Source organism: Sardina pilchardus, chromosome 6, assembly GCF_963854185.1.
Source record: "Sardina pilchardus chromosome 6, fSarPil1.1, whole genome shotgun sequence".
NCBI lineage: Eukaryota > Metazoa > Chordata > Actinopteri > Clupeiformes > Clupeidae > Sardina > Sardina pilchardus.
This window is the reverse complement of record NC_084999.1, coordinates 16,724,472-16,846,971: the sequence shown is the minus strand read 5'-3', so window position 1 is coordinate 16,846,971 and position 122,500 is coordinate 16,724,472. Positions and strand designations below refer to the sequence as shown.

Below are 122,500 nucleotides of genomic sequence, written 5' to 3'. Positions count from 1 at the left end.
TCTCACATCAAAATCTTCAAAGTCTTCCCTTATCGCCAAAATTCCCACACCTTGGCTTGTTTTTTCAAGCTTGAAAGGGTAACATAATCTGAACTAAATTGAGGTTTATCAAATAAATGTCTAACTTTAAATCATTTCTGTTCAGAACCTCCTTAGAAGCACAGCCTTTTTAATGAACACTCATGAATGAATGTAAATGTAAGCGTGATACCCCCTGCTGTGTTCTTGCTGTGCTATCACATGCCATATATCACATATACAACATATACTGAAAAATGACTGTGTGCTTTCATGCAATCACCCAATGTAGCTGCAGTTCTAACCCAGATCGTCTAAAGAGAATCTATGCATGTGTCTCTCCTTCCCTCTATGCTGTGCGCTTGGCACGGATCTTTGCAATTTCGACATGTGCTAATAGGGGTGTGAGAACCCATAGCGCTAAAAGATTACAATTTCTCGCTGTGCAAATGTGATAATGCCTTTTGGAAAATCGTCGTCACTTCAAACTCTAGCACATACATAAATTACCAGCGGTTGTCCAACACCGATTTGAGCCTCCCTCCCCCCCCCCCTCTCGAACAGACCACTGGAGATTTAGTATCCCATTAATCTAATTCTCTAAAATGTGCCTGTTTGAGTGGCCCAAAATTACAGGGGCAGGGTTATGGGAGACGTGATGGAGATTATAGTGACCTGAGCAGCACTTCGCCGGGCGCGACTCGTTTGATGAATGCGTTATCGTATTCCGCCGCAGCCATATGGCTGGAAAACACCGGCGCAACAGTGCCATTGTATCCAGCATCCACTCGGCCCCCTGGCCTTCTGGGTTTATTAAAAACACATTTTTCAGTGAAGTCGCCGTCGTCCTCCTGATGGATTGGGTTTCTGTTGGCCGAGGCGCGCCTCCTCTCCCCCACCCCCGCACCCCACCACCCCCCCACCCGCCAGCCCGCCCGCCCTCTTCCCACCCACGCCCGTGGATCACGCTATCTCCGGCTATCTCAGAACTCATGGAGCAGCGCCGTCAGGCTGGCCGTGGCCTGCCTATAAAACGGATTCCGAGATCTGAACTCGACGCGCGCCCTTTATTTCCCTCCCTCCATCCCTCCCTCCATCCCTCCCTGATGTTCGCCCTCTCCCTTCGTCTCACTCTCCTCCCTTCCCAGTTCTCTCCATCCCTTCTTCCATGTGTCTTTTCTCACTTTCTCCTCCTCACATCTTTGCTCTTTCCTCTGCTTCCTCTTCCCTCAATCTCTCCCTCTCACGCTCCCTTCATTCCTCCTGCCTCTCTCTTCCTCTTCCTCTCTCTCTCTTCTCTCCTCCCATCATTCCACCCTTCCCCCCTCTCTCTGTGTTTTATCTGCCTTTACAGCTTGTTTCAGAGAAGTAGTTGAGAGAAAACGAGGACACTATTGATCTGGGGATAAGACTTGAGTCCAAACACCAACAACGGATGAGGATATCTCATCTGCACACTAAAAACAACATCGGCTCAGACAAACACCCACTATTGCTGATAAAAAAGGGCTGCTAATATAATTGGGTTCTGTGAAATGGTAGAGAAAGAGCAAATGTGCATTGTATCAAACAGAAACAGAAAACCAACCCCACATTACAAACACTGCAGTAAGCAATATGCCTTGACAGGCCACACAACCAGTGCTGCAAGTATCAGCAGTTGTGAATGGGTTTCAGTAAGTGGGAGAATGACACTGCTTACACAAATACTGCCACAAATAAAATGACTGTGCAAGAAAGTGAGAAAAAAAAATCACATTGGTCACGGTCTGCAAAACTGTTTGGCACCCCTGACTACAGTGAAAATATCTATTTAATTACTTCATGAAATGAGCGACCATTTTCTCTTAGTAATTTACCCTCTGGTTTACTTCTGTGTTATTCTTATATTCTCGGAAATTCTCAACCCCACCTTAGTGGCACATTTGCCACTCAATGGAACTTTCTTTCTTTCTTTCTCTCTCTCTCTCTCTCTCTCTCTCTCCAGTGACATTTGAGCAAGTGAAAAAATCGACAGCCAGAGCCAAACTCCACCGAGTGGCTTCCTGGCTTTAACAGCTGTTAATTAAACGCTGATGTGGACTGGTCACCAGCTTGCTGCAGTCGGTTTGTGTGTTCCCTCAAACAAAAACAAAAAAAAATATATATATTTCGTCTGATATTAAGCAGAAAATCAGAGCTGGACGAGACCCTCGAGGGGTAAAGGATACGCGCCTCAGTCGCAGCAGAACGCCGGCCCACTGTCTGGACGAGACTGTCTATCGACTCGCTCGAGTTTAGCCGCTTCCTCAGACTCCACTTGTTCTGCTCGCCTTGCGATGTCTGAGTTGTGCACTTCAGACAGCCGTGACGGCAAGCGTTCAAAGCGGCGCATCATCACACAAGGATACCGTTGGCGCTTTTTTTTTCTTCATAAGGACATGCTAAAACTGATACAAATCTCCTACACTTAGCCAGCCACTGTGGCTTTGGGGCTCCATTGATTAAAGCCAGGCAGACCAAGCAGCCCTTCCATGCTCCAGGATACTCCTCTCCTGTTCTTTGCCAAATCTAATTGAGGGTCCAGCAAATGAAGTGAAGTCGTTTCTATTTTTTTTGTTTTTTTTATTTCATTTTACATTTTTTTTTAGTACTCCGTACATGAATCAGCAGTCCGAGCCAAAGACAGGCTGAAGCGCTTCAGTGAAGCGGATCTCAGCTGTGGGGTCTATTGATTTCTCAGGCACTCTTTAAGCCTTCGGTACAGTCGGTCAATATGGACTTGATTTACACAACTTCCAAAAATGAGTCGAGACTCCACACATAGCCCTCACTGTAGGCCTGAGGACCTCAGCTGCTGACTCAGTGCAATGCTAATTAAAATGACGGGGAGGGAGGGGGGGGGGTTGAGATGGGTATTGATGGAGTTCAGGAGTGGAACCTAGTTAGCCCCCCACACACACACACACACACCTCCACTACCATCGCCACTCTTTCCCACCTTTGCATAGAGAAGCAATCACTGCGTAATTCCCAGCGGCTAACCTTGGAGTGATATTTCGCCCCTTAAATGAATATTAGTCATTTTCTCACCTTGACTACGCTTGGAGGACCAAATTGTCCCACAGTTCATGTCGTCCAAATGCATTATCTGAGATAGCTTGAATTGGAGCTGGGCTGGAGCGAGCTCATTTCTCTTCTAAATGTCTTCCCTGGTCCAGGATGACACACTGCAAGCAGAGTCATTAGTGACAATTACACTTTCAGACACTGCAGGGGCTTTTATATCTTACAGACAGACAGCTCTAAAGATTTGTAGAATACTGTGAAATCAGTTGCATAATGTTCTCTGCCAGACACTGCTGCTTTTAGTTACAAGGTGCGCCAAAAGCCGTTGTTTTCTGTCCAGTCATGTTGCCATGTCTGAAGCACGGCGAGAACAACAGGAGCAGAAGTGCTTGATGCAGTGTTAGAAGTGTTTGAAGTCCTCGAGGCACTGGAAACTTTCAACGTTCAAACTGTGCTGATTTCTGAGCGTTGAATTGGACAGAATCAAACGCGGACGACAATCTACCACGACCGACCGAGTCAATTGATGGGGAGGGAGACTAGGTAAAGAATAGGTGCCCAGCAGCGAGATCAAATCATGATGAAAAAGAAATCGTACCGATTGAGGGGGAAAAACCAGAGCGCATATGGTGAGTGTGTTCATGCAGTCCTCGGGTATTCCAAATCAGCCTCCTACAGCTTGAGCCACCGTAATGGGGCATTTTGAATAGCCTTCTGAGAACGCAATCAAAGGCTTATTACTGAGACGGCCTAAAGTAGCAAGTATCGTGACTAGTAATAATGCTCGACACAATAGGCCCTAATTTCACTGGCGGGCAACAAGAAACGAGCAGCAAAGTTCACCATGCATGAACTGAATCTACATTTTGTGGCATGCGGCACCATTGCCTGGCCCAGCCATTCATATCAATCATACCAATCATATCAGCAATGGCCTGCTGGCCCGGGCAAGTTGGTTGGCTAGTCACTGGCCTGAATCACCTTTTCTGCCAGTCACCTGCACCTGTGACGCTAAATGGCTGAAGCTATGCATGTGAGACTACTAAAATAGAGAGAGAGTTCATTGGAATGTAATAAAATGATCACTTTTGTATAAATGTGACTTTTCAGGGCCAGTAAATATACACACATATGTATGTGTGAGCAGCAAGTCTCATGTGCTAGTGGGAAAATCTTTCCCTTTTTCATGGTTTGCAATTGAACATAGTTATAAGACTGCATTTTAAGCTATCCAATGTGCTTTAGTTTGTGCATGGCAGTCTTGTTGCTGCTTGTTGCTCATTGCTGTGTTCACTGGCAGTTCCTCATCATTGCCATTACGGCCCATAATCATAGCGCAGGTGGATGAGATCATTTTTGCTTAGTGCTTATTGATGAAAACAGTCCACTGCCATTTTAGCCTGTCTGTCTTTTGTAGAATAGATATGATGACTGTTCCTCTTCACTGGGAAGTGCACAGACAGACAGTTTTTTCAGATTGCGCCCAATCCATCCCACCAAACTCCTCCCCACGTTCAGCACACTTAGGCCGGCGCTGAAGAGGTGCACTTTTTCATGAGCGCTCCCCGAGGACCGTAAATTTCCCCAAAATGTATAACTCAATAAAGTACACAACCTCAAGGTTATTTACCGTTTTCTAACGACTATCATCCAGCCCATAACGCGGGGGAAAGAATGTGCACCTTGTCAGCCCATGACACCTACAGGCCTATAAATCTGGAGGATGCCGACGGACCAAAGATGAACGGCCACATCCTCCCCGGCTACTGTCAAGGTTAGCAAGGGAAGCTTTCCCGGAGATCACATTTTTTTCAGCTCTGTGTCTTAAAACCTGCAACACAGTAACATCTCATGATGACCTGGTGTCAGCATCAGCAGCAAAATGCACCCCCGCCCCCTCAACACACACACATACACATACACACACACACACATACATAATAGTCACCTATCTTCTTTCATGCCCTGTCAAGGAATTCATAGGGACATGAAATATGGGCACAACTCTCATGTACACACACATGGTGACACACACACACACACACACACACACACACACACACACACACACAAACACACGCGCAAGCACATCGTGCCCCCTGAGGTTGACCATGACAGAAGTCTCTCTCTCTCTCTCTCTCTCTCTCTCTCACACACACACACACACACACACACACACACACACACACACACACACAGACACACAGACACACACACACACACACACACACACACACACACACACACACACACACTCACACACACACACACACACACACACACACACACACACACACACACACACACACACACACACACACACACACACACACACACACACACACACACACACACACACACACAGCATAGAGAGTGACAGAGCAATAGGGCCCTGGCATTGCTGGACGGCCCGCCCTTGAGGAATTTCAACAAGCTGTTTATTAGGCAGACACAGATCACCCACTGTAATTACCAGTCAGGGTGCTGCATGCAACGCTTTGAGTGATTACCCTAGAGGAGAGAGAGAGAGAGAGAGAGAGAGAGAGAGAGAGATGGAGGGAGAGAGAGAGAGAGAGAGAGAGAGAGAGAGCTGGCTGTCCATGTTGGCTGCCCTGTTTGAGTAATGTCTGCTGCTTGCTGCTCTGCTGACACCTCGACTCTAGTAAGGTTATCAGGCCTGTGCACATCCCAAACAAAATAAATTCCAGCATCCCGGGTAACAATGTTAGAAAACAAATAAGTGGAAATAATAATAAATAAAACAAGGTCACAAAGCAAGAGAAAGCGCATTAAATCTGTTTAAAAGGTAAAATAATAGGATTGCCAAGGTACCCTGGGTGTCTGGCATATAGATATTAGGGCCAGTAGGCTTCCGACTGAACTACATCAATTTGAACGGAAAGAAACATTCAAAATAGACGGCACGTGTTTTTCCCCCCTAGAACTCTGTATAGAACTCGGTGTGCAACTGCAAGTAGACCAACACAAGAACACTAATGGAGAACGATGAACAAACCCAGAAGAGACACAGGGGAGAACCTGAAAATGAGCCATCCCACATTATTCCTCTAACATTACCGGACCACATACAGGGCTAAACAACAATAACAACAACAACAACAGCAACAACAACAACAATAACACACACAAACATGGACACACTGTTTATAACCTCTGCCATTATGTGAGCGAGGCCTTGGCTGAGTGCAGTGATCTCTCGCTGCAGTCTCTTAACGGCTTCACTACCCATAAGCCCAGCTGTCATTCGGTGCCTGTGATGTTGCTCACAGTGCTACGCGAGCTTAAAGAGGGACATGAGTGAGATGTGCCCTCTTCCTGGGTGAGTGGTCTGTTCTATTTCAGTGAGGACTTCCTGGTGGTCTCAAGACAGTGACAGGACAGAAAAAGGGATGACGGGAGAAAAGGGGGAACGTGTGTATTTTCTCACATCAGGAAAAAAAAAATAGCTGAGCTCGATATGTGGAGAACCAAGTCAACACACTTGGCTTGCTGCAAGCCTGACAAACTCAGTTACTGACAAATTCAATTATTTCATTTGCCGCAGTGTCAGCTTGTGGCAAAAGCAGCTTCCCCCTTTTGACAGTTTTGTTGAGAAATTATTGGTGATGTGAAGTGAAAAAATACAATGGTAATTGAAATTTTACTCGCGAGAGATTTAAATAATGAGATCCTGGCAATCTAGAACAATACCCAATGGTGCAATTTAAGTCTCCATTGTTTTAAATTATTTATATTCATGTTGATTTCATGTTTCATTGTTTGAGTTACGAGCCCTCTCCATGTGGGAGAGATCTGGCGAGTGTTTGTTGAGACATTAAGAAAGCAACATCAAACCATTTGGAGTGCCGGGGATACCACAATTGGGTATAGCACAACACCCTTTCCACAAACCCCACTACCCCAGCAACATCTCTGTGACTGGATCAGAGTCGACGCTGGTTTGATACGGCATTAGAAATAGCTACAACAGCATTCCATGTGCTCGTAAACACTTTATTGTTTTGTTGTTTTGTCGGCTTGACTGAGGCAACACTGCTGCGGTCTGGCTCTCCGGTTGTGTTTCTTTCCTTTTCTGTTCTGTTCTTTCTCTTTTTTTTCTGGGAAAAAAAGGGGGGGGATGAAATCAGTGCACGATTTAACAGGGGGGGAGACTGGAGCTTTTTTGGCTCCGAGTTAAAGAGACTCCAGTGCCAGCTGAGGCCAGATAGAGAAGGGAAAAGAGAGAGAGAGAGAGAGGGAGAGAGAGAGAGAGAGAGAGAGAGAGAAAGACACGGCAACAACATGAGACGTGCAGCTGTAGGGCCCTGCCTGGGAGATGACGTTTCCTCCCTCCGCAGACTCGCTCGACTCGCCGCGCTCCACCAGCGCGCTCCACCAGCGCGCTCCACCAGCGCGCTTCACCGACTCCGAGGCAGCTCCGCTAGAGATGGCCGGCCACTCTCTCTCCTAATCCTCCTCGTGAGACCGCTCATTTGCTGTGGTAATTATGTCATTTAAGGAGCTCACAATGTTAAGCCCAACCAAAGCCAATGGTAGTAAAGAGACTCTGGAGAGAGATCAGAGTTCCACACCAAAACTACCTTTACTGGGCCCAAACCGGGTTTTTACGAGTGCATTACCAACGGGGTGACTAAGAATAAGGTGCAATCTACGTATTGGTTTGTTTTGACAAAATGTTTTATGGCATTCTTGCTTTATTCCTGTGCTTTCTTACGAGGAAACAAAGTCATGGCTTATGAACAGCGTGTCCACTATCAAGCTTCTAACCCTTAACGGTTCAGCTCAAGGAATTTGCTTTAAAGCCATCAGGTTGGCCCCTTGCCAGTGCACAATCTCTCCATTAGGGTACATCATATATGGCCGGACTAAGTATCAGCCTTATTCAAAACTTTACACGTCTGCTTTGTGGGGCCTTAATCCTAAAGATCCCTCTTCTCATTTCCTGGTACCAGATGTTCAGCTGTTCCTCCGTCAGATAAACTTTGACTCTCAACCTAAACAATGTCAGCAACATGCATACAAACATCCCGAGGGTCCCCCGTTACAACACAGTCTGAGAATTCAGCTTTAAGAAGACAAACTGTCTCTTGTCGTGTCTTCTCGCAGTCCATCCTTCTACTCTCCTATCCTGCAAATAAAGCGTAACACACATTTAACATTCTGGGAAATCCCATGAAACAGCTGAGGCTTGGTCTCATTGACTTTATTCTGTTGGGGCTATTCTACATCAGTCGGATATCCTGTTGTCCCGTACACTTAAGCAATACATCACAATGTAGACAAGGACATGGTCTGAAAAAGAACCGTAGCATTCAATTCAATATTTGAATTCCATCCAGAATTGCTGTTTGTGTGTGTCAGGCTAAATCCAAGAAGGATTTCCCCCTCTGCATTACAGCCAAATCCCTTCATTTTTGTTCCTTTTACTCCATTTCATTATTAATTTCTATTGTTTGGCCGTTTCTGAGCAGTCAGAAAAGAACAAAAACAAAACGCATAGAAAAACCTGCACAGTCTTTCCAAAAGAGGAAGCGTGGAAACCATTGAAAACCCCACTGTGCAGGAGCTGGGAATTCTTCCCAAAAGCCAGAGGACAACTGCATGTTTAGAATTAGGAAAAGCCTGGTAACTATATTCCCTTTTGTCGTCCCTTCGTCAAACGGGGCTAATTTACAAAGAGCTTGTGGTCAATCCAGAGCACCACTTAGGCATTTAGCAGGCAATCCGGCGTCTGCCGGCCCCTTCTTCAGGGATAATGTGGCGTGTTAGCGAGGGGGGAAACCTGTGCGCTCTGCGGAAGATGCTTGTGATGATCTGATTACTCCACATGTGCCCCATTTCACAAAGACAGAAGGGGGGGTTGGGTGGAGGAAAGAGGCATTGTAAAGCAGGACTGGATTCATTCAAGAGTTATGGTTCCATCGTAAAAAAAAACCTACTATGTTGGTAACACCCACCTGTTTCATATTTTGCCGCATTCAAACTTGGCCCGAAATATCAGCGAGAACCGCAACACTGAGAAAGAGAGAGGGACAGAGAGAACAAGAGAGAGAGAGAGAGAGAGAGAGAGAGAGTCTGAGACAGGGTGTATGGATGTATGAGAGAGAGGGTAGGAGAAGAGAGAGAAAGTGAAAGATGAGAGAGAGAGATGGAGGGAGATGAACACCAACCATCAGCCCTCTTCCCCTCCTCTTGTCCCTGGGGAGAAACTGTCTACCGGTTGAATTCCAGCAGACTCTGGTCCCTCTGGATATTTGTCATCCCTCATCTCCCCTTTGATCCCCGTGCAAATCTGGGCCTTCCAGAGCTCTCCGTCTCTCCACCGGCTCCCATCCTCCTCCTCTAATTAAGACCAGGCTCCAGCTCAAGCTCCAGCTCTGGGGCCACACGGCTTTCTCTCTCTTTTTTCCTTTTTTTTTTTTTTTACGTTGCGCCTTCTCTGCGAGTCCAAAAATAATCAGCCTGGGCTCACTTCAGCATGAGCAAATAAGAGAGAGTGTGTGGATGTGCACTCGTGTGTGTGTGTGTGTGTGTGTGTGTGTGTGTGTGTGTGTGTGTGTGTGTGTGTGTGTGTGAGAGATAGAGAGAGAGAGAGATAGAGAGAGGAAGAGAGAGACTGGGATTGACAGAGAGAGAGAGAGCGAGGGAGAGAGCGAGAGAGTGGAAGAGAGAGAAAACTTAATTTGCTTTTCCACTTTTGCGCCGGATTGGAAGCTAACCCGTTGATTACGAGCACGCACAGCGATTGGGTCCCGTCTGCGTGCATCACGTCCCTCAGCAACATCCCACTGACGACATTTTAAAGTCTTAATCAACATGCTTGAGAGACGCAATAATGAGTCTGATTTGGGCCATAATGATAAGTAAACAAACAAGCCTGGGATGTTGAGAGGTTGCAAATGTTCGAGACACGAGTACATATTTATCCATCGCGCTTACATCACAACTAAATCGGCATCCTTTGAGTTCACAGCGTCTTGTTCCCAGTTTGACAGAGAACACAACGGTTTTAAAAAAAAAAAAAAAAAGTGTGCACGCCTTGTGTTGCATGATCGTAACCATGGCTACGGCACAGTATCCCTGAGAAATGAGTGTCTGAGCCATTTTCCCCATTCTCTCTGAAAGCTGATAAAAAAAAGGGCAAGCAGATGCAGACTTATCAGCAAGCCAGCTTGAAGCACAAAAGACGTCTTGAGGAATAAGCCCCCATTCAAAGTGCTGCATGCGCCGTGCTCTATATATTACGCCGATAAAGAGTCAATTGAGGGGATCTGGAGACATCCATAGGCCTCTCTGGTATCTCTTTTGCCTTTTGTTATTTGCTCAGCGGAGCGCTCCTCGAGGTGAACCCCTTTGAAGTGTCTTGTGAAGCGGCGAGCACTCCATCAGGAGAGCGGGGCGGCGCGGTGTTTAAGTGCGGAAGAGACGCCGTAAAACACGGAGGCGCGGACTCCTCTGCGCCTCCTCTGCGCCTCCTCCCCCCTCCCTCGTCCATTACCCCCTATCTCCGTGTCGGACGGGGTCACCTCATTTCACGTCTCCCCACTCCGCTGCCTCTGACCTTCCGCTGAACAATGGAGGCCACGACTCAAAGGCCTCTCGTCCTTTCTGCATGGCTGATGGAATCTCCGCCACTAACGGTTCAGTCACCCCCCCTCCACCCTCTCTCTCTCTCTCTCTCTCTGTATATCTATTGGTTCCCTGTAGTCATCTATCTCTTCCTTACTCTTGCAGCCACTCTCTGTCTATGTCTGTGTCTCTTTCTTTAATGTCCAGATATCCCAGACAAGGATGAAGCCTTGACTTCTATACTAAAAGAGAACTTCAATGAAGAGTTCCATTTAGCCAGAGTTCCTAGGCAATGATAATACTGTGTCTGTATCTAGGAAACCAGCCCTTAATGTTTTGTTCTTTATTCTGCTCTCGGTCTCTCTTCTTTTTCTCTCTGTCTGTCCATCTCTCTCCCAGATTCTTTCAACTACTCTGTCTGTGTCCCTGTCTCTTTCTCTGTTTTGTTTCCGTCTGTTCTTGGTTTCTTTCTTTCTTCCTCTCTTCTGTATCTCTGTCTCTCTCCATTTTCTCCCTCTCTCTCTCTCTCTCTCTCTCTCTTTCTCTGCATCCAGGCTCTCCCATTACCCCTCATAGTCCTGATGAAACCCTATCTACATGTAAAGCGTTATATGTTTTTGCATATTCTTGTGGCTTGTGGCTGTTGTCCCTGCGCTCTCAATTCTGACGCTGCCCTGCATCGTTAGAAATACAAAACAGCTATGTTTAGCTTGTTTATAAATGTTTTGTTTGCAGATGAGATTTCTTTCACAGCCCTGGGATTTAACCGGGGCTGTTGACATATTTGAAAGGGAAAAAAGGAAGATTAATAGCAAATTAGGTGGATCAGATAAATAATGACTATTCAGTTTTTGGAAATCTGAATGTTTGATTTCACAAGACTTTGATGCTCTGGGATACGTAGCAGCTGAGCAAGATGTTCTTTGAAATATTACTGGCAGGAATGTTCTGGAAATAACAGAGCTGGAGGCCAGCTCATTAATTAAACTACACAAATTGGATAGAAATGTTCCATTACTGTATGCCTATGATCGTGCCAAGATTCACAAAGTGCTGATAAATAAAAATGAAAGTTACTGTTCAATCTGAGAGACAGGACTGGACATGTTTTATGTCGGGCCCTGAAGGGTGAAGCATATTGACAAGGGAGGGTTCTGTTGTTGTCTGAACATTCCAACGCTGTCACTGTGTGGAGGGATATTGGGCGTATACTTACACGTAGGCTACAAGTATGTATGTGTCCAAAATGACAAGCTGCCACCACCCACTCTCACACACACACACACACACACACACACACACACACACACACACACACACACACATACACACGCACATGCACGCACACACACACACACACACACACACACACACACACACACACATGAACTCCTCTCTCTTTCTGAGTCTTTCTCTCTCTCTCTCTCTCTCTTCCTGGGTCTCTCTCTCTCTCTCTTTCTGTCATTATACTGACATGATCCACACATAGGGACACATACGTTAATATGCAAGTGTGTATACAAACACTTCAGGATACATTCTCAAGACAGAAAATGAAACATGCTGCATAAGCTGCATAACTCCATGCTGGTTCCATATATCTATTACAACACAGCAAGTAAACAACCCTTGCATGAATAGTCTGCGATGACAGCAATTCCCTTATTGAAACCACGTCATCCCCCTCTTCAGTTATACGATACACGCCGGGGAAAAAAGAATTGCAAGAATGACAAGCAAAACATTTCCAAGAAAGAGGAGGATATCACTGTTCTCAATTACTATCACTGTAAGAAGATAGCATTGCATTGTGATGACACCACAGCCTATGGGAGAGAAGGGAAAAAAACACATTTGTCCCAGCCAACCAAATCAGTGCTCTCTGACGACGATCTGGTGTCCATAAAGCTTACATAACCAGACGCCATTATTCATCCAGCATAAGCCACGTGTTGGACTAATTGACAATAATGGCGACATTAAGGATAAAGTGTAGTTACTATGGAAACTAGCGGACTTTCCAGATGTTTACCTTATCCTACACTCGTGGCTCATTCCCTCAAGAAAAACATACTGTGTTTGGATTCGAACCTGGCACATTCCTGGATAGTCCGCCTCACCTGAGATTTTTTCGTAATGAGCCGAAAACTGCAGCACGAAGTCTGACGAATCCATGTGTGTGAAGCTCTGAATCATGTACGGCTTACGTAACATGCTCACATTTGCACCACAGTTGCTCTTCCAGACTCGTAACATATCACACGCGGAGTCTGCTCCATCACCTACCAAAATGTGCTCAACTCGTGCATTTTTCATTTGATTTATTTTTTTTGCTTTGATGCTTTTGCTTTGTTGTTTCCTAATCCTCAATAATCCTGCATCATATTTACAAGCAATACTTCACTTTGATCCAAAAGCTCGGCGTCGGTCGACTCTCCCCCCCCGCTCAGCACCCCTCCCCATATGCAGTGGTTTGGGGTTGCAGGCAGCAGGCAGCAGGGGCTGATGAATGGTGGGACCTTCTGGCCCGAGACGGTGCTGTATTCAAAGCAGGCGGCGGAGGGGAGCGGGGGGAACGCACACACCACGCAGTAGGGTAATAACAACCTCCTCACAATTCATCACGCTAAACTTGTCAGAGCGGCAGCTCGCCCTGTCGCCGCGAAAAACCTTTGCGCCACGAACGCATTCTTAAGCGATGTTTTGTAAAGTTTTTTTTTTTTCGCATGTCTGTCCTGATTTTCTTTTTTTCTTCGCCTTTTTCGAACACATTTCTCTTATGTAAGCTATTGACACAGGGCTGTGTGGGTTGTGTGGCGGGCCGTGCATTAGCGGCGGGGAACATATCAATCATGAAATGCCACGGCCGAAGCCCGTCCATTTGGAGGCCATCTGCGGCGGCTTAAACCAAACCATCGCTGGGCTTGACACTAGCCAGCGCTCGCAATGTCAGGGTGAGGGCACCACCACGTTACTGGTCACAGGGTCACATCTGAAGAGGAAGAGAGGGAGAGTTGAAGAATAAACAGAACAACAGAGAGAAAGAAAGAAAGAAAGAGAGGGAGATGGGAGATAGAGAGAAAGAAAGAAAGAATGGAAGGAAGGAAGGAAGAGAGAAAGAAAGACAAATTCTGTGAGATTTCCTCAAGGTGAACCGGATCTCGCTGGTGTTTCAATCAGAGTGTGTGCGAGAAAAAATATCTCAGGTGGGACGACCCTCGGCAGATGATCTGCGCTGAGTGCGAGAAATGGAACAGTTTCCTCCAAACAGTAAGCGCTGGCCATTATGAGGACATACTGCTGTTCCGGTGAGCGGCAGTACCTGGGCTGAGGGAACGCAGCAGCGGTGAGAGGAGGGAGACGAAGGGAGGAGAGGGGAGGAGGCGGAGGAGGAGGAGGAGGAGGAGGTGGGGGGCGTTCATTACACGCACCAGTGCTCCCAACACAGGCCTGTCTCCCAGCACAAACCATCACTCACACGCTGCCTGTTTCTACTGGAGGCCAAGAGACACGAGCCATCACTCTCACTGTCCCCTATGGGGACAAAAGCATGCCTCAGCTCCATATGCAACAACACGGACACATGCACACATGCACACAAACACACACACACACACACACACACACACACACACACACACAAACATGTCTGCAGACACCGAGACCTAGACATGATAAAACACACATACATGTGTACTGTACATGAACAGATATACTCAGGAACACAATATATATGCACACACACAAGCATACAAGCACACAGACACGAATGGCTCATGCATGTCTCCCATAACTGTCACGACCGCACTAAACTCTCTCCCTTGAGTGTCATTGCAAAGCAGAAAAAAAGCAGGTTAACAACAATTCCTGTTATCAAGGGTGCTATTTACCCGTGTCTGTTTGTTACAGCAAAGCCCTGATGACATGTCAGTTAGAAATAAATTGATTAATCAATGAAATGTCCATTTCCTTAAATCAGCTCGCCGACTCTGAGGTTATCATCAGCTCATTGGTATTGACGATACCGCAGAGGATTTGGCTCAATTGAATCAATGTTTGACTGGATCAAATCAGCCCCGATTCAGGTGAGGGGGCTTGATGAATTGCTCCTCGGCCATGTGGCCACAAACACCTCCCCCCCCTCCCCTCCCCCTCAACCCTAATTACCAGCGGTCGCCGGATGGAATCCTGGAGCAGATAGCATTACAAGCGAGCACATCATCATTCATTATTACAGCCTGGCCATCAATACCTGATTATCTCTACTGTCTAGCGAGGAACAGGAATAGGAATTCACTCCTCAGTTTGGGGTAGTGGTGCTCGGCTGCCGCGTGGAGGGGAGCTTATGGCGGACAGCTTCCATATATAGGTGGCGTGTGTCGGAGTGTCTGTTGTGCAGTTTGAGCTTTGGCACGGAGATCATCATTACATTAGCTGTGTCCCAGGTGAATGCTGTGCAGCTGTGTCCTTGAACAAAGCACTTAACCTGAAATTACTTCAGCCAAATAAGTGGATGAGGTGTTAGAAGAGCACGCTGCGGCTGAACGTAGAGGAGCGTGTCCACCCGACAAATATGAATCTCTGACGGAAAGTCACGCGAGGAAAGAGGGAAAAAAAGGAAAAGTCGCCGCAATGCCATGGTTTAATTTGACTCGATTTGTTGAACGAGATCTTTTAAAGCGCTGTGTGAGTTAGCGTAAGTGGAAAGAATGAGGTCAAACGCCGTCCTGTCATGATAGATAGAGAGAGAGCGAGCGCAAACGGCACAACTGTCATGAGCGCTGCCAGTTCTGTACGCTTGCCTCGCCGTGCCAGCGTTTCCATGGCGTGCTCTCTCGTCTCGTCTTGTCCGATAGAGGCCGTGTCAGGCGCCGCTCCTGCAGGGATCCAGCCTGAGCCACCACTGCTGCTGAGCTCTGGAGTCACACGGCCAAAGACGGGGCGCTCCAAACACACGCAGCCTGTACATGTGGCACTCTTCAGCTGCCTTCAAAAGGAAAAGTCCAACGGTCAAAATGTAAAAAAGCAAAACCGATCTTGCTGAAGAACTTGCATCGTGAGGCAACATGTCGAAGGAATGCACAACCAAACAGAGGTGCTGGCCAGGAAATTGGCTGCATCTGGTACCCAGAATGCCCTTGGCTACTTCTCTCAGTGCATGTCACTTATTCACTTAACCCTGATGAAGGCTGTTGCTGACATGTCGGTTATGAATAAGTAGTCTAAGAGACAAATGTGTGTTTTTAATCTCCCTTGACTAAGAAACCCCTATTAGACCCCTATAATATAACTCAAATCAAATTAAAAAGAGATCATAGCAAGAACAAGAACAAACAAATAATGATACGTTCTCCAGTTTTCATTATTTGAACCAAATGAAATGTTAAGACTTTCCTACCGATGTTAGTTGTGCCATTATGTCCCTGTAATAAAGAGAAGAGGCTTGAGCTTCCACGGGTGATCACTACTCTCTGAACACCCTTCATTCCATTAGCTTTAGCTCATTAGCCCCAGATGTTTAGCACATTACGTCTGGATGGTGTTCGCTCACCTGTGACATGTTTGAGATATTTTATCAGTGACACAGAGCCTGTGGAAAGTAGAAAGGCCTTGTTCTGTACATTTTCATAACGATGGTTTAATATGTGCAACAGTGTTACCACAGTTTTGTCACATTAATCAAAATACTAACTGAGCATGTATTAATGAATTGCAATAGGCCTACTATAGAGCGAAAACAACTGTGCTTTTCTTTGCTTGCTTGCATTTTTTTGTGTGGTTATTTATCAGGCAGCATAACAAAGCACTCCACCTCATTAAAAATGGATTGTCTTGATGGAGAAAGATAGATGGATTGACGCAGGGAGAGACAGAGAGATAACAAGCGAGAGAGGCAAAGTATCTCCTTGGCAATGCCGAGGTCATCTATCTGCCGCGGACCCCATCAGCTTTGAGCAGAGATTACTCCACAGATGGGCTCGGCGGAGAGGCAGTCGTCGGGACTTACTGTCAGCCAACTCCATCTTGATTATGAGGTCAGAAGTCCCCCCAGACAAAATTAAACCCCCGTCCTGCTGCTTGGAGACGACTAAGAGACCAGCACACGCGGGGGTGCGTGTCGACGACGCCCGCCGCCCGCCGATCCTGATGCCCCGGATGTGTGTGTCTCGTCGTCGAGCCGTGACTCAGCAGGTGGAGGTATCAGCCGTGTCTCCTCCGTGCCCGCTGGATATCCAGAGTCGTCGGGGAGCGAGACGCCGTTTCCACTTAGTCTTCTCTCGCCTCCGTATCCACAGCGCGTCGCGCACGGGGCGCCACCAGTCTCATTTTGACACGACACATTTGTTTTGGCTCCGCTAGCGGGGGGATTGCTCACCATCCTGGGCCCCGCCAAATCCACTGGGGGGAACTCAGTAACACCTCATTCCTTTCTGGTTTAATCTCCATCCCTTTCAGAGAAAAAACAACAACTGCCACCACCACCGCCCCCAGCCCCTTCAAAAAAAAAAGAAAGAAAAAAGATACAATTTCTTTTCATTCCCCTATGCACTACTCCTCATCAGGTAATCCAGAGGAATTGGGAGTGTGTGTGTGTGTGTGTGTGTGTGTGTGTGTGTGTGTGTGTGTGTGTGTGTGTGTGTGTGTGTGTGTGTGTGTGCGTGCGTGCGTGTGTGTGCGTGTGTGTGTGTGTGCGTGTGAAAGGGAGGATTACCTGACCCCACAGCTGTGAACATTGGATAAACAGCCTAAAACTCTCCAGGGATTGAGGGGGAGCCTCATTGGCATGGCTTAATTCCTCTTTTAAATCCACACTTAACCAACAATCTGGGCACAGGGAAGCAGAGGACGCAGCTGAGACCTGTGCAGCTGGAACTGCTAGAGGACACCGACGCAGATAAAGACCTGAAGCATGAGCTAAATCCATTACATATCAAAAACCCCGATTGAGAGACTGTCGGAATTACATATCGTTTTTTTATGACCTCTTGGATGGTTAGCGGGAGCTGAAGTCTGCTCAATGTCTGGACTTGTCTGAATGCCGCCTGAATGTGTCAGTGAAAATGAGATATGTAAGGGTAAACGATGATTTGTCTCGTGTGTTGTAACATCACATGTCCTCCTGTGGTCTATCAGAGGCTTTGCGGAAGAGGGAAGCGGATACCACACATTCACTTAAGAGATTAGTATGACGTATCTCCCGAAATGAGTGAGCAACTGTGTGTGGACAGAATGAGATGAAACGACGAGTCATTCATTTATTTGCTGTCATCACCAGACGTCAGTACTGGCAGAAAATGCTTTCCAGGCAGAATAAGAAAGTACAGCTGTCACAGTCAGAGCTGATAATAGACAGCAAAACATGATAAAATAAAATTCCCTTTAGGAAAAGTCTTTTTTTATAGTCTTTCATATTTCCTACCCCTGGTACAGACATAATAATTTGTGATCGCTTGTGTCGGTTGTGAAACTCTGTTTGCCAAGTTACTTGAGCACATACCAGATTTCTTGGACACACGCCAGCTGTGTTCCCTATGACAACCAATGTCAGCCAAAACAGCACTTTATAATTCATATTATCCTCTCTGCTCACCTGGTGTGTAATATAGGAGACTATAGGACTTTGTGTACAGGTCATTCTCAGGACTACCATGATATATGTCTCTAATCACAGTTATTCTGTCTGATAAGAATAATGTTCATGACTTCACCTTTAAATTAAAGCAGAACCTCTCCAATGAAAACACAGTACATTTACACTATGTGCAATATGGCTTTGATAAATCCTGACCTTTGACGTTGAAAAACAGCCCCCATATGTACACATGTAAAGCACAGCCCTCATCGATTGCAGTGCTCATAAACTGTTTGACCTGCAGGCACTAACTCTGATTAATTTCCATTCCCGCAAACTGCAAATAGTGTTTTTAATAGGCTACTCTTGTGAGCCGTCTATGAGACAGATAGAAGCCACTTCAGATGCTGGAGGACCGGCCCGGTGCACTTCTCCGACCGTAATCATATGTTAATCAGATACCAAACCGCATGTAATGGAAGGAGACCATCTGACTTCCACCAGCGAGCTGCCAATGCCTGGAGACAGTACCACCCCCCCTCCCCCCAAGGACGGCACCGTGCATTAATTATTTACACTGTAAAGGCTCTGTCTCGAGCTGATAAATGCGTGTTTTAAATTCCCGAGAGCTCCTGGTGCAATTTCGCTCGAGTAAAGAGCACTGTTGCTCAAGTTATCATCCACTTTATCTCCCCATGCAACTACCATCCACACACACACATTAAAAAAACAAACCATATCCTCGCCACTGAACGCAGACAAGTGTATGGTACCACACTGAGAGGCATTGTATTTGTTGGAACCGAAATGCTTTACAAATCAGAGACTCCTTGCTTCCTCGAGTGTTTGTGTATGTGAGTGAGCGAGGGAGCGAGTGTATGCGTTTGTGCCTTTAAGCGTGTCTAACAGAAAGAGACACCAATACATGGTGAGGGAATAAACCATTCGTCCCCTATCTCTGCGCAGCCACTGGTTACACCGCTGAGAAGCGGTGTGTTACAAATCAAATCATTCAAATAATAGTGATTCTCGACAACAATAATAACAGCAAATGAATTGCAAAAAGAAGGAACGCCCTGCATCCACATGTCTAACACATCTGCACTGACTACAGCTTTCTCTGCGGCATCTATGTCTGTGTATTGCTCACACATGCCAGTCACACCTCCACCAGCCCCCCCAATGCTTATCGCAAAATTAGCCTCGGACACCTCGAGTCACCGCCAAACAACGCGGCAGCCGCAGCAGTGGCCCTCCCTCATGGTGGTGACCAGGAGACATTTCCTGTCTCCTTCTCTTTGAAGATGTCCGATGTGTCCACCCTTCCCTTCCACTCTCCTGCAGCTGCCACGCTGCTCTTCAGGTAATGGAAGGCTCTCTTATCTCGCCCACCTCATTTCACCGGCAGCGGCCTGCCGTACCCGGAGACACGGTTGCCCTTTTCCTTGACGACGCTGTCACAGTGTGTGTCTCTGTGTGTGTGTGTGTGAGTAGGTGTGTGTGTGTGTGTGTGTGTGTGTGGGTGGATGGGTGGGTGCATGTCTGTGTGTCTTCTGCCACTCTTTACAACTTCTCCACGGCAATCAAGTGAGGTAATTAGACGCGCTAGTACCACCGGTGATTAGAAGGAAGGGGCCTCCAGAGACAACAGCTCTACTTAAAAAACATGGGGCATTATGATAATATCCCGAGCTATTTGGCTAATTAAACCTATGTGAAGTACCTCTACCGAGTACCTTCGCAGACACACTCTGACGTACAACGGCTAGTTAAGCGATGCACCGAGTCTTTAACACTGGGGTTTCACCTGCCTATACCCTCATCCAGTACTGTTCTTTTCCCTGGTAAAAATGTGTCTAAAATGGGTTGAGAGGGAAGCTCCACTTACTGAAACACTCCCAGCGTTCCCTTTTCCCTTTGCATCCCCTTGCCAGCCCAGGAGAGTGTGAATATCAAAGACCTTTTTCAACTACAGTGATGTTGCTAAAGCAATCTAGACATCTGAGGACTCCTGCAACACATTTTGCATAAGCTCTCAAGTGAATTTGCAGCACTGTAGTCGATGCACACAGCTGAAGTGTTAGAAACCTGTTCAACTCCCTGAAAACAGATTGACAAAAATACAATATTTGCTCAACTGTTGAAAATTAGAATCGCATTTGCATGCCTACACTTACAGTATATTGACATCATGATGAAAGCACAAACATTTGATCAATCCGATAAGTGCTACACATGCTCTTTTTAGTCGACCTGGGCAGTTCAAAATGCTCCAGTACTGTGGAGCTACTACTCCATGGTGACGGTGTGAAATGCTCCCCTCAGCAATTCACAGCTCTGAGACATTACTGGCACCGGGGCTGTACCCAACTCTAGAATAAATGTTGGCACTTTGAAGGAAATGGAATTTCTTCACATCCATTTTTCACTTGACTACAGATCTGCTGATAGCTTACTTCTACTGAACTGCTCCCCCTGAAAACCATATATACACACACACACACACACACACACACACACACATTCAGACGGTGACATGAGACGGTATCTAATCATAGTGTGCTGCCGTTTCATTCCTGTTCTCATGTGAAGCTCATAACAGTGGCAATGTGTGTGCAATGATACATGAAAATATATTTCCTGATATCTGAGAATGATATTAATAGTAGGAATACACATGTGCCTTATATATCCCAATCAGAACACACAGAGAGAGAGAGAGAAAAAAACACTGACTTCTATCCAAAAGCAATAGGCAGAGAAATGAAAGATCACTTCAGCAGAATTCAGCGAGTCAATCCATCAGTGCACACAGAGACCTGTGCATTGTCCTTGTGTGGGGGAAAAAAATGACTCCACCTTCCAGCTTTGTGTGGCAACGACAGATGGCACATCCAACGTTAGCAATGTGTGAGAACAAGAGAATGGGGACCGTGGATAACCGCCAACAGACGAGAGAAAAGGTGCCGAGAAAACAAACACGACCCTCACGCTGGTCCGGCAGACGCGTGCAGCTTGTTGGATGACATAAGTTCACTGAATCAAATCCAAGGTCCTGTAACTGACATGCCATTAGGACCTCTTTTTTTATGAACTGCAGAAAGGTGTTTGGTGTTAGTGCCACCAAGGGCGAGACTATCAACTCTCGGGAGAGCAAAAGAATTTGGTCATAAATAAACACATAGCTGAATTATTGTGGTTGTTCCCGTGGTACTTATTTGCTAGATGACACATAACCCATTTGTTTACACACATACACACACACACACACACACACACACACACACACACACACACACACACACACACACACATTGAAAAACGCCACCAAGGGTGAGACCAAAGAGTATAGAAGTACACACACACACACACACACACACATTGAAAAAAACACCTTTTGAATAAAAGCTATGAGGACGACTAGTGATACATGTGCTTGTCCTTCATGTGAATATAGCGTCAAAATCTACTTAAGAGTGATACCAAAATAAGTTCCAGATACTTACAAACACACCACAAAAAATGGTCAACTGTTGCACAGTGATGATTTACAGTAACTGCAATGATATGTTGTCATATGGCTTGCCAAGCTGCCAGAAAGATGAGGCCTTAGAGCTAAACCAGACAACAAGACAATCAACCAAGTCCACCATAAATGACCCTACAGAGCGAGAGCCATGTAAGAGTTGCTCTGGGCCACACTTATCCATGTCAATGAGGAGAATCACCCTAGACCCCCATTTAGACCCACCACTCCAGCTGTGCTACTGCTGCCATCTGCTAGAGATGACCGGTACTGCACCCAAACAGATCTGACCTTCAGTTTATTATTGTAAGGGTGTGCATACTTCAGTGAAAAATTTACTTTTATGAATGTTGTCCTGTTTACACAAGGTGTGACACGTTGACGTATCAGGTCAAGGTCTCAAATTGTTAGGCATTTCTGAAGTGTTTAATGGTGCTTTGTAATACTCTTCATCTTAATTTGCATCCCAGGAATATTTTTGTCTGCACTGTTCTTTACAATCCAATGTCCAATTCTGGAAAATAGTGTTTGGAAAGAAAATATGTCCAGCGTGAGATTTAACAGCAGCTATCAGTTGTCGGGTATCATCGTGGTTGCCAGTATACCAGTACCAACAGTGTTCATTTTTGGTTGACATCACGTCGAAAATATAGCCTAATTCTTGAAGTTAAGGAAGACCAATTCACACACACAGTACACACGTAGCCTATTTCTGGGAGGTCATTACGTTTCACCAGTGAGTGCCCTTACCTTTGTTTCCATCTGTAGTTTGCCAACTGAAGAGCAGAGGACCACTGGACTCATGTCTGGATGCCATGTCAAATCCTCCTTTGGTCAGCTGGACTCACTGCAGTTGGCTGGCTGCAGAACATTAGTTGAATGTATCAGTATTGTACCCCAATTATGCCAATCCATTGCTAAATCAACTTTAAGCCTTCCATGTTATAGTACTAATCTGCACATATGAGAGCTTATCAGGTCAACAGGTAGCCTACTCTTGTAGTAGGCCTATAGCCTATCATTACACCAGAAATTCCACAGCAGCCCCTCTTATTGTCACCTCTTTGCGAAACCCATTTGCTCCAGGAATGGTCTCTAGGGTCACACTGGGAGGGGTCAACGCAGGGTTACCTCAGGTGAATTAGTGTAATAAGCAAACACACTTTTATCCACATTGTGCAATCATTACACAGCTCGGATCCCCTTTATGGCCAGTGTTCTCTCTACGGTTTCCCAACTGGTGGAAATGTCAGATCAGATAAGGTCATCAAAAGCGGATATCCTTTGATTGCTGTAAACACTGGCTCGCCCATCTGGGGTGGGGTTTATGAAGCCATTAATAGGCTAACAATGACCATCTCTAGTGTAAGATACTTTTACACAGCACAGGCTGTTGTATTATAATGTGTGTGTGTTTAGGAAAGATGTCAAATGGAAAAGAGCAGAAAACTGACAATTACTTGGATGAAACAAATACTGGTTTTTGTGAATAGCCTATAATTAATTTTCCACATGGGCCCCAGTGGGGGCATGTCCTGATACCAAAAATAGGATATCGTTTAAGATGAACATCTGTTTCAAGCATGGCAATGTTAACATCTAGGAATCACTTCCCATCACTATTGTTGTTGTTAGGCACTTTATAGCCTAACTTATTTCCAAGAACACAGAGAGTTCTAGGCTATAGCGTGTTTTATTGTAGCCTGTGCTGGTAGACTTCATATCCTGATAATGATAAAATGAGTCATTACAATGATAGGGTATGCTGTAATTATGATGAAATGGCTCATTATCAGAGGACAGACTATCAATGAACTCACAGTAATTGCTTGGTACACGTATCAATAATATCGGAGTGTAAACAAACCTGCCATGGGAAAGTAGCCTACCTGACTCAATGTTCACATTTTCACAGAAAAAGTTAATCAGACGTTGGAAATATATCCTAGGCTACACGATATGGACGAACAACCATATAGGTAACAGAAGGTTTGTAATAAGGCGAATGCTTATTAGTTGCATGCCGTTCTGATTTCAAAACAATTCGATATCGCATTTCAGAATGCTCGAGGGCTTAATTATTTTCCGATATTTGTTTCAGTAGCCACAGCAATTGTGAAGTGGATTCGCCAATGTAGGATACTATAAAACGACTGTAAATTAGTTAAGGGTTTTAATATAAAAAGACAACGCACCGCAGTAGGCTAATAAAATAGACTTACCTCGGGTCAGGAGCCGATGGTAGGATCTGAGGTCTCATGAGCTCGAGCGCATTAATATTCTAATCGTCATCAGCCTGCCGTCTCCGATCTGTGTAGGTGACTTAATAAGTGCATCCAGCAACAAGATCATGGGTTTGGATAAGTAAGGACATTTCTTCACTTACGGTTAGTAAGCTGTCTGTGGTTCGTGTAGGACTAGGCACGTGCCTTATCGACCACAAATATGGGGATATTTACACTCAACTGGTGTCATCGATTCAAAACGCATCAGATGTTTTAAGTCAACCTCAGATCATTCAGGTTTCTTTCTTGTAACTATCTTATTTACTTAAAGATTTTATCACAAACACCTATCATTGGGCTGACACTGGAATTTCTTGTGTACATACAGTAGGCCTACACTGTACACTGTATGTACTACTAGGCTCCACATCATAAAGCATGAAAGCAAGCATTGGCTGGTCTTCATTTGCAGAAGTTGCAATTAAACCTGACAAGGTAGGCCTACAGTCCAACAGTGCTGTGTTGTTGTAAATATGTTCCAAAACATAAAAGCTGGAGCTATAGGCTTACAGTTATCTCACCACGCCTTCTCTGTCATTAACTCTGTCATGACAACCAGACCTTAGTCCACAGTCCATCTAAGACCGTGTGTGTGTGTGTGTGTGTGTGTGTGTGTGTGTGTGTGTGTGTGTGTGTGTGTGTGTGTGTGTGTGTGCATGATGACAAAATCTTTTTTACCCCTCCAAGTTTTTGCGATAGAAAGGGATTCCTGTAAAACCACCCAAAAGGTTGTGATTTCATCTAAAGTTGAACAGCTCAACATACAGTTTGTTAATTTGATCACAGATGTTATAACTAGCTTCAAAGCTTATCATGGTCTGTATCAGTGTGTATTGATATCCATGGGCTAAAGAGCCTACGCCTCCCATCTCCCATCTGTTCACCTTGCTCTTAATTCATTAATTCTTTTAGTTATGGATTGTATGTTTATGTTGTTAATATGAAAAGGCATTATTTTCATATAGCCTAGTTGATATATTGTTTGTTATTATTACTATTATTAGGCTTTTTCAACTTCATTTGAAACTAGCTAATGTAGTGTTCATATACTATAAGTCACTCCGGACAAAAGCATCTGCTAAAAACCATAACCATAACGATAACCAGTAGATAAGATCTTTGAGATATGATGCTCCGAAGTAGGCATATATACAGTTTACTGACACCATATAATACAACATCAGCAGAGTAAAGCTACATGTCTTATATTGCCTTATATTGGTATTTTGACTGACCAGATTACTGTTTACATGCAATGCATGAGATGTGATGATAAATGTGTGTGTCTTTGTGTGTGTGTGTGCGCACGCGCGCGCGCGTACATGCGTGTGTGTGCATGTATGTGTTATCAACACGCCCTTGACATCTCACTGGCCCTAGCCTGTCACAGCAAAGTCTACTGTTTATAATGGTCAACTGAAGTCTGAGTAAAGAGCAGGCAGATCCCCTTCCCTGCCAACCTCGTCACTTGGGTTTGACATTAAGCTGACAGCATTGTCACAAAGGACACACGTTTGAGAGTGACACACCAACAACAGCCACGTTGGGAGATGGCTGTGAATGTGACATTCTGATGAAAGTGCCTGAGATGTTCGCAGAGACGAGGTAATGTGTCATCTAGCCCCACCTTGTGTTCAAATCTGAGTTCCTATAACAGCATGCAAGAGACTAAATGTGCAGTGATTTCTCAGTGTTTTCTACGCACCATTATACGTTAGCTGAGATATTCGGCTATGCTTTTTCAACTAGCTTGAAATACTAGCAAACTTTTTTGGAAGTATATCACTAACCTCAGTCATTGATGTCCACAAGAAACCTTTCCACATCACTCTCTCATTAACCCTGGAAAGACATGTATGCATTCTATATGATAAAAGGAATCTTTTTATTGCTATTTCATGCTCTAAAAGTTGTATGTGTGTGTGTGTGTGTGTGTGTGTGTGTGTGTGTGTGTGTGTGGGAGAGGGGGGGGTCTCCCTTGAAATGCTTTGCTCCTATTTATCTGAACATCTCTTTTCAGTCACGGGTTCAAGACTCTGCTGTAGAACGACAAATATATCCTGACAACCAGCTAGTCCAGTTGGCCTTCAGACAGATAAAAGCTTGGAAAAGGTCCAGGCATCTCTCAACGCCAGTGAGCCAAAAAACACCTTCGTCTTCACAGCACTCATGCTGCATGAACTTTTCCAAGCTCAGCCTGAAAAACCTATCAGTGTATTTTGGAACATTTCATCCTGTCTCATCTAATTTCATCACATGCTGATCGATCTCCTACTGAACAAAATGCCAGCGACTGACAGTCCTGGGGGGGGGGGGGGGGGGGGGGACCAATCAAAAACTTTATGTTGGCAGAATTATCTGTCCTAAATTCAGGGGCAGAAAAAAAGATGGTGTGAATTAAATTTTGACCAGGAATGGTCTCACGCACTTCCCTAATGACCTTTTTATGAAATATGGTATAGTGTTGCAATGATGGTACCTGCTGGGTATTGCACCTCTGCACATGCCTTTGAGGCAGCTGCAGGGCTGACAGCCAGAAGCCGGCCTTTTGGCTCCCTAATTCCAGAAGATGTGTTGTTGTTGAGGTTGTGGTCAGGTTGTCTCCCTCCCACTCTCCACAGCTGCCTGTTCACCTCATTCTGTGTGCAAATAGGGGAGACGCCATCTTTGTCCTCTTTGTGTTCGAACTTCCGGTTGAGCAGTAGTAGGCCTACATCCATTGAGATAGAAGAGTTCTATCAAGATAACTGACATCATTATGTTGGGTCATCCTAAAGTTAGGAATGTTTAGGCTATTTAGGATTTTGGTGACTTAAGACATTTCTGTAACACCTTTCCTACCTAGTGTAAAGTTAGGAGAACTCTGACTCAGGAGCAGCTGTTCTGTAATGACCAAAGCCCTAGAGAGATATATGAGCGATATCTGAGGCTCTGATAATGACTTTCTAAACATAGTTACCATGGTTACCAAATAGATAAGGATTTGTGAGTTAGGAAGTTTCTTTAATACAGCCCTGCAGTAGTGTTGGTTTTAGCATTTTACATATTAGTAAATAATGAGATTATGCATTGGGTTTTGGGTAAAAATAAAGAAAGCACTAAGTATATACAGTATTATGACAATTATGTTGAAATACTGTGCTGAGAATGGCCAGTCTGTAAAATATATCTCCAATACGCCACATCTAGCATTCCCACTCTGTAGAGGTGATGAATAGCCTTGGATGGTGAACGACAACTACATCATCTGTCATCTGACCTCCTGACGGCATTTTCCATGACAGCAATCAAACATAACACCAACTACAGAAACAAAACTCACTCTGAATACTGAGAATTCTGAATACTTGGAACCTAACAATACAATACAATACGATAAGCATTAGTTTCCTTGAATTTATCCAGAATGCTGACCCTAAAAAACAACAACATGGAGAATACTGAGATTAACCATACAGAACATTCTCATAACACAGAGTCTTTGGATACCCGGCATAGGGAGCAAAGATAATGAGAGTTGCTATCTATCCCGCAGGAGATAGACAAACAATGGGTATGGGTTGAAGATGGGATATCTCCCTCGGGAGATAAACCTGGGTTGCACTAAAGTAATAGACGGAGGCATTAATCCTTGTCTCCGTGATGGCAGAGGGATATGCGTCTTTCCACACACTGTAACACAGAGCATATGCCATTATTGTGCCAACCACCCTCCCCCCCAACGAATAGGTAGATTCTGGCACTTCATCCACATTTTCTACATTCAACAGCCCAACCGGCATATTTCTTTCTCTCCCTCATGTGAATCAGCATTAAACACATCCTTGGGCAGTCCAATAAAATGACTCTGGATGATCTTGAACAAGGCTGGTAGTATATGGTTAGGGTGACACCGAGGTCATAGGCTCTGTTTCAGTACAGCTCAGGTGTCAGTAAGTGCCATTATGATAGAATGTCTTCATGGTGAATCATCTGTTTTATACAGTGATAAATTATGATTTAATCTGGCTGTAGACTCAATACATGTTTGGGGATTTGAAATGTAATACACAGCCTAACTGTAACTTCCGGAACATAATGTATTTGTTTCAACCCATCAAATAAAGAGAATTTTGTGGTGTGTGTTCGATAAGTAGCCTATTAAAACAGAGCAATGGTGTGTGCTGTACTGCTGTTTCATGAGATTTAAAATTCCCTTCTTGAAAAGACTATAAAATTCACCCCTACAGAGTGCACAATGGGAGCATTACAGAAGATGATAGTTGAAATTGCATTCCTATTCAAGTCTACTTCTAATATTAATGCAATTGAATCTATGGATCAGGTTCCAAGGGAGAGGGAAAAAAACCTAATTGTATAACCACCTCCCACTGCACAGACACACACACACACCAGACAGATACAGACACACACACACACACACACACACACACACACACACACACACACACACACACACACACACACACACACACACACACACACACTCACATCTGACTTGACCATTGTTTTCCCATGCACTGTTAAGTGCATATGACAAGCCCATGTCATGATGTTCAGTAGCTCACACAGTGGACTACTATCGAAGCTGCACAGTCATTAGAACCCCCTGTAATGTGGGCTTTGGTGTTAGTGTTTAAAAAAAATACATTTCATAGAGTCTGTGCTTATGAAACGCATCCCGAAATGTTTAGCTCTCTTGTCTCGCCAGCGCTACAACCCTCTCAAGTCTCCCCAGATTACGCAGCTTGGGTAGCAGGCTGTGTCCTAATACATCTGGCTGGCGATGGGAATCCCCACACTTCATTGCCCCAGTGGTGTAAGTGGTGAGAGTCCACATGTGTTCTCTTTGCTCCAGATGTTAAGACTCCGGCTTGGGTAATACAGTGTCTGACAAACCACTAAAAGCCCTTGTTTTGAAGGATTGGATCTTTTGGTCTCTCTCAGGGCCCTGCCGTTCGCTGTGTTCGCATGGCCCTCTGTGTTGCTGGAATGCACAGCCATGCAGGCACGGTTGAATTTGCCCCCTCTCAGCACAGGAAGCCCCAGTACTCAACAGCACTTCCCCGTGGGCCAATTCCTGGGATTTAATGCCATTCCTCACATGGTGCCAAACAGTCCTTCCACCTTAGAAGCAGGAATTTTTCAGTGGCGAGGGGGAAAAAAAACTGTCCTTCAAGCGGAGTTTTCCTATACAGCCATACAGTCAAGAAAGCGCTGCTATGTAGTTCCTTGCCAAAGCTGGGCACAGTTTTAGCCGCACACAGCCATTATGCATTATGGGTGCATTTCTCACCGTGCTAGTTATGCTGAGGCAAGCGAATGGGGAGCCCAGGGCCAAGGGGAATGCGGAGGAGGGATCTGAGTTTATTAGCCAACCTCCCAACCCCCCCCCCCCCCCCCCCCCCCCACACACACACACACACACACACTTACAAACACACACTCACACACACTTACACACCCCCACCCATGCCCTTCATTACCATGACAAAGCAGCTGGCCGGGCACCGCTCAGCCCTGACCTTGAGTCCTGTCAGGGTGCGACATAGGAAGTGCTAAAGCCCGAAGCCTGCCCCATTCACACAGCCTCACAGGTTGCCGCCCAGGCCTCCACAGTCTCTGCTTTTATTATGCTGATCTGATGACTGTGGAGAGTATAATCCTCAGCCAGCAGTGGGGGAATAGCGTCCAGGATTCACGGGCGTTCAGTCAGCAAAAAGAATGGAGATTCCATGCATTAGATGGACAGATTTGAAAGACTTGAAAAGCATATGTATATTTCTATGGATATCTTCTGGTCATGTGTCTTGTTTTGTGTGTGTGTGTGTGTGTGTGTGTGTGTGTGTGTGTGTGTGTGTGTGTGTGTGTGTGTGTGTGTGTGTGTGTGTGTGTGTGTGTGTGTGTGTGTGTGTGTGTGTGTAATGTGTATGTATGTGTATGTGTGAGTTTGTTGTTTGTTTTGTGTGTGTGTGTGCGTGTGTGTGTGTGTGTGTATGTGTGTGTGTCTCCAGAAAACGCTAAGTGTTTCAATCATTTTGACTATATTAGATTAGACCAGCAGGACAAATGTATATGTACATGTAAGTACGGGGAAAGAAGTAGGCTACTTCAAGATATGGTGATGCTACGAAAGCCTGTTAAAATCTGTATGTAAATATTTATTGGGTAAATATTTTAAATGCATCAAGAGGAAGGGTAGGAATTAAGGGTTTAGAAAATAAAGAGTGCAAATAGTACTAGATAGAATATCAGATCAGCTTAAGAGTCTTTCATGCATCCTATTTTGTTTTAATTTCTGCTCTGAATTTCAGTAACTGAGCCTGTTTGATTGCTAATATAAACCACTGCTTTAGTATTGATCATCTACAACATGGTGAAGATATTAAGCCAAGCATGGAAAAAACGAATTTCCCACCCTTAAGATGTTTATTTGAGCTACTAGTCCCTAATCTAAATACAGGGCAGAGTGCAGAGTCAGTCTATGAGCAGTTATTGTGCAATGTGCATGGACTAACAACATCATGTGGCATGAAACAGCTTTTAGTTGTCTTTCTGCTGTTATTGTTTAGGATGAATCTTGTGGTATTAAATTAGCAAATTACATTTATTAGGCAGTCTTCAGTTAGACTTTAGACTTTGCACTTTGCCTACCATTTAAATTAGGCCCTCTTGAGTCTTTTTTCAGTTTAGTCCACATGGGAAAGTGAGCTATCAGAATACTTTCATGATGTGGCCCAACATAAAGCACTATCCTTTTCCAAACTTGAGTCTGAGCTGCAGGCCTCCTTGGTTCATGTTTTGGCTTCAATGAGACTTCACCGGGGTGTATTAAAACATATGCTGTGAACACTTATGTAAGGTTTTTATTTACCTCTTAACTCTCATAAAATAACCTAATAGTCACACACTGAAAATAGTGTTTACACCCCACATCATCAGACTCTCGTGAACGCGCTGCGCGCGCAGTGCTGAGAGCGCGCGTAGAGGCGGTCCGGCTGTCTCAGTTTCTGTTATCGCTTTTTCTGTTGCTACCTTCAGTTAAATAGCGAGGAGACGAGAGCGAGCGGACGGCCGATTCAGGATATCTTTTTCACCTGGGAAAATAATAGCGTATTCAGCATCGACGGCCGCTCGACAGGTAACGTTATCGTATACCAATAACTGCCCTTCGACCGTGTAAGGAAACTGAGTAAATGTCCCGTGGAAGTGCTGTTTTCCAATAAGGAGATGTGTGGGACGTGCCTCTCTTTGTGCCGAAGCAGTCCTCATCGTGGTCATTGGACAAACGTTTCCGAATTCACTAATTTTCCAAGCGGTGCTTTGGTCTTAGCGCTTCAAATGGATTTCTGGTGAAGTCTCCGCAGCCTGTTTGGGAGATTAATGTCAACGGCATTGTTTGCTTATTATTGTTAGCAATTTTGTTCGAGTTGAGGATTCTCGGGCCTCTTGATGTAAATAGTGGCGTCTAATGAGCATGTAGCAGCGGGATGTGCTATTCCGACAGGGTTAATGATGAGTGTTTTCAATCGCGGTCTGACAGCTCTCCGGTAAAAGACAGCCACATGTATATCAGATCCATCAAAAGAATACCGTAGCATTTCATGTCACAAAATGAGCTAGTTTCGAGACGAAACAGGGAGCCCTTAAATTAAAAAATCTTTAAAAGAGTGCCTTTTCAGAATCAAACTGTGGAAATGTTACAATGAAACGCAAATCAATCCGGATTAAGAGAATTTGAAACAGTCGTTGAAAATGGAAGTAATTGCATTTGCCGCAGGCAGCCACGGCCTTAGGGATTCCAATTTTGGTTGGCAAGGGGTGTATAAACAATGCAATTAAATGTTTGACATAGTTCCCTTCCACCGCAAACAATGCAACTAAAGTAGTCGGAATATGGACTGTTCAAGCCATGTCTATCATGCACTCTTAAAAAACACTCCTATGCCCTATGGATCCTACCCTTTACCATGGGGTCCGCCACACGTTAAAAGGATTTTTGACCGGCCTTTACTAAACATTCCAGGCTTGACGAGGAGGGTAAAGGCTTTTATGAGCAGTCCCTTGAGATCAACCATCATCTGAATTCCCCGTTTACATTCAGATATTTGTTTGATGACACAGTTGTAAAAGAACTTCAGATGTCTCTCTCTGAAAAGCTTTTATGTAACTTGAGAGTCTAGAAATAAAAAGCCTTTTGGAGAACCTTCTCACTGTAGATATCATTCATGACTAAACTGTAGATTTTTCCCTTCTAGGCCTACATGAATTAGTCTTTGTTATATCCCAGACATACAATATTCTGAACACCTATGACGAAGGAATCAAGTGCAGTGTGACCACCATACATTCTGATCCATCAGAGTTTAAGGCTTATGGAGGTATATGACAAAGATCTGAGAACCAGATGATTTGAGAACCAGTCGTGATGAGCTTAATCTAGTGGACACCTTCCCTCAGCAAAATACTTGTCTCATGCCTTTCCCTGGAGAGGTGATCCACTATCTTTTAGACCCCAGATCACTCCCTTTCACACATCTCTGCAGACGCTGGGAGAGTTCTCTAAGTAGCACTTTCTTCTCTGATCGTCAGTAAAGCAAACAAAGACTGTCCTTTCAGCATGTGTGTGTGTGTGTGTGTGTGTGTGTGTGTGTGTGTGTGTGGAGGGAGATCTTTAACCTGTAGTATAACCTCTGACCTTTGATAACCCCCCTCCCCCCCGATAGGGCCAGGATGTCCAGTGAGGTGCAGAGAGTGGACGACAGCCCCAGCACCAGTGGGGGCAGCTCTGACATCGAGCAGCGCGAGTCGGCACCTGCCGAGCAGGAGCGCGAACAGGTCCAGCCCAAGAAGAAGGAGACCAAGATCTCCAGCAAAACCGCCGCCAAGCTCTCCACCAGTGCCAAGAGGTAACACACACTACTCTCATTGGGGTAACACGGGGGATTTCAACACACACACACACACACACACACACACACACACACACACTAACACGGGGGAATGCAACACATACATACACATACACACACGCACACACACACACATGGGGGGGAATGCCACACACACACACACACACACACAAGGGGCCTGAGTTCGGCAGCCGTGAAGGTAGTGGAAAGTTAGGTCAAGGCGGAGTCTCTGAAATGGAGGAGACCTCCCCGGTGGAGTGAAATTGAATAAACAAATCACATGCAACCGGTATTACATTATGATCCATCCATCTCTTATTAATTAACCTCGGCCTGACTCTGCCCACTTTGTGCATCTGACCTGGTTCTGGCCACTGTGTGCATGCACCGTCAGCAAAAATACGCTGTCAAATGCACACCCACCGTGTGAAAACGAACAGCGAACAGGTTTCTAAGGAGCACATTAAGCAGCATTCCCGACGGTTTTGAAAACTTGGGCGCCGTCCACGCGATGGCACCGAGCGGACACCCCAACGGTGGGGCTCCCTCACTCACCAACTTCTGCATGTGAACAGTGCCGCGCGCTTAATCCTCCCGTGTCGGGATCAAATGCAGGTTGCATTGTTCACATTGGTTTTGTCACCCCGCAGCATCTGTTGTGCCTCTGAGTTTAGGGGGCTCCGTGCCATGCCATGCGTGCTGGAGCCAGCCCGCTTATTTGAAGTCTGAGGGAGGAGAGCCAAGAACTACAGGCGACGCAGGCCACACTGAGCCTGCCGCACAATGCCGTGCGCGCAGCCGCGCACAGAGCGCTACGTTTAGGGGGATTTTGGACGGCCCCCGTGTCAATCGATTTTCACGGCGTAAACTCGGTCGAAAATAAAGTAGAGCCGCGCTGTCTGTGTAGAGTTCTGCTTCCCTGCGTCCGCCTCTGTGATGGTGGGGTTTCCCTGCCCTGACCTCCCTGCTGTATGTATGCTCTGTGTCCAGCCTTTTTTATGGGAGACGGGGTTTTATGCCGTCGGCTGAGTCAAACCATTGGATCGCACTCTATGTAGATCAGCGTAGAACTTGTTGTTTTCAGGAACACGGTACTGCCGAGCCTTTCAGATCTGAACATGCAGTGCAAAGGTTCACCACTGAGATCTGGATCTTTCTGTGTTGTTTCTTTTGTGTACCTCAACCACACAGTGCTGTGAAGGACTTGTCTGTATATAGTCTTGTCTTGTCTTATAGCCTTACTGACTCAGGCCGTCCGCTTCTTTAAACGGAACTCACAGTGAATATGAGCAGATGACTCTCACTTTTTCAGGTGTCACCGTTGTTCATCTTCTCTTGGGATTAGTCACAACTCTCGAGGCGTATTTATAGCGCAGAGAAAGAAAAAAAATAGAATAGAGGAACAGAATTAACAGTGTGACACGCGAACAAGTATTTTAATCAGCATATGAGAGACTGAGTGTGACATAATGTCCTGACAGAATGTGACACACCAACAGTTTCTACTGAAGACCTAGATAAGAATAACTATTATGCTATGCCATTAATGTGCTTGGAGGAGGATATGGGGAGCTGAATATCTTGATAGGTTGTAAATGTCGCAGTGAACCAAGGTTCTGTTGAAGTGCTGGAAATGGAATTTGAGACATACTCAATTCTATCACAGGAAAGTCAATTACAGCAACAGAAGGAAAATCCTTGAATGAAATTAAGTTATGACTGTCGGTATCAGTCACTGTCTTGTCCTATCATTGGACAGCAGGAGGTACTGAGCAGTAGTCAGAATGTTGTCTTTTGAAACAGATTTCTCTGTTTGAAATGGGTACTTAATAAAGTGGTGTGACCACAGCCAACTATCTTACGTAAGCATAACAAACAGGCTTGCACGAAGCTGACTTCACATGGTGCTTACAAGTCCTTGAATGTGATGTAGCCTAAAGGGTGAAAGCCCTTGTGGATGTTTCTATTTATCTCAATGATAAAACATAGATATTGGATGAGACATTGGCATATGTCAGCGCCGTTATGGGGAAATATTCACTGTTTACAGAGAATGGGAACTATAAGCTTGTCATAATGGATGTAATATGACAGCAGATATACATGTTAGTAGTTGGGCTTGTGATGCGAGTTTAATGTCTTCAAACTTTGTGTTCCAGGATCCAGAAGGAGCTGGCTGAAATCACACTAGACCCTCCACCAAATTGCAGGTAAGCACTGGACTGCTCTCGGTTCCGTAGCGAAGATCCATGGACTATTTTTAATGAGCGTTTGTTTCTCTCTCTCTCTCTCTCTCTCTCTCTCTCTCTCTCTCTGTCTCTGTCTCCTTCTCCCACTCTCTGTCTTTCACACACACACTCTTTTTGTCTCTCAATCCACTCTCCCTCTCTCTCTCTCCCTCTCCCTTTTTTTTTCTCTCTGCGTCCTGCTGGGTTTTGTTGGTCGAACAGCAGTATAATGGTTATTGTGTGTTGATGAGGCTGTCAGGCCTTTGAGGCTGGGGGCACGGTTGAGTGCGAGTGGCAGCGTGCATGTGCGCCGGTGGCAGGGCAGTGTGGGGACTCCCCAGGGGCAGTGGAAAAAAAAGAAGCCAGACCACATTAAGTCAAAGCGGACCCCAAAGTCGACACGGCCATTGATTATCCCTGTGTTTAAATCAGCAGAGTCATTACCAGGGGCCTCGGCGTTCAGCAACAAATTGAGACCGAAAATGGCCGCTAAGAGAGTCATGAAGGGGATTTTCGTTGATTTTTTTTTTTTCAAGGGTCTGCTGAGGACAGGCACTCGTTTTTTCCTTTCCCTCCTCATAAGCCCACCCATACTGTATCTCTTGTATTTGCGTTCAGTTGCTGTTACCAGCTGGTAATGGAGAGAGAAGTTGAGTAATCTCTCTGCTCTCAAGTGTTTTAGCGCAGCTTTTAGGTAAGCGGTTGGGGCAGATACAGGGCTAACAATGGCCATTTTTTTGTGGGAGAACCAAAATGTGAAATGGAAAGATCAATGGCATGGCTGGGTGCGGTGGTTAATAAAGAGACTTATTTGAAAGCATTCACAGACTCACTCATGCAACTTGCAGTGAGTGGCTGAATAAATGACAGCCCTCTAATGAAAACACAGAGAACGAAAAATGTCTGTAGTGGAATACGTGACTGTAGCTACGTCACCACGTCACATTAAATGGCTTTGTCTTCCTCAGAAGCCAGGCTGGTATGTGACAGATTACACAGAGGCATTGGTTAAAAATCAGACACTCGTGCTGTAGAAGTCCCCACCCAGCACACTCATAGAGGAGAACCTCTAAGCATTTCTGTAGACTCTGGTACCAGGAAATGCATGTACTGAAAAGTCTGTCTGACTGTCTGTCTGACTGTCTGTTTTTGGGTGATGGCTCGTCTGCACCCTCCTATTTTCCCTGCATTATTAATCGAAGGGAATGCATTTTAAGTCAGTTGACATTGCCATTGTGCAGTCTGTTGAGAGAAATCGCTAGATGTTGCAGATATCGGTGTGCAGGCGCTCATTGTGTCTGTGTGCTCAACCAGCCTTAATAGGATTTCACCAACAAAGCGTATAAGAGGCACCATTTCGACACTGAATGTCGCTGTTTAAGAATAAATACTGTAGCACTTTATCTGTCGGTTCATTGTGGCTCTTTAAGCTGTTGTGAGAAACGGCTCACAGTTTAGGACATGATGCTGTCAATCAAACCAGACAAACGAGCTTTAAGCTCGCTGGCCCTGATATCCCAGCCCCTGAACAAGTGGGGTGATGCAACGAGACTGAAAGGGCTGCGCTGGGAAAGGGAGGGGAAAGAGAAAATCTGTTTGAGTCTTGAAAAAGCCCCCGATCTCAAAGGGATGTGGAGTGCACCCTAGAAACCAGCCTTGCTGTGTGTGTCCGGTTCAGTTTTCTCCGGCTGACCCGGACAGGCGGCTTGGATCTCGGTTTCTCCAGAGCTGGGCCTCTGGTCTCGGGCCTGTGGTGCACGGAGACATCTCTGCCCCCCCCCCCGCGGCTGATGAGACCCCCACCCCCCTCTTCCCCTTCCCCTTCCCCTTCTCCTGGCCCAGGCGGCGGCAGCAGCGGCTGCCCCCTCCTCTGTGCGGCTCTCCTGGGGGAAGCTGCGAGAGCCGTGGAATCAGGGCCATTTTTCACGTTCTGACCATTAGCTGCAGCAGGGGGGATGGCATTAATATTCATAAGGAGGGGATATTGGGGAAGGGTGTGTGGGTGTGGGTGTGTGTGTGGGAGGGGAGGGGAGGGGGGTGTATATGCTGGATCAGAGAAACCCTTGGGAAATCTTCTTGATCACTATCTGAAGTTGCCATCCAAGAAGATAAAGGGGAAGCGGAGAAATCAGGGCAAATCTCATAGATTGAACTCAAAAAGGAAATTAGGGGGGGACTGGGTGGCTTTGACAAGAACATTTTCATTACCTGTCATAATAGGCCCATGTATGAAGCTTGGCTCAGTTTCAAGGAGAGAGGGCTGATGAATTCCAACTGTGTACGGTTCCAAAGTGTGTCTCATTGTTATACATGTAGTTCAATATCTATGATATTTGTTTATTTTGATATGCAGTGTACAGTAGACTTCTTTCTGATCTCATACATCATAATGAATTATTGTCTTGTTATATCATAATTAGTTTTTGTTCCGAATTAGAAAAGCTTAGCCTGATATTTGTTCTTTCTACCCACTGATCTATAAAGAATACCTTATTCTTTATAGATCAGTGTTTCTACCCTAATCCTTCTCCAACCCACAGTCTTGCTATAACACCTAGACAGCCAGAGGCACATTGAAATGTTGTCCAGAACATTTGATAACTCTTCTTTTTCCTGGGCTGTGGTTAGTACTTTTTCCTGTAAATCACCATATAATGGTGTCCGTTCAGATGTATGTTTGACAGTTAACAAAGCCTTATGTCATTTATCAAAGTTGGTGTGTCTGTGTGTGTTATGAATTCCATTGTTGAAGTGCGCTTGGCTTTAATACATAAAGTCTTGCAAGGATTTTCTCAGCAAAGTGAAGCCATTAGATGAGTGGGTCTCTGAGGAAGATGAGGCCACTGTGATTGACAGAAGTCTAATCCTCCACTGAAGTAGAATCAGGCGACAGAGACTTGGCATAAGAACAAATAGCTCAAAAGTAAACAGCCGTTCCCAAAAATCCATTACCATTTTGGAAGGGCCTCCATCTTTTGGGTTAATGGATTTCTCTGACAGACCAGATAAAGAATAGGCACAGGCAGAGCGAATGAGGAGGTTTCTTGTTATTGTCTATCGTAATTATTTTTGACTGTTGTTTTAAAACACAAGCATCAAGGCAGTGGTCTGTTTGTCACGCTAACAATGGTATTAGCCACAATAGACTAGTTTCTCAATTTTTGTGTTCTTGTGGCATGATGTCACGGTTCTAGCATAATGTGATTTGGGGTGCATCAGTTGATTACTTTAGGAATTTGGAGTGATAAACTGTAGGCAAAGATTATGTATTCTAATCATTATCTGTATTACATTATGCATTAGGGCACCAGAGGCAAGCATTTGAACTGGGATTTACTTTGGCTTCAGGCACATTTTTAAGATGTGAGACGGGGTGAGAGACTGCTTTCTCACAGCACGCCGTCTCATCCCAATATCTCCAGCTCTTCATTGCTGGGGATTGACCCCGGTGGCACGCGCGAGAGATGTGCTTGGAAATCAGATTACACGAATAATCAACACCGTTAAAAAAGGACTTTATCACAATGCTTTTAAGAAAAGAAGAATAACCTCCGTACCCCTCCTTTTATTGCTGTGTTGAGCAGGAGAGCTGACATGGAAAAATTACCGTTTTTATTAGCGGTGCTCTTTAAGATATTTAAGAGTAATGCGATATCCACTCTAGCCAGCGAGCGGGTAAATATTCCTGTCTTTTAAAAGCCGTCCCCGGCCTTTTTTAATTGCCGCCGTGTAACTCTAGCATGTGTGCTCGAGAGGAGAAGTGAAAACGTGTCCTTGACTCGAGCCGTTTCATCTCGGCACGCACAGAGGTAGAGAGGAAGCTGCTGGCGCACGGGGCCCACCGGCGGGCCGTAATTGGCATGGGGGTGTTTTTCATGGCGGAGAGAAGGCGAGATTGCTTCATTAGCTTCCTGTTCTGATAACCGGCTGTGGCTTGACTCTAATAGGAGATCTTAACAGAACGAGCGTGTGATGACAGGCTATGTGTGTGTGTCTGCGTGTGTGTGTGTGTGTGCGTGTGTGTGCGGTGAGTTCACATGGGGGGAAATGGATTGGAGAGCTGAAATAAAACAGAGAGTGGTGCTCTGTTTGGGGAAAAAGTGATTTGAGCACATTTCCAGAGAGGGGCAGCCAGCGCTTCATAGCATTAAAGGTTGTCTATTCCTTTGACCTTTTGACCTCCACTTCTTTCTAATGTGTTACAGAGCTGTCTAATTGGTAAACTCGAGTGTAAGTTGAAGACTCTGATATGGTATGAATATAGAGATATTTTCCCTTAGGTCCTTCTTAGAGCATGACCCTCGGACTCATTTGAGCTTAACTAACTGTATTTTGTTATGCTTACTGTAATTTGACCTTTGCTTGATTTCCTACACACATTGTAAATGTTCTCAGATTTGTCCATGAAACCCTCTCCTCCCCCACACCATAATTTTGCTTTACATGAATAGCCTGATTGTAGCCATTTGTGTGCATTTTAAATTGTGGTATGGTCTGAACGTTGCTCCAGTGGTATTGGAAATTATCTGCCGTTTTTGCACACTTGGAGAAGGTCAGCTATTGTATGAAGCCGGTGGTTATCAGCATGACATTGGAGGGTACATATTCGCAAGCACCATTGTGCTGCTCAAGTGCAGCTGGATGAGGGTAATATCTGCGTTTAATATGGCGCAGAGGACTGTGATCCTCAGTGCGGAGCCCCACGTCTGAGAGAGAGAGAGAAGGTCATACAATATATATGGAAATAGTGATCTGCGGGGTCATTCACTTGTTAGTGTGTGAAGCCAACTTTGAGAAGCAGACCTGCGTATGAACTGTGAACACAAGGAGAGTATAGGGATGCATAGAGCAGTCTGTCAGGAACTTGACAGCTTTAAGCACTTGATTAGATCTCCCCTCCAAAATTTGGTTCCATATAAAAAAGATATCATCTATTAGTCGTGCCTTGAAACCACAATCGCAAATTTCAGTGAGTTATTCACGGAGGGGAAATTGCTCTTTATGCGCACCACGAACAAAGCAGACATTTTTAAAGCGCTCCTCGATGTTTGATTCGTGCGTAGGTGTGCCTGTGTTGAGTTTCTCCCCTCCCTGGCACTGTTTATCTTTAAAGGATTTACTCTAATGAACCCCCCCCCATTCCCACCCCCACCCACCCTCCCCAAGTGCAAGCAGCTTGAGAAATCCATTCCCTGGTGAGGAGCAGTTTCACTGCTGGGGTTAAAGGGGGCTCCCAGGCCCTGCCTGCGCACATAGAACAGTTTTGAGGTCTTGAACAGATGGCCCAGAAGCCACATCCCATACCACAGAGCAGAAGGTTTCACTCGTGCACGGGGACTTTCACCTCAATGCGAGCCACCTGTTAGCATCATTGAAGAGTCACCCAAATTGAAACTGTTTAACTGGAGTTGGTCCAAAGAACTGAAGTAAATGTGTCACTGAAGTACAGTTTAACAACTTGTATAATATCTAACTTTGCATTATACTCATGGCATTACTATATACAGTCGGAGATTATGGACAGACATTTATTCAAGGTTAAGTGCCATGTTCAAGGGCACAACAGTGGCAGCTGGGAATCAAGCGTACGTCTTTCTGTCTAGCCCGGGTCCTTAGCTACTACGCCAACACCACCACTGCTGATGGAGAGAAGGATGTTGCTGCAGACGAAGGGCTGTTTGCAGGAGGAACATCTGGGGCCATTTTTATTTTTACTGTTTCCTCTCTGACAAATTGCCAATAAGTCTCTTGTGTGCTTTTTGGAAAATATGCTTTGATGAGTTTGTCACTCGGTGTAGGCTTTCTGAAAAGAATCCAGCCGTGCCACAGCCCACACCCACCGTGTGAACCAAATAAAAATGAGGGCAAAATCCCTGCCAAATAAATCTATACTCATTCACACTTAGAATGACTTTGTGTACACTCTGCGTACGTGCTGCATCACTGTTTGAGGTCCGTCAATTTTTGTTTGGGAACTAAACCGAGTGTAGTTATAGCGCTCCGCTCATGATGAGCAATAATCACCAGACACCAATCATGCGCTTCACTGGAGACGGGCAGCATGCACTCCTGGACTGGGCCAACACTGTCCCCCACAGCCGTGAATGTTCTGGTTTCCAGTGTGTACGTCTGGCCACTGTCATTTCTGTCTGTTATGTTGAGTTGTGAGACTGTCTACCGGGCATTTGTATCATACACCAGGGATGATGTTAGAAGGCTGTTATTAATGTTTGTCTCAAAAGTTAACCTAAGGGCCTGTCTGCTTGGCTGTCCACTGTTAACTGCTTCAGAAGTTATTCTGGCCACGGAGACACAGAAGGCCTTTGCCATGTGGGGGGTGGCCGGGGCATATGGTCAGTGTTGCCGGGCAACGTTTAGTCCTGGCATGTACTCTAAACTATTGACTTACCATTTAGCCAGAGGTCAGTGCTTGTCAGGTCCAAACACAGGCCACAGGGGCAGCATGGATCTTCTGCCTGCTGCTGTCTCTGCTCTTCTCTGAGGCTGTGAAGGGTGCCACCTCCCCCCTCACATACACACACACACACACACACACACACACACACACATATACACACATTCTCTCACTCATCATCATCACTCTCCATCTCTCTCTTTCTCTCTCTCTCTCTCTCACACACACACTCACTCACATGCGCACACACGACTGTCAATGGCCATGAAAGAACCCCTTGAGTCAGGGGTGCTGAAAGTGGCCTTCTTTTGTCTCGCCATGGGTCACTCTTTTGGGAACCTCTCAGAGTGTGTGTTAAACTACCTGCAGTACAGTATACATGTGTGGTTGATGAAACACTCCTCGTTTTGTCATTACTATTAAAACTTGAAATGTTATTATAATTAAATAGAATAAATTTGTGTCTGTCTGTCTGTCTGTCTGTGTGCATACAGAAGTAGGCCTGTCTGTCATAATGATTGTTAAAGAATGTCATGGTAGAATTCAGTACATGGTCACATCACATATTGTCCAGAAATGCCCATAACTAAGGACTACTTGACTGTCAGTGTCCATACATTTGAGATTTTGCCCAACATCTATAAAAATAATAGAATGATATGAAAATAAACTTAATTCAGCTGTGTTTATTTGATTCTGCATTTTTAATTATTCAATCGTTCACATTCTTTTAAAAAGTATACTACGTGATGATTTGAAGTCGACGATTTAAAAGCAATGTTTTCATCAGTGGTTGTTTTTGGTTTTCCATTTACCCGGAGTTCAAGTTCGTCTTTGTTGAGGGAGTGATGAGCATTGCTGGTCTGTCAAGGAGATGTGAGCTCACCATCAGTAACAAGATGCCTGTAATTGCCACAAGCTCACTTGCATCATACAGAGTGAAAATAAATATGTGCTCATTCATATGACACTGTTAATATCGGTTGCCGTTTTCAACGTTTTCTGCACAAAGACAGACCACTAATAAAGAGCATGGGCTCCCTAGGGCGAAGAGGAAAAGGAAGAGTGGTGTTTGTAACGGAGGCTCAAACAACTACAGGGGAAAACGGATGAAATCAAAGATACCTGCTATTTGTTCATGCTGTGAAAGGATTTTTGAGTGCTTTTTGGGATATTCTGTTAGTCTTTGTCCTTTGTCAAGTCCTGGCAATTACCAGACTATGTTTGGATTTCGACTTCAACTGAACCATTGGTTTCATTGATGGGGTGTTTTATCATATTTGCTATTTCTTTGTTTGTGTATACAGACAGCTAACATGGGTCCCATCACCATTTATTTTAGCCCCAGGAAATGTACTGAAGAATAGTGTCTGAGCACTCAGCTATTATCTAATTTGTGAGCAAACTGTTTCAGTATTTTGTCTCTGGGTCATACAGTGAATTGAGTCAGGGCTGTGTGTGTGTATGGTCTTTGTTTTTGGTTGAATGAATATATGAATATTGGTGTGTGTGTGTGAGGAGAAAGAGAGGTGGCAAGTTCAGTGCTTTGTTGTAGACCTCTATTTTTGTTTCCATGCAGCTGTGTGTGTGTGTGTGTGTGTGTGTATGTGCGCACGCGTGCATCTATGTGGCAGTGCTTTCACATGATGTGTTTGTTCTGTGACTGAGAACATGCACACTAATTACATGATCTCTGGGACATTGCACAGTGTCACAGGCCTCCCGAGCTGGCTGTTGTTCCAAACGGTCCTTGGCACACGTCCAGCAAGGATGTCCCTGTCAGCCGCATAGTAATGAGGGACCATGGGGGAGGGAGCAGCCTAAATATGGCTTTTATCACCAGGGAATTATGCAGATGTGGCTAGTGTCTCATTTAGAACCATCATTAGACGGCACAAAAAAATGGGCCTGGTGAAAAGCTTTGTGTGAATAGGGTTTTAAATAGGGGTTTATGTTTTTGCACGTTTATTCCATGTAAATCCTGTCTGTGAAATGACACTGGGCGATTATTCATAAGCAGCTCCCTCCAGACCAAGGCAAATGCAACAACGAGGAAGTTCCGCTGACGTGAAAACCAGAGAACTAGCAGTTGCTTGGTTATTTAGTCTATTGGCATTTCATTCAGATTATTTTTGTAGAATGACTGGGACTGTTTGTGCAGATGTACTCGATATGATGTTGTGCGGAACATTTTTCTGTGAACATGATGAGATATGTTAAGTCACGGGGTTGATGACTAATTGTATGCTTCTGTTTTTGGTCGTCAGCGCTGGCCCCAAAGGTGACAACATCTATGAGTGGAGGTCCACCATCCTGGGACCTCCAGGTTCCGTCTATGAGGGAGGCGTCTTCTTCCTGGACATTGCCTTCACTCCCGACTACCCCTTCAAGCCACCTAAGGTGAGACGATGTCCATGGAGGTGTAACTATTTCTGCTTAACAGAGATGTGTTATGTACTGTGTATATGTTTGTGTCAGACCAATTAAATCCTCACAAAATATGCTTAGTGTGCTGTGGTCTCATAGGTTCCACCATCATTTTCATTTAACTCCTGGTGACCTCCCCTGACAATGACTAATGTAATTTTTAGTTGGTTGTTCATTTTGAGTCATGGGTATCACCTTTCTTCACCTATATGGTTCTAATTACAACAAGGCCAAAATTCTTCTAGCATTCTACTAAAATAATGTCCTAAATCCATTGTAGTTTTCTGTGGGAGATTTACCGTCAGCAGTGGTGTTTTCACGTGGGCACTATGCTGCCAACCTTCTAAATCCTTGGAAGTTTCCTTCCATCCCACCTAGATCCAAATAAACTACTAAAATAATCAAATCAATAAGTTTGTTCTTCCAGGTTAAAGGTCAGGCTTTTATATGATGATACCTACCTGTGTGAGAGAATACAGATACATCTGTTATAGCTTCGGATTTGCTTTCATTGTTTTTTTTTTAGAATGATTGAGAATGTTGTCGAAAATAGCTCCTCTTTTTTTTCTTCAAGAAGAGAAAGGAACTATTCTGGTACCAATTAGAATGCTGTAGGTTTAATGTGTCCAAAGAATGCCAGTGCCCATTAAAAGTTTCCGCAGGAAGGTCAGGGTCATTCCGCCACATGGAAGCGTCTGGTTGGAGGAAGTCAGTTTCAGATGTCAAAGACACACACATTCTGTCTCACACACTCTCACACACACACACAGGCACTCTCGTACACAGATGTTGTGCTTTTGTTTCATGTGAAAGCTGCTTAGTGAATGTCCTGTCTCTGTGCGATATTGGTACCAGAACACGTTTCATGATAATTGTTTTCTTGAGAAACCAAGCTGCCACCTAGCTGTGGTTGGGCAAACATCAACTTTACAGGGGGAAAAAAGGAAAAAAATATCTGTGGCTCTAATCAGTGTTTACGTTGTTATTGTCCAAGGGCCAGTGTGTCTGCTGATTTTTATTCCAGCTAAACTGCAAATCCTCCCAATAAAACTAATCAGATATTTGAAGACTGATTAGTTATTTAAAAGAATGGGATCGGATGTGCGCCTTTCTTCCTGAAACAAAAAACCTTACGACATCGATAGAAACTGACTCAATTAAACCACCATCACCAGGTTTAGGATGACGCTTGACTCAATACATTTCGTACACACACACACTTAAGTCTATGAAAAGAAGAGGAATGCCGGTGCAACGCAGATGTCTGATGAAGGACTCTGATGAAGACGTTTGTAATGTCGAAATGTTAGTCAATGTTTTGCACCTTTTAAATAAATACAAAAGAAGACATCTGCGTTGCACCGACATTCCTCTTCTTTTCATATACTTCTGTCTTGGCCTGGTTGCACCAGATTGTCGCACAACTGCAGAAGAGCGGAGAACTTTCCTTTGTTTGCTGACACACTTAAGTCTCTTTGGATCGAAGTGTCTGCTAAATACCACAACCATAACTATCTTGATGCTTAATGACGCCATATCCTTTTTTTAAGGTAACATTCCGTACAAGGATCTACCACTGTAATATCAACAGCCAGGGGGTGATCTGCTTGGACATCCTGAAGGACAACTGGAGTCCAGCCCTCACCATCTCCAAGGTGCTGCTGTCCATCTGTTCCCTGCTCACAGACTGCAACCCAGGTGAGAGATTTTAAGGGGTGTCACGGTAGGCTGACCTCTAGAATTTTCCAGCAGTATAACCCTCGGCCAAAGCTGTTAAAAAGGCTATAAAACAAATTGTATTATTTCCATATAAATGACACAGAATCTTTAAATGGAGTATTGTATAATTCTCTAGGAATCGTGTGGTCTTGAATGCTTGGTCACACACATGTGGTAAAAAGTGGTATTACAAGACATACCAACATTTTATATTTTTTACTAAATTAAAAAAATCTATATTTACAAAATCCCAATTTGCTGCATAGCACTTTTAACACACAAGAATGACTAAAAGAAGTCAGCAGTGAATCTATTTTTGTGCATTGTTTGCACGAAGCCGTAGCCTGCCAGATGCACACTCTTTTTATTTTTTTTTTAAAGTAAAGCATCAGCAGCACAATTTTAATGTAATCGCTGTCACATAATAAAAAACTGTTCAGTACATTCCTAATGAAGTGCATTAGATAAATGTGTGTATAGATAAATAGGGTACGCCTAGGCGTTAGGCCAAGCCTTGTGTCTTTATTGGTCAGCACATAAATGTGTTGTAGCTGTTGTCTCACAGAGAAAACGGCTTATCTGGGCATTTTTTGCTGACTGTGATACCAGGACCATAAAACAAAGGGACGCATTTCATTGACTGCGAGTGCCCAGTAATCATATCAAAAAGTAGTTATCACAACTCAACGTTTGATTTTTCTGACTGTTTAAGTTTTCTGATAAAAAAATATGTTCCCCTCTCTTTCTCCTGTTTTCAGCTGACCCTCTCGTCGGAAGCATCGCCACACAGTATTTAACAAACAGAACCGAACACGACAGAATAGCGAAACAGTGGACAAAGAGATATGCCACATAGATCTCTCCTGATGGCCCTTTTGCGGCTCTCTCCTCCTCACCCCAACTCTCTGTCCCCTCACCTCACCCCCACCCCACCCCGTACCTTTCTACCTCTGTTCCCTCTTGGTCAAAGCACACTCACCAGGTGCGGCCACCAACCCTGGCCTCTTCCCTTTGTCCTTTGTTGACCTTTCTGTGAAGAGAACTGTTTTTGTTCCTTGTTGACTTGAAAGCTTCTTTTTATACAAAGAGTTGTTTGGGATTTTATTTTCCGATTATCTGAATGTTGGAGTTACCCTAGGAAGGGAAGGGGGAAACAAACAAACAAACAAAAATAATGATTTGCCCTCAATTTAATGTATGTATATCTTTTTTGCTTTTTTTAAAGTGTACTTTGTAAAATTTTCTGTTTATTTACGATAAAAAAGGTCTAATATTAATCCAGAAACAAATGTTTTTTATTTGTCATGACAATTATGAATTACATTACATTGGCATCAGTTCTACCAGTGTTTGTAATGCACCAATTGGGCCAATCTAACCCAAGTGGACACACTGGTGTTCACTGGAGGCATTTTCATAATAGCACAGATTTAATCACACAAAAAGAGTGCCCCCACTCAGTATACACAACTCACACCGGGAAATCTTACAAAGTGCACACATGTAGGTGGCTGGAACAAGTGCAGACTATATTTTACTTCTGCCATAGTCTTTTTTATGTTTTGAAATAGAGTTCTTTGCATGTACAAGGATGAACAGGTATTTCCAGCAATTTCGTGCTTTTTTTTTATTTTGTTTTGTATGTATTTTTAAACACGCTGTTAAAGCAGCCAGCAGAGGTAGGCTAGACCTACCTGTTGGCAAAAATGACCATGTACAGTACATATTAGCTACATGCCATCTCTGACTTGGCAGAGGGGTTGTGCACTTGCTTTACTAAAAACACCCAATAAAACACTGTGGTTGAACTGTATTGTGTATTTTTGTGTGCATTTCCTAGTCTATTTAGAATTAAAATTGTTGCCAATGATTTGCATCTCTTTACTCGCCACGTCCAGGTCATTTCATTATTTATGGAATAATGGAAGGAATGGAATTCTGCCAAACAGTGCCATCGTTAGATATGGGCATTCGGGGCTATAGCCCCAGATGTTTGGGTTTTTTAATTAACCCCGGATCTCTCACAAAACTTATTTTTAAGAAGCAAATAACACAGAATCTAGCCTAGTTTATATTCTGATCATGCATTTAGATGAGATGGACTAGTTTATCAAACATAAACATCTCTTCACCATCTATATGACTGATTGTCTCGTCTTTAAATGGTTGTCAGGTCCACTTTTATGCTGATGACACTATTTTGTATTGTATTGCTGACAGTTTATTTATGTCAGTATGGTGATGTTATAGAAATGCTACTGAGATTCATTACTGGTGATGGCTAGCACTCATCATTGTGTCCTCGGTCCTTATGGTAAAAAGTTCAAACATCCTTGGTTGGAATTCTGGTCCAGATCAGACTAGATCAAATGACTGTTTGATGCTCAAGGTTCCTCATATTTGACTCTCTACTTTCCTATAATCAATTCAGATCTGTAATAACAAGCCTTCCTTACTTAGTCCTTGTTGTGCCAGGTGACACAAACAGCAAGGACTTGTGTGTTTGCCCTCTGTTGTTTGCCCTCTTCTCAGTGGTGGTCAGCTGTAAATCTCTACTTCATTTCACCTTCGATGGTTCGTCTCCAGGTTGTTATAGGTCTCCCTCCATTGTGCCTTCCTTCAGGGGTCCATCGCAGTGCTACTTTTTATGATGTCATCATCAGATGGTTTCCTAAGTAGGCTGCATGCCCTAGCCATTTCCATCTCATTCGTGTTGTTTTTTCATGTCCAAGCACTCTGTTACACTGTGTAGGCCTAGTTCACAATTTGTTATGTTCTTAGGCCAAGGTGTCCTCAAGATCTTTCTGAGGCAGCTGTTGCGAAAGCTGGAAAGCGTGCCTATGTATTTCTGTCATTCTCCAGCCTCAGCACCAGAGAAGGACAGACATCACACAGCTATTGTATGATATTTGGTGTTTCATGTTGTTTGTTGACCTCCAGATGCATCGTCTTAGAAATGTTGCCTTTGCTTCTCTTAATCTGGCCTTTACAATGTTATGTGAATTATGAAGCCTATTTTATTTTTGTTTTATTTACTTTTTACCACAATTATTATAAGATAGCCTACTATCTTAGTTATGTTGTAATGGAAATGAGGACTAGGCTACCCTTAATGAATCTTTGAGAATAAATTTGAATGAATGAATGAATGCATGCATGCCAATCACGGTAGATCACCAGGCCTTGACAGCTCTGAACTTGCGGAGATTTTTTTTTTTTTTTTTTAAGAACTGGACAATTTCGAATACTGGGGGTGAATGTATTTTGAAGATGGGGGGGGGGGGGGGGGGGGATATTGAGCACCCAGATTATGCACCTTTTTAACATGACGGACATGCTATTATGCCCCAGACCCAGTTGCCATCATTTTGGCCACTGCCTGTCTGTTTGCGTTACAGAGGCCATTACAAAGACACAGCAACGTCGTTTCTGTTCGACCGAATATTCCCAATATTGCACTGAAGATTTCTTAGCATTTCTTTTTCCAATTTACCGGTATTTAACTCCTGTCGTCCGCCTACTGCATCAGCGGCACTTCCGCTATCAACAAGCCACAGATTTGAGAGGCCAAGCCAGCCGCCAGCGTTCTACACCATTCCATACCCTTGTCTGAACGTAACTGCGAGGTGAGTAAATGAAAAGTATGCTTTTTCATGAGTGCATATCTAGCAGCATACACGTTTTTGAGTTCTATTGGGTGTCGACTATTGGGTTTCTACATTGCCTTGTCTGGAAAATCAAACAAGGCAGCTAGCATATAAAAAGTAGACAGCGAGTCAGGGTGTCTGGCTAGCGTTTTAAACTCGTTAGCTGTCTGCTAGGTAACTGGCCGTGTCTCCGGGTCGTGTTGCTGACCATGTCTAGCCTAACCATGATTATGAATAGGTTAGGTAGTAATTTTAGATACTTCATTAATCGTGTTGCACCTACTGAAGAGCGGAGAATGCATTTGTTTGCACCGGTTGCAAAAGCTAATGTTTGTTTTTTCTAGAGAAGATTAAGTTACCAGTAGTTAGTAATTAACGTTAGCTATGTCGATAGGCAACATTGGTTAGCATTGGTTGGTTGGTTATTAGGCTATCCACGTCTTGTGAGTTTTGTCTGTTCACTTGCCATTCGTTTGTATCGTTTTAAAGTTCATCCCAGCTCAAACCCGAAGGAAGTCTGCAACATAACAAGTGTTTCAAGTTACTTTCAACTTGGTTCAACTAACGCATAATGCTGACTTAGTTTGCTAACCTTACTAACGTTATCGCCGCTTGAAATCACCTGCTGACTGAATCTAAGCACCAGCCAGGGAGAAGCGCATTAGCTTATTACAGTAACTGTTAACTAGAGGGACCTCTTCTCTCCGGGTGTACTTAAGATTTGCTTAATTTATGGGAAACATTTCACAGCGCATTGTTGGACATGTCAGCTTTATTTCTTTCAATTTACAGGAGCTCTTGGTAAATGAACACCAAGATTTGGAGAACGTTTTCAAATACTGATTAAATTGGCCGAAGACCCTTGTATTCACAGTTCGTCAAACTTACTTGTGACCTCAAGCATCTTCAAGCGGGGTTCGAGTGCAAAGCCATTATGAGCAAGACCTCTAAATTGGTATCCACAAGTGCGAAAAGGTAATTGATGACATTTGTTTTCTGTTTGTAGTGTACGACATCCAAATACCCCAATATATTTTCTGACCGATTTATGAAAATACTTTGAGTTTTTTTTTTTTAATTGATGGAGTCAAGACCTTTGCCGTACACATATATGGACCACTGTTGCTATCAACTAGTGTGAGGTGGATGTATCTGTCTTTTAATGCCGTTTTGCTCTGCTTATGGCAGGATTCAAAAAGAGTTGGCAGACATAACTCTGGATCCTCCTCCAAATTGCAGGTGAGTGGTTTAATGCATTTTTCATGCAGTCTGTTTTGTTTATTTTTTTCCCTCAGAGTTGGCACATGTGATGAACTTCAGTGTTTTTGAAATATATCCAATTTGAGATGTGTTGGCCTTCCCGGTCATTAATATTTTTCAGCTTCCGTATGTAGTTTCTTTTTTAAATAGAGTAGCAGGGCATGCACATCAAATATATTGTTGTTGAAAAGATATTTGGATAATACTCTATTAATGAAAAGGGGTCTATTGTGCCTGGTATGAGTAGGTTTTGTGCTAAAGCAGTGTCGTGTTTAATCCCACAAGATTACCAGGGGCAAAGTGCTGTGAGCGTTCTTCATCCCAGCCACATAAAAGGGTTCCCTGGTCTGAAAGGAGCCTACAGTGGTCTATTAGTTAGTATGTGGAGAATTCCTACCTCCAGTCAGAGACTTAAATGGCCTCCAGTTATAGTGCATTGCCAGTCTATAAATATGTCTATAAATTGTACTTTCTACCATGATTTTCATTCATCAGTTAGTTTATGTACTGTACTGACTCTGATCTGTTACTACAGTGCTGGCCCCAAAGGTGACAACATCTATGAGTGGAGGTCCACCATCCTGGGACCTCCAGGTTCCGTCTATGAGGGTGGCGTCTTCTTCCTGGACATTGCCTTCACTCCCGACTACCCCTTCAAACCACCTAAGGTAATTAGAAAAATCACGTTTTCAGGAGTAATATGCGTTAAGTCTTAGTCCGCATTAAGGTTAATTAAATGTGTATAGTGTCTTAGATCAAGCAGGCTGTCTTTAATAGTTGGATATACTGTACCAATGCAACACAAGTGATCCATTTCCTTTCCTCCCCTTCCTTGCATTAATCATTCATCTGATTTTTCAAATAATCACATTTCTTCTTTTTAAGGTAACATTCCGTACAAGGATCTACCACTGTAATATCAACAGCCAGGGGGTGATCTGCTTGGACATCCTGAAGGACAACTGGAGTCCAGCCCTCACCATCGCCAAGGTGCTGCTGTCCATCTGTTCCCTGCTCACAGACTGCAACCCGGGTGAGTTCAAAACCTGCTTGGCCAGGGCACCTAACCCAGGTGTCGCTGGTTTGTTGTCATTCAAACTTGTGACTTCTTTTAGTGCCTTTGGATCATTTATTTTACTACCATTATAATCAGATATGTGGAGAGCACTGTCCCCTGAGCTGCTTGCTGTTGAGACATTTGTTTGTTGGGTTTAGCTAGTCTAGTTTTACTGTTGATTGAATCTGGTGGAAATATAGCTCCTGAAATTCCTTTACTTAATAAAAAGGTTGAGGGTTTTCAAATACAGTCTTCAATGGATGTCTTGACCCTTTGATTGTTATCCTGTAAAGTTGGGTCATACATTCATATACTTCACAAATCGATATTACAATGATCTTTATTTGCCGAGTCAGTGTATATTGCGATTCTTCTGAATTATTTTGAATTTTAAAGTATAGATTATATTAAACTATATACTGTTATTTAGAAAAGCAGAACAAGTTGTCACTACAGAACATTTACTTCACATACCTTGATATTATTGCATTAGTTAGATTTTACTTACTGGTAGTTGACTTTTAGTCAGTGTGACTATTCAGGAATCCTGATTCAGAACTTAATGAGCTTTCACCCCTTCTCCACAGCGGACCCTTTGGTTGGGAGCATCGCGACCCAGTACACAACAAACAGAGCTGAACATGATCGAATAGCAAAACAGTGGACCAAGCGCTATGCAACATGACGTGACATGGACAACTGGCCTTTAACAATTGCTGCTTGTGAAACACATGGACTGAGCGATTTGTCTCCATTTTTAAGGACTATGGACTATGTGTGTGTGTGTGTGTGTGTGTGTGTGTGTGTGTGTGCGCGCGTGTGTGTGTGCGTTACCTCCTGCAAATTTTAATTTATCTTTGCTATAACTGTGAATAAAGAAAAAGACCGCAAAAGACTTAAATGTGTGTTTATATGAATTTGTGTTATTCAAGATTGCCTAACAGATTTCTGATCTGTGTACATGGGCATCGGAGCCACTCACCTCTTAGTATTATTAGTTTGGGACCCCATCCCCTGACTTTTACCACTTCGCCATCACTGTATCCATCTATTCATTGCGTCATTTTATCTACGCTTCCATATTGAATCCATTCTACTTACTCTATTAAGAAAATACCCAAATCAGAGACGATGCATGCCATGTTTTCACCTCAACCTCCAGGCAGAATTATTGCACCGAAGTGCAGAGCACAAACACGAAGCACATATGAGTATGACCACCAGTAGTATCTATTTAGAAATATGGCTAGTTTACCCTATTCTGTATCTTGGTTCGTAAATAAAGGTTAATTTTTATTTTGAACACTTCAGATTTGGACTACAAGAAGAACATTGGGGTCTAAATAGCAGAAAAACCATGAGCCAAACTCAAATTCATGGAGGGGTAAATTAAGTTATTTGAGCAATGTTGCAGGATGAACCACGTAATAGGTTCCATGTGATCAGTTTGGATGATTAAAGTTGACAATATTATGACATGCAACAAGTCCAGGCAAATTATTAATTGAATTCATTTTATTTGTGTTGGTTAAGCAATACATTGGTCAATGATACACACAACCAGTTCCATGTGTTCCAATTGGATGATTACTAAAATTCTCAAGAAACTTGAGGTTGGTACGTGTGAGAGGAACGTACACCTTACTTATCTTGTTCGGGATCATCTTCCTGGATCTCAATGTTCTGATCACAACAAATTACAAGTCAGCACCAGTCAGAGGATGCATTCATTGTTTGGCACTTTTATGATTGTCACTGCAGCTACAAAAATACACATTATGAAATATTTCTATAGAAAATACGAAGCCCTCTCTTTGACCGCAGCAACTCAAAACTAGGTGGTAGGCCTACCGATTCTTCTGTGTTTGTGTTCGTTCATTTTGATCCAATTTCACATCTTCGCTATGTTGCCCACCCGAAATGTAGTGGCCCAAAACTGGCCCTGAGCCTTGTTGTTGTTTATTAACAGTAGGCCTAGGCTATATCAAAATCAAACCGTGGTTTAACCAAAATGTATTTCAACTTCTGTCACTCTGGAAAGCATGCTCAGCTCAGCCAGGTGCGCTTGTGAAGTCAAGATGTAATGTGAACAAAAAAAGGTATTGTCCTCCTCCAGTATGCCACCTGTTACAATGCAGAAAAATAAAATATATCTGCACACTGTCTTGTCAGTTTAATGGCAGGTTACAGCATTTTGAGAAGAAACATAAAAAAGAAAAGAAGAAAACAGCCAGATTGAGGTAAGAAAGTATAAGATAAGCCTTTAGAGGCATGACGAGATAGATGCAGTGCAGATCCACTAACTGTTGCCTGTGGGGCGTTTCAAGTGGCATAACTTCAGCCTATAAAGAAAATAATTATCTCACCAAACTGCAACCTTCTGTGTCATCACACAACTTCACCCTTTACGAAATGAAATGGTAACTAATTCAATTGTAGAATAGCAATGACAACATGTAAATAATAAGCCAATATGATTACACCAAATGAAATTGCTAAACTATTAGAAAGCACCTGATATGAGCTGCACATTCAGGTCAGTGATTTAATGTTAGACCTATCTCTTGTGCATCAACCTAGCTGTTTACCAATAATGCTTGTTATACTTCAATTGCTGATGACAGTTAATCAGAGGCTATTTACTAAGGGATATAATATATTTTGGTGATAACACCTACATAACCCAACTTAATATTTAATGTCTCTAATAACATTAGATAGCAACTAGGTTAGACATTTCTGCACTACACCTGTTAGAATGCACCAAAAATAAAGGAAATGACATCTACTCAGTCAAAAAAAATCCCCGCTACTTTGTCCTACCCAGGTTTTAAATGCATTTGACTCCTACAGTGCAGTACACCTACAGTATATGTATCTGACAGAATAGTCTGTTGGATAATTGAAGGTAATATGCGGACCGATAACTATAGCGGTAAAGTCAGGGACATATTATGAGCTACTGGGCCCCTGGGCACAGACAAGTAAAGGGAACTTAACTCAGGAACTTAGAACATTTACATTTATTCATTAGCCAAACACTTTTCCTCCAAAGTGACTTAAAGGGACACTTCACTGATTAGCATTAAGCTTGTATCTTTAGAAAACCAGTCATGTTATTGAATGTCTCGTGCATCATTCCCTCAGTTTGCCTTGAGATGGGAGAAATACGGATTTCAATGAAACCTATGAGTAGGACTTCCTGCTTTCAATGATGTAAAATGATGATTCCAACATTGAAATCTGTATTTCTCCCATCTCAAGGCAAACTGAGGGAATGATGCACGACCATTCAAAAACATGACTGGTTTTCTAAAGATACAAAGCTTAATGCTAATCGGTGAAGTGTCCCTTTAAATACTGTATGTCAATTATATTATAAGGGACTACATTGACTCAAGAGCAACTTTGGGTTGTGCTTTGCTCAAGGGCACAACGGTGGAAACTGAACCCACAACTTTTCAGGCTATACTGAATGTTAGCACAGCTCCTTAATCTATACGCTACCACCAACTCAGCAGTGTTGGGGGGGGTCAGGGGACATGCACCTACCCACCCATCCATCCATTTTTTTTTTTTCAAAATGACCTCTTCAATGAGGACTTCTGACGAGTTTTGTGGAAAGAAATGGACAGATTGAGTCATCCTAATAAGACATACCAATTAACAGATTTAAGGGAACCACGCTGTGAAAAAAATATGCGAATTACAAAACATGATCATCACACCTTGAGTGACCTGTGGGGCCCTGTTCAGATATCAGGGGTAGAGAACAGTAGTAGTGACCTCAAAACAGAGGGTTGAGCTTCAGGGCCCCCCGAGCCCTTGGGCCCATAGGCCCATTCAGTAATCCATCCCTGGGTTAAAAAGTTTGAGTGGGGATGTTCAGGATACCTCCCACTCCTCATGACTCATGGAATGCCTCTCCTCCAATCATAAATTAATAAAAAATACTTCGACTGGATCTTTAGTTGTATTTGCATCATCACTGACCCTATGAATCTGATGATGACTCACATTTGGAACTACTAGCCTACAGAAGGCTATTAGCATGAGCTAATTCCACACCAACAACTAATTCATTTTTCTCTAATTATTATTTTTGTTTTCTTTTTAAGAATATGATTTTTTTCAGAGCACTTCTGGGACTCTTTACAACGTGATTCATACATGTCAGCTTTTGATTTCTGATACAGTTAGAAGACAAATGTATCAGATGTGATAAGAAATTATTAAAAACACATTCTGGATCACTAATATTGGTAACCTGTACTCAACCAATGGGAGGTACTGCCGACTAGACACACTTTCCCTGTTTTCGAGCCTCACGATGATTGGCTACAAGCTTACTGGAATCACGTTGACTGCCTGCAAAAACGTGAGAGCAGGGCTATTACATCCACCGAGTTACGACTCCGCCCCTGGAAAAGTGTGTCACTGGGTTAAAGTGACTTAGAGCGCTAGGCCAGGAGGAGTGGCTGGCAAATAGATCACATGTTTAAAACACAACTCTGAACATTCGGTATACAGTGGTCACACAGCTAGGGAGTGCCATAGACGAACAATTTCACTTGTCATTCAGTTTCTCTGCATCTACATGGACATAGGACACAACCGTGTGTTGACGTGTTTTTCGTTGAGGATTTCGAGAATCGAAACGCTTCGCTGTTGAGATCAGCGCTGCGGATTTTATACATGCAGTGACTTTTCCGATATAGTACTAGCAACTATGTTTCATTCTTACTGCCGCGGCAAAGTAAAAGGAAACAGTGTTACTGTAGTTTAATCAGTAGAACATTAGCTAGTTACGTTGTTGCAATTCAGGGAAAGATTGTCTACTGTACACATTGTTGTGTACCAGATATATTTGTAACATTTTTGGTCAGTACTTATTCAACTTGCTGCAATACCTTTTTGCCACTTGTTTTTTCCTACGCACAACTGAATATGGAATCAACTAAACTTGGTAAGAACCATTTATTTGTATTTATGATTAGGCTACGTCATGTCTCTTTTGCTTTGAATAGATATTCACAGTTTCCTTATCTTTAGCTGTGGTTAAACCAACGACTAACTCGTTATGAATGACTCGAGTGATATTAGCCCACACTCGGCATCCATTTCTTCAACCAAGTAGGCTACAAATGTTTGGATAGAGATTAATGTAAAGCATAAAGCTGTTGTGTTAACTGGCAGTGCTTACACGTGTATATTTGCGCATTTCTATAGTGAGGTTATCTGGCTGTTTTCGTCAAAGACAAGTCACGCCTTATGTGGGTTAGGAGTGTTACTAGTGTTTTGAACACATTGTACTCACGATGTCTGGGTTCCTCAAACTCACATGGAACAGCAAGCCTAGCCATGTGCCTCTGTGTACACGAGTCTCCTTTCTCGGATCCTATTGGTCGAAACTCGCCGTGACGTGCTCATTACATAATTCTGCACGATGTCCTGGCGCTGTGGCAGACTGCAGTACCACGTGAGACAGCAGGAGACAGTTGTTCTGACCTAGATATTTCCCCCATAGAAAACATGACAGATCCACGTGTGGGAGGGCTCAGTAAATGAAGAGTCATTGCTAGTTAGGTAATGCCCCGTGGATTTTATTAATGAGATGCACTTCTGTGCGTAAATGCGCTATAAATAAACATTTACTTTCTTATTTAGGTTACTCATTTGTAATGATCATGTAATGATCTTTGCAAGCATTAGGCCTACGAAAATCAGCATGAAGTTTTTAGAATTCGGCAACTGGTAGTTCTTTAGCTCTGGCATTCTATTCACACACACACACACACACACACACACACACACACACACTCATTTTCAGTTTGTTTAAATGTAAACTGGTAAATCTTGTAGTATTCACTGGCACAATAAATGTGACCTCACCAAGACTTGAGTGATTTGAGTTGTGAAGGAATTGTGATTTCTCTTCTTCTGTTAAAATCTCCAGACACACTGAGATTTTATTTTATAGTCTTCATTCAATTTACTTTACGTAAACAAAAGCAAACAGGAATTGCTAATAAAAGCATAGAAAGACAAGAGACAAAGAATAGTTTCAAAAGTAAAGAATGAAAGGGAAAACTTAAAAACACACAAGGTAATAGTACATAAAAACATAAAAGGACAACAGTTTAGTGTTAAAAAACATAATTACATCATGTCTCTTTTGCTTTGGACAGATATTCACAGTTTCCGTATCTAGCTATGATTAAAGTGATGACTAACTTGTTATGAATGACTCAGTGAGGTTAGCCTACAGTCAGCATCTATTTCTTCAATCAAATGTTTGGATATAAATAAATATACGTCAAGCATAAACCTGTTGCATTAACTGGCTGTGCACATACACATACACATGTATGGTGGCGCGTGAGACCTTATTGGAGAGATAGATTATGTAACAGTGTTACCCAACGAGGTGAATGGAAAGTAGTAAAGCGGGTCACAGTGACTGAAGACATGGCTTCTACTCTTGGCCCTCCTGATTGGCCATCACAGAAACCTGTTGCACTTCTTCTTACATTTAATACCAAACTTCTTACGCTGCATGAAACTCTTGAGCATTTACTTGTTTTAAATCAAGTGACTGTTCAATTGACTGTTGAAAGCGCATATCTTGAGTTCCCAGTACTTGCTCTTAACTCTAATAAGTAACCTTTGCGTTCGTATAAGGACCCCATTGCATTTCTAGTGTGATTTCAATGAAAGTCTACCACTTTTAACTTCAATTGAATTTCTCCTTGCGTTACAGGAGGCGTTATAGCCTACATTCGCTCCTCTGGCTCTACTCTCTGCCCTGAGGCCTGCTTGAGTGACAGCTCCAGCAGCAGCACTGGCAGCAATAGCAACAGAAGCAGCCCGTCGTCCTCCCCCCCTCTCTCCTCGATGCCCGGGCGGGGGGCATCCACCAAGCACGCCCAGTCCCGAGGCCACGCCTCTGAGAAGACAGGGGCACACCCCTCCACGGCCAAGAGCGGCATAACAAGTGAGTCACAGCGAGAGTTTAACGCATCATCACTCATGGTTTTCAAGGAAAGTTTGGGTGACATTTTGGGGCCTTACAATTTTTAGCATCCACAGTTTCTTTTAGTCTAGCCTAATTCTTAGAACAGGTCTCTGGTAAGTCAATGGTTTCATTTCTGACAAAGAGCCAATAATAAAGCCTGTGAATCTGTACAGTTGTTCGGGGCAAAAAAACTCATCTGCTGAGTGATATAGCTAAAGAGTAGTAATATATAGGTCAAAGGTCAAGGATTAGAGTTGTCACAAGGAATTGAATATCTTTCCTGCGCATAACTGAAGCAAAACTTGGCTAATCAGTTCTGGCTGATTGTTGTTTACAGAGCTCAATGGTATGGTTTTGCTATGCAAAGTGTGTGGAGACGTGGCCTCAGGATTTCACTATGGAGTGCATGCCTGCGAAGGGTGCAAGGTGAGGATCTAATTCTAACCCATTTTCTTATGTTCATACGGCATTCCACTTTTTTTCTCTCCTGGAGGTCCAGTCGTCTCTGCCTCCACGCAGCAGTGTGCTGCAGCTTTTGCACGTGGACTTTTCAGTCCAGTTGACGTTGACCCCTCGTCCAGTTGTTGTTGTCTGACCCGTCTATTGTGTGATCCCTCACAGGGCTTCTTCAGAAGGAGCATCCAGCAGAACATCCAGTATAAGAAGTGTCTCAAGGCCGAGAGCTGCACCATCGTGCGCATCAACCGCAACCGCTGCCAACAGTGCAGGTTCAAGAAATGCTTATCCGTTGGCATGTCAAGAGACGGTGAGTTTCGGGCTAGATTCTTGAGTTCCTCAAGTGACCAGTTGAACTATTTTTGTAGTGTGGTTAGGATGAGGGTTAGTGTGGTTGTAGTTTGATTTGCATTGTGACAAAGTGCTAAAGAGAAATATTCAACTACTAACTAGTACTTTTACTGAGAGTGAATCTTTTTGACCGTGTTCTGTTGGCTGTGTCCTGTTTAGCTGTCCGATTCGGCCGCATTCCCAAGCGGGAAAAGCAGCGCATGCTCCTGGAGATGCAGAACGCCATGAACAACATGATGACAAACAGCCAGCTGCACCACATGCTCCACGGCACCCAGGCCACGTCCTGCCCGACGGAGCCCATCCCCATCCCCAGCACCACCTCCCGGCCCTCTCCCTCGCCCTCCGCCAACGCCTCCTCCTCCTCCTCCTCCTCCTCCTCACCCTCCTCCTCAGCGTCCTCGTCCTCCTCTTCGGCCCCTTCATCGCCGCAGAGCGTGTCCGCTGAATCCGAGTCCAACGTTCCCATGGACACCTCCCTGAGCTCTGCGTCCTCCTGCGCGTCCGACAGCGGCGAGGAGGACGCCGTCACCAGCGGCAACGGCGCTGGCGGCAGCATGGCGCCCCAGGATGCCATGTTTGCGTTCGAGCAGGAGAGGCCGGCCGGCTCGCCCGTCTCCCCCGCCCGCAGCTCCCCCTCGCTGGGGCTGGCCGAGCAGATGAGCCAGAGCAGCATGGAGGAGACCCCCGAGTACGCCAGCCGCTGCAACGGCAACGTGGCGGCCAGCTCGCCCCAGAGCTATCACCCCGTCCACCACGCGCAGCCTCCTCACAGCTGGGCCTACAGGGAAGAGAGGAGCCACTCAGCCATGCAGCAGCAGCAGCTCAACAGTGCCCCTAGTGGCACTTATGCAGCCAACACCCACAGCTCTTATCACTATAGCCACAACGTGAACGAGCAAGCACCAGCGGCACCCAGGAGGCATCTGGTTAGTATCATGTCAGGCTGTCATTACACTGTTGTAATTCAAGTCACTGGCTTGAAGAAAGATGGAGTGTGTTTTCCAGGGTTAGATAGTATTGTTTTGAACTTTAGGTGTAAATAGTAGAAGTGCTAGTAAAATGAACGCGCAGGCATTATCAGGATGTTTATCTTAAGTGTCTCCTTTCTGAAAGTCATTTGTAATGTGTCCTCTCAGGTATGCCCCATGAACACCTCCCCTGTAGTGGACCCACGCCTACCCAGTCATGAAGTCTGGGAGGAATTTTCCATGAGTTTCACCCCCGCTGTGAAGGAGGTGGTGGAATTTGCCAAGCGGATTCCAGGATTCCAGGACCTATCGCAGCATGACCAAGTCAGCCTTCTTAAGGCTGGAACCTTTGAGGTAAGAGTTCCACCATTTCCCAGAGAAACAGACAATCGAACGTTTAGCTCTAGCTTGACTATATATCCATGTTAGAATTAGATAATCATTCGGCAATTTGGGCATACATAGGAAATGAGTGGATTTAGCATGTTTAAAGATTCTTTCATTTTCTTTTGGTCAACTGCTGTTGTTTTTAAAGTGCTATACAAATAAATTGACATTGACATTTTGTTTCATTGCCCTGACCTTGTACTCTTCACTCTTCTCACACCACCAGGTGCTTATGGTGCGCTTTGCCTCGCTGTTCGACATTAATGAACGCACCGTGACTTTCATGAGCGGGCGGAAGTATAGCCTGGAGGCCCTGCGCTCCATGGGCGCTGGCGAGCTCCTCAACTCCATGTTCGAGTTCAGCGAGAAGCTGCTGTCCCTGCAGCTGAGCCAGGACGAGATGAGCCTCTTCACCGCCGTGGTGCTAGTATCGGCAGGTAGGTGTCACCTCCGCTCTCTCTCACGGCTCCCGACTCTTTCCTCTCTACGCCCAGCACAAGGATCTCACTAAGTATAAAGTTCACGGGGTGAGGAATTCAAACAGTGAAGAAGGAATAGAATAGAAGTCTTTATTGTCCACTACTGTGGAAATCCATATTTGCCCCCCCCACACACACAAGCAAGACGACACAGCAGGTAGAACATAAAGAAAAGACAAACAAAGACTATACACGGGGTTCAACAGATAGCAAACACATAGAAGACTTCACAGCAGGTACAATATAGCACAACACAAGCACAAGACTAACACACAAACACTTTGTGAGAGATGTATCACTTATTTAACATCTTTTTTTCTTTTCTGTTCTTTTTTTCGACAGATCGTTCAGGCATTGAGGATATGAACTCCGTGGAAGCGCTCCAGGACAACCTCATCCGAGCACTTAGAGGTCTGATCACAAAGAACCACGCCAACGAGGTTGCGGTCTTCACCAAGCTACTCCTCAAACTGCCTGACCTCCGTTCGCTCAACAACTTGCACTCCGAGGCACTCTTGGCCTTTAAGGTCCACCCTTGAACTAAGAAGCGCGTTGTCTTCTGAAATGACCAACTTTGGGGGGTTTGAAAATGTCACTGTAGAATGTATGTAAAGTTGTTTTTTTTATTGCTTTTGGGGAGGAAAAAGGTGTCTGAAAAAAAATGTTGAAGATGTTGATAAACAAATTGACTGCCATTACATACATGCACGTATTTGTGTGAAACCTTTGTGGATTTCTGAAGATTTAGAGGTATCACACAGATGGAAAATATGTATTCGTGGATCATTTCTGTGATCCAAAGAACCACTTAATTATTTTGTTGGATACTTTGCACTTGTCATTCTCAAGTGGTGTAAATCCTATACATAAGGTATACTAATGTATATTCTTATGCCTGCTGATCTTCCTTGTAGTTTCTTAAAACACTACATCTTGAGGAGAACGATCAAGGACGTGCATAAGATCCTGTTGTGGGAAATGCATGATTATCTATTTAAGAACCTTGATGTCAATCTATCCTTCAGAAACACAAGGACAGGTTTTTTTTTTCTTTCTTTCAGAAAAAATTATTTAAGTTTAAGTTCACTTGAGAATTGTGATATTATGTAGTTTTTGTTGGTCAGAATGTATGGCTACATTAGCGCTAGCTAGCAGTCAGAATGCACATACGCTTTGCTTTACCTTATCTCCTGTTTGCTTATGTTGTAATAGTACTACTTGTTTGCACACAGTATTGCTGCGCATCAGAAGCAGCAAGCCCAGCATATTTTCACAGAGCCTATATTTTGCCTGGACCTAATTATGGGACCATCGTCATACAAGTCTACAAAAATGATTTGGTCTACAGTACAGACAACTCTCTCTCTCGAGCATAGTCGACAAGAAATAGTGAGCATTTGTTACTGCAATTGTAATACAGAACCAATTTATACATGTTAACTTCCCTGTACTTCCAGTATCCAGACCTGACCAGGAAATCAGGTACAACCTTCATGTACCTCACTCAGACGAAAGGCAAAAGGGAAAGAGCAATGCAAGTGAAAGTTTACCCAGAAGTATGTAGAAGGCCTTTCGGCCTCGTGTCTGTATGTGGACATGGGGTGTGCTCTTCTTCTGTCGTTCATTTTTGTTGTCGCTTATTTTTTTGTGTGTTTTCTTTTCTGTGAACAGAACAGCGAGACATTTTAAATCCCAATGCCAGGGGTTAGTGTGCTTTCTGTGTCCGCTGTTCTGAAATTCTATGCAGAGGAAACAGCTGGACAATGTGATTTGCAGAGGTTGATTCAGCTCTGATCTACCCAACTTATGTCCATATCTGTTATGTCTTTGTTCTGATTTTCTTCGTAAATAAGTCCAGTATGTATAGTTGTGTATATCTTTTGAAGATGTATCTATATAAATAGTATATCAATAAATATATACAAATAGTATACCATTGTATTCCTTGTGTTTCTTGTGTACCTCATGGAATTATCGAGTTCACTTAATATGATTACGAAGTCATATATGTTACTTAATGCACATATAACTAGCGTAATCCTGTTTTTCCCCTACACAGTCACAAAACCTGCAATCATAGTTCTGTTAGGTACATTTTGAGTTCCTTCACCATATTAGCTCTAACAGACTGGCAAGGAGCCAGTTCCCCAGTGGTATTGTGCGTCTTTGCCCACAAGGTGGAGCTGTTAACTCTCATACTATATCAAGGATAAGAAAGACAAACTAATAATGTTGTGGAATTTTAATAAGATGCAATAAATGCATACAAAGTGCATTTTATGATACATTCCAAACAAATCTGACAGAATGATTGTCATTTCCAGAAAAAGTGCATCAGTTACCCTGAGATTAAAAACCTTGTACAAGGGTCATATCTATGAAGACAACAAACAGCAACAGTAAATATGTAAACACTAAGTATGTCCACGACATTTTGACGGACTGTTACAAGTGGAAGAGCAGAACCTTAGCACAATGCTACAGTAGGAAGTCGACTGCAATAGATGTAAAAATACTACACTCTTTCACAGGGCAAAGGTCGTCCTCGCTGCTCTACTTCAGCCCTTAATCTGCTAAATATAGCCTCTGCATTACCAACAGCCCTAGAATGCAGAGATACAGCCATCTTACATAACAGGATTGTAATTGAGACAGCTTAATGTTGCTGGGGTATTTTTTTTTTTAAAGCAAATACAACATTAGAAAAAATAACAACTCATTCATCTGATTGTGAGACCAAATTGCATGTAATTCGACACAGCATAGCATTTTTTTCTGCAGAAGCTGAGTCAAACATCAAATGGAATACAGTATACCTAATAATTGCACGTCTGTGTAATACTACCACATCTAAGGCTCCCTGTCCAACAAAATGTTGATACTATGCTGACAATATCATGTGCATGATCATACTTCTACAATCACTATACAAGTGCAGAGATAGGCCAATCAGATGAAGTGAGTCTGGTGACCCAATCCGTGCTCCATGGGAAGCTGAGACAGACTGCACCGGGGCAGGCCTCCGGTTAAGCTCACGGACCAGATTTCTCCACTACATGGCCTTGTTGTGACTGGCCTCGGGAGGATACAAGAGCACTTGGAGAATAGGGTCTCTGGTTTCCACACACTGCCCCCTGATCGCTCCTGAGGGGGAAGTATGTCAAAGTTAGCAACAGCCTCAAAATGAATTGATTTATCATAAAAAGGATTTGAATTAAAATGTATTATTAACTATAGAGTATCATTACTAACAAACTATAGAGTATCATTACTAATCTAAAAAGGGCCTTTAACCCTTGAACAGACATTCCGTACAGCAACTTACCTGGATGCTGTTCTGCTGTGGTAGCCATTTTCCTCAAGTTCATCCTCTATCAGAGTCTTTGATTAGATGAACACAAAGGGATTCAATGCATATATTAATCTCAAGACAAACATAGAGATGCTAGGCTAACTTCAGAGGGGGACAGATCAAATTGGACACAGAGATAGAGGGAAAAAGAGAGGGAGAGACCAAAAAAGCAAGAGCTAGGAGAACGGAGAGAGACTCACTTGCAACTGTTCATATGTGATACCATCCTGCAGACTTGCATAGCCACTGTCACCTGTACAGGTAGATGGTGGTAAGACTTTCAAAAAAGACACGGGTGGATACATTTCACTGAGTGAATTAAGTTAGACACCGTACCTCGTGGTTCAGCGCTGAAAGGTTCCCCCCCAAAAGACTGGACCTGAGACCACCAATCTCTGCAGGTAGACACAGACTCAACCAAGTCTGAGCTTCCCTGAAGAACCTGAGCAATGGCAAGAGGCCTCATTATCTCCCTGGGTAACATTATGAAGTATTTCGACTGGATCAATACAGGTCTGCTAAGATGGAACACAGCGGTACTCTATGAACTTGTGCTCATGTACTAGTAAGAAATGACTATATTTTGGACCTCCATTTTTTATGTCTTGACCATATCTAAAGCAGAAAAGGGCGAAGTACTGTTGTCCAGAAAACAAGGGTTACACACATACCTTGTTTAATTCCACTTTAAGGCTCAATGGATTGCTTCCTTGATGGAATAAAGATTTTTTGAACCTCTCTATAGTCCGTCTTCTGTGGTTGTAGTGTGGGGCTGGAGGAAGCTAACAGTTCAGATGGAATAATACGGTTACTGTCTGCTGTACCATGCAGAATACCGTGTTTTTCATCAGAATTGACATATAGTACCTATCCTAGTGTTGGCAAGCATTGTTTACCTGACAAATATAAATGATTTTATGCAGCAGTCCAACCAGTCTTTGAATGGGGTCCTCTATTTGCCGAAGTTTCCTCTGAGATACAAAAATTCCTGCTGTGGCTGTGAATCATGAAAACATGAACAAACATATTTACAAATAGACCTACAGTATATATAGGTGATAGAATGAGCATATCTATCATCCTTTTAAACGATATAACACAATGTGTGCTCTTAGGTTTAAAGAATAAAATAAAAGGCATGTTGTCCTTTATTATAAATATATTTTTTTTTTACCTGGGCGGGACTTTGACTGTGGAAGTAGAAAATCGCTGCTAACAGACATATATGTGGAAGGAAGGACGGTAGGCGGTGAATGAAAAAGATTTTATATTCCACATTATCAGCAGGTGGAGAAAGTGAATAAATGCCCCTATTTAAATAATACAATGGCGCTTCACAAATGTGCATGCATGTTATTTCTATATGGCCATTAATCATTGCCTGATGGCACCTTATTCAAAGGCTTCCTTTATCCAGTGGAGGTTACAGTACAGTCAGCACAAAGAGGAGCAGAATATATGATCACATGGTATTTCATAATTCCAAACAGATAACGGTCATCGACAGAGACACACTTAACCAAGAAGCAGTCTTCGATTCTTGATTGATTCTATGCTTGTCTTTATAGTGTGTGGCAGACACTATTGTCCAAAGTGACTTACAGTATATGAAATAATAGTTTCAAATCAGGCTGAAAAGCCTGCTGTACATTAAGCATAATTGTTAACAACTCACCAGGCAGGAGAGTGCTCTGACAGAGAGAGTGGCTGACACTGCTCTCGGTGGGTCCTTCAGACAGTGAAAATGAACCATATGTTACCTCAGAGGACTATAGCAACCGCAAGCTAAAACAAGTCTGAATGTGACATGACAAGATAGTTATGATGGATCTTACTCAGGCTTTTTTTTACACAACTCTGTAGCGGAGCTGCAGGCTGTTCTGGAGTGTTCCTCAAAACCATTAGCTGTAGGGGGGTAGAAATGCAACAGAATGATGATAAGGTGGTTTCTGCAAGGAACGATTGCATAGTTTTGCAGTGGGTGGCTATTGCAGAGAACGCTACCCTGATGCTCTTGCTTCTCTTCAGCTTGTAAACTGCACTCAGATGAAGGCTGAGTGTCTCCTTCAGCTTGTGAACTGCACTGAGAAGAATGCTGAATGCTCCCAGATCCGGCCTCTGCACAGGCTTCATTCTCCTTGATGATTTTTCTCTAAAACAACAAAAGAACAAAAACACATTTGAACAACTTGAATAAAATGACCAGCTGAATGACCTAAGAAAGATCAAAACAGCTTCTTTAGAGGGAAATAAACACCAGATCAATTGAAAATCTGAGCAAAATAAGTCAATTTCTGTAACTGCAGCATGAACAAGCATGTCCGGTCACCTGAGAGCTTAGTGTCCAGTGTTGATTGCTTTCCAGGAAGTACTTCTGCGCTCGCTTCCGGTCTCGCTCAGATCTGCGCTCAAGGGCCTGATGGCTGGCACACAGGTTATCCATGAACCTCATCAGCACATCGGAGATTCTGGCGCTGACCTCAACAATGTCCGGCCGTCCGTCTGGGTCTGGGGTCAGGCACCTACAGCATAAATCATGTGGATCAGAACCACAAACAACAAATAACATAGATCTAATGGCGTGGTTATCAATCATCTTTGCCTAAAACAGTGAATATAATGTGCCAATGAATTCACCATTTGATCAGGTCTTTGACTCGCTCAGAAAAGACGCCCTCCTCTATAGGTTCATAGACTGCTTCCACAATCTACACAGAATAAACATTGTTACTCAGAGCATACTTACATTTACGTTCTTACTGTAACAGGGCTGACACAAACTCACACGTTGAGTGTAAAGGGATTACTGCTATGAAACAGTGACTCTAACAATATGTATTTAAAGTTAACATGAAAGTTGACTGATATTTAGACACTTTCATCAAGAGAGAGATTGCGTGTGAACCTTGGTGGCGAGGGAGAGCATGTTGGTGCTGTAGAAGGGCGGCTGGAGGGTGACCATGTGGTACAGGATGCAGCCCACGGCCCACACATCCGCCTTCTCCCCATAGGGCTCACTCTTCACTATCTCAGGGCTGGAGGAGTCACAGCACATATCAATGAGATCACACCGATAACATCTTCACACCAATCACATCACATATCAGTGAGATCACACCAATAACATCCTCACACCTATAACATCACATATCAATGAGATCACACCAATAACATCCTCAAACCAATCACATCACAGTGAGATCACACCAATAACACCCTCACACCTATATAATAACATCACATATCAATGAGATCACGTCAATAACATCCTCACACCTACAGTATAACATCACATCAGTGAGATCACATCAATAACATCCTCACACCTGTAACATCACTTATCAATAAGACCACACCAATAACATCCTCACACCTATAACATCACATATCAATAAGATCAGACCAATAACATCCTCACACCAATCACATCAAATCAGTGAGATTATTTGAGAGGAGGGTGGAGCGAGTGTGAGTGGGGTGAAGCTGGTGATTGCTGGTCAGTGATCCTGAGTATTGCTGCTCGGGTACAGTCCCATTGATATTAGGCAACATCTTTTGATATTAGGCAACATCTTTTTCTAAGTAGATGAGTAGGCAAATTGTTGTGATCATCCAATGAGAAGAAATGGAGCCAGTCATGTGGTTGCCCAGCAACATCAAAAAGCTTCCCCATGTATAATGACCTCAAGGGTTCATGCACACTGTGTGTATTGACAGACACTCACCAGGAGTACAGTATGGTGCCCACCACTGACATCAGCTTGCTGTTCTCTTGTTTCTGCTTTGCAAGTCCAAAGTCAGCTGGAGAGAGATTTGTTGCATCTTAATATTTATAAAGATGGGAAATATATCCCTTTGTGACTTTTACCAGGTTTTAACGGCGTAATTAATTTAGAGTGAAAAACATAAAAAGACATGGAGAACAAGGCAAAGATCAATGAGCTTCCTCACTGATAGTGACTTTGTCCTTCTCTCCCAGCATGATGTTATTAGGGGAGAGGTCTCTATGGACAATCCTCTTCTCCTTGTGCAAATATCTCAGTGCCAGGCATAACTGTGGAGAAGCAAACATTGACACATCATCTATTCAGATTTATTACATTATTACATTACGTTCTCATTCCATAACATGTACAGTGATCAATTTTGAACAGGAAATACATCTAATTTCAGTTCTTCAGCACTAATTTTACCTGTATGAAAATGTTCCACACCCTGTCTTCAGTGAACTGCTGCTGCTTCTCTTTGAGTGAGGTGAAATGGTCTGAGAGAGGACCTCCCTCTATGAGTTCCATCACAATATACATCCTGTCAACTGTGATACGAGCACAAGGTAACGCCAAACAACACCAACAGCAACATTTACATGTAACATTCTAATAATTATAATAGCGTATTGTTATCACAGCTCTGTAATTGCTTAACACTTTTCCTGATTTTGGTTGTTAAATATGAAGCAAAAAGATGACCACCAGTGAACGTGGTGCCACTTACCTTCTAAAAATGTCTTAATGTACTTCACAATATTCGGATGGTTCATCTGGAAAAGTTCACGGGTTAAAATTTTGTTACCACAAATAGTTTCCATTTTGCCGTTCAACTGCTTCCGATCTGAATCAGTTGCTGCATGACATATTTTGCAAACACATCACTGCACCCTGATACCGTATTAGCTGGTAAGTTATCTTACACATGTCACGTCATAGGGTAAAGTTGGAGGCTACGTTCACTTTCACAACACTGAAATATAAACATGGCTCAGCGGCCATGTATGATGTATGGAATAGTACCTGCTCCTTGATGATGGTCAGCTCCGAGACTATGTTCTCCACACTGCTGTCTCGGGCCTTCTTGTCTTTGCCAAAAGCTGGGTTGTGAAGGTTCACCTCCTTCAGGGCCAGAAGGTTCTGTCCATTCTGTTTCCGGACCTTTTCCGCAGGGCCAACAAATCAAAGAGCAACACATGAACCAGACTTCTTTTGAAAATGAGAAACGATGATCGTAACAAATGATGAAATGACGGCCAACACCTTGAAAACACTTCCAAAGGCCCCGCTGCCCAGATGGTCCAGAATGGCGTAGCCATTGATCACTTTAAGAGGGGGTCGGTTCTGGTTCACAATCTCAACGCTTTCCTTCAATTCATTTAGTTCTTCACTCTGTGGAGCAGCAAGATATGCGTCAGTCACTCTTCAAAGGCATACCTCAGCATGGTGCCATTTCTTTTAAGGTGCACAGATCTGCTCAGATATATCCAATGATTGCTCACATGTGTGCATCACTGAGGAGAGTTAGCATGCCCTGCTGATTTTGATATAGTGAAACAAATAGGATTTTAAGACGACATATTTAGCTACACCTGTATTGTATTATGCTATTCAATTGACAAGTGATGCCATATGTAAGTCAGTGACATGTCAAAAGCAGTATGAGACACTTCATATAATATCAACGAGCATTATAACATGAAAATGAACCAAAATATATGTGACAAAAAAATGACATTTCCTTACACTGAAAACAGAAACTTTTTCCTGCAGTGGCTCATAGGCAGTAATGTCTCTAACGTAATGTCCAACATCAATGAACATCTCAAAGAGGTCTGTTGGAAACAGTCTAAAGAAAAATAATCTTTAAAACATTCTTTTCATTCAAAACCACCTGTATTTACATTCTGATAATGTGAAACAGCATATCACATACTTCTTAAACAGGTGTCTGTTTCGCTCTATGCTGAACAAGAAGCGAAGTGTCCTAAATGCATAACACTGATAATACAGGCAAACAGACACAAACAAAATTTGTAATGAGAAATGTTTAAGTACGTACAGTATATGTCTAAGGTAAAGACATGTGCTTGTTTTGTACGGTATAGGTATATGTATATGTATAGCCTATGTATACATGGTTAGAGTATATGTCAGGATGTTTATGGCAAGTACCTGTAGTGATGACCCCTTGGGTCCAGACTGTGGCAGAATCAGCTTTGCTATTATGTAGATTCCATTTTCCTGAGTAAACACACCAGAGGTGTGAGTTCACACGTGATACAAATCTGTTCCCAAATAAGCTTTATTGAGACTGCAGTGCAACAATGCAAAGTGTTGGAATGTATACATGTACATGTATATACACTACCTGAACAATATGATGAGCTGTAGCATCATCCAAGACCAGCTCAGTTACTGCAGCACAGCAGGCTTGAAAAGAGGACAACAGTAAGCAAGGAGTCCTTTACATTTGTACATGCATTAATTTAGCAGGCCCTTCTATCCAAAGCTTACACAATGAGGAATAAGATTTAAGCCACATTGCAAAGGAGACATTTAGTAACAATAAATGCTACTACAATAAATACTGCTACAATAAATACTATTTCCAAAGGATCAACAGAGTCAACCAGAGAATAAACAACCAGCAGGAACATTCTGTCCCTAGCAGGGTCGATGCTATGTATAGTACTGCATAAATGATAGAAATCAATGATAGAAATCAATACATGCTGTTCTATAGGTCCTTGTAAAGCAACATGGGATGATTGACAGACTGACCTGCCTGCAGTGCCATGATGTTCTCTGCGGTTTCCTGTGGACTGAGCTCCTCGGAGAGGTGCTGCCTCTGGATACGACGAGCGGCGTTGGCACTGGACAGGGTCTCGATGGAGGCACGGTCCGACACATACGCCCGCTCACTACACATATCAACCCATCACGAGAAATTAAAATACAACTAAAAAGATGGTGTTAAAACATCCAACCACTGTAACCACGTCATGATGTGCTGTATAAACAAAGAAACCCCGATGCTGAATCATTTAACTCTGTTAGTGGAAGACTGTATCAGGAATGTTAGGGTTATGAATGTCATCTATAGGGAGTTAAAGAATGCATTCATTGAATTACCAGACACTCTGGCCTAATTGACTTCATGAGCACATCGCATTTTGTTGTCTTTGTACTTGTACTCTGCACAATGACAATTAAGTTGAAACTAATCTAATATGATGACTAAATAGTTTGTATGCACCATTGAAATGGATTACTCCAATTAAACAGTGTAGCATTTTTTGCTGTCTATACTTTTTTGTAAACTCTTTACGTTTTCTTAATCAATCGTTTTTCTCCTATGCAGATTTTTGGTTGATCTGTTTAATGTCATTTACAGCTCACATTTTCAAAACCCCCAAAAGTTTAGGCTACATACTTTGGGCTACTCTCTATGGAGCTAGGTCAGGAGTAAAACCTCAAAGCAATGCCACCACCAGGCTAAAAGGTTCCTGTTCCAACAGAGTTCCTGCTGCTGTGGACCTACTGTACATGTGGAGCTATGTCATGAGGTCCCCAAGCAAAACCTCAAAGCAATGCCACCACAAGTCTAAAAGGTTCCTGTTCCTACAGGGTTCCTGCTGCTGTGGACCTACACGTGGAGTATGCGCAGCAGCTGCTGCACGCCACCCCAGGCACGGATCTCGGCGTTGGCATCGGGGTCCTGGCAGAGCTGGACCAGAACCCAGGCCACGCTCCAGAGCAGCTTGAGGTGGTCGGCGTGGAGCAGGCTGAGCAGGACGGGCACGCCCTCGCAGGCCTTCAGCTGCTCCCGCACCCGCCGCACAGGGCACAGCAGCCTCAGCAGCTCCGCACACGTCCTGGGACACACGAGACTCAATCAGCGTTCACATGCTGCAACCTCAACTAGGATTAAACGCAAAGTTCAGTACACAAAACACCACACTCTCACCATTGGGGAGTATGCTGATCGAAGTAAAGGGAATTTGTTCAACACTCAGTTCATCTTTCTCCATGTTTACTGGATAAAGCATCCAGTATTATACTGTATCTACTTGGATGTATAGAATTCAACTCAACTGAACATACAGCAATGCAGTCATGCAGGTGCTGCATCTGTTATGCTTGGATAACTGAAAGGTAATTCATTGGATTGGATAACTGTAAGATGGAGTAAGAATGGATATGACAACCTAGTATGGTGACTATGAGTGGCTACAGTATGTGTATTCACCTTTTGGACAACAGGTCGTATTCTTGTAAGATGACAAGCAGATTTTCAACGATGCACAGCTCTCCTATCTTCTCCTTGCACTCCACACTAAATACACAGCCAACAGATAGATGCTAGATGACGCAGGCAATAAATAAACAGATGACTGTGATGTTTTAGGATTGCAGCATGAGTCACCTTTCAGCCAGGGAGGTCAGGGCGAGGAGAGCCCCTAGTAAGACACTACTGTCTTTAGTGGTCAGGAGCTTTACAAGAACCTATACGGACCAAATCAGCAGAGATTGTGTAAATGTAGTGCTATAGCGCTAACTGGCTTTAGGAATCACAATGAATTACTGTGTTGTTCTTCATTCCTACCTTGTGTGCACCGCATTCAATAACCCATTTTCTCTGGTCTTCCTTTGCAGCTATTTTCTGAAATACATCTGCACAGAAACAAAAGTGAACCCAGTGGTGTTTTTTTTTAAAAAATAAAAAAATCAGGAGTAAAAACCTGAATAAAACATACAAAGAAGGGATTGCTCACATGTCATAGTGACTAGATGTTCTACACCCAATGTTTGTTCTCCAGCATCCAAATAACGGTCTGATACCGAGTCCATATACTGAGAGATATGATAAAAGGGAATTTCAAACTCAAACGATGAAGTCCACACAGTACAGCACAAACTCTAGCATCCTGTTCAGATGAAAACCTACCCTTGAAAGGTGCCAGGATCCTTGAAGCTCATAGAAAACTCTCTGGAACAGACCAGGTGAGGTCATGGTAAGTTCAGTTTAATTTAGAAGTACCAACATGTGTAGTTATGCTACTGAACACTTTACACTTCACTGCACTCTCTAATGCTGTCTCTATTACTTGGAACATAACCAATTCACTCTTTTCCATATTTTACACTTTGACGGATTTAATGTGAAATGTTTCATTTAATGATATACTGGTATACAACATAGTCATTTACCTGATAATGTGGTTCTCTGATCAACAAACGCAAACAAATGAGGACTCTCAGAATGTTATCAGGGGGTGTATGGTCAAGCCATTCTCTGTCAGGTGATATGTGTAAATCAAGATTACATGATGTAAACCCATCATGTCTAAGGTAAAATTCGTCAAACATTTGGGTAAATTTAGCCTAGAGCATTTAGACTCACCTGCAATTGAGCCTGTTTCTGATCAAAGCAGTGAGGATGCATTGGAATATCTTGTTATGGGGATGACTGCTAAAATGTCTCTGGTCTCTGTAGGTCAGACTTGGAATGCAAATTAGACAGAATTACAGTCATCTAAAAGGCCATTCCTCAGCTAGCTCTAGTGTAACAAAAAGTGCTATTTCCATCACATGATTGTGTTCACAGTTGATTTTACCTGAAACTCTCAAGTTCAGTGTCCTCTGTCCTTGCAGATTTTACGCTCTTACCACTTCTATCACCTGTAGGCCTATGGTGGAGATGGGACTCAGTTTTGCCCCCTTTAGAGTGATTCTGCAGAGTGACCAGCAAGCAGACACAACACCTGGGGTTCACTATCATGACCTTAATGACAGTCAGTGTATAGAGGGCGTATTTGGAACGAAATGACTGTTGTAGTGTCATGTCTGGTCACCTGTGTTTTGCATATGGGAGTGTTGAGCAGAGAGAGGAGCCTCCTGAGAGCATGCAGTTCCCTGACAAATGCACGGCAACATGATTCAGTACAACGGCACAAACAGTACAACGGCACAAAAGTTGTGTAAACCATACAAAAGCAAAACATAGGCCTTTGTCTGAGACTCACTTGTCATTGCCCTTTGTATTGGTGGGGGCCTTATCTGTTCTTCTGGAAGTCTTTTCCAGGTAGGGCATTTTAAAAGAGTTCCTTAAAGACATTAATAGACATATCACCTCACAAGTCTGTGAAAGAATTCTTTGTCAACACACATTTGCGTAGGGTATAACTGACAGTAGGCCTAGGCTATGTTATCTTAGGGTACCGTTTGGATGCCACATAGCCTAATTAAAATAGTCCTAAACTAGGCTATCTGTAAATAATGGCACACTTTGGCCTTCTAGAACTTACCCTTGCGGATTTCAGAAGTAGGCCTAGATCATCATCTGCAAGACATTATTATTCCAGTTTTCACATCCTCTTTGCTACTATCACTAGCAGTACTACATGTAATTCCTAGGAAGATGGAACACATGAGGAGTTATCGAACCAGGGAAGGCTTTGTTTAAAACTGGTTAGCCCTTTCACCAATGAGAGATAGAGATGTTGACAGTTGGTATGTATGCATTGTTACCATGGTTATGTCAAGCGGAGAAGTTAACAACATGTAACTTGATCAGGTGATAGAGTAAGATGGTAATATAGGTAATATCTTGGTTAGTTGACAACCCAGCCGTATGCGGTTGATAATGGTAATAATTCTATGACTATATTACATAACACAGTAATGTGTTACAAGTGTATCGATAAGGCTATCAGAATAGAAAACCCAATGACACGCTAAGTTAGCAGCGACAATTATTTTTGATGGAGTGTAACTTATTGGCTGGTGTTCTCCACAAAATGCCATCGCTTTTCTTTTGGACTCTTGAATCTGGCGCTTCGGAAAGTTTAAAAAGAGTTTTCCACATATCAAATAGTTAGATTTACCAGTGACACGGGCACAACATTGCAGCTGTCAAAAACTTGCTGCCAGCCAGGCCCTCCGCGCTTAGTTACGGTTGCTATACATATGATTGGATAGTAGACGTTGTTGGGAGGGGCTTATCGAAGAGAAAATAAGGTTTTGTGCCATTTGATACTCCAAAATTATTAGTCCTACTTTTTCTCTCTTTATGTCGAGTTTTTTTGTCTGAGATGACTAGACATGATCACTAATCAACTGTCCAGTTGTAAATTAGCATAGATATTTTTGGGTCAGTTTGAGGTGTTGTTTCTTGCAGCAGCACACTCTTCATTTTCCTCCTTTCCATGTTTTCATGCATTAGAAAGTTTAACATTAAGCCTTTAACTGTAGAAACAGTTCATTCTAAGCTTAAACAACAACGTTAAGGCAATACAATATTTCATCTCAAAATGTCAATGATTCTTTTGAATTTTGCAGGCTGGTTAACAGGAATCTTCAACTAATTCTCGCGAGATATTTTGCTATGCCTGGCTATTCACCAAACTTTTGATACGCATGTCTACGACCTACTGACGCCAACCACGGGCTGCTTTACGCAAGCAGCGCAGCTCTGAACCGAGCGGGTTATCAAGGGGAATGTCGGTCTGTGTGTGATCGCTTTTCCGAGGCGGCTGGGAACGTCAACATAATGGGTAAGTTTTCTGTCTCATTATCAAACCTTCCCGAAGTGTTTAAGCAACTATTTGATTTTAAGGTCAGACTAACATTAATCTTGTTTCGAATAAGCCAACGCCCAATAGCTGCTTTTACACTCACTTTACTGAGAGAGCGCGAGGGAGGCATTTCCTGTGGATTTTTTCCTCATGTGTCATTGCTTGTACCTAGCTAGCTCTTCTAGCTAAGTGTAGTAGTGTAGCTAATTTGGCGATATACATATTCATTCTGAGTCCGATTAATTAAAAGTAAAGTGCTCGGGATCGTATGATAGTTGGGTTGCGACCAAGAGCACAGCTGAACTTCCTTAGCTTGTTGTCAGCTAGCGACATATAATGATCATATCACTTGCTCAACAGACCTCCTCCCGACGTTTCTTAGCAAGATATCGTCAGCTAATATAGCCAACTGTCGTCATGTATTTATTTTTGTAGACATAACGTAGATCCAACTTTGGTGCTCTGTTTGTTCTATGCTCATATAGAAAACCAGTACTTTAAACAATGCTAGCCAACTCTGTAACATTAAGGGCATCGTAAGTTCTCCCTCTGCTTTCTTCAACTAGCGAATAGCTAGCTACATCAGTATGTGATTCATTATGAGATTAAGTTATTTCCAAAATAGCTCCTTTGCCGTTAGAACAACAAGCATATATGCAACATTATGTATTTATTAATGACAACATAACGTTCAGATGACGATATAACTAGTAGGTCATCGTCAGAAAACGTTAACAGTAGTTGTCAGCCGCCGACGTCAGCTAGCTAGACAGCTTTCCGTTTGTATTACATTAGGTCATTGAAACTGAACTAGTAAGTTAATGCTAGCAGTGGCACAGTCTGCATCCAGCCTTGGTAAAAGCGTTCACGTCTCCCCCAGATTAACCTAGATAGTTAGCTAGATGTCCTTTACAACTGTGAACATTAGAAGTCAGTCCATCTCTTAACGAAATTAACCGGATGGCGACAGGAAATGAGCATTTGAACCTTGTTTAATATTTCGTCGCAGTTAGTTAGCAGTGTTTCATTGTTCCAAAACATGTAAGTTACAGTACAAAGTGGGTGTCGTGTTCTGGCCCTGTCATCGAGCGATAAAAACGTGTTTGTTGTCATTTTTAAGACTAGCCAAGATAGGGGCTAAGTCAAAGAATGATGAGATAAATTCCAAAAAATAAATCATGGTGGTGAGTAGCAGAAAGCCTCAATGTTAGGGCGTGTGTATTTCATCCGGGTGTCAATGTTTGCAGTTGTTGAAAATGAAGACTTTAGTCGTCCTCCTCTTAAACAGAAATAGACAAGTAAAACTTCAGTGAGTCCTAAAAGCCACAGCATTAGGCGAAGATGTCTGCTTTGATTCATAAGAGCATTGAGGCTAATATTTAATGTGCATATGAATCAAAGCAAACATTCTGCATTTGCATCTCCTAAGTTGTTTGGGTATGTGAATACTGATTCACATACCCAGCAGTAAAGCTAATTTCAGCTTTACTGCTGTTTGCTGATCGGTGCAAAGGTTGAAATGAGAAATATTTTTCAGCTCAAAATGTCTCAAATCAACCAACGGAAAGCGTAGGCTAGGTAGGCCCTGTTATATTTGGAAGATTAGTCAATTCTAGGCATGATGCATCAAGCTTTCTCCTGGACCATTTTAGTCCTTGTGCTTTCCCCTTTGAACACAGTTGGATGTGTTAAACTGATGAAGATCCAATCTAGTTCAGTGTTACAGATGCGCTCATGCGACACTGAATTAATGATGGCTCTGGCATTAAAAGGCCAATTACACTGGAATGGGGTGTCTATTGATGTGTTCAAATCAGGTTCTCATCTAGTGTAGTGTCGCACTGGTAGGCGGTCAGCCTTGTACATGACAAACATTTGAGTATCACTGTCTTGACTTTTCACAAATTAAATGTCAGTGTGTGTGTGTGTGAGATGGCGGGGGGTGGACTACAGACAGTGCTATTCATTGGTGTAGCCAAGTTAACGCCTTGAATTATAAGCGACTTCTTGCTGGTTTGCCTACTGCTGTATTATTCCTCAGATTACTGTTAATGTCTCATTAAAAATAAATCTCAAGTTTGGTAGGTGAAGACGAGTACTCATATTTGTGGTTATTTAGCAAAAAACAGGAAGTATTTTTATTGCATACTAAAATAAGAAGCGTTTGTTGGTTGCTGGGTTTTTTTTTTTTTTTCTGTGGCTCACATCACAAGGTAGTTGTTCACACACAACCCGGGGTATTTTAGGCACTCATTTTCTCTCTCTCTTCTCCACTTCTTCTGTTCTGGAACATCGCCATTGCCACATGCACCCTTGATGCCTCCAACATTCCCCTCGCTTTGTGATTTGTCTGCCGCACTCCTTAACACAGCAGTAAGTATGAATGATTTTCTATTGTCTTTTAATGTGTTTTCTTTGGATCTCCATTACAGTGCCATTGTGAAAATTATGGGAAATGCTGTCTTGCTCATGTTGTTTATTTTCTTTGTGTGTGTGTGTGTGTGTATGACAGCAACAGAAGAATCTGGAGGGATATGTAGGCTTTGCTAGCCTGCCAAACCAAGTGTACAGGAAGTCTGTCAAGCGAGGCTTCGAGTTCACTCTCATGGTTGTGGGTAAGGACACCTCTTAATTAAGGGCTCTGAGAAACAGGAGCCTGCAATCTCCGTTCAATATGAAATTTTCTGCTGCGTTTTACAATTACAGACTGTTGTTTGTTTTCATTTATTCTGTGTGATGGTGTGCAAGGAAGGGATTGAGAGAAAGAGAGAGTGTGCTGGGAATGCAGAGGAGAGTGTGTGTGCGCCTCTCTGGGTCCTCCTGTGTGGGAAATATCCTGTTGAACTCTCACCAAATCACACACACGTTCTGGACATTTTGGGTCACATGATAACCACACAGGAAATGGCAGTCATATCTGTGAAATCAGCTCCCAGACTAGGGTGGGGGTGATGACAGTTACGCAGCAGTCAGACTCTGATTCTGTTTGAAATAGTCTTTTTTTAAGTTCTAGATTCTTTAGTGGTGATGCAGGGCAGTAAGCTTTGCATACTTAAAGCAGTTTCCCTCCGAGTCACCCGAATAAGCACAGCTTTATCAGCATGGCTCAACCCATTGGTGTTACTAGAGGTACTGAAAAAAACGGGCATGATTTACAGTAACGGTTAAACAATGTCCTTTAAAGGCAAATTGTTTAGCGGTGAACCAGATGACCCATTGGGCTTTGCTTCGCTATGGAGCCCATCTGTTGGGACTATCTCTATACAACACTCACTTTGTGGTCTTCGATTTGTGAATCTGAGCTAGCACTGTGGATGTGTGTAGACTTCCTGTCTGATGCTCTCAGGAAGTGGCATTCCTGAGGAGAGTATAGGCCGTCTACTTGGAGGGTTTTTTTGCGGCTTTATCGTGTCCCCTCTACTTGGCACGCACAGATTTGTACGCTCATACATAATCAAGCAAGCTCGAGCTCCACTGATTTCCCAGTCGCTGCACACAAGTCTGTCCGAACCCCCAGGCTTCAGCCAGAATCCGAGTGATCTCAGTGCTCCTGGACACCCCTTCGCCACTCTAATGAGGCCGAGCTGCCGTCCGCACAAAGGCTCTGAATAGGACGGCCCGGACAGGCCTCATAATGGCACCATTCTCCGCGCGTCGGCCTCCCATAAAGGCCTGTTTTCTTATCCTCTGCTCCCTCCCGTCGGACGTGGCGCATTCTTCCACCAGTTCTCCCTCAGCGTGTTTTTTTGTTCCCTTCATGAATGCCAGACACGCTCCTCTGTTTGCGCTGAATGTTATTAGTTCAAGCAGAAAAAGACCCACTGCGCCGGCCAAAGTGCTCTGCAATGTCATTATTAGTTGGATCAGAACAAAAGTTATCCAAATGTTATGTTATGTTTGTTTCCATTTCGGAGCTTTGTTCTATTTCGTGTCAATGCAGAGGCTTTGTATTAACACATGTTTGTTTGCGTTTCACAGGTGAATCTGGTTTGGGCAAGTCAACATTGATCAACTCGCTGTTCCTCACAGACCTCTACTCCGCAGAGTACCCTGGTCCTTCAAACCGAGTCAAGAAGACCGTGCAGGTCAGCGTTGCCCGTGTGTTCAAAATAGCCACATCAGTGCCTTAATAGATTTACCAATTCCCTTGCGGGTTCCTGCCAGGGCCCAGCGTTGCTGTAGAAAGCATTCCTACTTTTGCTTAGCTTACCCATCGACCCCTGCTGCATTTGGACACCCATTTGGTGATTTAATCAATGTCACTTCCACTTAGAATCCATTTGGGTTGATGTCCACATTTCAGGAATAGTTGATTGGCCCACATCCCCTTGTTCTGTCATCAGTTCGGACGAAAAAAAGCTTTCAGACATCATTGACTTCACATGGCCTCGAGTTTTAGCTGCGTTAAGAGCCAGACAGATACAACCAGTAGTAGCAGCAGTAGCACCGCCACCGCCACCACCGAATTGTTGCCCCACCACGCGTCTGCCTTCCCAGCATAGTTGGTTAATAGTACAGTGCTGTCTTCTGCGTGTCACTACATGCAGCTGTTGGCTGGGCCTGAGCTGTTCGTTTTGTTGCCGGGTGGATTTCACAACGGATTTCTGCATGATTTTAATTTGTTGATGGTGTTACGCTGGTGGAATGGCCAAGAGATGTTATTAATTAACAGTGATAAATGTTGCAAATCCCCAGAATTACGTTCCCTACAGGGGATTAATGTTTTTGAACCTTCACATGAGTGTTTTGCTTTGTATGGATGTAGACAGAGAAACCACCAGTGACAACTGTGCTTGCAGAACAGCCTCAAAAATCTCCTTCCTCTATCGCTTTTGCAGGTAGAGCAGTCTAAAGTGTTACTCAAAGAGGGTGGAGTCCAGCTTCTCCTCACGATAGTGGACACCCCGGGCTTCGGCGATGCAGTGGACAACAGCAATTGGTAAGGAGGCTTGGATTTAGATGTCCTGTAGGGAATCTTTTTGTAGCTCTTTCATGCTGTTTTGTTCGCCAGTGTAATGAAAATCATATTAAAAAGTGCAAGAAAGAAGTGGGCTACAATTGGGCTATGTGGTTGCTATGGAGCAACCAGGGGTAATGGGGAGGTTGCCCTTAATGTTGAGCCCTGATATCAGATATGGAAGACATGTATATGTGTGGGTTGGTGGGTGGGTGGGTGTGTGTGTGTGGTGTGTTAGTGCGCACATGCGAGCGTGTGAGTGCACTTAAAGCATATGCAGGCACACACATTGATCTGTTTGACCTGTTCATCCACTGACCAAAACACCCCTGCGCATTTGCGCTTGTTGTCTCAGCTGGCAGCCGGTGATCGATCACATCGACAGCAAGTTCGAGGATTACCTGAACGCCGAGTCGCGCGTCAACAGGCGGCAGATGCCCGACAGCAGGGTGCACTGCTGCCTCTACTTCATCGCTCCCTCGGGCCACGGGTGAGTGACGTGACGGCCGCACTGAGCCCCGGCGCTGGATTAACCTCATAAAGAGGCTAGACACATCACCAGCCACACACACACACACACACACACACACACACACACACACACAGAGAGAGAGAGAGACACACTACTGATTTAGTGCCCTCGCAGGCTTAAGAGCTTGACGGGTCAATCCAGTGAGATGTTGTGACGGATCACAATCAAGACATTTTTATATGACTATTTGAGAGGTTTATGTTTGCGCGACTAGATAGTGTATGTGTGTAATCCATGGAAAATGGATGTTTTAAGAGACCTAGAGTTTGTCTGAATCGTAAAATACGTTGAGGTTTGTTCCAAGGTTTTGCAGTCAGATCCATTTGAAGCTATGCACTTTATTAGTGCAGTGTGATCTAAATATATACATTGTGTGTGTACATCCTGCGGTACAAATTCCTCCGGATTCATGCTGAACTTGGGGTGAGTGTCTTGCGTGTCTTATTACGTCTATCCTCCCGTTCCCACTGAGTGGCTTGCTGTGATGGACAAGCATTTTGTGTTTGTGTTGGTGAGGAGCACTGTGCGGCCGGTCACGGGGCACGGACTAAAAGGCCGAATCCCTCTGGACGACTCTATGGGACGCCCGGCCCTCATAGGCCTTCTCTCAGCACTCCCATCTGTGAGCTGTCCACTTGACAGATCAACAGCATATGCTGTTTGCTGTTCCGTTAGTAAACACTTGATCACACACAATGCACGAGATAAGCTGGTTTCCCCTTTTGTGTGTGTGTGTGTGTGTGTGTGATGGTTTTCAGTTGAAGGCTGTTTGAGTGTGATGAGCAACCGTGGTGGTGGTTAAGAGGTGATGAAAGCTGAACGCCATGACTGTTCTCTCCTAGGCTGAAGCCACTGGACATCGAGTTCATGAAACGGTTGCACGAGAAGGTGAACATCATCCCGCTGATTGCCAAAGCAGATACACTCACCCCCGAGGAGTGCCAACAGTTCAAGAAGCAGGTGGGCTTTTTTTGTTTTGTTTTGTGTTTGTCCTAGTTTTTGTTTGTTTAGACAGAAGCCCATCTGTGTCTTGTCTTGCCATGTTGCAAACACACACACACACAGACTCACCATGTTGTTCTGCTTTTTTTTTTTGGTGGCAAGTTCCATTTGAACATTTTCTCTTCAGTTTATTTCGGTCTCCGTGCTGCTCACTGACCAAATTGAAACGCGTGAGGCCCTTGTGATTCGAGCGGACTCACAGGGTTCGGCCATCTGGTGCGGAGGACTTAGCGCCATAGGAGGGGAGCGGGGGAAAGAGTGAAGGAGAAGGAAAGCCAAATCTCTTTTTCCTCCTCACTGATACCAAAGATGAGCTTAAAAGCTCTAACAAGCTGAGGTCATACATACAGCGCGTACTGTATAGCAAGCTCAACTCCGAAAGGAACACTTCCAGGCTGTCTAAAGAGCGCAGACTGTGCTTTATTGAATCGCTGCTGAAAGTACAAGTTCAAGATGAGACTACTGATATTTGGCAGTAGGAGGCAGAGGTACTTTATTGTCACAGTAGGCGTTTTTTTTTTTAACATGAAGATGGTTGCTTAAAGTGGTAAATTAACCCAAGCGATGCTTTAGAAACCTGTTTGTCCTAAAAGTATCTAAGCTAGCAGCCTGACCCTGACAGGTCCCGTCAAAGCACAGAGCTGCTACTATTTAGGTATTGGCCCTCCAGGGGTTATCGTCAAATCAAGAACTGCTGCTGATGGGATTTCTAGAACATTTGGCTTCTGCAGGTTTGGCTCGCAGGTCCTTGCATGCAACAGTTTAAAGGAATTCACACGGAAGCCAGTGTTTTGACTCTAGAGGCCAACACTCTCTGTCCAAGAATGCAAAGGCCTTTCTGGAGCCTGGTGGAGAATGATTTCAAGCAAAATAAAAAAACTGATAATACTTGTGAGCGGAAACAAAAATGACGTGATGTAGGTGCCCCTGTTTTCCCCTTCTTCAGCTGATCCAAAGCACTGAAGCTGCCAGAGCCAGAATGAAATTAAATGAGCATAACATAATTTTCACTATGTACACCACAAATGGTTATAATCAAATTAGTACTTCACAGAAGGTCTAGTAATATGCTTGAGCCGCAGATTATTTTCAAAGTAAGATGACCTCTGATAAATGGAATAGCAGATTTGACACGGATTATGCTGATGCCATAGGAGCCTATTTTCCCTACAGTGTACACAACTGTGGATAGGAATGTAGTGACCTCACACTTTTTGCCATTCTCTCAGATGACTCGATTATTCACTCTTTTTAAACAATTTGATTTCTCTGTTGTATTATGGATAATCCTGTTCCAAGCTAACGGGTGTTGGTAGACACGTTGCCAAGCTCACCGTCCCCTTCCCAACAGATCATGCGAGAAATCCAGGAGCACAAAATCAAGATCTACGAGTTCCCAGAGACGGATGATGAGGAGGAGATGAAGCTGGTGAGGAAGATCAAAGTAAGTATCCATATGCCACTACATGGAGACTCGTCACGTATTACAGACTCAACTCCATCTGACCCCACTCCTTTGTGCCACCGGAGGGGAGGTGGTGGTGGGGCTATGGTGGACCTGGCTGTTCGAGGGGGTTGTGCTTTTTAGCCAAAAGACACAAGTAGTGTGTGTGCACTGTTGAGTTTTGCAAATGTAGTCCTATTACTTTCAGAGGCACACAGACTCGATGATCAGGAAAAGTTTTATTGACCTTGACCTTTCACCCTTCTTACAGGACCGTCTGCCCCTGGCTGTCGTGGGAAGCAACACCATCATTGAGGTGAATAGCAAGAGGATCCGGGGGAGGCAGTACCCGTGGGGCGTGGCAGAGGGTAAGACGCTGGCGCACGTCTGACACGCCATATTTCATCACTCAGTTCCTTCTTCTATGACATCAGTTCACCTCCGTCCTTACACCAAAGAGCCAAGGCGCAATTGTGAAACTTTGGTGATGAATGCAATGCATGAGTCATTCCAAGATGTTGAAAGAGGTGTCATGCAGTTGTAAGAGATAACAGGTGTCAAATTGGCATTTCACGGTTTTAGAATGTTTATACTTCACACCCCACTTGTGACGTCACTCAACTAAGGAAGGGTTTTGGTCAGAGGAGTACAGTGGGCTACTTAGAACCTCTGAAGAACACCTGTGTGTGTACAACATCAGCCAGACGGGTACAAACGAACTGGCCACAGAAACAGATGTAATGCTAGTCAGCCAGTTGGTTAACTTTACCTAAAGAGTTGATGAGCTGTTGACTTGCTACAGTGACTGGTTTGACAAATATGCCATTATGGAAACGATGGTGCTGTTGCAAGAAGATTGCTGATATCGGAGTGCTATGCTACAAGATAACAAGATACAGGTTTCAAGTAGTTGCAGTGTGTCTCATTGGCCTTTAATTCCCATTACAAGGTGCAGCGCGGCCCCTTGAACAGGAATGCAGTTGTTGTATGATAATGATTGAATTTGAGTCAGATGCTCTTGTGGACAAAAGTATCTGCTGAATACCTTAGCAACGAATAAAGCTAGAGCAATAGCTCCACTGCCAAGTGAATCTTTCTGTTTTACTTTTCCTTTTGTGCTGTCACATAATCTTTTGTGTCGTCATGTGCGCCTATGCTGGGTGTCCGTACACGCTTGTGTCATGTACTGTATTTTTTTTTTCCTGTCCTACAGTTGAAAATGGGGAGCACTGTGATTTCACAATCCTCAGGAACATGCTGATCAGGTAAGGGCTTGAGTTAAGAGGTTCACAATGTGTGTGAGTGTGTGTGTGAGTGTGTGTGTGTGTGTGTGTGTGTGTGTGTGTAAGGGTGGGCAAGTCATTAATACGGGCAGCCAAACTAAGCTGCTTACATGTCCTTAACTTTTTGTGTCTGAATATGAATGTCGTTATGCATCACGTTTTGGCATATTGTGGTGGCTCTACACACAGCTAACTGATTAGTTTGTTCTTAGTCTGTTCTTAGAACAGATTGACCATGTAAAACCTCGGTCAAAAAGGTGCCCACAGAAATGATCAATATAAAGCACTGGATTTACATGATCCCTTTGCTGGGCCTTGTGGACCGACCAAACCACTGGCATACAAAGGGGAGACCCTCTGACCTCACACTCCTGTGTCCCCCATTCACCCCAAAAAGAGTCAGATGAGTATGTACAGTGGGTACGGGTTGAGAATGCACCTTCTCCCGCGGGACTCCCGAAGAGATCCCGCAGGCCGTCAAGCCGATTTTTTTCGAGGCTAAGGCAATGTACCCAAACAACCACCAGGTGGCAGAAAGTTTCATCCCGCATTTCAAAATGATGAAGACCGCATATCCGTCAATAGTCGACTCCTTAATCTCATTTAATCATAACAATGAAGGTGATGACTGGCGAAATTATTCAAACGACGTTTCAATGAACCATTGTTGAAATGAATGAAAATGGTTATAGAAAATCGCCTACAGCCTAACGCCGACACAGCTGATTCTTTGATTGATTCTAAGCTGTTTTGATGTAGGGGATGGGTAAACTGGCGCGCTACAAACATGCTACCAATCAAATGTAATATTAGTAGGACTAGCCTACTTAGACACTTTAGTCATAGGCAACGTTGCCATGTTAATTTGGGCTAGAAGTGCTTGCTTGTGGTGGCGCTCCTGTCCGCTGCTTCTCCCGAATTGTGTGGCAAATTTGTCAGCAATCAGCTTAAATGTCAAATCATATTTATTTCTCTTTGTCGCCATGGTATTGGGGGAAACGCGGAGAAACGAGATGGTCAGTCCTCGTATTTTTTCTTCGCGTTTCGTTATAAGAAATAGGCTATATAAGTAATGTAATGGTCAATTTGCTGCGCAATTGACCAAGCAACCGCGGACCGACAGAAAAAGAAAGCAAACGTTGCTGCGGAAATGCTTGCTTATTTGATGTGTTTAAACGTAGAGCCATACAATTAGGTGTGTCTGTTATTATGATAATTTTCGAGCATAACTGGTTGTCCATAGCTCAGTGACAGGTGTTAATAGCCTTGCCATAAGCACTGCTGCAGGTGCTTCTTTTATTATGCGGTTAGAGCATAAGCGCTTACTCATATAGACTATAACTCAGGGACAGGTGCAAAAGCACCAACTGGGATGGATCGAAGGGCAAGCAAGCACTGCCACACAACGTGAAGGCCTTTGTGTTTTCAACACTAAGCAGAACGTTTCCTACGATGGGGAGAAGTGGCCGCAAGGACTGCATCGATAAGATCAACGAATAGCCTACAGTAATGTTTTACAACCCAGCTGGTATCCGCTGTTCATTCCGACATATCCCCACTCGGCGGTAGGCCTAGGCCTAGGCCTATTTAACTTTTATTTCAAACAACGTGCCATTCCGACATGAGGTCATTAATAGGCTATTAATGTCATAACTATTAGGCTATCATTAGACCTCGTCGGTTTTGAGAGCTGGAAATACATGTGTTTGCTAAATATCGGTTGTTGTGCATGTTGCGTTCGCGACTCGGGGAAGTGAAAGCAGTTCTGTAAAGACATTGCAAGTTTTCATGGCGATCATCTGCGCCGCGCCGCGCAGCTGTAGCTGATTGTGAAAGCCGATTGGAAATACATAAGTTTAGAGCGAACGTTTCAACTATGTTTGCCATGGTAGACAAAAACACTCAAATAAAACAATAGCCTAACAAATAACTGCATGCGTAATGGACACGGCTCTATATCCTAAATAATTTTCGAGGTTCGCCATTTGGTAATATGACCTATCCTTACTGACAATATTTGGATTGGACAATTTAGATTGAGCACAACTAAAGTTGCACGAAGGCAAAATACAGTCCTAAAAGCCTATTCTATATAGCCTGGCCAATATTGTAGATGTGCAAAAGCAGCATTTGCGTGCGTGCTTGCCGGTGAGGTGTAGCCTACAAAAATGAGCATAACATCTGATTATTAAAGTATGGCTATATGATATAGGCTAGAGAAGAGTTGGTTTAAAATTCAAGTGTAGTAAAAAAGTTTGTGCACATCCCCGGTCAAGGTGCAGAACAAGAGTAGGCTAAATCATAAAAAATGGAAAAAGGTTCGCACACTTGAAATCCTTCTTTTTTGATTTGATTTTATTTTCTTTATCACAAAGGAATGACGTTTCGACCGTGTGGTCTTCTTCAGATTAAAATTCAAGTACGTGCGCTATTTAACCCCTCGAGACCGACTGCAGTCTGCTGACACAGCCAGACGACTCTCCCAACCCATTCATTCGTTTTGGCCGATATAACCCATTCATTCGTTTTGTGCGTATATAGATTCCTGCATGCTGCATTACCGTGACCCTTAGCCTACCTTGTGGATGATTTTTTCTCATTGGAATACAGCAGGACAGAATGCCTTTTATCTAACAAACGCAAAAGCTGAGATTGTTGGAAGGACTAGGCTACTCAACAAACTTGTTTTTCGTTTCTGGGAGATCTCGTTATCGTTTTGGATTGTCGGATTTTTATACTTATAGGTTGGACTTATGGACAATGAACTTTGAGGGGTGGTTGTTAGTGCTTTACAAAGCTTTGTGTTAATAAGTGTCGGTCCTCCTATCCTTCAGCTCACTGCGCGATGCAGTTGCGCATAGTGGCCAGCCACGAAGTCATTAACTGTTTACGACACAATACATGATATTTGTGTTTTTCGTTTCTTAGATTTAATGCATGTTTGACATGTAAACAGGCCTTCAGTCCGTTAACTTAAGGCCTTCTTTTGCATGGGGTTGCTCGCATCCGCCCGTAACCTAGACTATTATGTGCGTAGTGGCTGCATACTCTTGATTATAATAAGAGGCAAATTGTTACAGGACAACTTAAACTGACTTCCCCAATGCTTCCCCGCAGCACATTACATTTTAATATAGGCTAATATAGGATGAACAAAGTCTATGGACTTGCTATATTAAATCCAGTAGCCTAATAATTCTATGCGCCACGTCTTTTCACGATTTCGCAAGTGATGTAGTAGGCTACGTTTAAACATCGACAAACGTCTGTGAGACTACCCATTTCATGAAGAGCAATTGTCTTGTGCGATCATTCCCCCTCCCCCACACTTGTCTAACCAGTTCACTAGACATTATAGCCTACCTATATGAGGCATTGAGGACGATTGCCTCCCTTCCCCCTCTCTCTCGACAGACACTTCCTGACACTAGGGCTCGGGATCAAGACATCAAAACTTCGCGGGCACAGCCACATTGGCAGCTTCACTCCTTAGTTTACTATGGATTACTATGGATTTACTCCCGCCTTTTAGTGTGTTCCTGTTACTTAGTTTTTGCCTTCTTGGTAGTATGTTGCTGTGTAGTGGGGTGTAACAGTGCAACCCACGATCGCAAGAGGAAAAGAATAAATCGCTACTATATTTCTGCTTCTTGTCTTGTGCATCTGAATGAATGGATATTACGTTCAGTGCTATACCAATGGCGGCGATATTCCTAGAATGCAAGGCGTGTGCCCGAGCCCTATTATGTAAATGTAAAAAATGTGTGTGTGTGTGTGTTGCGCTTTTTAATAAAATAATGCCTCTTGTCTTAATGGGTTCCGGAGGTTCGTAGAGTAAGTTTTGAACCCCGATCGCTGACGTATGATTAAGATGCCTCAACCATTTACGCCACAGTTCGAGTGTCAATCTCTTCGCACTTAGCCAAGAGAAATTCAGTCAGTCGAGTTCATTTATTCGCGGCATGCACTTGAAACGCCGATCAAAAGTTCTGACATGTTAAACTGACGTTAGTCATTAATTCACCACATGATAAAATGCTGTTATATTGACGCACAGTAGCCCACGGTAGTCTATGTCTATCTCTGAATCAACATGAACATGCATAACGAGATCCATATATTCTAAGTTGCTAGAAACTTCTTTTGCGGAGCTAGGCCTACTAGTCGATGGTTACAATGAATCACCCTCACTGCCCTATCGCATATCTGACCATTCATTGTTACAATGTTACAAAATGCGCGATCTTCTCCATGCATGTAGCCTATGGTTATAAGTAAAGTGACATGATAGGCATGTAGGCCTATTAAAGATATTTCTGTTAAATACATTTTATTTTCAGTTGTCAAAAGTGGTGGGGACAAAATCTGTGATAAAGTGCTGGGTAAGCTACCCAGCGTCGCCGGTTAAAATGAACATGCCTCCGTTTTAAAATAGCCTATAGGCCTACACATTTCTAAGTATTCCTAGCATAAATGTAGCCTAAATGTCCATCTTGTCCATCTCTTTCGTCTTCGCCTTGACAATAATAGCCTATTCACGGAAATGCGGTCTTGTAACCGTAATGAATTAATGAATTAATCTAAGGTTGCCTATCGAGTCTTTCAGGTTGAATTGAAGGCTTCTAAAACCATTTTCATTAATTTCAACAATGGTTTATTGAAACGTCGTTTGATTATAATTTCGCCAGTCATCACCTTCATTTTAATGATTAAATGAGACGGATTAAATGAGACGGATATGCGGAGCATTTCTCTCCCTCTCCATTGACCAAAACGTTGCTCTGGCATCTCTGCTGGACTGACTGAGTTATAGGCTACGTCGAGTGAGAGAGCCAGCTGTGAGGTACGCTGTAAAACATTCGAAAACTCTGAAACTGCAATCTGACATGCCGAGCGTGATGTCTCTTTTCTCTGCTTGTCACCAGCGCGGTGTCTTCGGGTTTTTCCGTGTTTTCCGGTATGAGCCGAACCTTCATTTTATTAGGGCGGTCTTATGTTGCCCCCTTGCGGTTGCACTTTTAATTAAAGTCCCGATGCTTCGGGAGTCCCGATGTGCGGGAAAGAAAGGAGCATTCTCAACCCGTACCATCTGTAATGGACAAAAGAATATGCAGGGTTGATTGGGCAAGAGGATATCACAACACTACATTACTGTCCAGAATGCCCTAGGTGTTGCGTGTGTGCGTGTGCGTGTTGTGCGTGTTACCATCGAGCACTGCCTCACTTAGCACTGAGTCACTACTGCATGGTGAATTCTGTCTGTCTGTCCGTTTCCACTCTACAGAACCCATATGCAGGATCTGAAGGACGTCACAAACAACGTTCACTATGAGAACTACAGAAGCAGGAAGCTGGCAGCGGTCACTTACAACGGTGTAGAGAACAACAAGAGCAAAGGCCAGCTCACCAAGTGAGTGTGTTTTGTTTTGTGTATTTATTTATTGAATTGTTTGTTTGTTTTGTCTGTGTCAAGTAAGTCAGGGCCTATGGTGTTCCTTCACTGCTGTGTCATTAGTTATTTTCAGCGCTTGTGTTTTAACTTCACCAGCCTCACGTAAACTCACTTATCACCGTTTGTTTAAGTCGAATGTCCCATTTATTCCACTCGCTTCAAATCATATGCACAATTTCACACATCTGCTTCACAAGTGATGCACACGCAGATGCACTCAGATTTAGGATGATTGAATAGACACACACGCTGCTGTGTTGCTCAGCACCCACCTGCCAAAACATCAAGCTTTGATCATCACTGCTGTTTATTTTCTTAACTCTCAATGATTATTTTATGTTTATGCATTCATGATGTTATGTTGTGGGTTTGCAAAGAGGGGGACTATTTAGCATAGTCCTTAAAGAAGAACTCCCAGATGTCTGTTTCTCAAGGTCTCCAAGTACTGTCGGTGCAAAAAAAAAAAATATTGGTGCTAACTAGCTTGAGTTTCTGCAGCCAACTGCTAGCCAGGATGCTACAACGCTACATTTTGGGGTCACAGTTTTTTTCCGTACCAACAGTACTCGGTGACCTTGAGAAACAAGAGATCTTTGTGAAAAATCACCAGTTTTCCTTTAAATTGGCCAATGCTCAAGTAAGCTTGGAAACTTCCTGTTCCACAGACATGTTTGTCTGAAAACGGAGACGTTAATTTGTAACCTCTCCGCTCTCTTTGCAATACCTGGTCATGCTCATTCACTCTGCTTCTTCAGCGCATGGTTTTGATTTCAGCATGTTAAGTATGTGTGTTTCTGTTTTTTAGACTTGACACAGTTGAAGGCATGTAAGTGGTCATTTAAGTTCCTCCAAACTCTCATGTTGTGTAAGGCAGAAGCTCTCTCTCTCTCTCTCCCCCAGTCTCTTCTGGTTCTCCCCACTTCCGGGCTTTTCCTTTCCCCAAAAAGTGGATGGTGTTGCCTTTGTCCTACAGCCCTTAATTCCCCTGACTTTTACCCTATTATAAAAGGGAAGCAACATAGTATACCAAAGCTGACTTCCATTTAGTACATTAAAAAAGAAGTTGACTTTAATTATACGTAAGGGATAACGGCCGACGAGGTGACCGGTTCGATGGAAATAATGGCTAGGTGGAGGTCTAGAACTCCGGCGACGTGCGAAGCACGGAGACGGAGTTACCTCCGCCGTGCCATTATTTCCATCGAACCGGTCGACCTCGAAGGCCGTTATCCCGCTTATCTCCCGTTTGTATACATAACCTGTATATTTAGAACATAGTTTTATTCCACCGTTTCGTCCGTTAACATCGCTAAAACTGTCTTGACTGTGGGACTACTTTCCGCCACATATCAACTTTCTACTTGCAGGACAAAACTGCCGTTACTAGTTCTAAAATGGATGGTTGCTATGGCCAAAGGCCAGTCGTTAGTTCTAAATGGCTGGAGATAACGCAATATTCACTAGGTAAAAGTGAAATATTACGAATATTATCACATAAATATTCATGACAAGACACACACAGACACACAGACACACAGACACACAGACACACAGACACACAGACACACAGACACACAGACACACAGACACACAGACACACAGACACACAGACACACAGACACACACACACACAGTCTCCCCTGTGCCTACCTCCCCCCTGCTCCATCTGTGTCCTCTCACTCCTTGTGTCTGTCCACCTTGGAGATGTGTTAAGATTGTGTGGGGGGTGGTAATGGCAGGGGATGTTACAGGGAAGTGGGGGGCATCAGTGAAGAGAGTGTCTGTGTTTAAAGGTGGTGGGAATCATAGCAAGGGGCTGAGTGGCTGGTAACATATGAGGACAAGACTGTGGGAGCCCATGTTGTTCTCTGTGACTGACTCGCCGTATGCTTTGTGTCTACTCTCTCTCTCTCTCTCTGTGTGTGTGTGTGTGTGTGTGTGCACATTTGTGTTGCCCATCCCAGGAGTCCCCTGGCCCAGATGGAGGAGGAGCGCAGGGAGCATGTGGCCAAGATGAAGAAGATGGAGATGGAGATGGAGCAGGTGTTTGAGATGAAGGTCAAGGAGAAGGTGCAGAAGCTCAAGGACTCCGAGGCAGAGGTACGTCCCCACCCTCCCAGCTTACTGGACTGAGCGCCGGTCACCAGGGCTCTCTCGTCTACTACAACAAGCTTTTTAGAATCCACTCTTTTCCATTAGAAAAACTCTTGTGTCTGGTGAGACGATATTGCCATTGTCCAAATTCCACGTTGCTTTCAAAGCACCTTCTAGGATATTGGCATCCAGAACAAGCATAAAGACTTAAATACAAAGTAAGTGCATCGAAAACCAAAGAAAAAAAATAACGTCCCTGTATGGTGCAGCAAACTTACATAGTGCAATACAAGGCATTTCAGGACTCAGGAGTGCCTCAGTGAAGACGTCATTTTCCCAGTGCATCATCGAAATATGAGGTCGAAGTTGTTGTTTTAATTTAAAGGAAACAAAACACTGAATAGTGTGGCTTCAATATCCCATTTCAAACTTGGCTGGGCGTTCAGTCTAGACTAGATCTGTATCATGAGCTGCGTGAGATGAGCACATGCCGTCTCTTCTTTCCTTTGGCCTGCTGCAGAACCTTAGGCCAACACTAATATGCCACTACCTATTCAATGTGAAGGGAAACAATCCTGGAAATCTGAGTCTGGAAGTGTGGCGTTTTGAAATGAGAACTGTGCCTGTGCGCTGACCCCTTCGTCTGACCCCTCATCTCTCTCCCTGACCCCGCAGCTGCAGCGGCGTCACGAGCAGATGAAGAAGAACCTGGAGGCTCAGCACAAGGAGCTGGAGGAGAAGCGGCGCCAGTTCGAGGAGGACCGCGCCAACTGGGAGTCCCAGCAGCGCCTCCTGGAGCAGCAGAAGCTGGACGCGTCCAGGTCAGTGCCACGGGCCCCCTCGGACGCCAGGCAGCTCACGGTGCTCTAGTGCAGGGGTCTTCATCCAGTGGTCTGCTGCAACCCATGGGCTGGTCCCTGAAGCCATTACTAGTGGTCCCTGACCTCTACATTATTTTGTGCAGTGGGTCAGGTTGGCTTCTGAGTCAAGAGTGGTAGTCCCTGGGTCATGATCAGTGGAAAGCCCCCTGCTCTAGTGTCTCGTTTTGTCTGGCCATCAGTCCATCTGTCCAGGAATGTGAATGTTTTTATGGAAGTGATCAGGATACAACTGCTGCTCACCTGATGTTGACTGTGATGAGAATAACCTAGATCCGGTTTCTACATTTGATGTTACATTAAAGACGTACTGTTGCCGTAGACTGGCAGATTTAAATATTTGGTTTTAGGAGTGTGTAAACAACTTAATTTAGAGGTTTATTCATTTTATTTTTAAGTAGCCAGATTGTAATGAAGGATCCAATTAGTTACATAACTTGGATAATGTACTGGTCAATTGTAAGATACCCATTATCTCAGGAGATTCCACTTAAATTTCGTACAACCCCATGTGGGGTCCCGACCCCAAGGTTGGGAAACGATGACTAAATTGATTGGATTTTGATGCTGGTGCTAGTACTTCTGTCAATATTTTCTCTTTTCATTCACGGCATTTCTTTCTGTGTGTCTTTTCTGTTTGTTTACAGAACTCTGGAGAAGAACAAGAAGAAAGGGAAGATCTTTTAGAACCGTTCAGATGGGAGCTTAAGTTGTACGTGCTAGCGACCCACAGCCTGGGCCAATGGCAAGGTGTTGGCCTCGGGCCAATGCAAATGCACACACACATACAGACCTTTACACAGGCACACACACACACACACACACACACACACACACACATACACACACGTACACTCAGCTTGGCGAGGTCTGTGAGGACTGTGCTGTGTGATGAGCTAAAGAGGGCTGAATAGGGATCCTCTCCGGCCAGGGGAGTATCAACCTAATCCCAACTCATTAGGCAGGCCAAACCTATATATATATATTATATATACTGAATTCTGTACTCAGAAAAGAAAGGTTTATTTTTTCTGTCTTTGTCCCCCCTCCCCCCTTCCCAATTTAACAGCCAACATCAAACACTTCAAACGCGAGACATCTCTAACTGTTGCACAATCATATTCCTCGCCCATTATTTGTTTACCCGTTATCAAACGAAAAGAGAAGGACAAAACAAAAACTTATCCTTCATGGTGTTGTTTTTTTGGTCTTTTTTTTTTTTCATTTTTATTTTTTGAGGAAAATGCCATTTAACTCTCTTTTTTTTCTCATGTTGTGAGTATGTATTGCTTAAACCTTGTTCTCTAATGGTGTACCATGACGCATAGCCAAAAGAAAGTGCAACCTGTCATCTGTCACTCTTAAATCTTAAGAGAGAAGCCACAAAGCTGCCTTCTTCTCACAGCTCTGTTTTTTTTAACTCTCCCAAATGTTTCCAGACTTAAAATGCTCTCTCTGTCTAGCCACTAGCCTTGGACCACCATTTATAACGTAATTGTTATATTTCATTTAGTTTATTTTTATATAAATATATATACCGAGCCAGCTTAAGTAATATTTTTTTGTATGTTGAGGAAGGCTTCTTGGAGAGGCTTGTGAATTGGATTGACAGGTTCAAATGAATTCATAAGGCAGATTATGCCAATTTAAAGAATAAAACATGAACATTGTCATAAGCATTTGCAAGGCTCGTCTGTAACTTCTACACAAGTTACACTCACTGCAAATGCATGTCTGCAGCGTATTTTTTGTTTTGTTTTGGTCATGTACTCCACTTGTATTTTTAAGTTTATTTTTCATTTGTATTGTACAGTCACTTAATAAACTTGTGATGATACAGGTTTTTTGTTTGCAAGACATTTTTCCACTTATGTCATCGTGCTCTAGAGGGCAGTGTTGCCGTTTATAAAGGTATCCATCCAATTCGAACCTGCTTATGGTCTGATTGGTTTCTTAGGAAATTAAAGGAAATTAAATCACAAACCTGTTATCTTTTTAAATAACATTTTTATATATCAATTTGGATACAATTCATGGTTAGCTGTGATTAGTCAAAAAAAAGACAAACAGGTTTTTTAATGGTTTTATTTCCAAGGCGCTGTCAAAGCCACAACTCCGGTCCGACATATATTGACAACTACGAAGGTTTTATCTCCCAGGCTGGTGAGTGGTGCTGGTGACCCTCCAAACACTCAAGGAGACGACGGCTTGGTAATCATGCCACTAAACAGGCAGGTTACAGGGTACCGGAGGGTGGTGAGAATACTCTGCAAATAAAAAGGACATGTCGCGTAAGACAGATGTCGGTTTTGGATAAAGTCTCAACACTTAAATCAAGTAAAAACTGCACTTGCCACTTTGCTCTCCCAGATTCCGCTTGCCCATCAATCCGACAAAAGACTGGAACTTCTGCCCTAAAATAAGACAAACACACTAATCTGAAGTATACATTATTTTACTGATGTGGATTGATTCACAAAACAACCAAACATACTGTATGTAATAAAATAGCTTTGAGCGCACCTCTCCATCTGAGGGATTAATAATAAAGTTAGCAGGGCCACATTAAGCGTTTGAGGCTCTGACAATAGCCTAAAGCAAATGCATGAACTTGAATACAAACTATATCTTTACTTACTTTTGCGCGTCACCTGTGTTTTTGCTGTAAAACAAAATCCAAACGACAGGTTCGTATTAGTAGCCTGCAGCATTTGTTTGAAGTTGAAATCAGACAGTTGGATAGCTGTTACCTGTGGATCTTTTCCCCATTAGACCGAAGAATTGTTGTGCACCGGGTTTCCTAATGATTCGCAGTAATGTCCGCAAAGGCTCAGGATCTGAAAATTGAACCTGAGAGGGGTAGCCCTAAAATGTGACCAAAAAAAAATATTGAAAAGACGCGCATTCTGAGGAGCAATTCAAATGAATCATGGTAAACAGTCAAATTAAAGAGGAGTTGGCCTACAAACCTCAAGTTGGTAATTTTCCGTTGCCAAGTTGTCTTCGCTGGAATACATCTCCTGGCAAAACATATTTGCCAAACCGCAAAGGACTAGAATTGACAGCAGAGTTTTCATCTTCCCCTGAGAACGTGCCAGTGGACAAGCGATGCCGTTAAAGAATAAAGGAACACCAGGATATTCTAGGTTTTCAATGATTGAAATATTTCTTATACTTGACTATCCATTGAAACAAAGTATGAGAGTAAAGAAAATGTCTTCTCCACAGACTTTGATGTGCAGCATTGCAAGAACTGTGGTGCACTTTTGTGCGTCCCAGGTAGCGCGCGTCATTTATATAGTGCAGACCTACTGTCAAGTGGCATGTTTAATTATAATGTGTTAATTCGCGCCTTTGCTCCTCAGAGACGACTTTACCAACCCAGTCATGATGTAAATTGCGACCATTGGTCCAAAACCAATTAACACCATGAAAATTAGAGTTTGGCATGTATGGTCACCCACTGGGCAACCTATCTATTGTTTGTGACGCTCATTTGCGTACCCTAGCAATAACAAAATTAGATTGTGATTACAAAGAAAGCAAACGAAATCTATAAAATCATATAAAATCTCCAAATCATCAAGGTAGCTTCATAGTTTTCAACAATGGTGCAGCTGCTGGCTAGTCAACTTTGCCCATTTATCTCGCTCAAATTAATGTAGGCTTAGCCTGGCATAGCCATACGTAAGCTTCCGCTCAATTTTCATTTCCCTTCACCGTTACAGAAGGGGGGGAAACATGCAATGATATGTAGTTTGAGAATCAGAGTATTCAGTTAGCCTACATTAGTAATATTTTCCCTTGACAATTAAAATCTGAGATTTAGAAGCATGAAGTTCTATGCACAGACTTTATCAAATGGACAGCTCCTTTGACCCTTTCAGCCACCGTAGGTTACGCCCACTGAATTTAATAAGACTTTAGCAGGGAAACTAGGAAGTCTGCTTCTGCTTCTGCTTCTGCGGAACTTTTGCATCATGACAGACATTTGTCTGATAATCACGTTTGCATTTTGTTTCTTTAACGCGTGTTTAACGGGTTTTCAAATACAGGCATATTCATCGTCTAAACTACTGAGACTTTCCCATAATCTAGACGAGGAAAGGCGCGATTTGGCACCCGTAATTCAAACTACGCTATATCAAAGAAAACATAATGACTTGACAGGGTTTGAACCGGGAGACAACGCAGCTCCATTTCAGATTAAGACACTGGATGGGGAATTCACGTATCCCATGCAACAGAAATCGTCCGTGGTTATCCACGCCTTCACTAACAAGTCGGCTTTCTTGGAGTGCTTGTGGTCCTCAAACGCCTCACTGACCGACTTGGTCGAGTACCTGCCAGAAACCACTCATGCAGTGTTCTTATCTCTGGATGACTCTGCTGCTGAAGACGCGCTTTGGATGAGGGAACAGGTCTATCACATTGCCTCGGCCTCTCACAGGTAGGTTATAGGCCAGTGTTGAACGCGTCTCAAGCATCAAACTGACAATTACGCACGTTGCCACTGATGAAAGTGTGAAGATGATGACTAACCATGTTCTTACTGAACGCAGTCGATGTAATTATCCCAATAGGTTAGTCCTCAATGCATATTTACGTTTCAGAATTAACTGTTTTTTATATATACAAACTCTCACAGGGGGAAAGATGTCCTCTCCAGATTACATTTTTCACCTGTCCCTGTTTTTGCGTTGGGTAACTGGATCCCGAAGGTCCTGTATTCCTGGGGTTGCAACGGACACAACTGTGGCTTGGCTCAAGCTGTGTTCACTTCCACAGGTTTGTTGTGTTTAGAAGCTTGTATGTGTGAGGCTCAATCACTTTTGGAGCAAAGCAACAGGGAAGGTTTTCATGTTTTCCTACAATGGAGTAAAAACACTAACCAAAGCATGTACCGGTATTCTCCCATGTTGGTTAACTTTGACTCATGCAAAGCATCTTTGTCTTCCACACAGAATGGGATATACCAGTGATCACCAAGCGACTGAACGCCAGGTATGATTGGTTGAACGGCCACTGGGACCAGAAACCATACCGACTGAAGGATGGAGGTGATGGTTGTTCACCCGCTTCCTCAGTTGCAGGTGCCGTTGCATGGGTTACTGACAGCGGTTGTTCGTTTTTCACCAAGGTATGTCTGTCTCACTCCCTAGTCAGTAACAATGAATGCTAGTAGCCTACACTGCAAATGTACTGCTCTCTCGCATAGCCTAATGCATTATTTTATGTTCAAAGCCAGTTCACACAGTGATGCCAAGAGGGAGTATACTGCCAAATGAAGTGTTTTTATCCTGCCCCAGGTGAAGAATATGGCAGCCTCTAAAGCTGTGGGAGTGGTGGTACACACTTCAGCGGGGCAGCCAATCAAAGACATGAACTGTGTCGGAGAGGAATGCAACACAGCACTAGGAATACCTGCTGCCATGGTGCACTTGGAGATATCTGTTGACAACATCCTTCGGTATTTTGTCCGTATTCTGAATTTGTTCAGTGCACTGACACAAAGCTTGGAGAAGTAGTGGAACTCGACAGCTTGTTGCTACAGTGCCACCCTATCTTTCTGTGGTTAACTTTGCTCACACTTCATGTTTTCAGTTCCTGATGTTTGTTCCCTGTGTGTTGTGTCTAGAGCTGGAAAAGAAGTAAATGTGTCCTTCCAAACCACTCCCTCTCCCAACTTCTTCTTTGGAATCGACCAGCAGGGGGTGCTGTGTGAGACAGGCTGGTTCCTCTACCCCACTTTCAGATTCCTCAGCTGGCAGGCCCAGTGGTGAGAGAACTTATCGATCAATTTTCTTTTTGCTCACAACATGCAGCATGTCGGTGCCATCTGAAACAACCATAACTGCAGTCCACTCATATGTGTTGCCTTGAGTCAAGTATTATTGCATACAGACTCTCAGAAGTATAGAAGTCCTGTAGAGTCCGCTGTCCTGGTCTGTGGTAATGACGACACACACACACACACACACACACACACACACACACACACACACACATAGACAGACAGACAGACAGACATACACACAAACACACACACACACACAACATAGTAACTTTAGCAAGAAAGAGTGTTAATTTACTTTAGGCCACTTTCATTATAGTCTATAACTGTAGAGCACTATTACTGGACACAGAAACATTCAGATGTGTGGGCCCTGTAGGTTTGAATACCAGGATGGCTTGAGGGAACACCTAGAGAGGCCAGCTACAGTCGTGCCTGTGTTTGACCGTGTCCAGATGCAGGGGGAACACGGGGCTCAGGCCACGGTGGACCTCCCCACAGGTCTGTTTCTGCACACGCCTGCGTTGTCCGGCCTTTTGGACGGCACGAGTTTGCTTTTTTCCCCCAAAGTCCCATAATGGGCTCGTTTCAACACGCGTTTTGTGTTTGTGTCTTTGGCAGGTGGGCTGGACTACAGCGTGCTGGAACTGGACGCCTCCCTGTCCTGTCCCGGCCGAAGGGATGAAACATGTGCTCACTGGGACCACACCGTGCAGCTGTTTGTGTGCTGTGACCACTTCAGCCCGGTCTGCAACATGGAGCTGGGCCGCTGGATCACGGCATTCCGCAGGTTATACACGCTTGTAGTGCTTCTCTGCTTTTTTTTGACTCACGAGTCACGACTATTTTATTTTTGATGGTTCCATTAAGTTTGTCCCATTTTTTTACCCAACTCAATCAAAATCTTTTTGTGTACATTTAGAATGAATTCTTTTGTACTTTTATACTATTATATGCTAAGCACCACCACCATAACCATAACCATAACTATTATAAATAACATTTAGCATTTGTTTTTTTTCTTGTATATGTCTATTGCCTCTTATATCCTTTTATATGTATCAGTCTAGTCATTTTGACTGTACATCATTTTAGTAGAACCCCTGTTATTTAAAAAAAAAAAAAAAAAGTGCATTATAAATAAGCTTGATTTGACTTGACTGACCTGTTCATATTCAACAGAGGAATTGGTCGTTGGATTACTGATGTGTCTCCGCTCATGCCCTTGTTGAATAATGAGAGATGCACTCTCACCATGAAGACTGTGCCCTGGGCCATGCCCTGGGTCGTGACCCTCAACCTGCGCTTCAGTCACAACAATCAGACAGGTCAGAGGCTCACCGGTGTTAACATGATTAAAATGTATCTATGCGAAACAACATGTAAAATAACGATTTTATTTTGCAAAACACACAAGCATACAGCCCTGTAACCTCCCTCAAATGCAGATTGTTTTGAGGCCATTGGAATCACAATATAAGCACGGTAAACAGAATAAGTAAACAAATAGCTTGTGTAAAATGTATTTTTTAAAGAAGTAGGTTGAGAGATGCACTCTACTCAGGCATCACAACTCCATATGCTTATGCTTTTCTCCTGTATGGACTGTTTTTTTTTTGTTTGTTTGTTTTTGTGTTCTTTGTTTTGTCCCTGACAGTGGCTCATGTTCCCTTGGTGATGCTTTTGGTAAAAAGGCCAAAGGGCTTAGAGAGAGGAAGGGGACAGAGAGAGAGGAGAGAGAGAGAGAAGAGAGGGAGAGAAAGAGAAGCGAGGTTGGGAGAGAGAGTACCAGGAACTCCACAGGTGTCTTGCTAACAGTGGAGTGAAATGGCGAGAAATTAGTCTCTGGAGGGCCATCTGGACCTGTTCATCCCTTTACCCCTTCCCCCCTTCCCCTTCAAAATATCAGCCTAGTCAAAAGATGTTTTGGACACATACTTCCGTTAATGTGTTATTTTTTATTTCACTGTGGTTGCTGATGAACATGTACCAGATCTTTTTAAAAAAAAAAATTCTCTCCCTTTGTGCTGCAGCTTTAAGGCGGGGATTCTAATAATGTCAACCATTTTGTTCTCGCTATTTCAGTCAAAGAGACAGGCAATGGTGAAAGGCTTCAGCCATTCAAATTGACATCATTGTTTGATGGAGGCACATTTGACAAGGGCTACAATAAGAGATTCCAGCCACTGAAGTTTACCATTCCAGCCTCAACCAAGAAGGTAATCATCCGATGATTTGTATTTGTGTACAGATAAAATAGCACAGATAGGCCAGGTAAATGTGCCCTTTAGGAATCATTATGCAGTATATTGCTATAATGTTTGATGTAATAGTATGCATTAATTAACTAATTAAAATGTGATGTCAAATGGGTGTCACCAAAGATCCTTCGCTTTAACCCTCTCTGGTGTCACCTTGACTATTGAAGCCATTTTGTTTGTGTGACAGGTTGAGCTGTATGCCGTCATCACTGGCCATGGGAGCGATGAGTACGGCTGTGGGGAGTTCTGTGTAACCTCGCACCATTTCCTGGTCAATGGCATCTACAACAACACCCGCATTTTCGACTCAGCAGGTAAAGGAAAAAAAAAAAAAGAAAGAAATGCTGTGTGCCTGTAATAGAAATGACAGAATTTTGAGTGCAGAATTCTAAGAATGATTTCAACACTGGACGGTGGGGTAATTGTTAAAACATAATACCTACAGTATTTGTAAGTACTAACAGTATGTACTGATTTCATGGCTTACTACTCTAAAGATGCTCTAGTGAAAATCATCAGGTCAGACCTTTAGCCAAGCTTAAAAAAAAAAGGAAAAAAAAATGGTACAGCTGCTTCTTACTTTGGTTGAATTCACTCTCAGGTGCTGTGAAGAAATAGTCTGACTCCCCGACACACACTGTAGACAAGTTGATTCAGAGATCCCAGAACAGTTTTCTAAGAAATGGAACCCGTGAAATGTATGAAACCCGAATACACGTAGCCCTCTAGTAATAAACAGCAACACATGTGTTAAAGCTTTTCTGCCAAGTGTTAAATCATGAGCTAAGAAGTGTTCCGTTTCTGCAGTTTGTATGGAATTAAAATGATATTTGTGACATGCATTATTTTTACTCTGATGCCCTGTGCAGGAAGTGCCCTTGGTTGCGCCCTCCGCGTGGCAGAGGGGGCTGTGCCCAACGAGCATGGCACCTGGCTCTACGGACGGGGGGGCTGGTGCGACGGACTGCAGGTCAACCCATGGAGGGTCGACCTCTCTAATCAGGTAACAATCGTTGAGAGTGTTATCGGTTCTTAATATAACATTTTGGGTTTAAATTGTGGGCAAAGTCTTAAGTCTCAATACATTAAGCAAAATGTGTCCCAAGAGGTTCTAGGTAGGTTCTAGGCAGAGTTGTTGCATGATGCAAAGCTTATTGCTTTTCTAAAACTGTTACTACTTCTATTTGGCAAGATTTCATGAAATAAAGACAGCCAAAAGAAATGCAACAATTTGTTCATAAATAACCATTCTTCTGACAAAAATATATTTCATGTAGCGGAATGGTTGCTAGGCAATGCAGAGACACAGCAACTCTAGCTTATAATTTCATGGTAGCCAGTTTGGCTTGCCAGGCTAATTTCATGGTGCAGTAATATAGAAAGTAAATGGTTGCAGAGTGTTACAATGGCCTTGAATGCATTGTAATCAAGGACTTTTTCAGTCTTAAGCAGTTTTAGAAAGCTTATTTAATAATGAGGTAAAACACATGTTTGCTAATTAAATACCATGAGCAAGATCCTAAGCACAAACATTGGTGGACCACATCAATGCTCCCACGCAACATACACTATTTAGTTCATGCCTGAGACACTATGCTCACTGAGAGACTTTGCCCTTTACTCGTCATTTAAATTAGGGCCTTTTAGCTTTGACTATTTACTATTTAGCTTCTACTGTCAAATAATTATGTTTCAACTCTTACACAAAAAACATCAATATCACTCAAACATCAAAATCAATCAAAAATATCAATACTCTTTGAGATGTTCTTTCTATTTCAGCACAAGAGATTGATTCATTTTGATACTTTAAAGTTTTTAGGAAGTTATTCATAGTTTCAAGAATTATGTCAGGCTTAAGTCCCACTGAAGAGCCAGGGCACCATAGTCACCGTTCTTCCTGAAGGACTTCGATGAAGGGTCTTGAGGGACATGCATGACGTATTTTAAATGAGTGGATCCTTGAGTTGATCCTTGGACGTAACGCAGCTGGTCACGGCAATGGGCTCAGTTTGGCTCAGTTCTTCTCAATTCAGTTATTTAGATACAATACATTATAATGTTATCCATGCTGATTGTTGCATAGATAGTGATTTAGACCTTAGTCATCTAAACAAATGGAGTCTTCTCTGACTGGGCTTTCGCACTGTTACAGCTCGACTGGAGTGGAACCAATAGCATCCACTACTTCGGTTTATATGAAGGAATGGACCCCAATCCGTCCAGCGACCCTGGCTACATTGTTATGGTTTCATACCTTGTGTTCTACAAGTGATTCATTGTCTGTTGTCTGTTTGTTTGTTTGTTTGATAGATCATTTAAAAGGTTTGTGTGTCAGTTACTAAACCACTGTGATTAAAATCTCTATTTTTCTTCAACTGTTTCGGCTATCTTTTTTTCATCTTAAAGCACACTCGTATATCCTTCTTTGCACATGGAAAAGGTTGCATTAGTGTAGAAAGTTGTATAAGAAAAGTGAAATTGCCTGATGTGCCCATAAACAAAGGCAAATATTTTCTGTGATACCTCTAATCAAGCCAAGAAATGGCAAAAGGAGCTCCTGAATTGAGGAGTTTGTTGTCAAACTTTAGTGGCTAATTCCCTCATTTTCGCAAGAGCCAAAAGTGTGCTTGCCATGACCCTGATCAAGTGATAAAAAGGAGAAGGATATTTTTTGAGATTCTTAGTGGCTTCTTGGGCATAAGTAGGCCTATCTCATTACTTCCAGTGGGTTGTTTGGCCTGTAGATGGTAATGTTTGAGCCAAGTGGCAGCAGACATTAATTTGAGATCCTTGTGATCCTTCAGATATAATCTTCTATCTTCTGTAAGTGGCTTATTCTTTGTGAAAAGCTTTCAGAGGATGATGTGTGATGGCTTGCCTATACGGTGGTCTAAGATTTTGTATTGTTGACCTCTGCCATGAATACATGTCACGGTTTAAGCACAAACTCACATAGACACTAAGCATTGGGAATGTATTGCACATATCCATATGGTTTCATAGAATGCCAATTGATACTTCAATAATAATAATAATAATAATAATAATAATAATAAAACCGGAAAAAATCACAGTTAGAAAAATGTTTTTTTTTTATTCAACACTTATTTCATGTTGCACATTTTTAAAACATCCTCATAATTAGATAAAGCTGTTAAACTAAAATACAGTACATTCAAAATATGTTTCATGTCCATGTTAATAGTTTAGCACTGTGATACAGTACTGAATATGTAATTCTGTAACCACACAGTATGTTGTAGGCTAACATTGTTGCTGCAAGCAGGTGAGAACCTACAGTATTTTGTAATATGTTCGCCTTCGGGCATCTCTACTCTGGTCCTACCCTGGCTTGTTGAAGAGCTCCTGTAAGTACTGTATGCACGTTTTAACGTACAGTATGTAGAAACCAGTTTGCTTCAAGCAGATGAACAGGTTGAAGTTTGCCTAAGACCTGACCTGAGCAGTATCTTAAGGCTGCACATTCTCCACAGTGTGTAATGGGAGCATTTTGTTGTCTATGACAAAATAAATACAGATTGCATAAGCAATGCTACATGAATAAGAGCTTTATTGCCAAGTAGTCGGGGCCCATTCACTGGATATATAAAAGGCTATGGAATACAATTTCTTCTATTTAGTGTGAGATAGCTTACAATGGTTTTATGATAAAGTGTAGCACCATGTCCTACTATGGATATGGAGAAATAATGTGACTTATTACCATATAACATGACTACAGTATGTTACCATAATAGAATGATCAGTGTCAATATTTTGAGGTTGTGCTGAGTACTTAAAGCAGGTTGGATACATGCAACCAAGTCTCATGACATACAGTACATACTTTCCAATACATGTTTTTCTGAGGCTAATTTAATAGCTTCTGATTATTGCATTTCAGTGTCTCATGTGACAGACGATTAAACCCCCACACAGGCCTTCTTACAACTCTTCTCAGATTCAAACTGGTTCCTATTGCCTCCACATCCTCCGTACCAAAACCGGGCACACGCATTGGCATTGCGGTCATAGTACCACTTGACCACGTAGTCCCGGCACGGACCTGGTTCTAGCGTATCTTTGCATTTTTCATCTGGAAAAGAAGCAAGAGTCAAAGTCACTTGCCTGCTTGATTGAAGTCTGGTGAAAAAACATTATGTTAAATTAAAAATGTAATTCCGGTTGAAAGATACTGTAGTTGGTTACCTCTCTATCTTTATTGACAGATAACTTTGGAATAGAAAATCATAGTTCACAAACATACTGTATTTGTGGAAGGAAAATGATGGCCCACCTAGTGTAAAGTTGCTGGGTGATGTGACAGAAGATTCTAGGCTTGGTACAGGAGGAGGCTCCGGCTGGGTTGGAGTCCTGTGTTCAGGCCCAGTGGGGTGCCAGCGCGGCTCCTCAGGGGGTGCATATGGGAAGGGAGGAACTCCGCCATTGTACCACCAGGACTTGCCACTGTCCACTCTGCTGGTAGAGTCTATGCTGGCTCTTGCTGGGTCTCCATAACCCCCAGGAGCTCCTGGCTGAATTTCAGATCGACACAGTATCAGTAGTTTGTTAAGTCTCGCAGCAGATAACTCCTGCCGTGTGCAGTTCAGACCCAAATAAGTTCATCTGTTATTTATCCCAGAGATGTGACATTGATATACAGTATGAGGATATATTAGGATTTTATTTATTAGGGTATTTAGTGATTTGCGAGTTTGTGTACAGTAAGCTATGGTGCGTTCTAATAGAATCTCTCTTGGTTCCTTTAAAGATTCTTCTTGTAATGCCTCATTGACTGCTGGAGATGGAGGTATTGCTCAGGTCCAGAGCCAGTGATGACTCAGACCAATGCGTCTATTGAGGATTAGACTGATTAGACTGGACTCCAAGTCTGCGCTCAGATCAGTGGCGTACTTCCACACACGCTTGCCCTTAAGCAGCCAAACAGACGAACTCGGTTCACGTTACCCCTGTGTGCGTCCTCCGGTAGTCTCCGGTGAACGTGGGCGTGTCCGTCCTCTCGGGCAGCTCCCGTGCCTCCGCTCGCTCCCGCTCCTGCTCCCGCGTCTCTGCCCACGAGGTGTGGGTGCCAGGTGGGAGGTGGGAGCTGGGGAACCGGCTGAACAGGGATCCGTCATTAGTCTCGCAGATGTGCTTGAGCAGCTGGCGCTCCAGGGCTGCGATGAGTCACACACACATACACACACACACACACACACACACACACACACACAAAGAACAACATAGTGAAGAACTGGAAGTTCCCTCTTGTAAACACCACAATATGTCCCAACAACATTCTTCTATGCTGGAGCTGATGCAAAACCTTCCACCACAATGAAATCGGAACACCGAATCTTCCCCAAGACACTAGCACACAATAACATCCCACTTGTACAGTACACTCTATGAAATAGGGTGTGTAGCTCTTATTGCATATCAAATAAACACTGTCAACATAATAAACAAATAAAAAACAGTGCATTAGTTAAAAATAATCAGTTTGCCAAAGTACTACCTTCTTTCAAATAAGAGATATCAGGTGTGACATTTTGACATACAGTAGAACATTTTTGAGTGTGTCCAAATGCATACCCGGTAGTGTGGCAAAGTCACTGATCATATGGACGTGCTCATCGTCTGGGTCAGAGGCCATGGTGTTGAGCTCCTGCTTGAAGTCACTAAAGAACGGGTCACTCTGGTTGACCACCCCGATGACAAACATCTCGATGTTGGACAGGTGCGCCTCGTGGACGGCGTCCTCCAGCTTCACCTGGTCGCGGGTGTCCGTCTGCCCGTCGGTGATCACCACGGCCATCTTGCGCACGCCCGGCCGGGCCGCCCGGAACTGCTCGTTGGCCTGGCGCAGGGCGCTGCCCGTGTAGGTGCCCTCGCCCAGGTAGACCATGCGGCGCACGGCCGACTTGACGTCGTCGCGCGGCGCCACCTGCGCCAGGTTGACCACCACCACGTTGATGTGGCTGTACAGCACCACGCCCACGCGCGTCACCTCCGCGCTCACCGACACCTTGTCGATCAGGCCGTTCACAAAGTCCTTGACCATGTCGAAGTTCTCGGGGCCCACGCTCTCCGAGCTGTCGATCACAAAGACCAGCTCCAGCGGGTTCACTCTGCAGCGCACCCCACAGCCTGGGAAAGGTCAAGAGGTCACAGATGAAGAAAGAGCTCCCGTAAAAAATGGAACATTGAAATGAATAACAGTTCCGAATATTTTTGGAGGTTATTTAGAGCTGTGGTCATGCAGGATTGTGTGTGTGTGTGTGTGTGTGTGTGTGTGTGTGTGTGTGTGTGTGTGTGTGTGTGATGGTGTTGGTGGTGGTGGTTATGCCTCTAATCAGACAGGACAGTAGAGGGAGTGACAGGAAGCGAGTAGGAGGAGAGAGAGAGAGATGGGGAGTGACCGGGAAATGAACCGAGCCATTCTCGAGCCTGGTGGGTCCCTGTGGGCACCTGGACCTGAACATAGTATGGGCGCTATAACCAGCTGCGCCACACCAGCAATACCCCCCCCCCCCTTTACTAAATCACTCATATACTTTTACCAAAAGCCTCCAGTCTTGATAATGGTCCAATTGCAATACACCTCACAACTTTTAAGAACATAAAAAAGGAACATCTAGCATTGAAGTTGGACAATTATTCTTTCAAATGGATTGAGCTTAGTTATCACATACCACATATCGACCGGACAATTTCAATGACCTCTTCTCTCTATTGGATATAAAATAAAAACAAATACTAACAGTGGTCAACAAGTATTAACATAATGACATGATCATAGAGTATATTAGTAGCATTAAGAGTACATGTATATGAATGTTTTAAAGTCACTCACTGACAGACCAGCCTCGCCTTTTTCTCCAACTCTACCCTATAATAGAAGAGACATTCCTTGGCTTCAGAGACAGACAGAGCTTCACATTGAAGTCAACAGATCAACACTAACCCCATCCCACTTTTTTATATGGGCAAGTCGATATGAACATTATGGTCATTATGAAGACAGGTCAGTGATCAGGAGAGTAGTGCAGCGTACCACAGGCCCAGATGACCCCGGCTCTCCATGGCCTCCTCTGTCACCCTTCTTGCCATTCTCCCCTTGGAAGCCTCTGTCCCCCTACAAACTCACAACAAATAACACATTATTGACATATTTATTTGCTTATTTGTTCGTTTGGCTGACGGATTTATCCAAAGCGACTTTCACACGTCAATCATTATAAGGGTCAGTCGCCCCAGAGTAACTCTATCAGCAATTCAACTCACAACTTTCCTGGTTACTGTATGCTAGCCCAGCACCTTAGCTGCTATGTTCCCAAAACATTTACAGTAACCAGACCTAACAAATGCTGGTGAGGTGTGTGCATGGCAGGATAGCCAACCTGGGCTTTGTCTGACATGTCCTACCTTAGCACCTGATAGGCCCTCTCCTGGAGGACCTCTTGGTCCCGGGACTCCCTGGTAGCCACTGTCACCCTGGAGTGAAGAGGAAAACACACAAGGTTAACAACTGCTAGTGCTTAGTAAGCAAAATGGTCACAAGGCACCCGACTTTAAGTATCACCTAAGAACAGTTTTACAGTATTTTATTAGCAGGCAACTTCAAACATTGAGAGTGAACTCAAGACCATAATATTAACAAATAGGAAGTTGACCTTTGGTCCTTGGATGCCTTCCCCAGGAGGGCCCTGTGGACCTGGCGGGCCTAGCGGACCCATGGAACCCTATAACACACGGATCAGAACCCTTCACTTCAATTCATTTTACAGGAAAGTCTTTAGCAGACTGTTTTATCCACAGTGACACAAACAATAGCCAATCCATTTTACACCATATTACACAATACACTCTAATACACTTCACATACCTAACTTGTTACTTTCTCTTTTCTGGCCTAAAGAAAATAATGTGTTAGGAGCAAAACAATTGACCTTTCGCCAGGAGGGGGGAAACCGAATCAGCTGAGACAGTAAATGAAAGGTTAACAACTGTGTTGTTGCTGTGATGTCGGACAGAACGGCGGACATCCATGAGCTCCGTATTAGAAGCGTTCTGATTGGTCAGATTGTCTGTCAATCAAACGCTGGCGAAAGGTCAATTAAGGGCCTAACTATCAGGAGGAGGAAACACTGCGTAATACAGAATCTAAGTCGATTGTACAAGACTTTGCATAACATTTCTATCAAATGACTACACATAACTGCCAAGGTTTTTAAACTATGCGAGAGCTGTCAGTGATATGCATATGATATGCTAATTGAGTATCCACTCACCTTGGGTCCAATCTGCCCTATGCCTGTTGCCCCGGGAAACCCAGGGAGTCCTGTGGCGCCACGGTCTCCCTGAGGGATAAAAAAAAACGTTTCCAAAAGAATTTTGATGCAAAACTTTGACCCCAAGACTGAATACTTCTTTCCATGCTACAGCATGTACAGTATGTGATTAAAATACATTTAGATTTTTTCTAGCAGCTAAAAACATCTATTCTGATTAAAATAAAGACCATCGAAGAGAAAACTTGAGTGTGCTGGACGGTGGACTTGCCTTTGGTCCTGGTAGACCTCTTCCCTCTGGACCAGGTTCTCCTAGAGATCCCTTTGCTCCTGGGACTCCCTAATAACACACAAATGGGATTTACCTCCAGTAGTTGATTTAATAATACATATGCATATTAAATTTAAAATACATTTCAAAAACAGCATATTTCAATAAATGTCATCAATAAGGGTATTATTAAAACTAACAGAATTTCAAGTTGTAGTAGTGTTAGAGCTCATTTTCAAAATGGCTGCCATTACCTGTGGGCCAGGATAGCCCTCCCCTTTGGCTCCAGCTAGCCCAGGTGCTCCCATTAATCCTCTGTCACCCTTCAACAGGAAGAACACATTCATCTAACCTGACCACAGGGGAACACTCAGTTGCCTCATTAGATAGATGGATGGAGGGATGAGAGCAATGGATGAACAAATGGATGGATGGATGGATGAAGAGGTGGATGGATGGATAGATGGATGAACAGGTGGATATGTATGTATGGATAAACAGGTGGATGTACAGTATGTATGGATAAACAGGTAGATATGTATGGATGAACAGGTGAATGTATGGATGGATGGATGTGTTCTGTTGTTTACCCTCCGGCCTGCAATACCAACGCCAGGTTCCCCCACAGGGCCTGCAGGACCGACTGGACCCGAGTCTCCCTGGAGTTGTAAAGTTGTAAATTAAAAAATGGAATATGCTGAGCGTTGGATGACCCGATATTGGCAACTTTCATATTTTGCCATAAATGCTGCGTCAAACAAAAATATAATGCTGCCTATCAAGTTATTCTATCCTTCCTAAATCAGCCAGACCATGAATTAATCAAACCTTGAACAACTGATCAATACAAACCAACCAGGCACTAATAAAGCACCACTGTGTACCTTTTCTCCTTGTATACCCCTCCCTGGAGATCCCACGCTTCCTGGTGGACCAGCAGAGCCAGGGCTTCCCTAGTCAGATATCAATGAACATTATTAGTAATTCAAACAAGTAATCAGATACAAACAGACATCATTAGCCATTTAAACAATAAATTAAATATCAGCAAACAGCATTAGTCGTACAAACAAATAATCAAATATAAACAAACATCTTTAGAATTGTGCCTCATTATCAGTACTGTAGTTTAAGTCACTTTTAAATACTGTACTGTAGAGTGACTGGCTTTTAAATTGACTGTTGCTAATGCATGAGGACACAGGAGATTATATTCTCCTTCTATATGAGTAGAAATGACAGTAACATCTTTCCATTCCCTGTTGACACCACACCATATGGAGACACAACGCCTGAGAGGACCAGGCCAGTCGCGGCCCGGTCAAAAGTACCTTCCCCAAAAAAGTCCCAGCACCAGGGTAGTGGAAACACGCCTATAGTGGTGGGCGTGGTGCTCACCTTTGGTCCTGCAGGCCCAGGAGCCCCCGGCCCCCCCGGCTGGCCTCGTCCACCTCTGTCCCCTCTGTCGCCCTGCAGGGTCAGCTACGGTTAGAAAGCTAGCAGGATATCTCATTGCCTACAGTATGTGTCATAACATTTCTATGTCGATGCTTGAAAATGCTTTCTATGTCGATGCTTTTTTTTTTACCAACAAATGTTGTTGGTGCTTTTTTTAAATGACTATTCTTATTTTCTATGGTAAATAGGAAATTCCCTACCCATAGCACTAGTAATTTAACACATCTCCTGTTTGTATCTGAAATGTATATCCACATCATATATTTTGAAAAAGGATTAAATTGATGACTGTAAATACAACACACAGCCAGTGTACCTTTACTCCAGGTGAGCCTCTTCCGGGTGGACCATCCTGCCCTCTAGGCCCAGGTAAGCCTGGATCACCCTGACATTGACGCAAAAGACATGAGAAATCCTCATCTATTAAAACACCCACGTTATTCATAGTTCAGCAAGGAAAAATACCAGTAGTAAACGTTCAGTTAATAACACTCTAACTTTAACTCTAAATAACATGCCCCTTTGACTCTCTGTAGGTGATGAGAGTGAACAGATGATTCCAGCCTTCCCAATACTTCACACATACAATACAACAATACATCACACAATACAATCAACACATACAATTCACACAATACATCACTCTCACATTATTCCCAGAATTCCCACCTTTGGCCCTGAGGCCCCATCATCTCCAGGGATGCCAGAGGCTCCAGCCAATCCTGGTAGACCAGCCTCCCCCTGGACAAGAGACATTAAAGACTTAGACCTGTGCAGATCCAGATTTACAGATCGGCAAACCAGATGATTAGTTTATGCATCACATGAGAACAGAATGGTGCTGTATATCATGTGGACTGCAGCTCTGCCAACAAACTCAGATATACGAAAACCATGTTTCCCACACATTAATGTGTATGGAAAATAACACATGACATTTTGCTGTCATATTATTGTATTGTATGTGAACAAATAAAATTGTACTTTTGGTCCGGGATTCCCAGTGGACCGCTCTCCAGGGAGTCCACGTTCACCGGTTAAACCTTGGTTTCCCTGACAACACATGTCAAAACAATTAAGGACATCACATCCCGACCAGACATAAAACTCTAACTGGCTGTACGGATAAATCAATTTCTAGTGTGTGTTTACAATAAACACACTCACACACTACACTACACACTGCACAGCTGAGTACATACAGTATGTTAGAGAGCATTAAAGCAACACTAAAGAGTTTTTCGTACCTTAAAATAATGTTTTCAAAAATCATTTCAGCAGTTCATCAACTCATAAGAGGGTGAATGGCACTTCTGCTGTCACTTCGCGGCCCTCTATCGTCTATAACCGCACTATGTAACTTTACGAGGTGGGGTAGTGTATCTGTAGTTCGATGAAATGAGGCATCAGAAACTACAAATTTGAGTTGCTTCGATGTCGCAATACATCGTACTTTCATAAAATCATGCAACATATTCTACCTGGTCTGTTATTTGCTGGATAAACAAATAGCATGTGTGCGACAGAGGAAAAGTGCTCTAGTGTTGCTTTAAAATGCAAAGTCACAGAAAAAAAGGCCCCTAATTAATCCCACAAAACTACATGATAATTGACAGAGAAGTCTTACCTTTGGTCCCACAATCCCCAGGCCTGGAGGCCCTCTCGGACCAGGTGGACCTAAAGGCCCTTGGTTTCCCTGATTGGGAAAGGATGATACAATTATCATTTACCAAAAGATACAGATACAAAAGGAAGATACAGTTATCATTTACCGATTATTACATATTAATGAAGATACAAAATATCTTTGCTGAAATGTGTCAACCACTCTTGTTGAGTTTATGCAGTCAAACCTCCTCTCCTTGGATTCCAACTCCAGAAGCTCCCACTGGCCCTTGAATACCAGGGGGTCCTGCATCTCCCTACAGGGAACAAAATCCATTACCTTCACAACAAGCTGGAAATACTAACTGACCGCTGTGTACAACACCGACTAGTGATTTTAATAGTTGACTAGTTGATATAATCCTTAATAAGATTCATATAGGATGACCACCTATAACTCCATGATGTACTCTACCTTATCACCTTTGCTTCCTACTCCTACTGGCCCCCGGCCACCCTTGGGTCCCTCGTAGCCTCTTTCCCCCTGTGACGTTGAGGAATGGCAGATGCGGGTGAGTGAATCAGTTTCGATACAGTACATACTACTATGTATCTAATGCAGCACTTCAATGAATATCATGTCATTGTGATTTCATTCTCTTTCATTATCATCAGACAATATTATTTTACTATTCTTACATTTTTGATATGGCATTTGTGTCATGTGACAGGAAGGAAGTGAGACACTCTCTGGGTCCTTGTGGGCACTTACACTCGAATATGGTATGGGCTCTTTATCCACTTGCTCCACAGTGTGTGTGTGTGTGTGTGTGTGTGTGTGTGTGTGTGTGTGCGCGTGTGTGTGTGTGTATGTGTATCCCACATGTCATTGTGATTTTAGAGGTCTGTTTACTACTCACCTTGGGTCCAGGTAGACCCTCACCTGGGACGCCTTGAATCCCCTGTGGCCCTGGTGCTCCCGGGGGACCCTTTAAACAGATACAACATCACACATTCATAAACTAGGCTTCCACTACGTTTTAGTTGTAATTCTAGTTTCTATGCAAGAACAAGCTGCTGACAAAAGGACTACAGAAATACTACACGAGAGGAAGACATCACATCGTGAATTAAGAATACAAGTAAAATCAATACTGCTTTTTGAAAGAATGTACAGTTTAACTTAAAATGTTGAATATTTTTCTACACAGAGCATTGGTTTATATGTGGCCTTATTTTAAGTTGAGAACATCTGGCAAGTCAGAAAGTTAAAAAGGTGTCCAGATGTTGGCTAATCCTCCACATTGCAACTCAAATCTTGATGTGGTACTGTTGCGTAATTCTTGCAAAATATCTTTGTGGTTCATGAGAGAAATTATCTACCATTACATCTGTAACCCTTGTGTAAATAATCAATTCACACCCATGCAAGGTTCTTATCCACATAAATAAGAATCTGACAAAGATATGAAAAGGCGAGGTTTAACTTACTGCTTCACCTGGCAGTCCAACCCCTACAAGCCCAGCTGGTCCTGGCCGTCCTTGGTTGCCTTTGTCACCCTGAAATCCACCATGGAATAAAATAAAGTTAAAGTTGACTGGTATTTCACAGACACTTTTATTCAAAGCGACATGGACTCGCAACAGCGAGTTCTCGAATCAAATCCTGGTCGACTGATTGTCAAACCACTGCCTCACTCATCACAATACATTACGTTGCACAGTGTATATCTCCTCTTTGAGCGCATATTTTACATAAGACTGATAGCAAACATTGTGTATGCATTGCGCATGGTACAGTGTTCAACACCAAATGAGTGAATGATAACTACTACAGTATGTATGATGAATGGCAAATAATCATTATAGTGTGTTCTTAATAAAAGATACAGCATATCAGTAACATATGCTACTGTAATAATAAAAAAGAAAAACTATGCCCTGACCTTTTGACCTGGGAATCCTATGCCAATGTCTCCTTGTAGCCCAGCAGCACCAACAGGTCCCCGATCTCCCTGGAATTAGATAATGAGGCCACAAATTGAACAGCAGCATCATCAAGCCCTTATTAATGTGTTGTCCATGAATACATTATTATAAATAATTCATAATGCATAAATAAATGTATTAATAATGCAATAAGAATTTATGTGTTTCACTGTTTCTACTAATAATAGAGTGATCTAAAATGGCATAGAAGGGATCATGGGAAGATGTGGGTGGCTTATGGTGTTCAATGTCACGGATTGTCTAGGCATGATCATTTGTCAAGAGTCATAAAACTGTCTTGAGATCAAAGTGCCCCTTGTTCTGTCATGCAAACTCTCCCACAGAAATATCACATTCAAATTGAGATGGCTCCATTTGGAAAAGGTCAGTTCATAAGTATGCTGGAAGCCCAGACAGTGGGGAAACAGCGATGGCATGGACATGGATATGGGAGCGAGGGAGGGGGGCACTTTGGCCGTCTTTATCTGTCTGTCTGTCTGTGTATGTGTGTGTGTGTGTGTGGGGGGGGGGGGGGGGGTTACTTTGGCAGAGTGTGTCTTCGTGTGCACGTGTGTGTGTGTGTATGTCTGTCTGTGTGTGTGTGTGTGGTGGGGGGGGGGGGGTGGGGGGGTCGAGGTTTGGGCCCTCGCTGGCGTGTGTGTGTGTGTGTGTGTGTGGAGTTCTTACTTTGGGCCCTGGGAGTCCCTCTGGCCCTTGGTCTCCTGGAGGGCCCAAATGACCCTGAAATTTAAAAAAGCAAAAGACATCATCAATTGTCATGAATGGCCAATGGGCAATAAGGTCCAGTACACAATACCTTATATGTAATACATCCTGTAACATCTCGAACAAGTAAAATTGGTGTGAAACACCGATGTAAATGCCTGATTTATGATAGGGCTGTGCTTTCGACATCAAAATATCGATATATCTTGTCAGCACTTGCACAATACATCATATCATCACTGCCGCCAAATACGGATTTATTTTATTAAAACATTAGGTGATATTTTTGTTATTTGTTTGCTGAACTAACAGTATAATGTGATCTACATGTTATACTGCAAAGGTGGTACACAGCAAATTGTGTTTCCAGCTCTATTTTTACATTTTCAGTAAAAAATAAATATTTCACAATATGTATTGTATCACAATATATTGTGATGTATTGCATCGTGACCCATGTATCATGATGCGTATTGTATCAAGTCCTTGCCCATACACAACACAGGCACAGCCCTAGATGAAGGTGCATAAACAAACCATAGTCATAGTACATAACATGGCCGAAATGTAAACAACACAATGTGCCTCTGAATGGACTGCATGCTGTACTGTGATCTGTAGCCAACACACTCTCCTCCAGTATTTGGCTCCTTTGTCTAATACTGGCAGCTCATCAAGGTATTTTCTCTCTCCCTCCAGAGAAGGCAAAGCAATCCTATTGTGGGTCTTTCTATCAACTGAACAGCTTGTATTGTGTTCTTATACCACAAAAGAAGAAAAATACCAGTACATCAATGCAGCTTCCACAGAACACCTATTTGTAGTAGTACAGATTGCACCAGTGGTGGTTAAAGCACAGAAGTAACACCAATGTAAGCAGCAGTAGTAGTAGTAAGGGGAGGGGCCGGGTGCCTCTAAACTCTCAATAGCCAATAGCTAATCACAGCAAAACAGTCACTGTCATCATGCCAATGCTGGAGGGCAAAGTTGAGCTGTGCGACTCTGCGCCTGGGCTAATCCCTCCGCACAAAGTCCACTCCTGAAAAAAAAATAATATCCTGCAAGGCTGGATTCACTGCTTTAGATACACGTTAGCCTCCGGATTAGCTGTAATCCCTAATTCACATTCCATAAGTGCACGGACGGGGAAGAAGACACGGCTCCGTATACGTTGCCCTTTTTGGCGAGGCGCTCCTGTTTTGGTCGCCGCAATCGGGATTAATAAAGATGTTGTAATCAGTTTATTCAGCTCGCAATTTGAATACGTCTATCTTGCTGACAAGATAAAAATTAGCCTTCTGCTTGTGATATAACCAGATGACACTGACAATGAACATAAACATGAACATCAAACTATAGCAAAAGAAATTGCTAATTCAATTTCCCTGAAACATAAACATAATTTGTTCCCTAATCAGTAAAAATACTGACCATGATTTTGTATCATTATTTTGTATTTAATAAAAACAAATAATTGCTTATCCCTCTGTGATTAACCTTCTAAAATGCACAATTCATAACAATATAGACATACTGTACCTGCTCGCCCTTAAATCCCCGTGGCCCAGACAGTCCCATCAGGCCCTGTGAAAACATTGCCATGGTCCAATTAGTCCCTGCACAACTGGTCCCAGGCTACATATGGCCTGTAGAGTTGTGTGTGATGGAAAGGCCTTACCGAGTCTCCCTTCACCCCTGGGGCTCCGCAGTCCCCTCTCTCGCCCTGCAACATAGTTCACATCAAGTCAAGTGATATCATGATCAGCCACACACAGAGTGTGAATGAGTGTGAATGATCGCTACGGGTTATCCCCTACGGAAGTGAGCAGTGGCTGTGGTATGTATGGGATCATAGTTCAGCAACTAGGACTTATTGATGTAAATGGATTTGCTAGTTGTAGCCTACTGAAGACAAAACAAAAATCGTGTGATTGCTAGATTAATGTTTATGACGATGCTTACAGTCATGATTTGCTAGTCTGATGGATACCTGAGGAAAACTACATTGAACAAAGATACATTACCTTGTCACCTTTAAAACCTGATGTCCCCTGTTAATACAGACAAAAAACAATGCATAAATTAAAGACAACATTCGATTATATACGAAGACTAAAATCAATCAGTATGGTTACAGTTTACAGTTTACCTCAGCGCCATCGACGCCAGGCCTGCCATCCACACCTGACTCCCCCTGATAGCATATGACACAGGAGAGGCACAGACAGCAGATGTTGATGAGTCCACATACACAGATACCCACTCAACCGATGAAGCAATACACCAAACTACCCATCCATTTGTAGGTCAACCAACCAACCAATTAGTTAACGAATTAATCAATCAATCAATCAATCAATCAAACAATCGATCAAACAATCAATCAATCAAACAATCAACTAACCAACCAGCCAAATGGTCAATCAATCAATCAATCAATCAATCAATCAATCAATCAATTTAGATATGTACTCATACCATTGAGCCCTTTGGACCTGGAGGCCCATCATATCCTGCGTCTCCCTTTTTGCCCTAAATGTAGAGAGGAATTGGTAACCCATTGACATCCATAAGCACTCATTTCTTTATAATGCTTGACAACATTTATGACAAGTCTTTAGCAAAGGCTTATTGGGAAATGATTATTGAGAAATGCAGAATATACTGTAAGCAAAGTGCTGAATTCAGTTGATGGGATTTGAACTCACTGGGCTTCCTGGCAGGCCTCGGTCTCCCTTGTCACATGCACACACCGGCTGTGGCTGTGCCTTGGGACACTAGCACGTCAAGGAACAACGGAGTTAGTTCACTAAAGTTAGAGCCATAAACCTCCTGAAAGTATTTAAAAAAAAATGTAGATTTGAGATAACATTCTGATGCAATAACGTTGTATAAAGAAATACTTACACCCTCCTTAGCAATGGAACTCTGTGAAAACAAAAATGGACAACATGCTGATGAGTATGCCTGCAAAGTATCTTACAGCAGCCAACAGGCCTACACTATACTTGCCAGAAATCTAGCTAGGACATAGTGAATGATTTCCCCCTTCTTCCCTCTCCCCTACCAAGCAATGGCTCCCAGGAAAGACCCTCTGTTTAGGATGGAAATGAGAAATGTAATGCCATTCAGTTTGTGCTTCAACACAGTCCCCACTATTGTCTGTCTGTAGACAGGGCTTAACCCCCGGGGCGCTGCCAGCCACTTGTGTGTGTATATGTGGAAAATCTTCTGAGGCACACTTTCATTCAGGCATTGACAAGTGACCTTCCTCTGGGGACACCCAGCTGAGATTTACACGAATTGTGTTCCACACAACAGACAGACAATAGCAACTGGGATTTTTTATTTATATCGGTTGCTAATATGAAGTTATTTGCCTTGTGATCGGATTTTCCGGTGTAAATCTCTTACACTTTATGCTGTCTCTAGAGTCACGCAGGCATCCATCTGGAATATTCCAAGACCATAAAACGGGCACCAACACAAATGCCTTTGATAATCATATCTGCCTACATAGTTTTGTTGGCTAAATAGTGAATGTTGTTAGTTGTGAATGTGAACTTGAAAAGTTGAAGTTAGAAGTTTAAGTCAAGAGAAACACTGGTTGCCAAAACATGAGGCCCTCAAAGCCAGGCAACACTACATCTTAGTACAATGGACACTGGTAAAGTCCATCAAAACAGGCACTGTCATCCCCACAAAATGTGAGACTTACTGAATGTAAGCCAAGTGCACAGGCTGCACACAACATACAACACAACCATGGCCCTCATCCTGGTTAAATTTCACTGCTTCCATTCCTTTGAACTTGTAGTGATGCTGTGCTCCCATCACCATATACTGTAGCACCACCCACAGCCAAGATTTCAAAACACAGAGGTCTCAAGGCCAGGAGTCCACTATAACGCCCCACTTTTGATGGTGTGTGTCCTGTAGACTCCTACTTACAATCTCTCTGAGAAGCGTCTCCTCCAGGTTGGCCTCCGTGAGGGAGTGGACGTACATCTTGGCGGGAGAGCTGGCCATGGAGCGCAGCTTGGCGCTGCTCTGGCTCTGCCGCGCCTGGTCCGAGAGGCCGAGGGCGAAGAGCTTGATGCCGCTGCTCTTGGCCTCGGCGGACGCCGCGATCACGTCCGGGTTCCTGGGGTGGTCGGAGCCGTCGGTCATGAGCAGCGCCACGCGCACGCTCTCCGGCGAGGTCTCCTGGGCGAAGAGCTGCGTGGCGTTGGTGATGGCGTAGGTGGTGTACGTGCCCTGGCCGATGTAGGCCATCCGGGCCACCCGCAGCAGGAAGTTCTCCAGGCTCTGCCAGTCGGAGAAGCGCTGGTCCACGAACACGGTGCTGCTGTACTGGATGGCGGCCAGTCGGAAGTCCAGTTCCCAGCCGCCCAACTGCAGCTGTGCGATCCTGCGGCTGAACGTGTCCACGAAGGCCTTCTGCCTCCCGAACAGGAGGTGCTTGGCGCTCTCCGAGCTGTCCAAGATAAACGCCAGCTCCAGGGGACACACTTGACCTGCGAGGAGATTTAACGTGGGAAGACGGCCCCCAGGGGAGGTCGGGAAATTCAAAAACTCCAACTACTGTGTTGTGGCTTAGAAGGAATGAGAGAGACCACACGGTCCACTGTGTTCCAGTATGGTCCAATGGACACATCACGCACACAAATATTTAAGTGCCCTCATGAGATTTTAAATAAATAAGTTCCAACTACTACAAAGACTTTGAAATGTCAGAACAAGGGATGATATATAGGAGTACACAAGTCTGTGCCAGTATAGGATATCCCATTATAGTCCAGTATACACACAGACTTCACTTCAGTGCCCAGTTCCAAAGACTACACAGCATTTCTAATTTTATCTAGAACAACAAAATCATGTAACAGAGTAGGAAACTTCTTAGATTAGCCATTTAGATTGATAAATTCAAAACTCAGTCATTACATCTTGACAAATGTAATAATCTTACCCCTGCTATCGCCTCTTGGTCCCGCAGGTCTCCTCTGGCCCCTAGTCTCAGGTGTAAGGGCCAACAGAACCAGGAAGAGCAGCAGGACTTTACCCATGCTGTCTAATGTCACACGGCCTGGTCTTGGACACACAAATATATACACTGATGGGTTTCCTAACCGCTGACAGACCCAAGAAAGTGAAAACTATTTGAAACTACTTTCAGAATAGTATAAAAACCTCAACAAAATTATCGTTAAGGCTGAAAATAAAACATTAGGCCTACAAGCAGTACAGACAGTGATTTGCTATTAACAATAAATCAGTTTGTGATGACCTGGCACTCATCACATGTGGTTTTATTTTCCAACTGCACGTTCCTAACCCATGGAGACAGCTGTCGTCAAATGCCTCATGTCAATCATTGACTGTTGAAATAGTTGTCTTAGGCTACGTGAATAGTGGACTTATTTGACACAGCATTTAATTGTAACTTGCTGTGTCTTGATGTCGAAATTTAAACATTCATCGCAACATAATGAAGCCAGTTATAGCCGGTTGGCAAAATTGTCGTTTGAAAAGATGAGTCATAACCCTCCCACTCTGTCCGGCGCTTGAAAACTCATCAAATGATTAGTAAAACACTCAGATAGACCGCGACACTTTTTTTGTGAACAGTATAAAGGAGTATCTTAATTATTCGATTTTCAAACAATAAATATCGTGTGAGCATATTCGTCGTCTTTAGACCTCTCCATCATTTTCGAATCCCCAAATCTGCATGCTGAAATAACATTGAACTTATTCTGACTTCTAAAATACATAATATGCATTCACAACCATGCCGTGTAGGTAAAGAATGTGAGGTGTGATAAATATAGGGATGTTAATTGCTTACCTTTACTCTCATTAAAACAAAGTTGTAACTCATGTAGTAGTCTGTGCGTGCAGTTGCTGCTCCATTACAGGTTATAGTGCGCTGATTCTCAACGAAGAGGAATTATCGTCCCAATGGGATGGAGCGCTTTTTTGAGGAGGGTGGGCAAACTCCACGAACTATAATTTGATAAATCTTTATCATTAACAGTCGTGATATTATTCATTATAAGGGTGAAAAAATAAAGGTAGCCTAAATACGGTTTTAGCGTACATTTTTTAAACAAATAAAAACGTTTGCAGGGCAATATAGTCCAGCCTAAATTGGCTACAACACGTTCTTACAGCATATGACTGCTGCAGTGTGAAACCAGATGTAGTTGTTGTGATTGTTCCTGTTGGAGATTATTTGGATGGGGCAGGCAGACTACCCCTCTTTCCATTCCAACCTGAAGGACGCCTACGAATTTGAAAACCAGTCATGTTCCCCATTGAGTACTTGCTGGAGGAGTTGCTCAACATTGTTTCCTGTGGAACTGTGGAATCATAAATCCACCCACCTGGA

General features: G+C 43.4%; 8 protein-coding genes across 12 annotated transcripts; 5 read left to right on the top strand and 3 right to left on the bottom strand.

Moving 5' to 3' along the window:
• Positions 1-31,026: 31,026 nt before the first annotated feature.
• On the top strand, positions 31,027-47,554 carry LOC134082775 (ubiquitin-conjugating enzyme E2 E2). Its single transcript, XM_062538737.1, has 6 exons — positions 31,027-31,181; positions 32,767-32,949; positions 35,112-35,162; positions 43,863-43,995; positions 45,573-45,720; positions 46,500-47,554. The coding sequence occupies exons 2-6, from the start codon at positions 32,774-32,776 to the stop codon at positions 46,595-46,597; spliced, it is 606 nt and encodes a 201-aa protein (XP_062394721.1). The 5' UTR covers positions 31,027-31,181; positions 32,767-32,773; the 3' UTR covers positions 46,598-47,554.
• A 1,582-nt stretch (positions 47,555-49,136) lies between these two features.
• LOC134082774 (ubiquitin-conjugating enzyme E2 E1) lies at positions 49,137-52,600 on the top strand. 4 transcript variants are annotated; one of them, XM_062538736.1, is made up of 6 exons: positions 49,137-49,367; positions 50,263-50,363; positions 50,577-50,627; positions 51,184-51,316; positions 51,534-51,681; positions 52,293-52,600. In XM_062538736.1, exons 2-6 carry the CDS (start codon positions 50,323-50,325, stop codon positions 52,388-52,390), a joined length of 471 nt encoding a protein of 156 aa, XP_062394720.1. In that variant the 5' UTR covers positions 49,137-49,367; positions 50,263-50,322; the 3' UTR covers positions 52,391-52,600. The 4 variants fall into 4 exon arrangements, with proteins under 4 accessions (XP_062394720.1, XP_062394719.1, XP_062394716.1 ...); XM_062538735.1 differs by having other exon boundaries at positions 50,247-50,363; XM_062538732.1 differs by having other exon boundaries at positions 49,139-49,367; positions 50,181-50,363.
• A 3,619-nt stretch (positions 52,601-56,219) lies between these two features.
• nr1d2a (nuclear receptor subfamily 1, group D, member 2a) lies at positions 56,220-63,295 on the top strand. The gene is made up of 8 exons (XM_062538731.1): positions 56,220-56,671; positions 58,466-58,699; positions 59,058-59,146; positions 59,342-59,486; positions 59,687-60,456; positions 60,667-60,852; positions 61,112-61,322; positions 61,707-63,295. Exons 1-8 carry the CDS (start codon positions 56,653-56,655, stop codon positions 61,901-61,903), a joined length of 1,851 nt encoding a protein of 616 aa, XP_062394715.1. The 5' UTR covers positions 56,220-56,652; the 3' UTR covers positions 61,904-63,295.
• Positions 63,296-63,640: 345 nt separating this feature from the next.
• On the bottom strand, positions 63,641-75,424 carry nek10 (NIMA-related kinase 10). 2 transcript variants are annotated; one of them, XM_062538729.1, is made up of 37 exons: positions 75,374-75,424; positions 74,795-74,899; positions 74,513-74,593; positions 74,342-74,402; positions 74,105-74,220; positions 73,891-73,989; positions 73,698-73,782; positions 73,435-73,476; positions 73,262-73,340; positions 73,093-73,160; positions 72,913-72,992; positions 72,736-72,822; positions 72,137-72,361; positions 71,268-71,407; positions 70,855-70,916; positions 70,659-70,727; positions 70,420-70,484; positions 70,230-70,332; positions 69,747-69,875; positions 69,507-69,644; positions 69,211-69,256; positions 68,910-69,031; positions 68,668-68,770; positions 68,442-68,517; positions 67,622-67,751; positions 67,354-67,424; positions 67,046-67,238; positions 66,721-66,868; positions 66,552-66,621; positions 66,392-66,445; positions 65,891-65,928; positions 65,613-65,713; positions 65,388-65,498; positions 65,053-65,158; positions 64,917-64,969; positions 64,690-64,745; positions 63,641-64,508 (listed from the first exon to the last, which is right to left on the bottom strand). In XM_062538729.1, exons 3-37 carry the CDS (start codon positions 74,578-74,580, stop codon positions 64,397-64,399), a joined length of 3,306 nt encoding a protein of 1,101 aa, XP_062394713.1. In that variant the 5' UTR covers positions 74,581-74,593; positions 74,795-74,899; positions 75,374-75,424; the 3' UTR covers positions 63,641-64,396. The 2 variants fall into 2 exon arrangements, with proteins under 2 accessions (XP_062394713.1, XP_062394714.1); XM_062538730.1 differs by having other exon boundaries at positions 65,891-65,925.
• Positions 75,425-78,572: 3,148 nt separating this feature from the next.
• On the top strand, positions 78,573-95,547 carry septin7b (septin 7b; the record flags this gene model as incomplete). Its single annotated transcript, XM_062538728.1, has 13 exons — positions 78,573-78,678; positions 80,042-80,148; positions 80,902-81,002; positions 81,376-81,510; positions 82,395-82,512; positions 83,906-83,998; positions 84,270-84,366; positions 85,212-85,263; positions 90,566-90,691; positions 91,539-91,559; positions 92,698-92,833; positions 93,503-93,648; positions 94,353-95,547. Coding segments are annotated over 13 exons (1,278 nt in total), but the record flags the coding sequence as incomplete, so codon positions are not given.
• A 227-nt stretch (positions 95,548-95,774) lies between these two features.
• LOC134082079 (protachykinin) lies at positions 95,775-96,957 on the bottom strand. The gene is made up of 5 exons (XM_062537719.1): positions 96,675-96,957; positions 96,456-96,570; positions 96,344-96,367; positions 96,060-96,119; positions 95,775-95,972 (listed from the first exon to the last, which is right to left on the bottom strand). The coding sequence occupies exons 1-5, from the start codon at positions 96,780-96,782 to the stop codon at positions 95,929-95,931; spliced, it is 351 nt and encodes a 116-aa protein (XP_062393703.1). The 5' UTR covers positions 96,783-96,957; the 3' UTR covers positions 95,775-95,928.
• Positions 96,958-97,611: 654 nt separating this feature from the next.
• On the top strand, positions 97,612-104,138 carry si:dkey-256h2.1 (uncharacterized protein LOC337520 homolog). Its single transcript, XM_062537718.1, has 12 exons — positions 97,612-98,155; positions 98,354-98,493; positions 98,670-98,845; positions 99,015-99,175; positions 99,344-99,484; positions 99,879-100,000; positions 100,121-100,289; positions 100,682-100,827; positions 101,585-101,718; positions 101,948-102,074; positions 102,630-102,763; positions 103,916-104,138. Exons 1-12 carry the CDS (start codon positions 97,686-97,688, stop codon positions 104,033-104,035), a joined length of 2,040 nt encoding a protein of 679 aa, XP_062393702.1. The 5' UTR covers positions 97,612-97,685; the 3' UTR covers positions 104,036-104,138.
• A 746-nt stretch (positions 104,139-104,884) lies between these two features.
• Positions 104,885-122,145, bottom strand: col28a1b (collagen, type XXVIII, alpha 1b). The gene is made up of 35 exons (XM_062538727.1): positions 121,958-122,145; positions 121,079-121,200; positions 120,058-120,623; positions 119,014-119,034; positions 118,815-118,883; positions 118,585-118,638; positions 118,256-118,300; positions 118,131-118,157; positions 117,785-117,829; positions 117,646-117,690; positions 116,068-116,121; positions 115,338-115,406; positions 114,883-114,951; positions 114,312-114,380; positions 113,867-113,935; positions 113,640-113,708; positions 113,414-113,482; positions 112,771-112,839; positions 112,456-112,527; positions 112,103-112,171; positions 111,727-111,798; positions 111,213-111,281; positions 110,919-110,987; positions 110,583-110,651; positions 110,329-110,397; positions 110,058-110,126; positions 109,440-109,508; positions 109,192-109,260; positions 108,821-108,901; positions 108,620-108,655; positions 108,459-108,495; positions 107,359-107,913; positions 106,732-106,940; positions 106,061-106,298; positions 104,885-105,859 (listed from the first exon to the last, which is right to left on the bottom strand). Exons 2-35 carry the CDS (start codon positions 121,173-121,175, stop codon positions 105,687-105,689), a joined length of 3,531 nt encoding a protein of 1,176 aa, XP_062394711.1. The 5' UTR covers positions 121,176-121,200; positions 121,958-122,145; the 3' UTR covers positions 104,885-105,686.
• Between the last annotated feature and the right edge of the window lie 355 nt (positions 122,146-122,500).

Coding starts and splice junctions, on each gene's coding strand:
- LOC134082774 (XM_062538736.1), top strand. CDS start 50,323: ATGAGCAAGACCTCTAAATTGGTATCCACAAGTGCGAAAAG. Junction 50,364..50,576: donor GTATCCACAAGTGCGAAAAG/GTAATTGATGAC, acceptor TGCTTATGGCAG/GATTCAAAAAGAGTTGGCAG. Junction 50,628..51,183: donor GATCCTCCTCCAAATTGCAG/GTGAGTGGTTTA, acceptor CTGTTACTACAG/TGCTGGCCCCAAAGGTGACA.
- si:dkey-256h2.1 (XM_062537718.1), top strand. CDS start 97,686: ATGACAGACATTTGTCTGATAATCACGTTTGCATTTTGTTTCTTTAAC. Junction 98,156..98,353: donor ATTGCCTCGGCCTCTCACAG/GTAGGTTATAGG, acceptor AAACTCTCACAG/GGGGAAAGATGTCCTCTCCA. Junction 102,075..102,629: donor CCGCATTTTCGACTCAGCAG/GTAAAGGAAAAA, acceptor TGCCCTGTGCAG/GAAGTGCCCTTGGTTGCGCC.
- nek10 (XM_062538729.1), bottom strand. CDS start 74,580: ATGCCCTACCTGGAAAAGACTTCCAGAAGAACAGATAAGGCCCCCACC. Junction 73,990..74,104: donor ACTGAACTTGAGAGTTTCAG/GTAAAATCAACT, acceptor TTGCATTCCAAG/TCTGACCTACAGAGACCAGA. Junction 69,032..69,210: donor CATTAAGACATTTTTAGAAG/GTAAGTGGCACC, acceptor CTCGTATCACAG/TTGACAGGATGTATATTGTG.
- nr1d2a (XM_062538731.1), top strand. Junction 59,487..59,686: donor CGTTGGCATGTCAAGAGACG/GTGAGTTTCGGG, acceptor TGTCCTGTTTAG/CTGTCCGATTCGGCCGCATT. Junction 60,853..61,111: donor TTAAGGCTGGAACCTTTGAG/GTAAGAGTTCCA, acceptor TCACACCACCAG/GTGCTTATGGTGCGCTTTGC.
- LOC134082079 (XM_062537719.1), bottom strand. CDS start 96,782: ATGAAAACTCTGCTGTCAATTCTAGTCCTTTGCGGTTTGGCAAATATG. Junction 96,368..96,455: donor AATGGGGAAAAGATCCACAG/GTAACAGCTATC, acceptor TTTGTTTTACAG/CAAAAACACAGGTGACGCGC. Junction 95,973..96,059: donor GAATCTGGGAGAGCAAAGTG/GCAAGTGCAGTT, acceptor TTTTATTTGCAG/AGTATTCTCACCACCCTCCG.
- col28a1b (XM_062538727.1), bottom strand. CDS start 121,175: ATGGGTAAAGTCCTGCTGCTCTTCCTGGTTCTGTTGGCCCTTACACCT. Junction 112,528..112,770: donor CTGGGAATCCCGGACCAAAA/GTACAATTTTAT, acceptor TCTCTTGTCCAG/GGGGAGGCTGGTCTACCAGG. Junction 110,988..111,212: donor GGGGTATACAAGGAGAAAAG/GTACACAGTGGT, acceptor TTACAACTCCAG/GGAGACTCGGGTCCAGTCGG.
- LOC134082775 (XM_062538737.1), top strand. CDS start 32,774: ATGTCCAGTGAGGTGCAGAGAGTGGACGACAGCCCCAGCACCAGTGGG. Junction 32,950..35,111: donor CTCTCCACCAGTGCCAAGAG/GTAACACACACT, acceptor TTTGTGTTCCAG/GATCCAGAAGGAGCTGGCTG. Junction 45,721..46,499: donor GCTCACAGACTGCAACCCAG/GTGAGAGATTTT, acceptor TCCTGTTTTCAG/CTGACCCTCTCGTCGGAAGC.